At 43.0% G+C, this 130,809-nt stretch overlaps 8 protein-coding genes, 1 long non-coding RNA gene and 5 other non-coding genes across 21 annotated transcripts; 10 read left to right on the forward strand and 4 right to left on the reverse strand.

The window, feature by feature from the left end:
• Positions 1–2,633: 2,633 nt before the first annotated feature.
• lurap1 (leucine rich adaptor protein 1) lies at positions 2,634–19,239 on the reverse strand. The gene is made up of 2 exons (XM_035647649.2): positions 18,718–19,239; positions 2,634–8,750 (listed from the first exon to the last, which is right to left on the reverse strand). Exons 1-2 carry the CDS (start codon positions 18,928–18,930, stop codon positions 7,869–7,871), a joined length of 1,095 nt encoding a protein of 364 aa, XP_035503542.2. The 5' UTR covers positions 18,931–19,239; the 3' UTR covers positions 2,634–7,868.
• A 4,105-nt stretch (positions 19,240–23,344) lies between these two features.
• ttc22 (tetratricopeptide repeat domain 22) lies at positions 23,345–29,498 on the forward strand. 2 transcript variants are annotated; one of them, XM_035647645.2, is made up of 9 exons: positions 23,345–23,484; positions 24,477–24,772; positions 25,729–26,029; positions 26,465–26,520; positions 26,616–26,740; positions 27,132–27,250; positions 27,618–27,779; positions 28,029–28,181; positions 28,267–29,498. In XM_035647645.2, the coding sequence occupies exons 1-9, from the start codon at positions 23,416–23,418 to the stop codon at positions 28,801–28,803; spliced, it is 1,818 nt and encodes a 605-aa protein (XP_035503538.2). In that variant the 5' UTR covers positions 23,345–23,415; the 3' UTR covers positions 28,804–29,498. The 2 variants fall into 2 exon arrangements, with proteins under 2 accessions (XP_035503538.2, XP_035503539.2); XM_035647646.2 differs by having other exon boundaries at positions 23,349–23,484; positions 26,616–26,731.
• A 1,766-nt stretch (positions 29,499–31,264) lies between these two features.
• On the forward strand, positions 31,265–33,252 carry LOC124850932 (cornifelin homolog A-like). Its single transcript, XM_047336801.1, has 4 exons — positions 31,265–31,416; positions 31,919–32,000; positions 32,104–32,291; positions 32,708–33,252. Exons 2-4 carry the CDS (start codon positions 31,937–31,939, stop codon positions 32,906–32,908), a joined length of 453 nt encoding a protein of 150 aa, XP_047192757.1. The 5' UTR covers positions 31,265–31,416; positions 31,919–31,936; the 3' UTR covers positions 32,909–33,252.
• A 1,071-nt stretch (positions 33,253–34,323) lies between these two features.
• LOC118318561 (cornifelin) lies at positions 34,324–37,657 on the forward strand. 2 transcript variants are annotated; one of them, XM_035648343.2, is made up of 4 exons: positions 34,324–34,459; positions 36,519–36,638; positions 36,732–36,919; positions 37,017–37,657. In XM_035648343.2, the coding sequence occupies exons 2-4, from the start codon at positions 36,575–36,577 to the stop codon at positions 37,218–37,220; spliced, it is 456 nt and encodes a 151-aa protein (XP_035504236.2). In that variant the 5' UTR covers positions 34,324–34,459; positions 36,519–36,574; the 3' UTR covers positions 37,221–37,657. The 2 variants fall into 2 exon arrangements, with proteins under 2 accessions (XP_035504236.2, XP_035504237.2); XM_035648344.2 differs by having other exon boundaries at positions 34,391–34,459; positions 36,568–36,638.
• ttc4 (tetratricopeptide repeat domain 4) lies at positions 37,380–42,672 on the reverse strand. Its single transcript, XM_035648342.2, has 10 exons — positions 42,375–42,672; positions 42,129–42,246; positions 41,343–41,504; positions 41,124–41,201; positions 40,462–40,586; positions 40,273–40,359; positions 39,365–39,531; positions 39,066–39,150; positions 38,593–38,675; positions 37,380–38,120 (listed from the first exon to the last, which is right to left on the reverse strand). Exons 1-10 carry the CDS (start codon positions 42,483–42,485, stop codon positions 38,021–38,023), a joined length of 1,116 nt encoding a protein of 371 aa, XP_035504235.2. The 5' UTR covers positions 42,486–42,672; the 3' UTR covers positions 37,380–38,020.
• Positions 42,673–43,240: 568 nt separating this feature from the next.
• On the forward strand, positions 43,241–43,359 carry LOC118318879. The gene has a single exon (XR_004795844.1). It is a non-coding gene; the product is annotated as a 5S ribosomal RNA (ribosomal RNA).
• Positions 43,360–43,778: 419 nt separating this feature from the next.
• LOC118318891 lies at positions 43,779–43,897 on the forward strand. The gene has a single exon (XR_004795854.1). It is a non-coding gene; the product is annotated as a 5S ribosomal RNA (ribosomal RNA).
• Positions 43,898–43,984: 87 nt separating this feature from the next.
• pars2 (prolyl-tRNA synthetase 2, mitochondrial) lies at positions 43,985–49,173 on the reverse strand. The gene is made up of 5 exons (XM_035648417.2): positions 49,069–49,173; positions 47,644–47,844; positions 46,349–46,691; positions 45,227–45,472; positions 43,985–45,143 (listed from the first exon to the last, which is right to left on the reverse strand). Exons 2-5 carry the CDS (start codon positions 47,736–47,738, stop codon positions 44,262–44,264), a joined length of 1,566 nt encoding a protein of 521 aa, XP_035504310.2. The 5' UTR covers positions 47,739–47,844; positions 49,069–49,173; the 3' UTR covers positions 43,985–44,261.
• LOC118318895 lies at positions 48,055–48,173 on the forward strand. The gene has a single exon (XR_004795858.1). It is a non-coding gene; the product is annotated as a 5S ribosomal RNA (ribosomal RNA).
• On the forward strand, positions 48,592–48,710 carry LOC124850951. The gene has a single exon (XR_007032062.1). It is a non-coding gene; the product is annotated as a 5S ribosomal RNA (ribosomal RNA).
• Positions 49,174–49,747: 574 nt separating the features above from the next.
• On the forward strand, positions 49,748–49,866 carry LOC118318896. Its single transcript, XR_004795859.2, has one exon. It is a non-coding gene; the product is annotated as a 5S ribosomal RNA (ribosomal RNA).
• A 3,995-nt stretch (positions 49,867–53,861) lies between these two features.
• On the forward strand, positions 53,862–56,376 carry insl5a (insulin-like 5a). Its single transcript, XM_035648868.1, has 2 exons — positions 53,862–54,241; positions 55,757–56,376. Exons 1-2 carry the CDS (start codon positions 54,070–54,072, stop codon positions 55,921–55,923), a joined length of 339 nt encoding a protein of 112 aa, XP_035504761.1. The 5' UTR covers positions 53,862–54,069; the 3' UTR covers positions 55,924–56,376.
• A 381-nt stretch (positions 56,377–56,757) lies between these two features.
• Positions 56,758–114,505, reverse strand: sgip1a (SH3GL interacting endocytic adaptor 1a). Of its 6 annotated transcripts, XM_047336959.1 has the most exons (26): positions 114,404–114,505; positions 109,618–109,662; positions 84,112–84,175; positions 83,094–83,118; positions 81,833–81,895; positions 81,347–81,410; positions 80,018–80,193; positions 78,153–78,161; positions 76,461–76,472; positions 75,490–75,511; positions 75,288–75,372; positions 74,404–74,486; positions 72,689–72,769; positions 72,051–72,125; positions 71,042–71,833; positions 70,399–70,520; positions 70,044–70,200; positions 68,762–68,821; positions 66,055–66,114; positions 64,949–65,060; positions 63,791–63,946; positions 62,738–62,873; positions 62,331–62,533; positions 61,982–62,046; positions 60,792–60,956; positions 56,758–60,199 (listed from the first exon to the last, which is right to left on the reverse strand). In XM_047336959.1, the coding sequence occupies exons 1-26, from the start codon at positions 114,444–114,446 to the stop codon at positions 60,177–60,179; spliced, it is 2,898 nt and encodes a 965-aa protein (XP_047192915.1). In that variant the 5' UTR covers positions 114,447–114,505; the 3' UTR covers positions 56,758–60,176. The 6 variants fall into 6 exon arrangements, with proteins under 6 accessions (XP_047192915.1, XP_035504779.2, XP_035504775.2 ...); XM_035648886.2 differs by lacking the exons at positions 68,762–68,821; positions 114,404–114,505 and adding an exon at positions 110,415–110,738 and having other exon boundaries at positions 74,404–74,489; XM_035648882.2 differs by lacking the exons at positions 68,762–68,821; positions 78,153–78,161 and having other exon boundaries at positions 114,404–114,504.
• LOC118318859 lies at positions 88,362–91,153 on the forward strand. Its single transcript, XR_004795836.2, has 2 exons — positions 88,362–89,034; positions 90,817–91,153. It is a non-coding gene; the product is annotated as an uncharacterized LOC118318859 (long non-coding RNA).
• Positions 114,506–130,809: the final 16,304 nt, after the last annotated feature.

The following is a 130,809-nucleotide window of genomic DNA, read 5'->3' on the forward strand; positions in this document are numbered from 1 at the left end:
GCTTCCCCATTGGACAAATAAGTCTCAACCTTGGCTCTTCTTGCCAAACCGTTGATGTGTCTTCTCCATCGGTGTCCAAGAAGGAGATGTCTTGCACCGTCCTCCAATCGCCATCTATTTCTCCCCCTAACCCAGCCGTAGGTCCTGCAGATACTTGTGCACTGTGTCACCGGGCCTGGAAAATAGGACAATACATACTTTGTAAAAGACGACGAAAACAAAGTTAACAAAACATGAACCATAAAAATCTCCACAACTCATTGGGGTCCCAAAGCATCATGGGTTGATCATGTAGAGTTTCTGCACTGCTCTTCCTGTCAGAGATCGTCAGTCAGTCAGTCAGTCAGTCAGTCAGTCAGTCACTCTGTCAGTCAGTCAGTCAGTCAGTCAGTCAGTCACTCAGTCAGTCAGTCACTCAGTCAGTCAGTCACTCAGTCAGTCAGTCAGTCAGTCACTCAGTCAGTCAGTCAGTCAGTCAGTCAGTCAGTCAGTCAGTCACTCAGTCAGTCAGTCAGTCAGTCAGTCAGTCACTCAGTCAGTCAGTCAGTCAGTCAGTCACTCAGTCAGTCACTCTGTCAGTCAGTCAGTCAGTCAGTCACTCAGTCAGTCAGTCAGTCACTCAGTCAGTCACTCAGTCAGTCAGTCAGTCAGTCAGTCATGCAGTCAGTCAGTCAGTCAGTCACTCAGTCAGTCAGTCAGTCAGTCAGTCAGTCAGTCAGTCAGTCACTCAGTCAGTCAGTCAGTCAGTCACTCAGTCAGTCAGTCAGTCAGTCACTCAGTCAGTCAGTCAGTCAGTCAGTCAGTCACTCAGTCAGTCAGTCAGTCACTCAGTCAGTCAGTCAGTCACTCAGTCAGTCAGTCACTCAGTCAGTCACTCAGTCAGTCACTCAGTCAGTCAGTCACTCAGTCAGTCAGTCACTCAGTCACTCAGTCAGTCAGTCAGTCAGTCACTCAGTCAGTCAGTCAGTCAGTCACTCAGTCAGTCACTCAGTCAGTCAGTCAGTCACTCAGTCAGTCACTCAGTCAGTCACTCACTCAGTCACTCAGTCAGTCACTCAGTCAGTCAGTCAGTCAGTCAGTCAGTCAGTCACTCAGTCAGTCAGTCAGTCACTCAGTCAGTCAGTCAGTCACTCAGTCAGTCACTCAGTCAGTCAGTCAGTCAGTCAGTCAGTGTGAAAGGTTGTTTCCCTTTTCACTAAACTCAACATCAGTGTTCAGAGCAGCAAATGTAGGAGCTTCCTTTTTAAATCCTCCACTTCCCCATATGATGGGCTGCAGAATGAAAACTCCATGTGTTCAGTCCTTTAATCACAGAAATACATTTTTGCCTGGCTTATTCATGAAATTCTGAAATAATAAATAATAATAATAATAATAAATAATTCAGAATCATCACCTCAGCCTGTCAACCCACCGAGCATACGTTCAGATCTGCGGCAAAGATTTGACTTGCATCCCACCTCCAAGATCCTCCCGCCCCCTTTGTAGTCCCGCGACGTCCCCTCGCTCGGCCAAACATAATTGTCCAGCAGATAGATTACATGCTGCTAACACTCACTCCTTTGAAGAGTCAAACTGCAAAACTAAACGCTGGATTTGAGTTTGCGCACAGATGCACTCCGAATGAGCACATTGGGTGATGCCAGCTGATTTGACAAAGCACCTCAGGATCAAATGGTGTCAACGCTTAAACCCTTTTGACTCGCGACCCCGAGGAGCTTGATTTTGTCTGGGGGCCGTGGACCTTGGTCGCATCACAAGAGAAATCTAGAACAGACCCCAATTCGTCTTTGATCACGGCCCAAACACAAATGTCCAGATCTGGTGCACAGGCGCGCGGACCACGCTGTGCCGCGTGTGAACGTTTAACATCACGTCATTTAAATACGTAACTTACATTGTGAGACTCCATGTTCAAGCAGACTCAATCCCGGGAGCCGGGGTTGGGGAGGAGTCACGACACAAAATGGTGACGGGACAATTTACAATCTACAGTAAAATGCTCGATCAAAGTAAAAAATTGGGACAAAATACGTTACAAGGAAACATTTGCTCTCGTGAAATATAACTCTTCTTTAAAAGAGTGGCCTAAATGTTACAAAGGAACTTAACCGTCTACATGATGATAAGAGCTTTGAATGTGTTACTGTACGTCTGGTGTTGATGTGTGTTATGCAGGCTAGAAGTTGCATGATGTAGAAAAACATAGTTTGTATCCATCGAAATGTACTTTTGTTTCCTGTGAAATCCAGCGTAATATTCTCCCTGTGTCCGTTGGCCTCCTTTCTGTTGCCTGCTGTAACAACAACAGTGATTTTGGCTCCGCGGTCATCAAGCAGCATCTTTGCAGTTGTTTGGGGAAATGCCCATTGAGTGTTCTGAGTGCTAATGGATCCTCGTTGATAAACCTTTTTTGTGGGAGGCCTGGGCCAAGTATTGATTAGGAATCTACAAAAGGTTCAGTTAAAGCACTCAGAGTAGTTTACATCAAGCGGTCGGGGGAGAACAGCAGCTGCTGATCAGGGGAAACGTGGGGAGGTTTTGAATTTCTCCAGATCCAGAGATCAAACACGCTGGATATGATGTTTCACCCACTTTCCATATTTAATACGCTAATAAAAACACAAGTAAAAAACCTTTGAAATACCCTTTAATCATTGAATAAGCTTGTATAATTTACATACTGCATAATACAATTCCGCCACATCAATGAACACAATCAGGTATTTGTTAAACACTTTCACTTTTTCAAAGGGAAAAAAAAGAAAGATCATGTTTCTCTGGGCACGTTGCACGACAGGACGATAAAAAAAAAACGCAGCGGACAATAAAATCAAAAACCACTCACTTAAGCAAGACATTGATTGGACTGATCCAGTGTACCGCGGTCGCTCTCAGTGGCTTTTATTTTTTCCGATTCCTCTCAGCTGAGTTTTTCGTTCAGAGCCCAGTGTTCACTCAGTGGGGTTCATCTTGCTCGTCTGTCTCTCTGAGCAGTTTGGGGATAGGAACAAAACACACGCACGCGCACACACACACACACACACACACACACACACACACACACACACACACACACACACACACACACACACACACACACACACACACACACACACACACACACACACACACACACACACACACACACACACACACACACACACACACACACACACACACACACAGGGATGAAATATAAATAGGGTTCAAGGACAGGAAATGCATAGCGGCTCATTCTGAGGGGCTGTCAGGTATCTAGAGAGCCTTGTGAGTTCAGGGCTAAATTGTGCTTGTGTGTGTGTGTGTGTGTGTGTGTGTGTGTGTGTCTGTGTTTAAGCGGAAGGAAGAAAACAGCAGGGCACCGGGAGTGGAAGCTTTATAGCTGCGTGCTGTGTGCGCCGCTGCTCCGCTCCCACCACTTCGCCTCCGGGCAGACACAAACAAGTCTGTGTTTTCCAGCTTCTCGGATGAAAAAAAATGGCCCAAACTTGCCAGGCGAAATGCTCTTGACAGCATTTCAGGTGGCACACGAGAGACGGCGGCCGTGCAGCGTGTGAGTACCGAGCAGGGCAGCGGGAGAGGGAAAAAGGAAGCAAACATTGGTACCAGCAAGTACAGTGATTTAGTGTGCCTCGCTGAAAAGGGAAAGCATGCCCACAAATTGCCGGAATCCCTAACGTCTCGGTGCAACAAAGACATCACATGAAGCCGACGCCGAATGATGGGCTCGTGTTTAAAGGAGCAGCATTGGATTCCTGCTCCTTGCCGTTATCCATTACGCCCCTTACTTGCGGCGAGCGGTTTTACATTCGGTCGCCGGGGCTGAAGCCTGGTGGGTCCGATTGCCATGACGACCGCGAGCATACATCCACTCGTCTGTGCAATCGTGCTGTTTGTCTTGTGCCCAGAATAGCTGCAGGGTGCCTGGCACCTCAAACCCGGGCAAACCACGTCACTCAGTGGACGTCTGATAAATCCTGGACGTCGCCGAGGCAGGGAACGGAGACTTCAGGGGGCTTTTCCTGGAAATTGAGGAGGGACATTTGTTTTCCAGGTTTGATTATTTTTTTTCCCCCCACAACCTCGCCAGTTGGTAACACCTCCACTGTTTGCTCCTGGACACAGAAGTGATCTTCCCGGTCGTTGAGGCCACGAGTAATTCGCCCTGGCACCTTGACTGTCAGCACCGGAGGGCACTTACAACAATGTTGACGTTCCCAGTTTTAGACTGCATGTGCCCACCGACAACACATCAAACCGTCATGGGCTACAGTATATCTTCAGACAGACACACTATATAGCTAGATGTAATGTGTTTTACAGGTCTGTCCGCTGCATTGAAATGCTTCTTTTTTTCTCCTTTCCTACACAGCCGAGCTAATTTGGAAAGAAAACCGCAAACTAGCGGAGCAGTCTCTCTGGCATGCGATATTGCTTGACAGCCAAGACATATGTTTAAAGGGGAAGGCGGTTTTTTGAATGACGTCACGTCCATACTGTGGCTGGATGATAGCCTCTATATACCATGCGCTGAAATGCTCATGCAGAGAATGGCTCATGTTCTATTTGTGTCCGGGGAAAAGGCTGCTCCGACTCGTCCGAGAGTTCCAGGTCCCGTTTTAGCTCGGTTTTCCCTCTGCCTGTCTGTCGGGACTGGCCTGTTTCTGTGGTGCTGGCTTCATGGCGCTGTCTCCAGTGAGGGCATTGTGTGAGCGTGATGTGTGTGTTGGCACAGACTGGACGTTTCCATTAAAAGCCAGTGTGTTGGTGGAAAGTGGGACGGAAAGAGAGGCCGAGAGGAAACACTTCGGTGCTTCGAACTAATGGAGATGCTGAGTTTGACATTTCTGTACAGTGAGCTGCGGCGGAAAGGGAATTTACATGGACTGACCAGTTGACACAGAACACTTGCATTATGTTAATGTTGGCAGTGGCGGTCAACAAGTGAGTTACCTCTTTACATGGTGGAAGAACTGTTCACTAAGCAAGATCCACGTTTCAAAGAAGTTCACACAGGTTTGAGAGCTGGTGTACAGCGTGTGTTTTTAGTTAGCAATTTGTCAAACTGGAGATTATAGGGTCACAAAAGCTCTGTTTACATCTTAGTATATTCACCATGCAGCAAACCATTATTTGACGTTATCATGGTTCAAGCTAATGTCAGCTCTTTACTGTATTTGGAGAAGTCTACCCTCCAGCTAACTTCATCTAAGCGTTTGCCAAACACGTCACTTGGCTGATCCTCAAAGCCATTGTGTCTTCTGATGTTAAACATGGAAACATACAGCACGGAAAACTCAACAGTTGAGCAGTTAGGATATAGAACCAAAAAAACCAAAAACCCCTTTTGCCAGATTCTTCTTTTAAAAGAAGTCATCATGAAACACTAAAAAGCCGGCTGGAGATGACATTTTCATCCATAGCTTTTAATGTGAGCTGGTAATATCTGCCAGGATTCAGGCTGCAAAATCACGCCGACCAGAAATGTGCCCCTGTTGCCATGAACTACATGTACCATGCAACAACAAAAAGACATGCAGACATTTTAAATCAAGAGGGAAAGGGCTTAGTAAACTGTTTAAAGAATGCATTCATTTCTTCATGAAAAAAACAAAACAAGGCCTATGTCTTTGAGGCAGCAAAATGGTTTGGGAATACTGCCTGCAATATTCTGAGTATTGCATTTGTTTGGTATCAGCCCTATAAGCGAAAAGGGGTTCAGAAGTGCACAACGACACCACACGAGAGAAGAAGAAGACGTTCACTATAGAAATGTCAGCTTTTTAGACGGGCACATAAGGTAGCAGAGAGGGTAAGCCGAAACGTTTTCACGACAGGTTTGAAACATAAACAGCTATCCACTGGTTATGTAACATTGTCCTCTATTTAGGAAATGTGTTGCACTAGCCCTGCTGCATTAACATGACAAGGTGCAGAGTGGTAGGAGGTGTAGTGACGCTGTGATGACCTTTGGGACTCGTCTTTCTTATGCAAACCTGACAAGCCAGCTGTGCTCAGGCAGTCACGGGTCTGTACACACACACACACACACACACACACACACACACACACACACACACACACACACACACACACACACACACACACACACACACACACACCCTCTCTCCCGGTCAGTGTTCTTTTTCGGAGACTCTTGGAGAACAACATTCGTTTTCTTCTGCTGTGAAGTGGCTGCTCACGTAAGCCAGTAGAAAGGCTGTAAGAAATATTGCTCTTCTTCTCCGATTGTGTTTGGTCCTCCACACAATTTCTCACAATTCAGCCAACAAAAGCTCCCAGCGCAGGGCATGCAATAACCACCCAGGCAACGTCACACATCTACCACTCGACACTCAATAGCACACAGACTGTTGGTCTAGCCATTTGCACACACAAGCAGTGGCTAGATATATATATCATTTAAAAAAAATTGGTCCAAAAATGCAAAGATTATCATAATAACAGTGCACTCATCTCAGGAGGGAAAGCACAGGCAAACTATGTAGTAAGGTTTACACCAATCAGGCACAATATCTGCTTTTAAAACCCGACACCAGAACTGTTAAAAACAAAAACAAAGCAAAAAATATACAGGCATATTTCAGTATTTGCTCACAACCAGTCACGACTAGTACCTGATGCACAGGGTAGCTGTATTGCGATTCAGTGAATATACAATATTGCAGACGGTTAGTTGATCACTGAAGGTGTTAGCTCCACAAAGACACAAACGTGAACAGTGGGAACAATATTTTTCTCAATGAGGGAGACGTCTACCAAAATCAGTGCTCTGTCCTCAATGTCGTTCTCATCATCTACTGGTGTCAAGGGAAGTTTCCGGGGAGAAACACAGAATTTATAATAATACTTGTTAATTCTTCTACTATACTGTCTACAACCATTGGAAGTGCACAGTTACATTGTCCATAATTAAGGGTCTATAGAATGTATTTTCTTGCGACATTAATGAGAGGTTGATAACGTTGGTTTTATACTATTACTGCAGAGCAGCGGGCTCCCTCCGTTCTATTGTTTGTGGTGGTGACTGTACAGTAGCGGTTCCCCAACCTAGTGGTGAGCACCCCAGAAAGGCTCCCGAGAAAAAGAAGAAACATGAAAAGAAAAAAGAACACTCTCTGAAGCATATATATATTTTAAGCCTGGATATTCTTCCTTCATTTAAATGCCTTTAAATAAAAAAAATGCAGAAAGGAAAATCCGTCCTCAGGTTGAACAGCTCTCAGCTCATGACCACAACAATGGCTGGGAACCACTGACATACAATGTAAAATAATTTAAGAACAATCTTTCTGTGACGGGTTTTAAAAATAAGTAACAAGATTTAAATAAGTATTGTACTTTGTCGGAATTTTCAGGCTGGATGGCAGAACGTCTTTTTATATTTTACATTTTGCATATTTTGTGTATCACATTTCAACCTGAAGTCATGCGTCAGTTCTCTGGCAGATCATCTCACTGTGCTTTATTTCTCGGGACAATAAAATAAAATAAAATCAGGGAATGCCAAGAAAGGCCCTGAGAGAAAAACTATGACAGGATTTTAAAATTGTCCAAGGTTAGTATGCGGCAGCCCAGTTTGGCTGACAATGGTTAAAATCCTGTAATGTGCATCCATCTTAATACTGACATCAATGTTTTTATAGAAAGTTAGTGCAGTCACAGGAGGGATAAACAGAGCAGAAACATTATTCCTTGTCTTTCAAACCCAGTGTCTTTCGCCGAAGAAAGCCTTCCCTTCTGCATTTCACGACAGCAGTTCACTTCCCCTAACCTTCGGTGATCCGGTCTTTGATGTGGCAGGGGGAGTGGTCAACAGACAATTTCGTCCCCTCTGTTACTACTTACAAAAACGTCACATCTTCTTGCGACTGCACCCACCGCCAGTGCGCGTCGTACTCCAGATGCATTTTGCCATTCATTTTGCAAGTATCCAACTCGAACTTTCCATTTTTATAAGGTTTCAGTTTGGGGCTCTGGCCGGTTCCCAGTTTCTCCGTGAGGCTGGGGCGGGCTGGGCTACCAGTTTGTTTCTCCCGGACACCGTTAACCTTAATGGTTTGTGCCTGGATGTTGTCCTTAGAAATGGGGCTTCCCTTGGCCGTCTCTGCCGCCTTGGTCCACACAGGAGCATCTTGCTTGGGGCCCTCAGACTTGGCTTGGGCAGAGTTGACGGGAACAGCTGGCTTCCCAGTTGCAGTGCCAGCCATCCCAGTCCCAGAGACAGCACTGATAAGCCCAATCCCTGGTCCACCTTTCACCTCTGTCCCATTTCCAGCCCTAACCCCATTCTCATTTGCCCCAGGCCGAATCCCACTCCCAACCTCAGTACCAGACCTCCCCCCTACCCCCGCTCCTGTGACCGGGGCCACGGTGCCGCCCGCTGTTCGGCCTCCAGCGGTAACATCTGAAACCAGCGGTGTGGTGGAGCAGATGACCGACTCCGAGCTGGAGGGGCAGTACTCATCCATGTCGTCCGCCAGGGTGTCCAGATAGCTGCCAATGGAGATGTTGTCCAACTTGTCGTTAGGGTCCTGCAGGCTGCTCCAGGAGCCTCTCCAGGAGGTGTCTGGGCCCTCTCCCAGGCTGTACTGGCTGCTGGTGAGGCTGCTGCATCGGCTGGTCATAGTGCTGCGCTCCTCCAGCAGCCATTTCACTGCCTCAATACCTTCATGGACCGCCAGCAACTGCTGCAAGATCTTCACATCCACTGAGCGCAAATGGGCCTAAGGAGGAATAGAAATTGAGATGTAAATAAAACCGCATGGTGACAGTAAAGCTGAACGTTAAGTCGGAATTTTTCATTGCGCTTGTGTTAGGATATTTTTGCAGTTTGCAGGAGGAAAGAAAGAAAGTTATATAAAAGAACCAGACACGCACATAAACTAGGGAACCACTGGGACTCTGCAGATATTTATTTTAAGGAGTGAGCTTTGGCACCACAGTCAAGTGCAAACACCATTATAATGCTATTAAACCTTTGCAGATTACCATAATTGGAAGTAACAAAGAAGCTGGCAGGTCAAACGTACAGTGTGCTGCATCCAGTGTGGAAACAAATACAGTAAAGGGCAGTGGAAAAGCACTTAGCGAGGGAAATAAAAGAATTAAGAGAGGGAGACAAACTGGTATCAGTGGGGGGAAGAAGGTTTAGAGTGGCATACTTTGATAGATGAAGTTGTTTAAAAGTGTTAACAAGGGAACATGAACAAAAGTAACACAGAAGGAAAGGGTGTTGAGTGATAGAAATGTGATACGGTGGAAAATATGACATATTTGAAAACAAAACCCCCCACAATCCTTGAATAACGCTCAAACAAAGATGCCACTCAAATTGTGCAAACTACTCAACTGTTTAATAATTCACGACGTCATCGTGGTGCAAAATAAATAAAGCAATGATGAATGAAAAAATGTGACATGTGGAGAGGAGGTTGAAAAAAATGAGCTCAATGGTGAATGAGAAGAAAAACGATGGCTTCAGTCATGGAAAATTCCTCCCCAGACTACGTTAGCAGAGGTCTGCGGTGAAGCGCCGGGCCAAGAGGTGATATATGGCACCGACATTCAGAGCTCAGCCCGATGGTCTCCACCTCCGTCTGCAGATAACCAGCCTCTCTCAAAGCCCGAGCTCTTAGCGTCTGTTACTTTTCTTCACATGATATTTTCTCTTTGTCACTTTTTGTGTCCACCTCTCATCGTGCCCTTGAGTTTCGAGTCCCACGTTTATGTTTTGCTTCACATGCAGTAATTGCGGCCACATTTCAGACAGGTTTCATCGTAGTTTGGTGCAGTTGATGATTTCAACATACACTGAAGCATACAAGTATGTCGTTGAGTTGATGGAAGGCATTCCTTTGTCCGAGTAAAAGTAACAATACCAGATGTCTAAAATACTGTAAATACGAGTTAACGTTCTGTATTCAACAAATTAAAGTATTGCTCGAACTATTATAAGCTTTTGACTCTTATCTAAGAGAATATGCATCATACTTTACGAGCTAATGTTTCTGTTGTTTTTAATTAAACAATGTAATACCAAAGAGTGCCAAAAACAAGTATTTTAAACAACTATTTGTACTTAAGTAGTTGAGTATAAATGTACTTACATTCCACCATTGTGTTTCACTAAACCGTGTAGTACAAACCACTTAATACGTAATGTTATCATGCCAATGAAATATACCGTATAAGACAGGGGCCATAGTCACAGGAATTTAACTGTAAATGGTACATTAAAATCTGCACATGGCTCATATAGATTGGGGTTGGGGTCATTTTAGAGCAAAACACATTGTTTGTGCAGCATTTTCAACAAGTGCAGGAACCATCAGTTACTTAGACCTTTGTTGACCCTTCAGTTTTCGTATATTGCTCTCTTATTTCCTACATAGGGTCCTCGTGACCTTCTGGGTCATGCCAATAAAACAGTAGAAGGAACATATTGATTGTTCAAAACCTGCCAAGCTACACATCACTTGGTCCTGCATAACATCCACATCTATAGTTATACTGTACTTCCAGTGGAGTGATGCATCATTGTAGGTTTAGCGTGTATAGTTTTCTTTTGTCATGATCGATCAGTGTTGTTCGAAGCATAAAAAAAAAGTATCTTCAAGAGCCTGACATTCTTCCGTCTACGAGGACAACGCGGCACTTTGTGTGAATGGGAGTGCGCAGCCCTGATACATCATCTCTGTGCGTAGGTGGTGGACCTTTGTTTGGACCGGCCACCAGTCAGGACAGTGAGGCTGCAGAGTCAAACCACGCGAGCACATTTGGTCCTCTCCGCTCATCTGTCTTGGTACACCATGCCCACCGTGGTTCAGCGAACCACACTGTGGGATACCGATTTAGATCAGCGGTCACCAGTCTGGATGTTGATATTCCAAGATATAAATCTCAGGAGTCACAAGATGATGAATGTTACGCATTATAGTGTTTTTCTGCAGCTATTCCAGCCGACGTGTGTGTGTGTGAGAGAGACGGTAAACCCGCTGCCATCCTGGCACACACACAGACATTTGTGGTTTGAGGGTATTTTCGGGCAGAGACTGAGCGTCTAATGAGGGTGGCAGTAAAAGTAGCTCCATGCCTGTCAGCGCTGAGGTGGCACAAAGCTAATGAAGCGTAGCGCTCCACCAGTCTGCGCTCACGCTGCTGCGGAGATGAGCCTGTCTCAGAATATAAATCCAGTCAATTCATTGCCGTTGAATGTTTCATTCATCCTTCTTTAGTGGGGCAGTTGTTCAGTATTTAACATGTGAGCAATATGAATGAGGATTGTTCTGCCATCTGTCAACTCACATGTACTGTATGTATATATGAATCATAGTAATTGGGAGTTTTAAGGCGTTGGTTGAAGTAAAAGTTTAAAAGAAACTGCGATGGGTGTTTATCGCAAATTTCGGACATTTTATAGACCAAACAATAAAAAGTCTCATCATAAACATAACTGGCATATTAATAGCTTAACTTCCAACACTGTAGCTATTTCCTTGTGTTACTGAATGAGAATATGCAAATGTGTCCTTTATGCAAATCAGATTTCACTCTTCCTCTTTTCTTTTTTTTTTGCCGCCCACACGCATCTACATTCATGCCAACTGCGTCTTGTATTGTGTTGTGCTGCCGCTGCTCCTGCAGATTCACCTTTCATCTCCATTATTTTCATACTGCAGTGACGTCAAACCTAATCGTTAAAGGGCCGCGTCAAACGAGAAAAAGGTCAAATTGAGGCCAAAAGGTTTCGAGTGTGTGCAGTTCAGAAGGAGAGTGGGGGATGGAGGGTTCCTGGACTATGCAGCCTTGGGGACTGAAACCCCATTAATCGTCTCTTCTCATTTTTTTTGGGCACATCGGTACACAGCCAAACAGATTTCAGTTTTTCTCCGCGGGCATGAGGCCAGGCACCTCCTGGCTGACCCACACGATTCTGGAAAGCTAATTTCCCTGCCTTTTATATCTGGTACATAAGGGCATATGTGTTTGTGCACAGCAAACAAAACGCATAGAAAGCAATCATTGAATTGAAAGAATTGATTTCATTGATTTGAAATAAATCCAGTAATTGACATTTTGGTTCAGGATCTTTCTTAAAACTAGACATCTGAATTCCAATTTATCTGCGCATACTCTCCTTTCCTGGAAGGAACCTTAACATTTGAGTCTAACTACAGAATAAAAATATGTATTGATCAGTTGGTACGTTATGGTTATGTCTAGATGCTAAGCTGCCACAAGCATGCAAGCGGATAGCAGGTGAGCTGCACATGGAAAATGGGAAATGTGTCAACAAACAGGTTTTCCTTTTTGCACAGAAAAACGTTTCCAATAATAAATTGAGTAATAAACATCCACAGGGGTTTAAATGCAGCCATTTCTTTCCCATAAATTCATCTGGAAGTCAATAAAGTCACAGTCTCGATCTTGTGAAATGTTTTCATGACACCTGCTTCCAAGAAGATGTGTAAAAGCAGTTTGTAGTTTTCCTCTGGACATCTGCTCTGTCGCTCATGGCGACGGCGTTTCGAATCGCACCATGTTGGACCGTGAACCTCCGTTTGCTCGGGGCTGAAACCAGGCGGACACAAACTGGGACAACAGCTGCGGCAAATTTCTTAAAAAAAAGTCGACCGTGATTTTTTTTAAACATCGACTTTTCGCTGCATACCAACGATCAACCAGGGGAAACAGAATCACACGCCTGGACTCTGGATGCTCCGTCCTCTGTGCGTTCGCTGATATTTCTTTGTCAGAACATGTCATTTTCCAAACAACACGGGGCCAATTTATTGCACCACAAGTCGCAGCAACGTCGTGGACCTCATTTCTGTAATCGTGGCCATCACTCTGTTCTGTGGCAATAACATTATTGTTGGCTCGTTTGCAGCCGGTCTTCGGCTGACTGCTTGTGTTTCTTATGCCCATCGATCTTCATTGCACCGATGAACTCGTGCAATATTTTTGGTCACTGAAATGTTATCTAAACCATAAGCCATGATGAAAATGAATCACACTCTGTGTATAAAGCAGAATTATCCTTTAAGCTTTATCTTTTGACGTTATAGCTCACCAGTTTTCCCTCAAATTAAATGTGCTAAAATGCATCAAGGGGCTCCACATCAGGGGAACGTTTAGCAGCTCCAATCATGCTCTGACAGACTACTATACGTTCGAGTCGTCCGTGATGCGCCCACGTCGTGATGATGGATGCGCAGCTGACGCCTCAGCCGTGACGCAGGCTCTCCCGTGTGGCAAAAACAGCTTCTCAATGTCACACATCTATTTAACAGACTGCTGAATCACTGCCAGCAGGGACGGCACAAACACACACACACACACACACACACACACACACACACGCTCCTAAAAAAAACCCCTGCGCTCTCTCTCTCTCTCTCTGTCTCTCTCTGTCTCTCACATCCGCCTAGTGTCACTGTCTGTCGTTTCACCTCCCCAGTCTAACCTCAGGCGCTCTGCGGACGTGCGCCATCCTTGCAGAGTCCGTCCAGTCTCTCTATTAGACGGCAGCGGGTCGCCCCTGCGGCTCCATCCGTCTGCATTCATCTCTGAACGCTGTGCAAATATCCACTCACCCTTGTCGTTCTCCAATTCCTGTCACATTTTTTGGGTTTTCTGTCTTTTTAGTGTCAGACTGCGGGGAAGCATTGGCCTTCCTGTTCCTTCGCTTCTCTGTATCATCTTAATCCGTCTCTCTTTTGTCCTGCTTCTCCTTTCGAGACTGACCAATGGACGATGGATGTTCTGGATGGAAACATGCGGGGATTCATCGCAAGACTAAATGTTTCGTGAGATCACAGCACAAAAGGGGGAAAAGTTCTACTGCATTTCGACAAAAAATGCAAGTGGCGTCTTTAAATTGGGCATTATTTTTCGCTTCCAAGAGGCGTCACCAACGGACCCAGACGGATCATGTGACTGTTTCGCGATGCGAATGATCGTTTTGTAAATGTCAACAGAGTCGAGCGTACGGAGAGGAGATGTCTGTGAAGATGATTCCACAATGTCTGTGAACGAGTGTCGCCGTGTTTGTGGGAGAATTTTTCAAAATGTCAGGTACTTTAAGTCAAACGCTCGTTCGTTAGCGGCAGCCTTGGTCGTTTTTCAGAAGTCGCTTCCATCTGCGTCGTGGTATAAACGCCGCCTGTTATCAGATAAAGTTTTCTGCCGAGGGGAAATCACAACGGAGGGGGTCCAGACCGTATTCCGGCAGAGCAAATTTAAATGAGCCCCCAGAATTCGTCTGGGCCCCGGGCTAGTGTGCAGTAGAATCAATAGGAGGACTGAAAAAGGACCGATCTTATCAGCTGACACTGCCCCTCTCTCCCCATTTGTCCATCTACTCTCATGAAACAACAAAGGGAAAGGAAGGAGAAATGGAAATGAGAAATTGTTGCGGTCTGAAACCTGTTTGTGGTTCTTCTCTCACGTTGCCGATGAATCCTAACGCTCCAGCTGCTGTGAAATCTGAGAAGTCCAATCAGGTTCCCTCGGTAACTTATATGCATCAAACCCGGACAGCAAAGGAAATGAAACATAGTAAACAAAAATGTGGTGACAGAATAAGGGAACTCCGGTTATTCAGCAATAATTCAATTAGACAGGCTTTCGCTGACATCATCTGTGAGGAGACGGCCAGCGGCCAGACGGAGAGAGAAGATCAAATCACTTCCCTATACAGTTGGGCACTGAACCCAAAATTGACTTTGCACTGACGTTTATCTTCCCTAAGGTGGAAGACAGAAATAAAGAGTGACGGGGGGAGAGGTACAGAGGAAGACGTGGACAAAAGAGGAGAATGACAAACCCCCGGGCAATAACACATTTGGCCTTTGATTGTTTAAAATGCAGGTGCTGCTCATGAATTAAGTCCACAAAGCAGCTGGTATTCAAGTGTGTGTGTGTGTGTGTGTGTGTGTGTGCGTGTGCGTGTGTGTGTGTGTGCGTGTGTGCGTGTGTGTGTTTTGCAGACTACCAGTCTTCTGTGGTTTTTTAAAGGAGTGTCTGTGTATCCAGTAAATCTGTTTAGATGGGTGGAGAGTGTGTCTTCCGTCAGACAGCTGGAGACAACTGCAAAAGACAGAAGCTTTAAAACTGCTCCCACAGAGACGAACAAGCTGAGACACAGAAATCACTAAAAGACCAGATTTATCGGCTGTAAAAAGGTTCTCCACCATATATATACTGAGCCATAAGCTATAAGAAAGGACGGCACACGTCGGTATATTAGAAACAGATGTCAGACAGCTGACAGGGTCACGTCTTAATAACGTACATGATTGTTATTGTCTTTTGTTCCTACGACACATTATTACAAAAATAAAATGATGTTTGTTGAAAAAAAATACAATGAAAATTGCCGCAATTAGTCAAATGTCGAAAAATATTTGAAAACATTTTTTTCATTTTTCAAGCATTGTTGCATAAATTGCAAATCTGCAGGTCTGGGAGTTTTTGAAACTTAAAGATTTCAAAAAAAGTTGTAAGTGTAAATGATTAGACAGGCAATTAACAAAATGAATGGTCGTTTTGTAAATTGCCTCATATCAAAGAAGGAACATGTTTAATGCTGTGCCATGTGTTGGTGTTTATTAGTCACAGTACAATTCGTCTGGAAACATAAGACTCTGAATGGAAGCATTTAAAAAAAAGAGTCTAACTCCCACTATGTAATTCAATCTTGCATCAATGTGTTTTATATTAAATGTGTTGTTTGAAGTTTATATAAGATGCAGCTTGTTTGATCCAGTCTAACATTCACAGCCCCCCCCCCCCCCCCCCCCCCCCCACACACACACACACAAACAGCCTTGATTTCACAGCCGACAGAAGCTGCAGCCATCCATCACTAGGCCGTGTGCTTTCAGATACAATAGATTAACCGATGAACTAGCAACAGGAGGGGAAATACGACTCGCAGACTCATTCACACAACTGCGAATGTGCGAGAAGAGTGCGAAAAAGAGGCAGACATTGGCTCACACGTTCGGTGTGTGTGTGTGTGTGCGTGTGTGTGTGTTTCCATTTAGCATTACTCGGCAGATACTCTGTACATGTGTTACTGCACATCTTACTAAGCAGATTTCTGATTAAAGTGCAACGCTCAGAGCTCTTCTTGTGCACTCCCATTACACTACACCGCTCTCACAGATGAATGAAACACACACACACACACACACACAGGCACAGCCCGGCTCTGTGCTGGAAGCGTCAATCCCCTCCAGACAGGAAGCAGCCCCTTCATCACTATCCCTTCTCTCTCAATCCTCCCTCCTCCTCTGCAGCAGAACTGATTAATGTCTCAAACTGTCAACCAATCCGTCTGCTCCTCGACAGATTTACAGAAACCCTCTGGACGCTGCGTGTGTCCAAACTGGGCACGTTGGTCAAATGTGCACTCGGACACTGGCTGACATCGACGTCTGGAGGTTACAACTGTTCAAGTCCCATTTGGCAGCCTGAGCATTTCATCCTTCCCTGTGAAATGAATGGGCTGAGGAGAAGGTTGGAGCCTGTGTCCGCACCCACACAACCAATACTGAGTTCAGACACAGTTGGTCTTCTTCTACACTGGTGTCTCATCTACATCTACCTGAGCTCTCATATGAACCTGATTGCCATCATATTGCCATCTGTGTAAATGTAAAGGCTCCACCTCCACCTCTGTCAGCACGGATCCTGAAGGAATGGAACATTCTTTAAGTGTGGGTTCATTTGAGGCTTGGAATTTGTGGGAAACACAATATTAGCCTTACATATTCACCTTATATGATGCTGTTTCACAAAATAATTAAACAATTGCCAGCGACCTGGTTGTTACTTCTGACACGCCACCACGCTTGAAAATGTGCTTTGGGTGTCATCGATGGATTGTAACTCTCAGAAGACGACTTTCTTTGTTGGGGCGGTCGTTTGCAGCACCGCATGTGCTCCATGTCCCGACCACAGACGGGGGGGTGGGGGGGGGGGCACGCCTGCATCTGCCACAGGAATGTACGATGCTTATGATCATAGGAGTGAATGAACAGCTGTGCAGTGGCGCATTGCTATTGCTACAAACCTCCCCGTCTGGATGAGGTGGAGTCTAAGTAATCAGGACAACAGAGAAAAATTTTGTTTGATTTAAAAATAAAAATCAATCACTGCTCATGGTGGAAAATATCTTCTGTCAAAACAAAGAACGACCTCGGCTGAACCAAAGAAAACCTTTTGGTTGTAGTTCAAACAAAAGCAGAATTTAAATATACCTCGGAGGGACGATGTCCAAATGTAATCACACCAGCGTGTACAGAACTGAAGTGATGCCGCAGATGATAAAAACTACAGGTGTGTGTGAATGTTGTGACTGGGGTGATAAGAGGAGAAGTGACTTCACCACAGGATAAAGGCCTGCGGTGGTCAACTCATTTCCTAGCAACCGCCAGCCATCTGCAGCTGTTGGCATGGTGAGGAGCAGCAGGAATGACTCAGTATGAGCAGTCTAGACGTTTGATCACTCGAGTCGATTGAAGTCACAAATATCACTGATGCATTTTGAAAAATCAAAACTTGTTTACCGTTAATCACGACCGAGCTGAACAGTCCCGATGTCATCGTAACTCCCTGTGATGAACTCTTTGTGTAGTTATAAATACACAGATCTGTTTAAACTGAGCTGTGCTGAAACTTTCTGTTAAAGCCAAATCAAATATACTGACATGTATTTTGGATAAGTGGCGGGGAGTGGACCTCACCTGCCACCTGCACTCATTGGACGGTACTAGCTGTCAATCACACGGTATCCACGCCCCAATGCATTACCCGTGCTTTATCATCTATTTTACTCTGAATGAGACCATGATTTACAAAAAGGAACATCATCCTGAATTGAAGAAGACTGGAAACTATAGCGATTGAGACCATCAACTCCTCAGGAAAATGACTGACGTTATGAATCAAATGTGAAGTAGAGTCATTTTATCATAGACTTGAAATAGAAACAAACTTCTTTTCGCAAACAGTGGAGTCGCCCTCTGCTGGTCATTCGAGAGAATACGGGTTTTAGGCGTTTCCGCACTGGCTACACATTTTTTTCAATATACAGTCTACGGTTGGAGGCAATAACATTTAAGATGTACGCTGTCCTACAGTGACGTGCCACGGCAATGCGAGGAAGCATTATTTGTTTGCATTTAAAAAATAAAGCTTTTCTGGACATTTTACAAGAATCCCAAAATTTCCTAGGGACTCCAGCGTGAGCTCTGACTGCATTCTCCATCGTCAGCCGGTCATCAGTGGATGCTTTAAGATTTCACATTTTGCACATTAACAGGAACTGAGTGTTGCTATCTTTAATAACAATTCGGTAGTCGTGGTTTAAATGGCTAGATATATTTATAAACAAATATTTAATTCCTATGATCAACTGTAAAAAAAAAAAAAAAAAAAAAGTCTGTATAGAAAGGGGATGAGCTTCATAGCAGAACATTCGTATACAATATCCGGATATTATATTGCATGATTGACTTTGCTGCATGTTTTCATCATAAACTGATCAGCCTGTGGCACCAAACGCACGCGTATACGTGCGCGGAAACACACACACACACACACACAGAGAGAGAGAGAGCGAGAGAAAGAGAGAGAGAGAGAGAGAGAGAGAGAGAGAGAACTTATAGCACTCTGTCTTACCATCTCCATCTTCAGCTTCCGGATCTTTTCATCCAAACTCTTCCTCCCCGTCTCCTTGCCGGTGTCGTGCGCGGCGCTCAGCTTGGCGTCCGCCCGGAAAGGGGACGCCTCCTCCCGCAGACACCTGAGCAAACCCTCGGGGGTCTTCCTGCCGATTTTCGTCTCTATGTCTCTCAGATCCGGGACGGCCTCGCTGGCGGCGCCCTCATCCATCGCGCGTGTCCGCGTGTCCGTGTCCGCGTGTCCGTGTGTGTGTGTGTGTGTGTGTGTGTGAAACCGAAGAAGATCCGCAGGACAGAGATTACGTCCTGCGCGTCTCTCGGAAGTCGCTGCCCGTCGTCGAGCCGCTGGAGCCGCTCACCTCAGGACCGTGGGGCATCATATGCGACTCCGTCTGACAGCATCAACACGCAACGTGTTGTCATCCCAGCATCTTCTTTAACATCTTGTTCTAATGCTGCATCATCTTCTTCTTCTTCTTCTTCTTGTGTCAACAGAGATGATGATGATGATGATGATGATGATGAAGTGGCAAAATCCAAACAAACTGACGATCATCAAGTGACGGCAGAGAGAGAGAGAGGGGGGGGGGGGGGGGGGGGGGGGCTGTCTGATGATTCCCCGAGCTTCGTCAGTTAGTTCGTTGGGTCGGTCGCCTCCTCTGCGGTCCTCGCGTGTGTCTGGTCGGTTGTCGGACACATCGACACCGAGCTGCGTTGCGCAGATTCCACCTGCATGATGACACTGGCAGAGAGGAGGAGGAGACCTGAAGAGCGTCAAGCGAGCCCGGGGAACAGCTGGCTGCGTCCGGTTAGGACTGTCAAAATAAAGCACACGACGGAACTGCCAGAATAAAAGCAGCTGCAGCAACTTATCTGACCACATTTTTTTTTCTTCAATATTCAGTGAAGTCCTCATCCCCGATTAAAACACACAACATATAAGATAGAAGATAAATATGCTTTTTTTCATTATCAGACCAGCTGTAGGAAACATATGAACAGTGATATGGGTGTCTCTGGACATTTGGGGTCATCAGAGGTCCAAAATACTGGACCCTGCCCAAAAAACAGACCCCTTGAAAATGACCCATCCCCAAACATAATCACCGAAATATAATAAGAGAGATAACAGCCACACCAATACGACCATCATTCGTCTAACGTGGATTTCTGTGTCCTTTTTGGTTTATATGTATATATATATATATATATATATATGTGTCATTGAGGTTCACACCCAATTTTTTTTCTTCTAATTTATTTAGTTCTTGATCTATTCTTTTTTTAAATTTCCGAATATGGTTGTGTATATAATACAGTATGTATTTATGTCCAGCGAGTCATCGCTAGCTTCTGTATTGTTTACTGGGTCTGATTCTTTGCTGTGGACTACAAATGTGAACTTACAGATGGTTAAATGAGAAGAACGATAATGTATTACATCTGATTGCGTGGACCTAGAAAATCATAATAAAAAGGGAATTTAAAAAAAGAAAAGAATGGGGAAATAAAATGGGGAATAAAAGAAAGATAACAGCACCAATTAACACTGGCAGCAGAGGTCCAGAAGAGCAGCAATACTTTTGCAGAGAGGTACAGTTTATATACTGGTTGTCTACATGTTAGTCATCCTAAAGTTTCAAATGCACATTTCCATTCAGTATATAAAAAATGAAAAGCAAAGCAGACACATCCAGGCAACACTAAACCTTTAACTCAGCTTCAGCTGTTTTCAATTTCCTGGAGTTCTGCTGCAGCTTATACGCTGAAGTTAAATATTACAACTGACGTAGGCATCGAAGAAGGACTGTTGTCTGTGTCACATTACTTTTTAATGTACTTTCTCACACTCGCACGCTGTCGCTCATCATGACAAACTTCTCCCAACCCTCACTGTACTTCAGTCCAAGGATGATTTTTTTCCTTAATGGGATTGGACCTCATCATGTGGAACTAATACATCAGGTCAAATGCCTTGTGGTTTTGAGCGTGGCGGGCTAGCTGACGTACCGTATTGGCAACATTTTGGAGTAATGGACATTAAATTCAATAAGGTGTGTGGTGAGCATAGCTTTTTTCCCCCTGACATCTTCCCAATGTCTGGGAAAGCGAGTAACAAAGACACATGCCTAACAAGGTTTTTAATTGTCCCGTGTTTTGTTTTTTTGTGATGGAAGAATTCCACTAGCCATCACAATTTCCTGAAAATGTTTCATCCCTGTAGTTTGTCTGTTACGCACACAGAGACACAACAAAGAGACATGTCATTTGCAGTCACAGAATGTGTCCGGAGAGCTGTAGAGATGCTTTTCTCGGGATGCCAGACAGAAGCCGACTAAAAAACGGCGGTGGGCAACTGTGATGAAGTGGCTTAGAAAGGCAGAGGGGTTTTCTGCTATAAGCACTAATTGACTGTACAAGTGTGTCTCAGGGGGAACAAGACAGATAACGGAGGGATTCTGCACTACACAAAAAAAACAGATGAAGATCTGCGTTAAGAAACGAAAGCTCCAAAGCAGAGACGGGATCTGAAGGTCGTCCCGGTCTTTCTGATATGACAGAGCGCTGACGTGAGGCTTCTTTTCTTCAGGCTGGAGAACAGACATACTGAATTGTTAAACGCCTCCATTCTTATCAGTGCTGTGGCACAGTAGTACACACGGATATTAAAGGTGCGTCCAGTCTATGGCCGAGCTCAGCTAAAAGAGCGAGGGGGGCGGGGAAGGTATGAAGACTGGTATTAATGAGGCTTTCCTGTGATCCTATGATCCTTTGTGTTCCGTGTCACATCTCGTGAGGGGCCCCGAAATTCACAGCTATGTTCCTGTCAGTGTCAATGTCATGTCTCGGCAGAGATGGACTTTAGAGAACTTTGATGCAGGGTCTCCGCTCTCCTAATTAACCTGCGTTCAAGTTGGGTCAGAAAAAATGCTCAAACTAAAACCAAACTGTCCCTGTATGAATTTCCTTTGTCACCAATGGTTGTCTGTATATAATCCTGAGAATGCTTTTAAAGCTGTGGCTTTAAAATCAGTTTCTATTATATAAATCTAGCTGCTTCCAAAATATACCAGACAATAATGATTTACAAAAGTAAGTCTGCTATAAACGGTGTCAAAATATAAGCAGCGTAACTGTTTATTGTTCAGTTGAAAGTTAATGGTGAAATATGATAGTGTAGGTTTTAAAGTCAGCATTGCACTGGGCCATATTTCATTACTTAATTAATGTTGAATTAGTGTCAAATGTCTTCGATAAAATGAAAATAAAAAGCTATTGACAAAGAGAGAAAAAGAAATCTAGAAAAATTAATTCAGAAAAGTCTGGAATAGTTTTCTTTACCATTTTTTATGCACTTTTGAGACATTGACTGTCATCCTGTGGTGGGCGCAGGTTTTTTTTCCATATAAATATCAATAACAAATAATTATTTCTGCAAAAAATGTGAAGGCTGTTCATGTCTGTTCAGAGTACGTATATCATGTATGTGTTCATATCTGTGAAGCATATTGTTTTACATCTGAAACACACTTTGTGCCAGAAATTAAGAAATAGACACCAAAACAATTAAGTAGGTTAACAAGGGGTTAGTTTGAAAGCAAAAGAACCTTTACCAGTATGTGGGACACATTCTCTAATCCCACTTTACAGGGGAGTCCGACGAAGGCTAGAAGGATTATTAGGGGTCAACATCTCCCCCATAATACCTTTGTTTTTGTCCCTCAGCTCATGGAATGCAAAGTCTATCGTTTAAAATTGGAACAAAATCCTGTCGAAATTCTGTTTTTTCAGGCTTGGAGGGTGGACGGCCTCACAAACAAGCATCTGTAATCGTTATGTTACCATGCAGTCAGCCCGCCATGGTAACGCTTGTAGAGAGAACATTTCAGATTTCTGCACACCCCCACATGGCACAAATGGAAACAGAGCTGCCTACTCATCATGCAACACGTTGTGATGGGAGCTGTGTGCTTCAGAGGCAGCAGAGGTGGTGCAGACCTGACTGAGGCATTTGTTTACTGGCAGAATAATTGTGAAAAAAAAATGACAATGGTCTCTTGTGTGTGTGCGCACTCACATCTCTCTAAATATTTTGTCACTTTTCCAATATCAACACACCACACATGCAAAACCTGCATAATTGAGCCTTCATCCTACCTAAACTTCAGGTCTAACTCGAACGGGTTTTCTGTCCTGCGAAGCCTTTTCTCTTCTTAACCGGGGGCTGGATCACCATGGCAACTTATGCTGAACGGCTAACTTGCGGGGCAGGTGAAGTTCGAGATAAGAGAGATCAAAGCCAGTCACCTGTCAGGTCACTGGGAAACCAGAGTCATCATTCTACAGGAACCTGACTGGGACAAAAGAGTTTAGAGTAATGTGACAAAGAAGCGCGGCAGATATTGAGAATTGGAAACCAAGCCAATAAACCTACGAAATGAATCGTTAGCATAAAACATTTTATTCGGAGCAAAAATATTGTAAAATGGAAAAAAGCCAAAGGTGCAAGATTTTGTAATTATTTTTAAGAGCGAAGGAACTACTCACCCCATAAACCACCACTCCGACGACTTTCAACCAGTCAGAGACGTAGATGTTACACTTTAGGATTGTGGGTAGTGTAGTACTTCTCCACGAAATTCACTCAGTAGTAAACTTGATCAGTTCCTGTGCTTATTTACGTTACATTTTTAAGATGACTTTACATTTTGACATGACTTCCTCCTTTGCTCCCGTCATAGAGGTCAACCAAAAAGAAAAAAAGGTAAATATACTGTAGTTTGTTTATACACCGACGACCCATGGGGTCGCGTTTTAAATGGAGGGTTTACAGTATCTCTTTGAACGTATCTTATCGCTCTAGTTGTACCTAAACTGTTCTTGCCATGAGCCTACTGTTGGCCTCAGATGTTCTGTCTACTACAGAACTTCCACTTCCAGATTCGGTTTGCATGTATTTAGAATCAAGTGTTCTTACCATGTGTGTGTGCCAGACGATCTCAGATAGTATGGTGACCTGCAGGACAACAGCGATTCACAGTCAACGTTTGCTTTCGTTGAACTCTTTGCGGAGTATCTGCATGTCTCCTTTAGATATTAACTCATAGCTATTCATACGGCTGCATTTTTATATTTATTTATCTCTTATAAATTACACGCTTTTACTGTCCTAAGTATATTGAATTGCTTTGGCATTTTAAAGTGGTAACTGATTCAGTTTCCCTGTATCACACTGAGCCTGATGGTTCGCATTCTTGGGCTGACTGCAGCTGAATGAGGCAGGCGAAGGGGGGAAATAGCGGAAACATTCAACAAACCTAGGCTTCAAAACTATTTCTTTTACAAAACTGAAGACATAAGTAAAGACGTAATGTCAACCTGTCAGAATGGCCTCGAAGGAATGTTTGTCAGTATTTCCGTTTCACGGTCAAATAAGTCACAAAGAGCAAAGCACTCAGTGGCGCTGTGATCTCCATTATTTAGGAAAAAGAAATTGTATTCATGAGATTCAAAGAATTGCAATTTTCTCTGCAGTTATAGACTCTTATCTCATGACACGCCGCTCCACAGTCACTCCCCTGCCTAACCTGTTCAACCTGTCTGCACCTGGATGACAAGAGTGGGCGGGTCAATTGCGTCACAGTGGACTGAACTGTACCCTGTAAAAGGTGTTTTCTCGTGTAGGATCTTCGGTTGGAATATACACCAACAGGATTTTTTGTCGTACTTCCTAAAGTCTCTTTTTTTCTTCTGAAGTGGTGGAGGAAGGAGGAGGAGGAGGGCGCCATGGACAAAGACAACACGGAGGACGACATTGAGTCGCTCATGGAGGACATGGACTATATCCCCGGTCACTTCCACCTGAAGCTCAGCCTCAATTGTGATCCTGTTGGACCTTTGACGCTGCGACACAGGGACACTTATCTAAAACAGGAGAGCCTGTGGGGAGAGTTAGAGGCCGAGGTTGGATATCTACAGTACGCCGTCAGAAATCTCCTGGGTCTGCTGGCTTTTCACCTGGAGCAGCTGGACACGGCTGAGGAAATATTTCGGTGATTATAGACTGTTGTCACTGTTTTGAGACATTGCTGATGCATCCATAGTAGATTTTGCCAAGTGACATGTTTTTTAAGTTCCTGTATCACTTTAAAAAAAGGTAATCTGACCTATCATTAACTATATAAACACCAACCAAAATCAAGGTCACAGTATTCAGAAATGAATCTGTGCCATGTATGAGGAAAGCTGTAGAACATACTGTTCACAAAATGAATTGTTTAACTTTGAAGCTTTTTGAAACTTTTATTTTATATTATATAGGATTCTTTTATACGGTAAATGCTCATAAACTACACATAATAATATCTCAATTGTTTAGAATTATGTCTTACATATGCAGCTGGTTCTCTGTTTTGCTCCTGTGACACTACAAGTTTTATCTTATCACAGGAACACCAGTTTCGCTTTAATACACTTTTAATATTTACCTACTGAGCTAAACATCAGCATGCTAACATGCTAACAATGGAAATGCTAACATCTGCTGATTCAACACCGCAAAGCTGAGTCTCGTGTCAGTAGTTTTGCACACGGTTTCATGCCAAAGTATTGAACAAATTACATTTTTTGAATGCGTGTGCCAATGGCACACACAGCGATCCATCTAGTAGCTGTTGAGACATTTCAGTAAAAGCCAAAAGTTCAAAGTTCAAAGGGTGAAATCAGGAGATCATTAAAAGACAGTTGGGTTCATCCTCTGGAGACCATGAAAGTTTGCAAAAAATGTTCATCGCAATCCACCTAGTAATTGTTTGGGGAGAAGACCAACCGAAAGATGGACAGACATTGCAATCCACAGAGCGCTGCCAACATGTTTTAAGTTGGATGTATTATGGTATATTATTGTCAAAATATGAAGGACATGCATCAGTTAACATTTTCAAATTACTTCCAACGTGCAAGACTTTTTAAGGAAGAAACTTTAAGTCTGTGCATCTTGGCTTTTTAGAGGTATATGTAAAGAAGACCCCGGGAACCTCAATGCCTGGGCCAACCTGGGCTATGTGTACGATAAGCTGGGGAGAGAGCTGGATGCCGGGGAGTGTGTGGAGAAAGTGTCGCACCTCATGGGTTTGGATGCGGGAGAGGCCTGTCAGGAAGAGACCAGACTGCTGGCGGCGCGCTGCCTTGCTGAACAGGCCTACGTTCACCCGTATGACGTGGAGCTGGACAGCGAGGACGACCTGAGAGAGAGGCTGACTGCAGCACTGACGTTCTACAACAAAGCCCTGGACTATGGGGGACAACTGGTGAGAAGCATACCCACACATACTTGTAAAACTGAATGGCAATAAATGTAAATATTTCTTTTGAGAGATGAGGATAAACATGCAGAATGTTAATGAAACAAAGACTGGTTAGTCCATACACATGACTCTATGGCTCATAACCTTCCTAACATTTTATTGGTTCTTAAGCGGTAAAATATTGGAATTCATTGCTTATCGATGAGGATATGGCTATTTCCAAGTATTTTTTGAATATGACAACTGACTCGCATTTACAAAGTTTCTAGCAATTTTCAATTTTATATTTACAACCTTAGCTCATAGACAGGCGACACATCTATAGACAAATGCAAAATGGTCCTCATTTAAGGATATAAACAATTAACTACTGCTACTCCTGCACAGTAAATATAATTTTAATGTATTTATTAAATACATGATGTTTTTCACCTTTAGATACCAACTGAGGAAAAACGAAGCTGGTATTTTAAAATGGCAACCATCTATATAAGGTAAAAAAATAAAAAAAGACATTAAAAGATTTTCACAAATAACCAGCACACTATTTAATGTTTTGTTCTTCACCAAGTTATTTTTCTCCCTGCAGACTAGACGATATAGTGAAGAGCAAAGAGGACTGTGAATACTCCAGAATCACTCATTATAATAAGGGACTGAGGCTTCTCAATGAAACACTCAAATCTGAGAAGACACAACACAAAGGTAAAGACGGTATGTTTCTGTACAAATACATACATTGCAACTACTCTTCTGCTAATGTTATAAGCAGAAGTGTTCAGACTATGTGCTTATGTAAAGCTGCAATAAAACAGTGTAAACAACTAAAGTATGAGTTAAATAGTGGTCAGCACAATGTATTTAAAGTATTAAAGTATGCAGAATAGCTCCTGTCAGAATAACATTATTTGTCTGTAATGTATTTGTATGTATTTACTGTTACTATGATGTATTTATTATTGTTAGACACTTTGATTAAGTAATGAAATCACCAGGGTTGTTTTTTGGGACAATATTACAGTCATTTTAACAATGTCTTCAGTCTAGTCTAGGGCAACATCTGCTTGATGAAAAAAATAAATGGATCTCTGATCTCTGTCCTCAGCTTTAGCCTGGTGTTACATCGGCATCATGTTGGAAAGGAAGGAAGAGTTCAACACTATTCCCATGTCGATACATGACTGTGGATACTCTGCCTCTGATCCTCTGTCCTGCTATGGAACCGTAAGTTAACCCGTACATTTAAATCACTCGCTGAATAAAAGCTAGAATACAATAAAAAGTGAGGACTATTTTACCTAGAAAATAGAAAAAAATCGAAGAATTCCTGCCTTTCAACCCCAATTGTTTTCCACTGGGTGTTTCCGCTGAACATTCTGTTGCTAGGAATGGTTGCTACTAGCAACAGAATGTGATGGCGGCGGTTGTTAGGTGCAACAGAATGTTCAGACCATTCCATTCCGTAGCAGCGACAGTTTAATTGATATAGTTACATTCACCATTTAGTCAGACCATGCTGATATAGCCTAGGACTCTCTCTCTCTCACACTGTATATGCTCCACCATAACATGCAGCTGTTTGTGTTTTCAGGCCATAAACATGGCCAGCGATGATGCGTTCATCCTGAACCTTTTGGCCAAAGTCTTCTTTCTGCTGGGGAAACATGAGATGGCCACGGGGATCAGCAACATGGCCTTAAATGTGCTGCCAGATCCAGAGCTCAACTGGCAGGCTTACTGCACCCGCGCCAAGGTACCGCAGCTGAACGACACCGAAGCCAGTCAACGCCAAAGCCAAGCCCGACAAGCATTAGTCAATTTCCATGTTAAAATCCTTTCAATGCTGGAGAATTTCAATTCATTTAAAAATGGCTAAAAAGATGCACATAAACCACATTTCTACTCCCAAAACGTGGCTTTAATGTTTACATTTTATGAGATAAGATGTCAACGAAATGGCTCATATATATAGTAAAAATAATTTTGCACGTGTTCCTTTTAGATCAATATGGTGTTCTACATCAGGGACCTAGAGAAGGCCAAAAATGGTCAAGGCGGAATCCCAGACCGACAGAGGCTAACTGAGGCTAGAAAAGACTTGGACAAGGTCCTGACTGTCCGACCATGTCTGCGAACTCACCTTGAGATGGCACAGGTAACGGCATTAACAAAAAATGTTGTTTTTGTTTTGTTTTTTTCTTACGTCAACTGAGTTTTCAGATCCATGTCCTCCTCTTCAGGTGTACTACTACATGGGTGTAGACGCACTCCAGGAGAGCCTTTTGGTGGACGAGGGAGCAGTAAATTGTGCATTGGTGAGTCTGTCGCATGCCCTACAATTTCAGATGGGTGACAGCTTGCCAGACCTCTATGTGCTCAGGGGACGCTGCCTGCAGCTGAAAGGCGAGGATCAGAACGCCGCAGAATGCTTCAAACAGGCCGTGGAGTTGGAAAGGCCGGGGAGCGCGGACACCACGGCCCTGCGCTGCCTCCTGCAGGCCCTCCTGTCTGTGTTCCTGCAGGGAGGCCCCGATCCCAGCCCCGCCATCACCCAGCTGGAGGTGTGGGTGCAAAAGGCGGAGGAGAGGTACCCAAAGGACCTGGTGAAGGCCGAGCTGAGGTGCCTTTACAGGAGTCAGACGGCAGAGGTCACGGAGTTATCCAGGGCCCTGATCAGGACAGGACGGCTGGATCTAGTGAGGAGGCTACTGGACACAGTCATGCCTAAACAACTGGCAAAGAAGAGAACGATTGCGAGGTCTATCTCCTACACATGACGCAAATGTGTGACTTACAGTGAGATATACAGTAACCCCCGGCCTTCTCTGATTTGTTAGGCTGGCTGCAAAAAAAATGCGGAGGGGAATATCCCTGCACTGCTGCCAGGCTGTTGGATGAGTCTGAGTCAGCGAAGACTTTGACAACACCTCTCCACATTAAGATATGTTAAGAGGAGTATTTCAACAAAAAATATTTCCCGCTTTAACACAATAACTGAGTCACAAAGAGTTCATATTTAAAGTATCAGCAATGTGTTCATCGACAACATATTTATTTTTTGTTTCACAGTATCCACTAGTAACTGATAAAACCATTCTGATGATCAAAACCCCAAAATACTGTATATATAATTTATACTTCATCCATTTTTTTTTACCACTGGAAGAACAATAGAATGTCATTAACTGTCTTAAAATTGAACACACGGGTATTGTTATCCTGTTAATGTTATTCATAAAGCAGTCCTACTTTGAGGCACTATATTTAGGATTATATGCCAACGATGTGCTGTGTACTGTATGAACTCATATGGAAGTTGTTTTGAATTCAAACGCGGATGTAATCCTGGGAATGCCATAGAAATACTCTTCTCTTCTTTGTCCAATTTCTCCTCAATGTAGATTCAGGTTTTGTTTTGCTTGTGTTTAGTGGAGATGTCAGTCATCATTAAAGGAATATCATACCATTCAAATAACTGCATTGGACAACAAGACTTCCAGGTTATGATTTTAAATACTAATGTTTTCCTCTTAACATATCAAATAAAAAAGTGGGAACCTCCTAGCAAAGCATCTGCTTAATGATATAATGTGATGTGATGTGAAGTAAGCGGCAGAAAAAGATTTCATCACTCATGTGCAACCTCGTGGGTGTGCACATGAACAATCAATACTGACTTGCGACAAAGCACAGAGCTCTATAGCGGAAACTTTGCAGGGTTCCTGTAATGTTAGGGAACAACCATGGGAATGGGATGTACACAGCAGTCCGTGTCAAAGTCTGCCATTTTAATTGTTATAGCATCTATTCATATTAATATTGATATTGATATTGATTTTAATTTTAATATTAATCATTTTTATAATAATTATCATAATAATACATTTTATTTGTAATGCACACATTAAAAGCAAATCTCAAAGTGTTAATTTAGAATCCCAATGGACAAGAGTCATAGCTGCCGAGGACACTACATAAAGTTACATCTGCAGAAAGAATTGTGAATTGAGTATTCACTGATCGTTTCAGATTCCTCGATATGCCGAGAACTAGAATAGCAACTTCAATGCATCATATGAAAACAGTGGAAATACTTTCTTTCGACGGTGGCAAGTCTCATTGCGACAAAGTCGAAGGACTTAGCCTTTTCTTTTTTGGATTGGTTCCCACGTAGTTGTGTGCAACACAACGACCGTTGCTATAGGGATCCTGTCCGATGTTTCGTAACTGTAAAGTTATGTATCCACTGTGACACCACCATTACTTAAGTTAGGAAGCACAAAAACGTAATTAGAATAAAATCAAAGAGTAAACAAAGGAAGTTTGTCAACAGAGGAAGGTCATGATGGATCACTTCATGTAGCCCGTGAACCTGACAAACCTGTGTGTGTGTGTGTCTGTGTGTGTGTGTGCGTGTGTGTCAGCAAAGCTGCCAAACACTGGGCGGGTGTTTATTGTAAAAGACTGTTTCCTCCTTCCTTGTTGAGCTAAGGATGAGGTGTGCAACAGTAACATGGGAAGAAACATATTTGATCTGAAGTTATAAAGCCTCACATTGCTGAAGCTTTGACTGAATGAATAAATGAATGAATAAATGTGCTTTTTGGCTGACTGTGGCTTTTGTCCTCCCATCTCCCACAATGGTATTGCACTGGGAAGCACAAGCACAAGTCATTTTGGGCAAAAACATGGAATGTCATGCCGACTCCTCGGCTGATGGCAGCAATGGTCTTTCACCCTCTGTGGTGATGCTTCATACATTTGTTTGTGTTTATTGTCTGGGTGAAATAACAGGAGCATATTAATGCAGACGCACTTGAGACATCCCACTTTATTTTAGCTTTCAGTCGTGAATAATGGGATTGTGACATCCGATGTGGAAAACCTCATTTTTTTCTTCTTATATTCTTCTAAATTTAGTTGGTTGTGGAAATATCTTAATGTCAGACAGGCTGCACTGAAAATACTGTCAGCGTTTAGGTCTGGGGTTGTTTCTCCTACATGAAATCAAAGCTTTACGGACACCTAGTTCTGAAAATGAAATGTCCTACAAGCCACATTGTCTCATCGAGTACAAGTCAGCCAAATGAAATTTGCATGGTACGGGAATTTAGTGTAATTTCTGTGCATGACCCTTTAAAGATCCCAAAACATTTTTTTTTTTTGGCACTGTGCGTCTGATTGCTTGCCACGCCTCTATTCCAGTAAACGCTGTGCTCTCACTTTTTTGTAATGTGCAGGCCACTCGTTACCTCTTTACCGGCACATACCGTCAGGTTCTGCAGCATTGTTTGTGTTCAGCTTTCCAAACAGGATGGAGATGCCGTTCTTCAAACGTTTTATTCTTCCGCAGCTTTCCTCGAGGACAACAAGGCCGCCAGCTTAATCAGGTAGGACGTTTTCTAGAGAAACAAAAACAACGTTGTCAGTATTGCCACGATTTTAATGCTTTCTTTTGTAAATGCAGATTAAGATCAGATAAAATAAGACAGACCTTTATTGATCCACCGTAGGGGAAATTCAAAAAAACATTAATAGAAGGTGGTTACCCAAGACATCCACAAGAGCCGAGGGGACAAAAACACTTGCTGCCAATCTCAAGGCCGTAAGTTTACCATAATAATGTCACCAGCGTTAAAACAAAAAAGGAGCAATTCATTGGAGACACACTTGTATCTTACACCAGTAAACTTTCCACAAGACATAACTGGATTTAAAGTGTGAAATCAAATATCTATAATTGTTCTCATTGGCATTCAAACTAATGCAATAATCCACTCCAAATTCTAATCAGATCACAAACGTACATGGCTGAGCATGTGTTGTAAAACTATAATTTCTGTCAAGTGCAGTGCAACACAATTTAACAAAAGGATTTGTGTGTGATAGCAGGTTTGATTTTGACCGCCAATGGCACATCCCTTGACAGAATGGAACTCTGACCTCTGTGCATGTTGTGAGGACGCAAGATATTGTAAGAAAGAAAATTTACATTACATGTTTGCATCTTTTTTTCCCCCCAGTTCTTCCACTTAGATTGCATGCGACTTCATTACAACTCTTGCTTTTTTTGTCAGGCTGTTATGGCTTCTGGTGCTGCTCTTGCATTGCCTGTGCAGTTTCGGAAAAATTTGGTGAGCACCGTTGTCTCCCAATACTTGACATATGCAGCCCCGCCATAACAGCATGCTGCGGGTGTCCATGCTGTGTGGCACCTGCTGCCTTGGCGCTGAGGGTTGGCATTCGACACAGATATGGCATCCAGGTATGTGAATATAGAGGAATAATTTAAAAGAATATCTATCTTTATCCCCTGGTTATGCCACTTAGCTGATAATGATGAGTCACATTTTTTTGAAGTTTATCTTAAACCTTGTTTGCCCTATAAGTGCACTAAGAGAGCGTCTGTAATTGTCCCATAAACAATATCCTTTGAAGTACAGTATTGTGGGAACTACGTAGTCGTTCTATGCAAAAAAATAACTTTTTACCCAAAATTACAGTTAATTAGCTAACAGCTAAGGTTTTAAGAATCTGAGTTACACAAATGAAGTGGTTCAGTGAAAGAGTTTGACCTATATCCTTTTTAAATATCTCTGTGGACATTACAACTTCCTGCTTATTCCTTTAACAAAGCCAGACTTGAAATCTGCACAATCTGTATTTTGTTTTCCTCTGAAGGGTTCGCTCTGCAAGGACATCGCAGTTTCCTGTTTCTGTGAGTGGTGCGCCTGGTGTCAGATGCATCGAGAGTTAAAGTATTGCATGAATAACCACACTGTCGTCGTCAACATGCAGCCCACTCCGGTGAAGTTGAGTCATGCAGCCCCACTTAACGCAGCCCGCACGGGCCCGCATGGGTTCGTAGTGGCTTCATACTGAGATTTATCCATCGGACATAAAGACACACAGCAACTGTGAGAATGTTATTTGAATTTTATCTTTGGCAATATACAATAATGTGGCATCACATTGAGATGATTTAAATTTTGTCCTAGAAAAATAATGTAATCACTAATACTTATTATTCAATTATTATTACTGCATTTTTTTAATGTATAAATGAAATGAAATGTTGTTGCACATCACACTTACCATGTTTTATCAGTAAAAATATGCTCATGCCAAGATTGCTGTCTTGAAATTAATCAAATTAAAATGTCATATGCATAAATAATTGCACGTTATATATATATATATACATATACACACACATATATATATATATACATACACACATATATATATATATCTGCTTTCTCTCATCTCTAAGTAAACGGTGTATGCATGTGGATAGTTATTAATAAAAAAGTTCCTAACCTAAAAACATTTCCTGCATTGTGTCCTGTATTTATATGTTAATATGTATAATACATCCATTGAAACGTAATATAATAATCTGACATTATATAAAAGTGAATATATTTGGGGGCAACTTATTTTGGACACAAAAATATTTGTGTAATAGGGTTAGGGTTACCCCTAACCCCTAACCCTAACCCTATTTTTAAAAAACGTATTGTGATATATATTAAATATAAATCATCAGAACATTGTAAAAAATAAATGAACACAATTTCCTAAATCCCTCACAAAACTAAAGATAATTAATTTACTAAAATTACTTTAACAATTAATTGATCATGGCAATAACTTATATTTACAGTATCTTTACATCATGTTTGCTAAATATGGCTCTTTGTTTAGTCAAGTTAAATGCCAGTGACCAACACATTACTACACCACGCTCAAGGTACCGATGGGGACACCGTGTTGTTACAGTTTACACAGTGTAACAGTTTTGTGTTCATAAGGCCTCAGAAACTGGGTCACACAGACGAAAGCCTCCGAGCTTGATGAACATTCTAAACCCACCCTTTTGACTTTTTGGATGGTGATGTCATCAGGTGATGAATCCAGGGAAACGCCCTGCAGCCACCTCGGACCTGTCAACTATGGAGTTTGAGTTTCCTCCACAACCTACAATGATCACGAATTCTGCTGCCATCGGAGACAAAAACATTAGATAAATATGTACACATGTCAACGAAAAAGTATATTGCTTTGTGAATAGATGCTACACATGGTATCAATAAATACTATTGATACCACTAAAGTTTCAAACTTTTAAGATAATTCCAAACCACCACGGGGACGCTTTCTTCTCGAACTGACCAGCAGAATGAAAATCAAATGATATTAACTGCCCTGTAGTCAAACACACGCATAGGCCACAGGGTTATTCTTAAGACAAAGAATGACACCCAACACATTATTCTTAGCTCATACTTTTGATTCTATTTGTCCCTGCCACACAATTCAGGTTTTGCAGCATTTTTTGGGGATCTGACAAGCGCAGGATGTTACTCCTCCCAGGCATTTGCATTTCATTCACTGCTTCAGAGGTGGAAAGTCAGTGCTCAGCTCGACCAGGTAAGACCTCATAAGACCTTATCCCAACAGTTGGATGGAAATGGCAGCGAGAAATGGGATTGTTTAAACCAGTGACTTTCTTCTCTTCGGAAAATAGTCATGTGCAGGAGTTTTTTGACGATACACACTAACCTCACCAGGGAAGCGGAGGCTTCCTGGTCATTTCTAAATGTTACCATTGTATTCTGAGCAAACTGTGTGACCTGTGGACTTCATAGTGTGATACAATGTTGAATTATATCTCTACAGGAAAGGCTAGTATGGAGATATAATGGAGACGATAAAGGGATAAGAGGGAGACACTGTAATTCACTGAAAAAATCTAAGGGATCTGGTTTCTATCTACAATTTTACATTGCCATAGTTTAAAAAAATACATAATAACGTCTAATGTCTATCTACGGTCTATCACCATCACTTTGGTCTTGTGGTTTTGTAATTGTACGTATTCAAATAATTACAAGGAAAACGCCGCCAATTCTCACATTTGAGAAGTCGGAACCATTCAATGTTCAGCAACTTTGCATGAAAAGTGATTACATGAAATAGTTGCCAGTTCATTTTCTGTCAATCGGCAAAAACCAGGAATCAACTAATGTTATCCGCTTGACTTGTAGGCCTTTATTGTTGGGTAGTTTCATCTTTAATTTAAGATCTTCATATGTTTTACGTGTGAAATCTAAATCTGTACAGTAACACCAGCAGGTGAATGTTGCTAAGCAGAAGATTCAAATGAAAAAAAAAAGAATCAAGTAAAAAAGGACCACTAATATGCGCTTGAATACAGTACTCGTGTAACTGTACGTAGTTACTTTCATCCACTGCTCATCGGTGCTTTTAAGGTATTACTCTCATACTCGCACAGGCATTGTTACATTTGGGCTACTCATCTATTCTATCTGTCATTCAAGTCATTCTTTAAAGCCCTTGAAAAGGTTAACGCGTATTCACTGAGGACTTGAAGTCTGTGGATATAAGAGGATTTTTCCAAAGAAAGGATGAAGGGAACAGGCGCAGGTGAAGCTACAGGAGGAGGAGTGTTCTCCTGAAGGTGATGGAGCAGATGAGTCAGGACGTGAGAGCAAACTCAGCTCAGTGATGAAGGTTTTTCTTAACTCTTTAAGTTGTCATAACCACACCTTCAAAATATGATTCTGTAATTAATCATGAATAGGATTGAGTAGACATCAGTGTGTAGGGGGGAGAGAGAGAGGGAGACTTCAGGGATGAGTTAGATATATTACAGAAGATGTGATTAGTAATGCAGATTGTTTGAATTACACTTGCTGTGTTGTGTTCCAATTGATCCAAGTTTATCTATGAGATACATTTATAAATTAAATATGTTAATGGTCTAATCAGCAGATCAAAAATGGTAAGGATTTGGTTGGAGAATGCTGATAAGGGCAGGAGAGAGCAGAGGAGAGGATGAGTGAGTGAGACGGACAGATGAGAGAGCAGAAGAGAGGTGAAGTAGCAGAGAACATCAGACACAGGACAGACACGGAGTTTGTCACAGTCCTTATATTAATTTTACTCTGCAAAATCAGACTAAAATCGAAAGATTTCTGCGCTTGGCTAAGCCACTGATGTTTCAATGAAATGAGCTCCCAGTCGTAATGGTCCCAGGATTTTTCTTTTTGTTTTGCCAAATTAGTTGGAGGATCATTGTACTACGACAAGTAATATAACAGAATTTGCTTCTTTAAAAGAAAAAAATCGCCCACCCTACCTTTAAATCCAAACATGACTCCCACAGGTGAAAGTAACAGCTGCCACAAAATGCCAGAGCTGGGTTCTTATTGCTATATACATGGAGGCTGATTTCCTGTTAAAAAAGAAAAATCTTGACAGTAATGCAGCAACGTATTAGAGAAATAACTGTTCTTCTGTAAAAACTAATGATGTTCCGTGAAATCAAAGAAGGAAGGCGGTTTGAAATCAGAGAAACTTCTCATTTTCTCATGAGTAAGTTTTTGCACGAAAAAAACTGCTCCAAAATCTGATCAGATCTTATTCTGTCGATGAAAAATGTGTCCTAAGAGAATTATATTTTCAGACATCAAGACACCAAGATAACAGCTTCATTGTTCACCCTCTGTGGCCAGGCATCCAATGGCTTATCCCTTGACAGACTGGCACAGCGGTCTCTTTGACTGCTTCGAGAGCACGAGCACTTGTAAGAATCAATTCATCCAGTTTTTGTCAAATTTGCACTTTGTGGATTTAATTTCTCGGGGGCACGCTCTTTAGTAATACTCATTCATTCCAGGTTGCTACGGATTCTGGTGCTGCCCTTGCCTCGCCTGCACGGTCGCGGGAAAGTATGGAGAGAACCGCTGTCTCCCCCTGTGTGATATGTTCAGCCCTGCCATAACAGCAGCCGTTGGGTTACCTCTGTGTGTCCCTCCTGCTGCCGTGACTCTGAGGGCTTCCATCAGGGCCAGATACGGCATCAAGGTACGATGTGTGTTTAGAAGCTGATGCGCTGAGAAGTTCAACATGACATGTCGAACACAAGTTAATTTACGTGATGTCTCTACTCTGGTATCTGAAGGGATCCCTCTGTAAGGACATAGCAGCGTCCTGCTTCTGTATGTGGTGCTCCTGGTGTCAGATGCATCGCGAGTTGAAACACCGCAAGAAAAACCCCACGGTGGTCGTCAACATGCAGCCCGCTCCGGTGATGATGGCGGCTCCGAGAAACCAGGCCGCCCCCGTCCTCGTGAGCAATCATGGGGTCATCATGACTTCGTATTGAGACTTCTGGCTGCTCATTTATTCCGATCCGATCATACTGCTGTCTGTAATCACTTTTGAATCATCTCCGGTGTATGCTGGGATTATTATCTGTTTCTAGTAATCAGGGCCTCTATAATAATAATTATGATAATGACAGTACTTGTTTTTTATGACTGGGGTCAACTGTTTCCTTGTTAGTACAAATTCAGGGTTCCCACAAAGTAATCATTCCCAGGACATTTTCCATTTTTTCCCGGTCATATAAGTTAACACCAGTTTTATTCTTCCTCTTTTTTTAATGATGCAGGGTTCAAGATTAAGTGTCTCAATTACAGGTGATAGCCACACCCATCACTGCTAACTGTACAATAAAGTCGACTGACCTCTCTTTGATAGTCATAAACATGTTTTTGTTTTACAAAGCTCAAATAAACACCATCATGTTCTGTCACACTTCTTCCTGAATCATCGTCATTGGTTTATACACAGGTCCATCTCTTATGAGCCTCAAACTTGGGCAAAAAAAATGACGATAACAATTTCAAAATGTAGTAAATGAAGTTACACCGTGAGGTGTGAGTCATTGTCAAAAGCCTTTTTTTAACAGGTAATATTGTGATGGGTTGTATGGGCTTTTAGTTACCTCAATTATTTTAGTTTCATTTACACTGAGACTTGGTGTCGAACCGTGTGTCAAGCTCACGGGAACAGGAGATACACATATTTGACGTGGTGTCTTCCAAAAATTAAAGTAAGTGTTTCGGTGTTGAAAGGAGAATGTTGTGTAATTAAAAATCCAAGATTTGAGGACAAATGTTCTCACAATCCTTGGATTTTCTTTCCCGTTAAAAACTGCTTTGTGAACGAGGAGCCCTTTACCAGAACAATGAAGCTGGGAGTTCCTGCCTTGACAAAAAACCTGTTAACAGAACAGAAAGGACAGTGGATTAAAATGTGAAGTGTGACTGAAGGAAACTTTGACACCAAGACATAATAATGGATCATACAGTAAACGGAATTATTTCTCAGTTTAGACCATGGCCACCTGCCAAACTGTCACCATGTCATCAAACTGAATTCATCACAGCCTCCTCCCTGTTGTTTGTCTAACAAGGAAACACCAGCTGACGGAAAGAATATTAAAAACGTCATCTGCATGGTTCTCAATAGGTCTCAAAAAACTTAATATCAGCTAGAATAATTAATGTATTATATCATTGTGAACACAGTGGAAGTAGAGGCAGCTCCAAAGTAGTAAAATAAGAAGTAGTAAAAACTTAAACTGCTTTATTGTAGTACCCAAAATTCAATGCACATTTTAGTCCTAAAGAGACAAGATGCAGCCTCCAGATGCCTCCATTTTTTTAAGCACACTATCAGAATGAATTTACCTTTTATGCTGCAACGCTTCTAAAAGTTGCGTCTCTGGTTTCACTTGGTAGAGTGTCTCCTTCTGTTCGTGTTCAAAGTACAGCTAGAAAAGGAGGAAAAGTCAAAGGTGGGTAATCAGGATAAAAAATTTACTTTTCCATTTAATTTACGGACACAACTGACCTTTTTCTGGTCATGAAATATTATCTTTATTTGACAGCTATACTCTTGACTATTTATTGCTTGTACTTCAGAAAACGGTAGATGAATTATTTATCATGAAATATGATATGAAATGGGTGGACGATGGAGAAACAATGCGATCCAGCTGTGAATTGTAAGAAAAAAAGAACAAAACAAAAATAATCCCACAGTATCTTGATTTACGATGATCTAAAATGATTCCTGGTGTAAAAAAGCCACAAGAAAAACAAAATAACAAAATGATATTCCATGTGTGACAACACTGCTCAATGATGCCACACGTACGAACCTGCAGATTTTGTGGGTGGTATTTTCTGTCCACGTCCCACGGTGGGAGCTCTTCTCCAAACATGACAGACAGGTGGTCGATGAAACTGAACAAGTCAAGGCAAACAGAAAGATACACGAGTAATATTTCCTTGTTGTTTTTAAAATGTGAATATTTAAACATATAACATTTTGTATCTTTAATGTTATGACTCACTGTGGATATTATTAAACTAAACATCTCTAATGATTAAAGGCAGCATTGTTTTTATCAAAATACACTCAGGATGAGGGGGGGAAAAAAGAACGAGAGGATCTTACCAGCTGCTCTCACAGAAAGCCGAGACGAAATCGCTCTGCTGGTGTTCGGGATAGAGGAAGAGAACAGGCCAGTGAAGGGAGCCCTGATCGTCCAGGGAGACCTGAGCCCCCGTCACCTCCTTAGAGCTGAGGTCGTCCACAGACTGGAGCAGCTTGATGCCTCGACCCTGTGTCCAGCAGACAAGAATATATCGGATTATCACTGAGAAAACAGACTGTTATTTAGATCATACATCATGTTAACATTCACTTATTACAGACAGGATTTGTCTCAGATTTGACTGATTGTTTCAGGTATAATTAAATGCTTTTTGCTTGCAACCACTCCTTGTGCGTTACTATGACAACCAATATGTAACCATCTATTTAACTTTATGGGGTATCACTTGGCAGAAAAAGTTTATTTTCATAATTCACATTCTTGCCGTTGTCAATTGACCCCATTAAGTGAGGATTGTTAGGGACATAGTTCAATTTGAGCAAAAGGCAAGTAAGTGTTTCTTAAATCTTTGTGTTTTAATTTTCTTAAATTTACTTTACTTTACACTCCGGTGTAATTTCACATAAGCCGTCTATACCTCATTTGTGCAAATTTCTTTCTATGAGCAATTATGTTTACGTTGTACATAATATTGCTGTTTTTATATTTGTCTTGTGTTTTTATTTTTATATTGTGTATATTTACATGATTACTGTTGTATTTGACTCCTTCAAATTATCATTAATACTTTTTTTTTACCATTTTGTTGGCGAATCTGAATCAATAGAAAAAAGAAAATTTGCAATACATCAGATGAGGGGCTGATAAATGGAATTAGTTATTAGTAGGTAATAAAGAAGGATTGAAAGGGTTAACTGAGATTTACTTTTCTTTCACTTTCAAAGACAGTACCTACTATACTTCCTACCTTTATAGCCGCCAGAAGAGCTTCTTTCTCACCATGCAACTTCTTTTCTTTGACCTTGGCCTTCCTGGCATCTCTCTCTGCTGCCCTCTGATGAAAAAAAAAGGGCTTTGTGTGAGACAGCATTAGTGTCACAATAACACAGCCATAAACACCATCCAGCTTCCTGTCTAAACTCGGAAGTGACTGTACCTTGTGTTTATCTGCAGAAGCTCTCAGGCCCTGCAGTTTCTTGTCGGCAGGATAGACTTTGAGCCCCTCGTCACACCACTGCACGGCCTCTGAAAAGTTACGCAGCTCTATGCAACACTGAGCTCCTGCGTAAAAATATAAACAAGGTATTTACATGGTTGTATCCTAGTCATGATCGCTGAACATGATTACATTCTTATGATTGTGCACTGTGAGAGGAGTGGTTGTCCGTCGCAGAACATGTAACTTAATAACATTACTGCTTTTTACTAATTATCCAAGAGTAAATTTTCTGGAAAATTAATCGAGAAAAACTGAATAATGAATCTCAACTGAGTCGATATGTAGGAGGCCTGAAAGTGCTCAGAAATTTGCAATTTGAACATAAAGGGGAAAAAAGTGAGTGTTTACATCAAATAAAAAGTGTTTACATCAAATAAAAAACATATATGCATATTAATTTACATCTGATTTTTAGAATAGCCCACATGATACTTGATTTTAAATGGTGCAATGAATACTTTGCATAGTTCTATTTTGTTATTAAGATATATAATAAATAAATAATTATGACTAATATTGTCATTGTTATGTAAATGGTAAATACAATTAGAGATAAAAACTTGTGTGTGTGTGTGTGTGTGTGTGTGTGTGTTACACACCCCTGATCAAGGCTTTGAGATGATCTGGTCTGATCTTCTTTGCGGCTGCAGCATCGTTCAGTGCAGATCGCATGTTACCTGTGTGAAACAAAGGTTTTGTTTTGACATGGAAGGTAAATCAATTTGCATGTGCATAACAATACACATCCCTGGTGCTTGTAATGCACACATGTCCTAGAAAGCTGTTAACTGTATTTGTTTTGGCATGCAAATCCCTACCGAGATGGAAGTGTGCAGCAGCACGGTTGGTGAGAAGAACTGTGCTGAGGTCCTGGTCGTCGCATTTCTTCTTCAGACCTGCTGTGTAGGCCACTATGGCCTTCTTGTAGTTCTTCTCTTGAAAAAATGCATTTCCCTCGTTTTTCAGGCTTTTCGCTTGTTCTGGTGGAGGAATCAGCACAGTCATTACAGAGTTGTGTGTGGAGACGATTCGACCACACCACAGCCGGTTGTTGCAAAAGAAGAAAAAACAGTGAAAGGGGGGAATCTTTTACTCCCCATTTTGCATTCTGAGAATAAAGTCAAAATGCTGAGGGGGAAAAAAGCTGAAATGTTGTGAATTAAGTGAGAAGTCAAAATTATGAGAAGAGACTGTGCCGACAACTGTGTGTGTTCAGAAGGAGAAACTGCACGAGTGCGGACGAGGTGGCTGCATTCGTGCAGACGGAAATAGTTTGAATTGGACAAACGCAGGGATGTGGATGGTTACTTCTTTACACTCACACACTGTAACGCTGTCAGTCACTCCCCTAACTGAACATGATGGACCAGAGAAGTTTACTTTATTCTCCACATTTACATTTGAGTCTGGAAATAGTATTTTGGTAAGATTATCCTGACACTTCATTCTTGACAAGCAAAGAAACCCCCAGCTTCCTCCTTCCTCATCGACTTTATTTTTTTGAAACGCAAAGGGGGGAAATTCTCATATTTGTTAATGTTTTGGACCAAATACTCTGTTTAAATATTTCTAGTACTCTTAGCTAAAGCTGTGGGTGTGCTTACCCTCCGGAGACCTGTCCTCGTCGTGGATCATGGCCTGGAGACAGGCGAGCTCAGGGTACTGATGTGGGTCAATCTCCTCGGGGGCTTTTTTCATGAACATGGGGATTTTATCGAACTCCTGGATGAGACGGAAACAGACACGTACGTTGTTCTCTTGGGTCGCTGGCTATTAACAACAACGACAATGAAGCTCACTGAGCATAACGATGGTTGAATGGTGTAATGGTTTCCACTTGTGAGTCGTACCTCTTCCCAGTTGTCTTGTTTGAAGGCATTGGAGTAGCTGTGGCTCTTGAACTTGTCCATTAACTCGTCCATGCCATCGTCGCTGTCGTGTTCCGCCGCTGAAGACGCCATTTTCCGTCAGTGTCTTTATGTATTTAATTTTTTTTAATAAACCTCTGTTTCGTTGTTTACAATTTCTAAATACTGTGTGACAGAAGGTTACTGTCTCTAACGCGTCATTTAGAATTACATTACTCAGCTCCTTGTTTACACGTGAATAAAAGGTCCGTCATGGGTAACGATCCGTGCAGAAACACGGACACATGGGCATTAGTTCCGAGATGATATATATTTATAATTTTTTTTTTAAAGACAGCCACATTGAAGAAAAATAACTGAATAAGTTTGCTGAATCACACTTACGTGTAGTTTGTAGGTAAACGTATTTATTCATTTCAAACTTTGCCCGCCCCCCGATTAACAGCTACAGTCGCTACACTAGTTTCCAGCTAAGATGTGTCATACTAAACACACGATTAATTCGACAAACACCAGACATTGTTTTACTTTAAACTACCCAACAGAGTACAAAATGCGTGTTTAAATTAACCGACCGTTTTCATGAGTAATAAAAAGTGTGCTCCGACTACATGTCAGAGAGAGAGATACCGCGACATTAATCTGATATTTTATAAATTTAACGAAAATATGAAGGTGGGCAGTAGTAATTTTCACCATGAAAATACTCCTTATCATTGTTTATAAATACTGTAGAATGTAGATCATTGTAAACATGACAGGGCGACCACAGTTTCTTCTTACGATCTACATTTACAGATATTGGCGTTACAATGCCTATAAAATACCACCAAGTCACAAGGTACTTCGCTTACGGCCATACCAGCCTGAATACGCCCGATCTCGTCTGATCTCGGAAGCTAAGCAGGGTCGGGCCTGGTTAGTACTTGGATGGGAGACCGCCTGGGAATACCAGGTGCTGTAAGCATTTTGCACTCTTCTTTACCAACAGCAGGGGGCGCTGTTGTTGCTGACTATAGGACAGATTTTCACCAATTTAAATATTATCACAACAGAGAGGAAAACATGACGTTGCATTTGTAGATTAAGAATAACACAAAACCAAGTGTTTCTTTTTGTTTCCCCCACGTGTGTCCTTGCGTTTTTATTGGCACAGGAACATGAGACGCCACAAAGCTGCAAAACTGTGACATTCACATCATGGTAATCAGATGCTATTGCACAGTCCATTACAAATTTTGTGGTGACGGCAACGTACTTTGTCAGTCAGCAATGTCAACAAGTATTGTATAAAAGTATAAAAGAAGCATATTCCAATCCCCTGACAAAACTCGGTGTCATGGCGTTACATTGGCTATAAAATACCACCAAGTCAGTAGGTCCTTCGCTTACGGCCATACCAGCCTGAATACGCCCGATCTCGTCTGATCTCGGAAGCTAAGCAGGGTCGGGCCTGGTTAGTACTTGGATGGGAGACCGCCTGGGAATACCAGGTGCTGTAAGCATTTTGCACTCTTCTTAATAAACAGCAGAGGGCGCTGCTGTTGCTGTTGATGCGTCTGGAACAGATTTTAACCAACAACAAAATCTGCTAATTTTTATCTTCCACGTGTGGTCTTGTGTTTTTATTGGCACAGGAACATGAGACGCCACAAAGCAGTAAACTGACAAGTCCATTACATAGCTTTTGTTGTGACAGCAACATATTTGTCAATCAGCAATGTCAAGTATTATAGGTTTTTTAAACTTTTGTAAAATAAAAGCATATTCCAGTCCCCCCAAAAAAAGGCTTTTATCTTCAGTCCCCACCACCTCACCGGTTACATGATCACACAAAAAAACAAAATACAATACATTCAAAGTTGTGATTCACACAGTTTCCACTCGGCCCACTAGATTCAACAGTCCATCTTTACTGAGAAACATGGTCTCACCCGTCTGCTGACAGATCACCTCAAACCTGGGCGTGTCCTCTAGAGCCCCCTGACCCACCACAACAACATACGGGTAGCCCAGTTTGCTGGCGTCCTTAAGCCTCTTTCCGATAGTCATCTGTGTACGGTCGTCAAGAACCACTTCACCTCTCAAATGCGGCAGGGCCTCTCCCAAGGCGTGAACCAGGTCGTCCGCCAGGGCCGCCACCTCATCCACTTTACTGCCCTTCTTTGGGGGTAAAACACAAATCTGGTAAGGGGCGATGAGCCCGGGCCAGCGGATCCCCTCCTCCGTTGACATCACCTCAATGGCTGCAGCAAGAATACGGGTCACTCCGAGACCATAGCAGCCCATTTCAGCGATACTGGGCTTGTTCTGGGCATTGCTGAAGTTGGCGTTGAATACTTGAGAGTATTTTTTCCCCAGGTAGAAGGTGTGACCGACCTCGATACCCTTTGATTCTACCAGTGTGCCAGTTTCACACTGTGGGCAGACACTTCTGTCTGATGACATGGTCTCCACATTGGCAGAAAAGGAGCAGCTCCCACAGACCAGAAGCCGGTCCTCGCCGATGTCTGAAGGCAGCTGGAACTCATGGGAGAGTGTACCGCCGATATTTCCCGCGTCCGCTTGCACTTGAACGCAACGGAGGCCCAGTCTGGAGAAGAGTCGGGCGTACGCTTGGCACACAGATTCATAAGTCTGGTGAGCTTCTTCCTCACTCACGTCGAAGGAATACATGTCCTTCATGTAGAACTCCCGCCCTCGGAGAAGACCGAACTTTGGCTTCGGCTCGTCCCTGAATTTGCGGGTGATCTATTTCACACAAAAGAAAATCGTGAAAAATGCAGCTTACTGCGACATAACACTCTGGCAACGATAACAGGATGAAGGCTGACCTGGTAAAGAAGCAACGGGAGCTGCCTGTAGGAGAGATTCGCCTGGTGAGCAACCAGAGTCGTCACTGCCTCCTCATGCGTGGGACCCAGACAGTAGTCGACTCCGTGGCGGTCTTTCAGACGGATCAGCTCCTTTCCCATCAGGTCCCAGCGCTCACTGGTCTTCCACAGATCGGCCGAGCACAAACTGGGCATGTCCAGCTTCTGCCCACCGATCCCCTGCATCTCTTGGTCAATTACTCTCACCTGTGAGATAAAAGACACCAGGAATTACATCATACGGAGCACGTAGGCTAATCCTCGAATCCCAGTTCATCCCACACACAGCGGGTTCTAAACCTGGAAGTCATGATACCGCCATGAGGTTAGAATATAAACATCGGGGGTCACAACTAAGGTGATTAATAGGAAATTAAACTGAAAAATATATTCAAGCAAAGCAAAACTATATTCTTCCAGATATTTTTCTATAATATTGTTTTAATCGTTAATCTTGAATCTATTTTTTTTTTAATTTTTAATAGATTACTGGATACATTTAACTCTGCAGGCCACTAAAAGTTATGTTAACAAATTAATCTGAGGAGGAAATTGACTTTTGGCGAACTGTTCATAACTTATATACATAAAGACATATGTAACTTGTTACATAAGTGGGCACAAAAATACGACGATTGCTTTGTTAAAAAGCTCAACAGCCAAACAGTTTGGGAAACTGTGCTCTAATTTATATTTAGATATTGGAAGAGCCTATAAAACCCTCATGAACCAGATTACTATGTGAGCATTTTTTCTATATCAATTCCTATTGGCTTCCCTACTGTAGCTGCTGGTCTTCTAAATAAATAAGCAACAATTTGAGGCATTATTATAAAGTGCTAATGAAAGACAGAAATACAAGACAAACAATAAAAATTATACTATAAGAAAAAACACATCATGATTCATTAGTCTCTTAATTAGGTTATTTCCTCTTTTTGATCCATTTCGTGTTGTGGGGCGACAAGTTCATGTGAGAAGAACCTCTATAGAGAAGCATCTATGTCGACATGACACCACTGTATTATCCATGATAACCTTCTTGACCTATATCACTCGCTCCTGTAATAAATGTTGTCTCACCAGCTTCTCCATGGAGCGGACAGTGGCTGGGAGGTAGTAGTAACACCCTGGGCTGGATGGATGGATGAGCCCAGCCTGCTGCATGAGCCTCTGGCTCTTACAAGTCATCTCTCCTTGCAGTCGGGTGTCCTGGCCCACATCGCGCAGGCTCGACGGCTGGTAGAGGCGTGACACCAGGAGCGCGGGTCTGACGTGTCTGGAGCGAGCGGAGGCAGGAGCGGCGTTGTGCTCAGCACAACCCGAGTGGCTCCTCTTTGGAAGGATCGGGGTTCGGCGGAGGAGGCGCTGGAGGACCCTCGGCCAAACCCGGTGCACGGCAGGCTCCATGGCAGATCCGGGTTTCCTGCAAGGAACAAGAGCTGAAACAATTAGTCCTTCAAAAGAATGTTAATCATCAGCTGTTCTGGTCATTGATTAACAAAAAATGCCAAACAACTACTAGTTTGACCTTATCCAATGTAAGATGTAGGACTTGGCTGCCAGATAATTAGGTACACCCATAGACTGTATATAAAAATGAACATAGTCACCAGGTCTGGAAAATGAAGCTGATGCCCAAGTGCCTGAAGCCTGTATTATCTGGAATCACCAGCAGAGGGAGGCTCATCCAGCGAAAATGTGAGGGGGATTTTATAAGTATTTACAAGTACATTTTATTACTATGATTAAAAAAAATGTATTAAAAATTACAAAAGTAATTGGCAGTTTTGGTGTAATGTAAATTATGTTTTTTTGCGCTCGTAAAAAAAAACATTCACTCATTTTCTCGGGTACTGTTCTTAAATGTGTAAAAACATTTATATATATATGTATATATATATATATATATATATATATATATATATATATATATATATATATATATATATATAATATTGTATACTTTAACTGCACATTTCAGAAGGAAATATTCTACTTAATACATCCTTAACACGATAAACTAGGATAATGCTATACATTTGATATGTATAATATATGTAAGGGTTTGATGCCTTTAATTAAAATGTTGTATTTTCATTTGAATATATTACCACTATCGCTAAAGAGGAGGATCTGACTGGGTCCTCACCACAGACACAGATGTATATTGTCTACAATAATAGCTGACTGCATCAAATTAGATTTTAGTCCCCGTTTGTAACCACGGAGCAGGTTAAAGTCAAGGTCGCCACAACTCAGTGATGTAAGTCAGAGAAGGCGCCGGATGGCTACCGGTCTGTTTGGCTAGCTGAAGTTAGCTTCCTCACTTAGCACACAACAACAACAACAACGTACGCAGAACCGGTGAGACTCACCTTACGACCGACAACAAAGTGAGTGTGTGTGGAAGATGCTCAGAGTAAATGGACAAACAGTGACATGTCGGTAAAGTGAACAAGCTGCAGAACATCGAAGGTCCCTGGTTCCATGTTTTGTCAGTGCACCATGTTGCTCTGTCTTCCGTCGCCAGGCGCAGAGACTCGTCTCTTTGGCTCGTCACATCGCCACCTACAGGACTGGAGGAGAAACACCGCGTCGTCTTCTTCTTCTTCGACGGCAACGTAGTTGTCAGTCAGCAACGTCAACAAGTATTGTAGCTTTTTCAAACTTTGTAACATGAAATATAACCATACACAAAAAGGGGGGGGGGCATATTCCAGTCACCTTACAAAACAGTTCGTGGCGTTACACTGCCTATAAAAGACCACCAAGTTTCAAACTCTTTCGCTTACGGCCATACCAGCCTGAATACGCCCGATCTCGTCTGATCTCGGAAGCTAAGCAGGGTCGGGCCTGGTTAGTACTTGGATGGGAGACCGCCTGGGAATACCAGGTGCTGTAAGCATTTTGCACTTTTCCCCCCCAACAGCAGGGGGCGCTGTTGCTGCACATGGGACAGATTTTAAGCAACATGACTAATGTCATAACAGAGAGGAATACATGATGTTACATTTGTAGATTACAGAATAACACAACAGCAAGTGTTCCTTTTTGTTTCCCCCACATGTGTGTCTTTGTGTTTTTATTGTCACAGGAACACGAGATGCCACAAAGCAGTAAAACTGTGACATTCACATCATGGTAATCAGATGATATTTCATAGTCCATTACAGAGCTTCTGTGGTGACGGCAACATATTTGTCAGTCAGCACTGTCAACAAGTATTGTATAAAAGTATAAAAGAAGCATATTCCAATCCCAACAAAACTCGCTCTCGTGGCGTTACACTGCCTATAAAGTACCACCAAGTCACGAATTTCTTCGCTTACGGCCATACCAGCCTGAATACGCCCGATCTCGTCTGATCTCGGAAGCTAAGCAGGGTCGGGCCTGGTTAGTACTTGGATGGGAGACCGCCTGGGAATACCAGGTGCTGTAAGCATTTTGCACTCCTTTACAAACAACAGGGGGCGCTGCTGCTGCGAATGGCACACATTTTAACCAACAACACAGTCTGCATATTCATAAATGAGTAATGTCATAACAGACAGGAATACATGTTGCATTTGTAGATTAAAGCAACAGCTCACGACAGGCCGTGGTGTGCGCTCATGATACCACAGTTAAGGGTCGTTGTTCGGCCCCACGCCAAATACCAACAAGGTAGTCCCTCCTGGCCGCCTGCACGGTGTACGGCGGTTGCTATGCAACACACTGTAGCGGTCCTCAGAAACATGGCTACGGAGACGGGAGCTGGGTTCGACGGCAATCTAAGTTCACAGGCGTTCATTCAAGCTAACCGTGTGGTTTGAGCTCTCGTTAGATTCCTCAATCTCACTCCGTCGATACCTCTGGTCGCAACTCACGTCTACTTAGGTCGTTACTTCCTCAGTGGTGGAGGGATACGGACCTGCGCAAACTGATACTTCTTCTTCTTCTTTTTCGTTTTTTGGCGGGTGGCAACCAGCGTTATGGTGCATTACCGCCACCTACTATGTTGGAGTGTGAGCCAGAGTTTTCTACCCAAAACAAGAACCAAAACAACCAAAACAAAATTAAAATAAATACATACAAATGACGCTATTGAATGAATAAATAAATAAATTAAATTATTTTCATAAGTCCTGTCTCCTTCAAATAATGGAACAGTCTTATTATCCCAATAGAAAATATATATTTTTAAAGTCATCTCTTTGACTCCAAGTCTCCCGATTCCCCTCTTTAATGCTTCTCGCTCTTGTGTGTATCTATGGGAGTGTAAAACTACATGCTCCACTGATTCCTCCGTGTGCAAACTGATTCGACGTCATAGCCGTGGTATTTGCTCAATCAGCGCCGTTTGCTGAAGGGCTCTGTGCTCAATACCACCCCCACAACACACACACACACACAAAGGAAAAAACATACTCCAGTCCCCTTACAAAACAGAGTTCATGGCGTTACACTGCCTATAAATACCACCAAGTCACGAGTATCTTCGCTTACGGCCATACCAGCCTGAATACGCCCGATCTCGTCTGATCTCGGAAGCTAAGCAGGGTCGGGCCTGGTTAGTACTTGGATGGGAGACCGCCTGGGAATACCAGGTGCTGTAAGCGTTTTACACTCTACTTTACCAACAGCAGGGGGCGCTGTTGCTGCTGCTACTGCGTCTGGGACAGATTTTAAGCAACATCAAAGTCTGCTCATATTTATCTTCCACACGTGTGGTCTAAACAAACAAATGAACATATAGAATTTCACTTTTTTTCTACAGCTATACTAAATTTAGGCAACACAATGTTGTCATGTGTGTCATAATTATTAAGCGTCCTTCAGCTTATTGCAAATGAATTCCCTTTAGCAACGTCGGAGTTCGATTTTCCTAGTTCTTCTCTCCAAACCCACGTGGTGAGAGGGAAAGAAGCTGCTCCTCCACAAAAATTTAAGTTGTTCACTCATAGCTGTAAACATATTTAATGACATATAACAAAGGGGAATCGTTAATAAGGACGGTATTAAGATTCTTTTGCAAAACACATAGACCTTGTCACACGACACTAAAGCCAAGAATGTGCGGTTGCAAAATGTAAGTCTTTTCTCCCATTATTACAATAGCTGCAAAATCCAACGATGATATTCACAAAGTCCCAAGTTGAACAGTAACTTTTAGAAATATTTCTTTCCCCTTGAGCAAATTCTAATTTCAAACTGAAACAGAGATGGCCCCCACTGTCAGGCTTAATAACTCTTTTTATTGAAATCTACCTTTTTTCTCATAGTTTTAAAGGTGATCTAGTGCAAAACACTTGCACAAGGAAGAACATGCAGAGAAAGCAAATAGGAGATCATAATGACAAAGAAAAGAAAATACAGTGTTGCTGTGATTTTTTATTTCATCGTTATTCTTTTTTTCATCCAGAAAGTGCTCTGGAAATAGATTTCGTTTAGTAGTTTAGTCAGTTGCCATCACTCAGTACCAGGTAAAATATTTGATACTCTGGTTTGGTCCTATTGATGAGTTTTTATTGAAGGTACAGTACCATCGCACATAATCTTTGCCTCTTGTTGACATTATGATGTGCTGCAGTGGGCGTTAGTGCACTTTTGTCGGCTTTATAGCATTTTATGCCAGCAATTTTGAACCATTATTCCCTCGGTCAGTCAATGACACGCAGACGCACCTGATGGTCGGCTCACATGGCAAACACAGGTGAGTGTCCCTGCGGCTCCGGTCTCTCAGGTGGACCCTGTGGACCACAGCGGTCCACAGGTTTCAGATAGACGGAGAGACGCACACACACACACTGACGTTTCCCTGAGCCAATTAGGGTTGTGCCCGTACTTATCCATTTATCTCTTCGTAAGATGTGGTTCTCTGAGAAATTGGCGACTGAATGTCTCCTTGAGATACAAACAATCTCGTTAGGACAGATTCTATCTGCAAACATCACATTTGCTTGTTGGACCTTATACCGAATAAAGGGTTAAACACTTTACCACAAAGACTTACTGGTAGTTCCTGGGAATTGTAAAGTAACACAAACACACACAGGGAAATACACCGGGGTCTCAGACATTTGGACCGCACTGTATTAATAATAATAATGATGATAATTATACATCAACAATAAATAATAATGATGAGAAATTAGCAAAGCTGCAGGTTTGCTTTCAGAAGTATGGGGCACATTGGGGGAGGAAGGGTACTCAGGTCTTCTACTTAAGTAAAAGTAACAATATTACACCTAAGAAGTACTTTGTTACAATAAAAGTATGGCAATTGAAATCTTTACTAAAGTGACAGTACACAAGTATTAGCAAAGAAATGAGGAACAAAACAATCCCATTTCATAATTGCAATTACCATAATGTTGTAGTAATGCAATAACACGTATTTAAATGTTGAATCTGTGAAGATGGGTGGTATTTCAATTACTTTACGTGCAGCTGGGAAGCTTAATCTATGGTAATAAATCATTATTCATGAGTTGATTATATTCAATTTCAAGTACTTTAGTAAATTAACTTTCCAACGCTCAAAGTGGACATAATGAATTGACTAGTTTGTTAATTTCCAAAAACTTTTTAAAACTGGAATAAAAACATGTCATAATCGACAGTTACTGTTTTATTTTATTCATTCTTTTTGAGTTTTGATGATCTCAGTTATGGTCTCAAAGTGTTTTGAATGCTGAAGAAGCTAATAACTTCCCACCATGACGCGGGGAAGTCTTTCCCGCTTCGTTACTTGCTCGTACCAAACGTTTCTGTCACGCTTCCGTCAAACTGCCGTGACACTGTTCCCGTTTGAATCCCGACCCAATGCCGCCGGTGTGGCTCAAGGGATCTGCAGCAGAATTGGTTTTTTCCTGTCGTCAGCACAAATTTTGCAGATGAGAGTGAGAATGTGTCACTGGTGAGTCGGCGTCACTGTGGGTCAGTCAGGGTCGTCGCAATCTAGGCCACCTTTGCCTCGTCGACCGGGTCCGGGCGTCATCAATCAGGGCAGTCGGACAAAAGGGAGCTCATTATGGTGAAAGACGTTGTAGCTCTGATTGCAGCCATCGACGCTCACAGCTCATCAGCTCCGCGTACAAGAGGAGACCCCTCACGTGGGAGCGGCTTCTTCGATGTCAACAAACCCACTGCTAACATCCGTGTTGAACTTACTTATCTATCATTCAGAATATATAAAAAAAAATCAATACTCAATAACATTTATAACAATAAAACTGTTTTTCAGAGACAGCACACAAACCACACTAGTGTGTTTTATCACGCCATCATGCATACGACCTCGCAGAGCGGCGTGATGAATTATTGAAAAGAGGCTTCAACTTGAATAATATCATGGTTATTTCTTTTAAAGATCCAGCAAATAAGCGCTGACTGCATTTTGAAATGACCCATTGTTTAAAATATGAATCTGTTGAGACCAAAGACCGAAACCACCAGTGGGTCAATGGCAACAACATACTAACGACATGTCAGGCCGGCTCCGCAGTTTCTGACATTTTTTAAAGGTTATAGATACGTACAAGAGCTAGACGGCCACGGAAAACTGCTGGGCATTGTAGTTTTTAGTAGAAGTTACTCAAAACAGGAGAAAATAGTGCACTTTTCCGCAGCGGGTGAGCACACATTTGGTGTTGTTGTCAGTATTAACAAGCAGGATAGTGTACGATGGAATAACTCAAATGAGCAATAAACTACACCAGACAACACTTGTCCGTGGGATCAACAATAACAAAAATATGGAGGCTCCCCTTTTAAGGAGCTGAAAGCCCCAAATGATCTCTTGTGCAAATGTCCAAAAGTGCTAGAAAACAAACGCAGCGGCGTAGTATTCTTCCAATGACCCGGATGAATTTACAGTTCATTTCCCCTGACCACTTAAGACGTGACCTTCTGAGAGAGCGCTCTCAAGTTTCTGGCGAGGCTCGTGTCAGTCTGTGAGAGCGCGTCGGTTGTTTATCGGTCAAAAACACCGATCGGTGTTTTCCGCCGCCGTGGGGACCGCCACACAAGCAGGTCCAGCCACGCTCGATGTCATTTCATGGGCATCCTACACAGGGATCTCCACCGTTAATGATTGAGCCGAGATGTCATGCTGAGTGTCACGTCGCACCATCAGCGGCCTCGTAATGACCCGCATCATGGACAGTCAACATTGACTCTTTAACCCTCATATGGCCCAAACTGCTGTAAAGACAAAGACAACCGGGGCCATCAAAGTGTCGTAAACAGACGAAACATCTGTCTGACTGCAGGGCGGGGTGGGGCTGGGGGGGGGGGGGGGTCACTCTGCATCACTTCATTAGCCATTAGAGGGTCACTGCAATCACAGCCTTAATCACGCAGAGGCGGAGGAGGCTGCTCTTCATAATGTGATTGTCAGTCGAGGGTCGTAAAGGTCTGATGGCCTTCACTCTCTCTCTGCGACGGCTAAAAATGGTAACAGTGGGGATGACCGGAAACATAGAGAGTGACGACTGTGTGTGTGTGTGTGTGTGTGAGTGATTGACTGGGATGGGCTGAGGGCCAGCCGGAGGGAGGGGGCGAGATGCTCAGTGTCGATGAGCCGCGAGGTGGACGCTATATAATGCAGGAGAGATGCGAGCAGTGGATCAGACGACCGGTCCACTGTGCCGCAGCCTCCCGACGACTCGACACAAAGGAGAGGGGTCCGAGACGAGAGGGGCGACTGACAGGAAGAGCAGAGAGACGGACGGACGACAACCCAGGACGGAGCGGCCGCAGTGGGTTTCTCCGAGAAGCAAAGATAAACCAGCCGTCGAGACGCCCTCCAGCCATCCAGCATGCGGGCTCTGGTGCTTCTGCCCCTGCTCTTGTGCGCGGCGGCGTGCGTGGACCAGGCGAGGGCGGAGGTGAAGGCGGTGAAGCTGTGCGGTCGAGAGTTCCTGAGGGCCGTCGTCTACACCTGCGGAGGCTCCCGCTGGAGGAGGTTCCTCGCCGAGTCGGACGTGGACGGTGAGACGACGCCTCTTCGCTTAATCCCAACAGATTTTCAAATGCAATGATTTTTTTCCCCCTCCTTGGTTCAGAGTCGTCTTGAGTCGCACGTGCCGTGATGTGTGTACGCCACAAAAAAGAAGCATGCAGAAAAACCATAGCGAGACATAGTGTTTCTACAAATATTAACTTATTTTTATGATTTGTTTTCTACTCTTTGATCTCACTGAGAATATAAAATAGCCCTTAACATACAGTTTCCCTTTTCTGCTTCCTTATGTCACCTTCTCCCACACTGTTCGACAGGGTCACGTGTATATTCTGTCAGCTTTTTCCCGTTTCTTTTCTTCGAGCTGTATTAGGAGATGTTTCCTCAAAATCCAACTTGACAAGACAGTTATCTAAACATCTCGGCCCCTCAGCCTGGAGCACAAGCAGAGCAAAGAGGATTCATGTGTCTGAAAGTTGGTGACCCGCACTGTCGTCGACCTCAGTGTCACCGCTCGTCCTTTATTCAGACACCCGTCCGTTCAGCCGGTCTGCCGTGACCTTCCTCGCGACATGCACCATACGCTGCGCGCTATCAAATCGGAGGCTGCGGTGGGTGTGCGGGCGGACAGGGGCCCCCGGCCCCGGGACACAACCCTCTGCCGTCAGGGCTCATCAATGCCTGAGGCCACATATCATGATTAAAAAAGCGGGAGCGGTCTCGTCCCCCGGGCAGCACTCTGTCTGTCTGTCTGTCTGTCGCACACACACACACAGACACACACACAGACACAGACACACACACACACACACACACACACACACACACACACACACACACAAACCCAGTTAGCCTATCAGCCGTGCTGATTAGAAAGAGTAAAGTGACACTGTAGAAGACAAATGGCACCGAGATAATCAAGCGCGGCCATCTTCGAGTTTCCTTATTCAATGAGAACATGGACATATAAATGACAAGGGACTGATCTGAACACAAGTTGTCCGTCAGTGCCGTTAGTGGTGGCAAGAGGCTGGCATTTGCAGAGAGAAGTGAGGTGAATCTGCCAAAAAGGATTAAATATAAACTTCTAAAGAGATTTCAGAATCAGAATCAGAATCAGAATCAGTTGTGTCGGCAGGAAAGTCACAGGCTACACACGAGGACTTTGTTTTGGTGTTATTAAGGTGCATTTAGCAGTCAACACATATTCTCAGGATTGGAAAAAGAATATAGAATAAAATAGAATAAAATAAGATGAAATGAAATAAAATTCAGACTATTTACAATAAATTTACAATAAATATCGGGGTCACAGATGGTTAAATATGAGTGTGGTGCATTACGTTAATATAACGTGTAATGTCCATGGGGAAGGAGGGGGGGGGGGTCAGTGGGGGCCCCGGGCCTTGTTGATGAGGCTGACGGCCGAAGGGAAGAAACTGTCTTTGTGACGGGAGGTTTTGGTCTTGACAGAAACTCAGCCTCTTGCCGGAGGGTCATGTCATGTCATGTCATTTCATGCTCGTTGTGTTTTGTGAATCTAGGTTTGCCACCAGGGGAACAGAACAGCGTGGAGAGCCTCAGCAGCAGCAGCAGCAGCAGCAGCAGCCTCCCGGGCTCCGAGCTGACCAAGCGAGACATAAATAACATACTGACCACCGTGTGCTGCCAGGTGGGCTGCAGGAAGAGTGACCTCACCTTCCTCTGCTGAGGAGGACCCCCTCTCCTCTTCTCTCTCACACTGCCCAAAGGGACTGTTCTTCTCCCGTCTTGCCTTAACCCAATCTGGAGGGTAAACGATGCCATCGCTGTATTGTATGTACAATAATTGCTTTTGATATTTTTGCGGGGTTTTAGTCTTATTAATTTGACGTCGTCCACTCGAGCATCTGAGGACGTTTCCGAAAACGTTTCTGAAAACCAGAGCTTGAGGACATTAGCAGCCATAAATATATATTGTATATGTAATCGTAGTATAGACGCGTCTATGGAAATGACGAAACCAAACTCAGTTGAAGTAAACGCACTCAGGGTGGTATTCAAAATTACAAGATTTTTATCACGTCCCACTCAAGATTCTTTTCCTGTTTGTAACGAGCAACCACACGGTTGCAGGTTTGTAAAATTTCCATTACTGCTTCAAATAAATTGAAATTAAAGTTAAGCTGTATTCTGTCATTTTTGTCAAATAAGTGTTCTTGCACAGCGATTACAGTCAGTGAGGTGTGACATCCTTTTGACATGATAGTCCTGGAAACTGGGCATTGCTTTGTCATCTTTAGGCAAAGTGTTCCTGTAGTAAGATAATAATAAAAAAATGTACATGGTGGCCTACGGCAGTGGGCTCCAACCTGAGGGTGTTGGTGCTACGGGTTAAGTTCAGGGAACTTCATCCTCTGGGGACGTCGGCATCCCTAGAGATGGCTGCAAAAGTGGCTGAAAATGACCAAAGAATACACAGTTCTACTTTTTCTGCATCACTAGAAAAAAACGAAATCGCTCAGAAATGCACAATATTGAAAGAAGAAAACCGCAAACACATGCGTCCATTTATAACTTTTATTGGTTTTGGAAAGAAGCAAACTAAGTTTCTCAGTTCATCTTAGCATTGTTATGTACTGTACAAACAGCTTGCACGTGTGTTTGAGGTTAACGGTACAGAACCAAAAAGCATTCTGGCTTATAGCACACATAGACACACTCCCTGCTCTCTGCTCAACATCAACACAGGTAACTGACACTCAGCACAACACGTCATTTCAGTACTACCTGTCATCTTAGATGCCCCGCGTTTTACTGCATGCTGTGCATGCAATAAGGAGTTACTGCAGGACAAATTCACCACGGAGATGACGGTCTGGGAAAGAAAAAAAAGTTTTGATCCTTTTTTTTTTTTCATCATCAGATACAATGACTAATATAGCAACCAGCAGACTGAGACAGTTTTGTTTGGTCTTTCAAGCTGAAAGACCTGTACGTAGTGTAGTGGTAATTTAAACAGATGCGTGACGGGGGATGTGCACGGTGGGCCTCTGTAGATAATGCTGTAGTGACTGTTGCACTGATAGCTTCGAGATTCACCCAGAAGGTAACAGCCTCCTCCCAGGCACGTCGATTCCTCCGCTCAACCCGATGAAAGACCGACATTGACTGAGAGAAAAGTGCTACCGAACTCACCAGCAGCTAAATGGCACCAATCGTCTTCACATTCATATCGCATTAAAAATCTGGTCAAGAACAGGATTTCCATTTTAACTGCACGGCCCAGATCTGCTTTGTCTTTTCATCAGTGGCAAAATAACCACATTATGTTAAAAAACTATGTCCAATCAAAAAGTACAGCATCGTTGATGCGAGATGAATAGTCTTGTCTAAAATCCAAACTTCGACGACGGTTCTGAAAGGGCTATGATTGGTTGCATTTAGCAAAATACCGACATATTGTACAGTAAGCTTCAGAGAGCTGCAGCCACACACACACACACACACACACACACACACACACACACACACACACACACACACACACACACACACACACACACACACACACACACACACACACACACACACACACACACACACACACACACACACTTTTGTTCTTCATGTTGAGTGTCAGAGCATTCAGGAAGTTCAACAGCATCAGCACAGTGTATTTTTCTTCACATTGAACAATATATTTTTTCATTTTTATACGTTTTAAAAATATCCAGCTTATTCTCCTTAACAGAGGACTGACTGACATAAAATACAAAAAACAACAAAACAAAAAAAAACCAACAAAGCATTTTGGTCGACTTAACCTCACTCCACAACCTCATTCAGCTCATGTCATCTCACAGAGACCATTACAATTATGCAAAATAAAGCCATGGATTCGAGCGTTGCTTGGATGATCGGGGGATGTGCTCATGATATAACAAGGGAGTTCTGGTACCACTGAGGTGAACGGCAACAGGTATGAAACAGGTGAGAAGCTCAACCGATGACACGCGGTCGATACGGGGGCGAGAACTGAGACGGTGGATGAAGGAACTGATCATTTTAGTTTTGATCACAAAGAGGTTTTGCTATAAAAGAAGAAGAAGAAGAAGAAGAAGAAGAAGAAAAACAAACAAACAACAAGCTGGTTCAAAAAAAACAAAACAACAAACAACCTGTTTCAGTAGTGGCACCATGGTCACCAGACTTGTTACTGTTGGAAAACTAATTGTCATTTTTTTCCATGTTGATATTTATGGGAAAAGTTCAGCATTTTGGGAAACGTACGTTTGTTTGCTTTGCTGTCGAGAATCAGGAGCGAATAATAATTAAAATATGAAGCTTAATCCAGCATCTGTGTTAGCTTCAATTAGCATAGAATAGAGACTGTCTTCTCATTGCGCTCTCGGGAAAAGAACACGCAAACAGAAGTTTGAATATTTCCCAAAAATGTGAAACTGACTTTACAGTGTGGAACCTCGCCCGTGGCGTAGCTAACTCTACATTAACACTGCTTTCACAAAGCATAACACGGCATCCAGGAAGATATTCATCTTTTCTTCTTTAAATTACCCCCACACCCATATATAGCTCAAATCTTTCCGTTGCGATCGAGTTAAAAAATTATATCTGAAATAAATTCAAAAATTATACCTTATACTGTACACGGGTAACCCAACTACACAGATAACAAAACAAGAAAGAAAAGAAAAGCGAGAATTTCAATATTCATACCTTTAAGAGTTCTGAGTTGTGTGATACCATTCAAATTCTATGCATATACAGAATCACATGTTTTATACAACAAATTGTCATCAATAAATAAAAATAGAATGCTGTCATGTACTCTGGGGTCTAACACTGCTGTCCTGTGAACAACAGCAAGGCTATCTGACAATACGAGGAAAACACCTAACGCCCTTTAAGATATATATTATTGGTTTAAAATGACACTTTTTACACTTGTTTTGTTCTGACGGGGAAAAAAACACTTTTTTTCTTCTTATTTTGCAACCAGTACATTGATTTATCATTGCAGCTGCCTAACTTTCTAAAATCCTCTCCGTGTGTGCGTGTGTGTGTGTGTGTGTGTGTGTGTGTGTGTGTGTGTGTGTGTATGCCTCAGAAAAATAAAATACCGGTTTGACTGATCAGTGCATTCATATTAAAAAGGAAGCGGTCCAAAGACATGTGACCCTGTAGTACCAGTAGGCGATGCATGAAAATCTATTTCTATTTGTACTTACTCAAATCTTGTGTTTCATCCGATCGCGCACAAACACCAGGGTGAAACACAATCTTTCGTCTCAGCCTTTGTGTGTCAAACTGCATCAGTGAATGCACCTAATTGCGTCAGTGCGAGACGCTGAGGACAGCTGTCTCTGGCTTCGAGCCCGGACCTCACAGAAGGATTATTTATAGAGCCGTGATATTTCTTATGAGCTAATGAGGGCGTATAACTAACTATGCATCATCCTGGGCCCGGCTTCAGCTCGACCATTAGTCGAACTTTGGATGTGTCTGACCGCAAAGATCTCGCTCAAGGGGATTTTTACTGCCAACATTTTCTGGACTGGGGACCGCAAACGCCGTCCAGAGTTACAGTCTGACCGAAACTCTCTCTGTCCATGTCTTGGGTCAGGCAGCTGCAGTGAAACTTTTTAAAAACACCACCAAACACTGACCAGAGGAGGATGGAGACTTAGAGACAGACTTTAGAGGAGGGGGAGAACCCAGGTGTCTTAACTGCAGCAATACAGATGTTATGGAATGAATACAAACACGCTAATTACATGACCGATAACAGTTCCACAATGCTGCTATATGCAAGTTGTACAATACTGCTGGGTAGGCTGCAGACCTGTCGCGTGGGTTCAGTGAAGGTCCATGGAGAGTCTGCCTGGTGTCCGTCTGTCCTCGGTGTCAACCTCAGTCCAGTGCTGTTGTCTTGTTCAACAGTGCGGTTCTCAGTAGCACAACTTAGTTGTCAGCCAGGTATTTTCCTGAAAGACGGCGATTCAATGTTTGGGTTATGTTTCAGTCCATTTATGTTTTGTAAAGAGCTATTGCAGAGGTTAACCTTAAGGAGGGAGAGACGGAAAAAATAAAAAGCTGGGACACAGCGGAGAGGCAATTCGGGTCATTTGAAACCCTTAACGCCTAATTTCTCCAATTTGTGTCATTCATTTTTTTCGGTGAAATCAGAGAATGACGCTCCTTGTATCTTGACAGTCTGACATTCATCATTTTTTTAAAAAGTTTTCTTCAGTTTAACAATAATTCAGTGATGGGTCTCCTGCCAACAGCAACTGCTAATAAGAGCTAATTCTACAATGCTGCCAGTTTTGCAAAAATGTGAACACGACAAACAGGAAGAAATAACAATAGCATAACCACCCCTACTTATATCTGCATTCTACATTAAATGATGATCACGCCTTTTTAATGCAGCTAGTTATAAGTTCATACTTTAAAACCATAATGAGACCCTCCCATTTTAACACCTCAGTGTGGGTTTGACCTACTGCAAGAATTGGAAGAACTTTGATTTGTGACCCAGATCAAAGTGACAAGTGATATAGACCCAGGACTCACCTGCAGCAAACCTCTTCTTGACCAGAGAGAAGCGGTATCCGGGCCCAGCCAGCTCAATGTCACAGCCCGACAGGGTGCTGCCCTCACTGGTGAACTGCACTGCCAGCGGCGCCGGTTTACTGGGACCCTCTGTCAACTGGAAGCGCGCTAACAACGATCCCACACCTGAGGAGGGAGGCAGAATTTAGAATCACGTCCGCGGAGACGCAAGATTTCAGAGAAAGTGATGTTGGGGGGGGGGGGGGGGTTAGTTCAAAAACTCAAATATAGACACTTTTGGAAACTGTTTTGAACAGAGAGCAGAAAGAAGGAAAGGTCGGTTCAGCTCTGGATGACTACAGACGTTGACATAAATGTAGCTTTTCAGCGCGGGAACAGGCTGATGTATCAAAGCCTGTTCAATGTCAAAATGTTTGCCGAGAGCAGATTTCAAGGAGGAATTGCATGAGATTTATTTGAAAGGAAAATGACCCATAAACAGAGGGTCACTTTTGGTAAAAATGACATTAAAATGACAAAAAAAAAGACACGATTCAACTATTGTAAATGATCCAGAGTTCAAAAGAAGCTGGGTTGAACAGATCACGTTTCAGCCTTTCTATCCTAAAGAAAATGAAATAATCTTGTTTAGTGTCCTTTTCCTGGACATGAGGTAAAGCCCTGGGGGATTCTGTCTCACAGTAAATGTCGAAAGGCCAAGAAATGAAAAGTATATCATGTGACGTCAGGTTGCCAAGTCAAATGTGAATAAACGTGCGGACACATTTCACTGTAGATGCTTTCATCCCGAGAGGATAAAAGATAAAACGTACAACAAACACAACCACAGTGCAGTGAGACGTCACACGGAAAACTGATCTGAAACAGCGAATTAGAGGGTTAGTAGCTAATTCCATTGGTAGACAGATGGGGGCATTGGTTACTTAAGGACGAGATGACGACTGTCTTGGGCCCTTTCCTCTCCCGACGGGCCTCCTGCACCACCGCACGGATCCGGGTGTAGGTCCTAGCTCAGTGTTAGTCTCTTTCAACCTTCTAGCTATTATTTGTGGTCGTTCAGTTATTGTGCACCTTGTGCTCCAGTGGCAACATGCACACAGACATTTGACAGGGCTGTGCTAATTTTGTTCCTCTCCAAAAGGGAGGTCCACGTTGCAGACGAAAAGTGAGTGTCAGCATAATTCACTCACCTCCGTTGTCAGATTTCTGCGAGATATCAGGAATCTTCCAAAGGATTTTATGCTGCTCCGCGTTCCTGTCGTGAACAGAAGGGGGAAAGAAAAGACCAGTGAAGAAGATCGTCAAAACCTGCCGCTCGATTATTAGGTTCCACATTTAAAATTGTAAAAAAGGAAAAGAAAAATTATAATTTCAAATTTAGATATATGTATCATGGGATTATGATACCAATACAGTCAGCTTAAAAAAATTAAACCATGCAGATTTACCAGTGCACCAAAACTAACTAAATCCTCTGTACCCGATTGGTTTATTGGCCATATATTACACAACAAGTCAGGAAAAATGTCTGGACTGTACCATGCAGCAGTAGGTAAGACCGCCTGCAGCTTGGAAACGCCTCCATCGACAGGCACGAGGAACTGAACATTGTTGAGCGCCGTCGCCGTCGTCATGGCCTCCCCGTTGTATTTGTAGTCTATTCTCAGGTCAGTGCTGGTGGGCTCACACCTCCAGCTCACTGCCAGGTTCAGAGGGGTGGACTGGAGGCCCTGCGCGCACACCTGCACACAGGTAGAGGGATACAACAGACGCTCACTGGTTTTAACATAACACACGTTGCCTATTTAAGGATGTTGAGCAGATAACAGCTGCGGTTACAGTGAGAGGACGTGAGGGTTGGAATTTATTCCAACATGTAACTCATTAAAGCGGCTCTGTGTCTCTCATCTTACTGATATAAAGTTATGACTCCGGGCGGACTTTACCTGATACTTGAGCATGTCGACGTTGTAGTACGTCGCCTGTGGCTTCTGCTCTGACACCTTTTTCAAGTGGGATATCAGGTTTGGCATGTTCACCCAGAAGTCCTTGGCATCGGCCTTGGCTTGTGTGGTGGTGTCGCTGGTGGAGAAAAGCACACAGTCAAAATACAGACATTTTAATCAGATCCTGGATAAAAAAAAATAAAAGATGGTGAATGTGCTGAAGTGGAGTGCAGAAAATAAATGTTTTGACAGGCACTGGTCAGCATTTTAATTTGAATCACGAACCACAAAAGACCTCATGTGAGACTTAGGTGAAGCTAAATTTGAAAAATAGTAATGAACAAAAATATTGGACAAAATTAAATTTGTAAGGAATCATACTTCGGTAAAAGCAATAATTATGCTCCCACTGAGCGGCCATCTTATTAGCATTAAAGATAGATGTTAAATGTTCCAAGTAAAAGTGTTTTTTTTTTGTATTTTTAAAATAGGGCTTTTTAATAAGTTCAAAACTTTGAAATAGCCCTAAAAAATATCTCCAGATTTGACCACCCTTTTAATTATTATTTTTCCGAATATGAAGAGAAACTGAGTTTTCCCTGTGTCATATTAATCAAGTTTGCTCTGCTAATATTACAGGGTCATGAATGGTGGAATATGGGATTTGTTGTGCGGACAGAAACATTATTATGATTAAGAAATATATTATGAAAAATACACTGAATTAGAAAAGGTCTGAGAGAGAGAGTAACTCATGTCACATGATCTCAGTGCAGAGTCGTACTGAATACACTGGTTACATGTGGCATGCTGTGAAACTGATATCACTAACACAAAATGTAATGCATAGTACGTAGGAACATTTGATTGGTTTCAATAAAAGTTTAGTTAAATTAAGACACTGTCAAAAAAACAACAACCGGGGAACTTTCAAGTTAGACATTAGAATGGGAGTTTTCTGTCTTTTTTCACTTCTTCATTGAGACACCAGCGCCTACTGTGAAAACTGTATCTGTCAGAGTGAAGGTGGTGAATTCACTGCAGTGTGATTACCAGCAGAGGAGCTGGGGGTTAGGCAGCACATGCTCCAGTCGGCTGTAGTTGGTTATGCTGAAGGTTAGCACGGCGGGGGACGGGTTATTGGCAAAGTGCCGCGTAATTCCCGCCGGAAACGACAAAACCATCTCACCTATGATCTTCACGACACACCTGAGAGGAGGAGGAGGAGGAGAACACGGTGAGAGAAAGACTGGGTGTTGTCATTTCAGAGACAAACAATTGTATTCTTCATAAAAAATATTGCAAAGCACGGATATTATCACTCAAAAATGTCAAATTTGAATCATTTAAACCAAGCAGATTATTCGAAAGCAGTGTTAACACAAAAACTCAACATTCCTGAAGATGTCGGCTCGACATTGAGGGACTCGGCAGAGCTGGAAAATCCAATCACAAGTCATATAGATCATATTCATTATGATTCAGTGCTTTTGACACACCAGGATGGAGGGAGTTGTAAAGGGATATAAGCACGTGTATGTGATTATAGAAGGTAAATCAATATTATAATATTTTTAAGCATTTAAATATTAATATGAAGAATCTATTTATTATACTTATGAATCAAACCAGTAGATTACCGGAGGCCACAAAGGACGTATAGGTTGTTTCCTCCTCCTTTGGGAAACCAAGGCCACATTTCTCAGTTCTTTGGAGCCTTTCTTGAGACAGTATTTATCTATGGAAATCTTATTCTTCATGCTCCATGATACCTGAGCACATTCCCAGTGTTGATTATGTCCAGGAGCAGGAGAAATCTGGTTTGTGAATCTCGAGTTCAAACATCTTTTTTTGTTTTGTACAGTTTCCAAGTTCAAGAAAACTCTGCACTTCAAGTTTTTTTAAACACATTTCTAAACAATTTTAAATGCCACTGTAAATGATTGTAGAGGCAGTCACGTATATTATAACCCCACAAGGTAATTATGTATCATTACATATAATTATAGCTATTTTAAACTGTCATCAATCATCCAATAACTGTTCAAACCTTAGACACAAATGCTTCATAAGAGAAGTATACGTTTATATATAAACATTCAAGCTTACCGTATATATAATTCTTATTACTTGCCAAGTGACGTAATGAGTAATTAAGCGTTACCCTTCAGTATTGCGTATGTAAATGAGCTACAGTGTCTGTTGACGTACTTGCTGGGATCGGCTCCTTTAAAAAAGGCGTTGACCGTCTCTGTGAATGCAGCCGCCACTGGAAGAGTGTCCTGAGCCCCCATGGTGAGAGGACTGGGCCCTCTGGAGCAGCCTGGACGCAACACACACACACACACACACACACACTTAAGTAGACGCATCGAGACAAGAAACAAACTTGAACAATCACCACAACGAGAAAAGCTTTTGTGTTTGTTTTTTTAAAGCCAAAGTCACATGAAAATCTTCATCAAAATATTTTTCAGTCAAAGCCCCAAACCGAGTTTCACATCTGCACAAAATACAAAGGATGGATTTATCAAGAACTGATGTTCCCATTCCTAGTTGAGAACTCTACACTCTTCCTAACCAATAGCGTGTGGATGAAGTGAGGAACAAAACGTGTGATGTGATGAAACAAACTGAGAACAAAGATCAGTATTAGTAAGGTGGGATGAAAACAGCAGGTTTAGAAGATACAAATTTCTCTCCGCTCTTTGACTGCGAAACTGCACAAGGTGAACTAATCATTTTTAAACACCTCCCATAAATTCATAATTGTTATACAATAGACACTGGCATCTGCTTTAAATCGAATAAGCACAGGTGTATGAGAAAGGATAGATACAGAGATATGTGCATGCTTATTCCAGACATGCTGTTAAAGCTGCATTATTCAGAGGCGATCAAAAAAAGATCAGAGAGCCCCGAAGATGAAGTCCCCCCCCCCCAAAAAATAGTCACGACAAAGAGATTAGTGAAGTACACAGAGAACGATGATTCTTCAGGGAATGAAAGGCGGTCAGCCGGGCGAGAATAAATGATGTCGAGGAAGAGAAGGAAGAGAATGACGAGACTTTGCAGTTGACCGCACATGAGGGCGGGGGGGCTCAGCCAGGAGTTAGCATGGTGTGGGTTAGGGTGATGGAGGGACTGCAAAGGCAGAAGAGGAGAGGAGAAGGAAAGAAGGGGCGGGGCAGGGCAGGGGTGAAGCTTGAACAAATGAGCCTCAAAAGAGTGTGTGTGTGTGTGTGTGTGTTTGTGTGTGTGTGTGTGTGTGTGTGTGTGTGTGTGTACACGCTAACCCTGGTGCAGAGACAACTTACCTTCAAAGGTTAAATAAAACTTCCCTCTGTCAAACCATACAAGGGATGGCTGGTCATTCTCTGTGTGGGGTTGGGGGGTGAGGGAGGAGGGAGCAGGGGCGAGGAGAGAAGGACGAGGAGGAGGACGAGGGATGAAAGGGAAGGGAGTGGGTGAGAGTGGGGAAGAAGAGAAGGACAGTAGCGTGAGTCTCGCATGGCAGGTCTATCACATGGCACAGTGAGGTGAAACGTGGAGGTGGAGGCCGGGGGGGGGGCGCAGAGGGACAGAGGGCCGAGACACAACGCCAGGACGGGACACGTGGCGACGCGGATGAGATAGGAATGTTTATTTTGTTTGCGTGTGTGAGGAGAGGCGGGACTCTCAGGCGGAGTGTGGTGGAGAGGCGCAGGTGTGTTGCTGCTGCTGGATGCTGGCAGAGGCCGTGCGGCTGCTTGTCAATGTGCTGTGCAGGAGAGAGGAGGCCGAGGCCGTCGAGCCCGAGAAGAGCGGCCTGAGGCGGCCGCGTGGCCGCTGCCAGCTCCCGGGGGCAGAAGACAATGTTTTCCCCAGAGTGCAACATCAGAAAATGGTAATCCTACAAATGTTGATGCTCCAAATTGGCATTTCTTTCTTCCTTTTCTCTGTGTCTTACTGAGCGCAGATTTTCCTTTCAGCCCCCCCCCCCCACGCCTTTGAAATTATGAAACACCTGCCATGTACGAAGACACGCTGCAGGGGGCAGCCATGAGACTAAGACGACAGAGCAGGGATAGTCTGTGCTGCACAGAAGGATCCTGCATCCTAACGTCAGGGGCTGGACCCCGCAAAGGACACAGACTATGAAGGTGGGATCCTTCAGAGGCTAATACTATTATACAGCTGCAAGAAAAACACCTGAGGGGGTCACAAACTATTAATGTGATAAGAGCGAATCAAAAACATATTTATTTTTCTATATATCTTGTTGTTTTTTCCCCCGACTTCGACCCAACAATTCATTTCTTTCCTGAAATACTTGATATTTATATCTACTACGCGACAATAGCTGTGAGATCAGGTTGAGGAGTTGCTTTGCTTTCGAAGGGGCGACACAATAAAGGCGGGGAGCCGGTGGATTACTGATCGTGTGGTCTTTGATCTAGAAAATGAGACAGAAATGGGACACAGCACCGGCACCTGCATCCGAGTAGAGCATGCTTTACAAGAGAGTTTGCACGGCTCTAATTCCTAAATCACACAACACCTCACGCATCGTCAAATACGTGCTATTCTCTCCGTGCGATGATTTGACACTTACGGCTTTGGAATCAACATGGCAGAGCAGGCTGGGCTTGTTCTACACTATTGTTTTACTCTTCTTATTTTTTCTTTTCTTGTGGGGGCCCATCAGTAAAGGTGTGTTGCTGAGCGAAGCAACGACGGGGACAAGGCCGCGCTTCATGAAGAGAACAAAAGTGCAGGTGCTTAGAAGGGGACGGCAGAGATGGGGCCGGGGTTGTATTCTTTTTCTATGGCTGGAGTGCGCGTGAGTGACAGGTGTGAAAGGGGGTCGCCAGGGGTCGAGTGTGGGAGGAGACAGATGCTTCGCGGCCAGTGGAGATCGGTTGAACTTGAGGCAGCGTCGTGCCACAAGAGCCGTACAGAGGAGGACGGCAATGGCATGAATATCAAACAGCTGCTGGCTGCCTAATGTTGGCCCAATTCTCATGCAAGACTTCAAACAACTCTGTAAGCAGCAGCTCTGCTCCGACAGAATGAGAGTGTGTTCATGTGTGTGTGTGTGTGTGTGTGTGTGTGTGAGAGAGAGACGGACAATATGGACCACAGGGGCCTACAGATAAGGAGCTCTTCAGACATGCTCCTTGAACCTCACAGCACAACAAACACTCAGACACGCAGCCTTGTTGTGCAGACTCAGAGTGGAGGCATCTGGGAGTGCACTGCACTGCACACAACACGATACGTGTCAACGAGAGACAGAGACAGGAGGTTGCCACGGTGACGTGGCAAAGACAGCCACTGGTGCACAGTCATAAAACAGAGAGAAAAGTCTCACAAGTGGGACGATGGACAAAGGGGAAGACACTTTTTAACAAACTTCTTTGGACAAAATAATAATAATAATAATAATAATAAAAGGTTATGCAATAGATGCAGGCTTTTTTGCCTCAACACAGCTTTCATTTTTTCTGGCAGATTATGTCTGAGGGGAACAAGTGGAATAGGAATGAGAAGAGCGCGAGAGAGAGAAAGGCTGTCAAATCTATTAAATGCTTTGGAGATGCGTGGGGAGGTATGAGTTGGCAAGAGCGAAAAACAATGGAGAAAAATGGCTGATTTCATTGAAAAATGCTGCCACTTTTTAGAAAGAAAAAATGAATGTGTGTCATGTCCCTATACCTTTGAGTAAAAACCTGAAGTTGACTAGTCAAATGTGTAGGTATGAGGGCAATGACACAAAGAGCTTTCTATGCACCTCAACTCGAGATGTGTTTGGTCTGCAATGACTAAAATCACAATTAAAAGCGGAGAATTTTAATAAATTAAAACTCTCGATCTCATTGTCCCGACACCTACGCTTTTTGACAGACATTAGTCGCAAAAGTACAAAAACACTCAGTGATGGCTTTTACCCGTCTGTGTCAAGTGCACTCTGGGTAAAAAGCATCACACAGATTGAACACTCCCCCCCCCCCTCCTCTCTCTGAGGGGGGAACTTTACTATACCTGCAAACGAATCAAAGTGTCTCTCAAAGGTGGGCAGTTTGTCTACATAAGCATCGTCTTCTGACAAGCCAAGGGACAAACAGAGAGACGAACAAACGGTAGAACAGAAAAAAAGAACAAACAAAAAATCAAACCAATGAAAAATAAAATAAAAAAATCTGAAAAGTACTGTCATGCACACAAAAAACTAAACTGTAAAAGACAAAAAAAGGACAAATTTTGAACACAAATGTGGAGAAAAAATGTCCAAATCAAAAAACACTGGAAGTGGAAAGGCGGCAGTTTATAATGAAAGCGGTCTCCATGACTTTAACCTTACTGTCAAGTGCATCAGCTTTTTGCTACATGAACGAAGCCATGAATGAATACTGAAGGAATTATAGGCTGCAATATAAACCCCGGTAAAACCACCATACAGATATAACTTCTAATATCACAGTCTGCATGGAGTGAAGCTGTTTTCTTCTGTTGTCTGCAATCTGTTTTTTTAAAAAAGCAACGTCCACCCGGGGACAAAACATTTGTTTTTTTATCTACCTGCTGCTGCCTCCAGAGTGATTACGTTTTAATCTATGACTCAGCCGCGTTACAGTCGACTGAGCTTTGCCATCATCCACTCACAGCTCTGCACTACAGGGTCCCTCAACACCGACTCCTCCAAAGATAGATGGAGGAGTAAACTGTTGTTGTGTAATTAATTCATTAAAGCAAGGTTTGCAGAGACTGTTTGCGCATTAAATTTAACACCCTGCTTCATATTCTCATCTCCCACTCATGCTGCATGTTTGTGTGTGTGTGAGAATCTGAATTTGTGTCTTAATCTATACCAGACACAACATTCATGTGTAGTTTAATAACTCCACGTATGAAAAAGTTTTGATCAACTCTTATCTCCAATAAATACAAATCAATGTGAAACACGTTTAGTAGTAGTAGTTTATATAATTGTTCCAATCTATCTCCAGACATCAGCTTAAATGAATGAGGTTTAATCCGTAAATAATTTGACATCACGAAAAAAGTGACACCGGCATAATATGACCAATATTTATCATTTAGTGGACCGCTGTTGCTGGGAAACTATCAGATTTTTACAGAAAAATGAAATCAGATTCAAAGTGAATTAATGGATAAATAAATACAAACTGCATGACTCATTCCACACAACCTCTGAGCACAAGGAAGGACGGGGCCAGGGCATAAAATCAATATTAAATTTAATTTCAGACATGAGCAGTTTAATTCAGCTGCACAGCTCAGTAGCGGCTGATGGGGCACACACCTGACACGGACACGGACAGCTCTTTGCCGACGGTGGGGGTGGTGGCAGCACTCATTGAGTTCGTGGAGGAGATGGAGGAGGTGCTCTCGGCGCGCGCCAACGGGGCGATGGGAGGGGGGCTGGCAGCAGAGTGGACCGGCGGGCTGAACGGGCGATTCTAAAAAAAAAAATTTTTAAAAAGAAGAATAAAGAAGGAAAAGAGGAGGAGCTGAGTCTCTGCCGAGACGTTCATAAAAGTTAATTTCAACACACGCACGTCAAGTAGCTGCGATTGGAAGATTCCTGACATAAAAACAAAACATTGAAAGAGGTCTGAAATTATAACATGGAGAAAAAAAACAGGAGAAAATCTTACCGGATCTCCCACAGTGGGTTTCCCAGGTGGAAGTTTAGGCCGTGAAGCCGGGCGAGGTGGAGGCGGTGGTGGGGTGGGGTTGACTGACGAAGGAGTCGAAGGTCGAACGGGAGAGGAGGAACCTGCAGGGAGGAGAAGAAACACAAAAAGGTTCAATCCAATGACTGTAGATCGGTTTGTGAAAAGAACAATGCTCAGTACACGGGATAGTCATACTACATCTTTAGACACATTTAATAGATACGCTCCATCAACAAAGTGATAACGACTACAGGACAGGTTGAGAATTGTAAAAAAGATATAATAATGAAAATTAAAAATGCTCTACCAGAGTGAAGTCTCATCTTAAACTATGAGTCAATCAGAACAAAAAAAACATCTACTGCTACCACAATATATATATATATATATATATATATATATATATATATATATATATATATCAATAAAAATAATCTCAATCTTTTACAATGTTCATATTAATGCTATTTATGTCACTAGTGCCCAGGCTAATATCAGAAAATTGTCTCTGATTTCAGAATTCGCCGTCTTTTGAACACGGTTGTTAACATCTAGAAGTGACACTGTTATTTCCACCAATCCAAGCTACAAGAAAAAACAAAAAACAAAACAGTCTGCTCACCGCTCGTCGTGCCACCGGCGCCAGATGTGGGACCAGGTGACGACACCACTGCCCGATATGTGGGTGGAGGCGGTGGGGGAGGCGTGCTCCGGCTCCCCTGGCTGGCGTCTTTGGGCGAGCTGACAGTTTCACCTGCGTCCTCTTTGGGTTGGTCGACGTCCGTGTTCCTGGGCTGCCCCTCTTGAGACAGGACAAGGGGTAGTGGGACGGCGCGTGTTGCCGGTTCCTCAGTAGGAGGACTCACTGCTGGAGGGGTGCTTGCTTTACGAGCAAAGGCTGGTGGGACGCTGGCAGGTGAGTTGAGAGGAGGGGGAGAGGAAGCGGGGGGAGATGCAAGCTCTTTTGGTGGCGCATGGGGTGGAGAGGTGGCGGTTGTTGGAGGATTTCGGTCTTCAGGCGTGTGAGGGCCTGAAGGGACGGGAGGTACGGCGGGGTCCTCTGAGGGAGGCGGGGAGGTTGGTAGAGGGGGAACAGTGTCGTGGTTTGGAGGCGGGGAGGTCGGGAGAGGTGGTGCGGGGTCCTCTGGAGGAGGTGGTGATGTAGGTAAGGGAGGGGCCGGAGATTCAGGTGGAGGTGGGGACGCTGGTAATGGAGGTGCTGGATCCTCTGGAGGAGGCGGGGAGGCATGGAGTGGAGGGGCAGGGTCCTTTGGTAGAGGCGGCTGCTTAGACGAGTCTTCGCTGAAGCAGACCCACGTGTCACCCGTGTCCTCGGGCAAAGGTTGGGCCTGCTCCGGTCCAAAGATGTTGTCCAAGTCTGCTATCGAGGGCTTCCTGCCGCCCGCCGACGCCTCTGAAACACAGAAAACCGGCGACCAATCAGTGTTTGCAGAGGTGTCCAGTAAATGTGCACAGAGAGATAAAACATCACAGACAGACAGGGGAAGAAGACCGACCGACAGAGAAAGTTAGAGGCATTAAGTTTAAGGGATAACGAAGCCGCTGAGATCAAATGTAAAAGCTGGTGGGAAATTTATGGGGAGGCGGAAATAGATATGAAGACTTCTTACCTGCGTCGTCTGCAGCGGGAGGGCCAGTCGTCGGGGGAGTGGTCGGGACGTTCTTGGGTGGAAGTGGAGGAGGCGCTGCAAATATATAAGTGCAACAATGAATACTCCAGTCAGTTAACTCCAGGATTAGCGCCGAATCACCAGTGGTTGTTCATTAGACAAGTATTGTTTCGAGTTCATGTCATTGAAGACTTTTCACATCATGGCTACTTATGTTGGGCTGCATTCAAGGCCGACTTTGGCAAAAATAAAAAAGAGAGGATCTACAGATGAACTTCTAATAACAGAGAAAGAAAAGCTGAAAGTTTAGATCCACACATGACGGGCATTATTTTCACCTGCCAAATACAACCAAGACAACACGGAGAGAAAGGATGAACATACAAAGACCCCACCATGCAACACAGTACATTCAGTCACCATCATGCCAAATGCAATGTGGAGGCAGAGATGGGGGGGGGGGTAAACTACAACCAACACCGGATTATTTGGTCGTGAAATGGATGAAGTTCTTGTCTGATTGTGTCAGTCTGACGGTCTGGTTGATGAAGGGGTTCGTGAGGTGAACTGACGGGTCAGTGCAGTCATTCCAGGCGGAGAGGAAGTTCGGCGCAAATTCAGGAATTGATAGAACTTACTTCCTGTTGGGAAGGACCTTGTCAAAGAGGATTCTGGCTCTGACAGAGGAGCACCCCACGCATCGGACTCAGACAGAACCACTACGTTCGGGAAGGGGACAGAACAGGCCAAGTCAGGGGCATTAGCACCAAAACACATGAGGTCGTGTTACTGTTTCGGGCTCTGAACGAAAGAACAGGTTTAGGAGACGAGCAGAGATCCATATGTCAATAAAAATAACAAATCAGCCAGAGTTAGAATGTGTGGTGACATTAGGACACCTCATTAGTTTTCTTTTGCTTGCTGAATGTCAATGCTAATATGATATAGCACTGCAAGATTCGACTCAAAATGTAAACGGCTGAATATGTGGCTACAACCCGGTCCGCTCAAACTGATTCTCTAAAAGCAGCTTCAAAGGTGAGAAAGTTGCTGTCAATGACCTCAGCCTTCCTCTTATGCACCTTGGTATCATAGCATTATTGGTTAATGAATTCAACACTGTATTAATATCAAAGACAAACTGTATTTTTTTTTTTTTAATTTACACCAATCACCTAAACACAAATTAACTTAACAGTGGTTGACTTGTCTCAATAACAGATGATTGACAGACTATAATTGTTCGGGTTATACAATATGCATATGACAAGTTGATTAATGGACGGAGCATTTATATAGTATTCACCCCGGGCAAGCTATCAACTGTAATAATCATAGTTATATACAGTTGATGCAAAAATTACAATTAGTTAATTTTGTGAAAAGTCTTAATTCACTTTTGTGTATTTATTTCACAAAAACTAAAAAAAAATAATAGTAAAAATCAACAACTAATTAGTGGCACGTTCATAAGTCAGAGACTTTGCAGAAGTGTCATCAGCGTAGAAGTGCAATGAAACTTTATGTCCATGTATAATGTGGCCAAGTGGGAGCATAAACAGTGAAAATAAAATCCGTTCTTCTGTTCAATATACCACTTGGAGAGACTTTATCAATATCACTCTCAGAAATAATCAATATCACCGATCATTTTGTATGGATTTAGACTGGGACTTTACAAACACGTTTTAAAAACACTAAACGTTAAAAAGGACGATGATAAAAACTAGTTCATATTCTGTGACGACAGAACCATGATGAGAAAGAAAGTTGAATTTTACCAGTGAGTAGTGTCACAGACTCAGAGCTGTCCTATTAAGTCTGAATGAATTTATAAAGGGAATTTGTGTCGAGTTGATGTTAGTCATGCCTGACATGGCAGTTGCGTAACAGTTAAGAGCCCTGCATCACTAAATCCTACTGGATTGGATGAGAGAGGGTGACAGCAGAATCTGCATATTCACAAGCTGCAGTGTGCACATGAACACTGCAGCAACACTCTCTGACTGAGAGCCAATTTCAACTTTGACCTTACGCAAAGGCAGATGGGAGTGAATCCACAACTGCCCTGAGGGAAGAACAATGATGTCAGACAGATAGGTGAGAGGGAGGAGGAGGGACGGAGAGAGAATATCTGCCACGACAGCCACGCAGGGTTTAGCTGGCGGCCTTCGAGAGACAACAAGTGTGTGTTGAGAAAGCATTTTCATTTTCTACGCTTACACATTTTAGACAATAACTATGCTGGTAAAACAACGTCAACGACAACATATTCTAAGACCCAATAAAGACAAAGACGTTCACATACAGAGGCAGAAACATCCAAGTGACAAAGACGCAGGAAGAGGGCTACCTTCAGCTTTCTGTTCTCCAAAAGGGGTTTCCAGGGGAGGCCCAAATAAGGCCGTGTTGTCTTCGGGGACTGGTGTTTGTCGACTGCTGCGACAGAAAGTGGTACAGTAGCAGGAGTTTGTTAACAGAAGCCTAATTTATGCGGCAGTTACACTGAACATATACAATTCATCCTGTGGCCTCGTTAATTTCCTTCTTACATTTTATCATATCGTCGAAAACTTCAATATATAATATGTAAAATAAAAGGACTGCACGGTGCTGTAAAGTGACAAGAGGGTGAGCACATGAGGAACTGCTGCGTACACAAAATGAAACCACAGTAGAATGACAATATCAATTGTTTAACAGATAACAGATACCAAAATCAGACTTTTATGGTTTAATCTGAAAAATAAATAATCTATTTAGTTTGTATTTTGGGATATAACAGAGTAACAGCTTTAATTGTTGCAGAGCAACAGCAGGAAAGATTGGAAATGAATGTCTGTGGAGAGAGAATAAATAAATAACGTGTTTTTACTGCTAATTAATAAGTCCCACTCATATCTATATCTATGAAAATCAACGATAAAAAATGTTTTTTAAGCATTTGTGCGCTTACGTTGCCACAGCACAAAGCACTTTACAGAGTTGTTGGGTAGATAAACATAGTGACAGCCTCAGGTGGCTGTTACTTAAGTTTACGTTTCAGTGGGTTGGGAAAAATCTTTGCAGAGTTTATCACCCAAAACACAACTTTTTTATTTTTATTTATTGCTGTTATAAGTGCAACTCCACATCCAAGAGAGGGTCCCCATTGAAGAGGACATTCTGACATGTTGTGTTACACATAACCTTTACCTTAAGTGGCAGTGGCAGAAGAAATGGTGTGAGTGTACACACCTGGGGGGTTGTGGTGCTGCAGCCGGTTTGGGGGCCACAGTGGGAACAGCGGGGACGACGCGTCTCGGTCTGGCGATCTCCTCGCCTGGAACCACAAGTTAAAAAAGGTCAGCCACTTGTGACTCTCTCGCATTTCATTATCCATAATCAACATCATCACAAAAGTGAGTCTGGTGTGAGGAGCAACTGGGCTGATACTTACTGGAAGTATTCCTTTTCAAACCCTGCAACATGGAGCAAAAAAAAAGCTTGTTGACTAAAATATGAGTTATTTTTTTGCAGCATCTCGGTAACATCTCAATCTCATATATCCAAAATTTTAAATGTAAAATGGCATCATCAGAAATTGAACTTTTTAAGATTCAGGGATAAAACTAACACTGCACATCCTTTGAAAAAGACACATTCATCATTGGATATACAATTCAAATTAAAGGAAGGTAAAGAACAATAAATCACTGGAAAACTCGATGACAATACCATTGTTAGTCTCAGACTAGTCAGAAAATGGAAACTTTGTAAACTAGTGTTGCTGCCTGCAGAGAGCTAACTGCGCTGTGAGCGGTGCCAAAGCCAGAAGATATATTGGAGAGCTTTCAAAACATGCTTCTGAAGTCTTATGAAGCCACCCTCGGTACTAGAGAAGGTGTGACACAGTGATAAAGCTGGAGCGGGAAGAAGAGAAGGGGGGTTTTGTTGTTGGAGAGGCAACAGCGCAAATGACATTGCGTCACGAGCTGTGATCTTAAAAGCCAGATGTGTATGAATCCACCATGACACACGAGGCCAAGAGAGGCAGAGGGAGGAGGGAGGGGAAGAGACGGGGAGCAGATGAGAAGACACGACGACGGGGGAGCGGAGTAAGACATCAAAAGGTCCAGACTGTCACAAGTGCAAATGTTCTCCCACTGTAGAGACCAAAGCATGATGCCATTCAAAATGAAAAAAGAAAAAAACACAAGCACACTAGTGATCTTGAGACTCTGGAGAAATATACAGCATTCATACATTGACGTATTTAAACGTGAACTAAATTATTAGCAAACTACCGGCGGAACCCACCGACGGTCTTATTCGACCAACCCCACAGGACGAGAACAAAAGGGCACAAGAAGCCATGTGGCATATTATGAAGAGCCTGACCCCAGGGGGACGGAGGAGAAAGACACTTACCGGGCTACGTCTCTGTGACCAGCAAAAAGGAAGAGAGAAGAGACACCTGGTCAGAGAGTGACAAATCAGTAAAGCAGACATCGTCCTGTATGCATCAGAGGAGGAGGAGGAATGTTTGGCCTGGTTGGTCATATTTAGGGATACGTCTGTTTTAGATTGTGTGAGAAATCACGTATGCAGCTTTATTCAGCTTACGGATTTTTCGACTATAAATGCAAATAGCTCACTATGTCCTGTATAAGAAGGCAACTGGGTATAAAGAAACAGCGGAGGGCTACTTAGTCAAACAGATCGTTGTTTGCCTACATCCTTTTCTTGTTTGCGATGAGGGAAAACAAAGTGTGTCACATGAAGGATATTTGCCTGAGTCTTTAATATCATCTGTGAAGCTGCTGTGACTGGACTTCATCCAAAACACCCCGCAGAGCTGCTCAAATCCATCCCCCTACTATCACTTTTTTATCTTTAACCGTCTCCATCGTTATCTCTGTATTTTTTCTTCATTTCTGTGTTGAAACTGTCAAGTTCGCCGTCTACGTCCTTTGGAGTCTCCCTTCATTTTCTCTTACGAGTTCTCCCATCTGTCGGCCTCTATCATTGCTGCGAAAGCTCTCCCATCTGCCTGAGTCCGGTCCCCCTCGCGCCAACACCGTCCGTCTCCCTCCGTCGCCCTCCTTCCCCTAACTCTTGTGCTTGTTCCAGATGTGCAGTGAGCCATGAGTGATTAAAGTGATGCAACAGAAGGGGTGGGGTACATGGCTGGTGGAGGGGATTCATTTCATTGGTTGCGTTGGCGCAGGACAGAGAGCAACAGCGTTAGCCGTAACCAATCAAGTGTCCCCCTGCTGTATGTAATGTAAACAGGAAGTGTTGCTGTGACATTTTAACCTCAATCAGCCGCTAACATTGATCTTTAACATGACACAACTGATCTGTGCACAGACATGCTGATGTTTACAAATGCACCATTAAACAAATTGGAATATATTTGAAGTCAGACAATGTAAAAGAATCATTAGAGCAGCTTTTCTTGTTTGTTTCATTTCTGAAATTCTATACTGCATCTTTACTCTTGGTGCCAGAGGAAAGAAACATTTTACAATGCTGGCACCCGTGACAGTTCATATCTGGGAATGAATTACTTCGCCTGAGAGACGTCTGTGTGTCGACCTGACTGCATCGTGGCTGGCTACACTAACGGCAGCAGATACTTCTGAGACGTGAAGAATTGAACACAGGAGCAAGATGTTTGCTACAATAAGTAGAGAGGAATAACACAGATCTCTGACCTTTTCCTTGCCCCCTCCACTGCTTGCACTGTTGTTTTTTTGGGACTAAGAACTGATATATGCAAAGACTCCGGAACCAATTAAAATCAGATTTAAGATTTTTCAGTCAGCAGAGAAACTTAAGAGACAGCGCTCCAAGTATCAACTTTCATGTGCCATAAAAATGCAGAGCAGTCACATAAATGTGTCTTATATATATAAATAAAACAAACACGAATCACATAATATTATTAAATGCTGGGAAAATAATGACACACACTGGTTAATATCGTGGTCAATATGTAGCTTTCAGCTTTTTTCTCAGCAATGCAGAGCAGATTTAAAAAAGTCAGTTAATGAGGGATGAGTCCAAAAAAAAAGAAAAAAGAAGACAAACACAACAACATGCAAAGCACAGTCTTACCGGACTCCTCTACAGAGGTTAGCATCATCGTTAGAGGCATCAGAGGATGAGAGATGAAAGACAGACAAAAAAAATAAAAAGATGACATGGGTGAAGCGGTTGGATGATTAGAGCGGAAATTATACGAACACTGAAAAGCCAAACATCTGTGTACAATGTGGGTGAAGTCGTCTACATCGACTGCGATCACAGCTAAATGAAGCGAGTAGTAATGGTCTTCACTACATTCAGTCAATCCCTCATCCGTCCACCTACACGTTACACACTACTCTCCCTCCTACACGGTGTAAACACAGAACCCTGGCTGAGGTTGTGTGTTAAATAAGTTGTTAGCCTGCGTCATCGTGTCCCTCCTAACAGAGCTCTGGTACATATGAATAATTCATGCAGAATATGCCAAATTTCTGCCACGGCAATGGATTAAGCTCATGCAGTCTGCTGAAAATACGACACTCTGTATCCTAGGCAGGTATAATACTTGGCATGTGTCTCAAATTCAAATGTCTGTGGGTTGAAATTAGGACAGCCTCATGGATGTTTTAGTCTGGGATTAACCTTTACTGGATTAGTTAAGGGAAAGGGACGAAGTAGAAAGAAGTGGAAAGAGTCAGAGTTTGCCTTTGGGGGCCAGTTAACCTATGGCCCCTCATCCTGTCTTCATCCAACATTTTGTATTGGTCAGTCCAGATCCAGTGTGGTATGAACATATGTGGGAGGAAAAAGCTCTGTCCAGGCAAAAGTGATGCTAATGTGAATGGGTAGAGGTGAAGGTGGACGTTTCATAATCACAACTAAATGCCAGTAACTTCAACGTCATGATCCAGGTTCATATTCAGGCAAATCGACTCCATTATATGAATTTTAAGAACATGTTGGGGACATATAATGAATACTCCAACAACATTAGTTCACTAGAGTTTATGAAAAGTCTCCTAACAGTAGTTTTGTAGGGAAACATGATGGAGGAACGACAAGACAACTGACCAAAATATCTGACCGCCCTAGAATCCATTAGATCATCTGACGGCAAGATTAATGATCATACAGGCAATTAATAGGGCACGGCGACCCCCGAGGAACTACAGGTCAAATGACGACGAACCTGGCAGAAATTCAGACTGATCTTTTAAAACCAGTTAGCTGTGAGCAGTTCTGACTATATATTAGATAACCCATCTTCCATTTGTTATATTCGCAAGTTTAAAAAAAACAACTCAAGATGGCAAAAACACCCCGTGTCCCCTGATATTGCTCTTACACACATGGACAGTAGCATTGTGAGCATGATGACTTCACACTTGATCCATGGGCTGAATTATTAAGGACTGAAGCTTGAATGACCACAGGGCCGTCTCACTGTGCAGCAGACCGACACACGTGTTCATTGTGCCCACTTTCCAACCTGAATTATTCAAGGCGGACACACAGGCTAACTGTCATCACTGGGAAACATAGGGATTATGGGTAGGGGGCTAGAATGGGCAGAGGGGGGGGGGGGGGGGTCCGGCTGCTGATTACAGGCTCATCCGCTGAGCTGCATCACTTTAAAAACAAGACCTTCACACCCTACTATTTGGCAGCAGCACCGTCATCCGACGGTGTCTGTTGTGGTGGGACATCTGCTGCGGTTTAAAGCGATACCGGACCGAATGGGAGAAGGTACAGGTCACGGACAACACGGTTCCCGGTATCACAAACGACACAAACTACCTATATGGAATCAGAATCAGCCGTTTAAGAGACAAGCACACACACCAGGCATATCTCCTACTATGCATGCGTACGAGGAAGATGCAGATAAGAAGCAGGAGTGATTTGGCACATGCACATGAATGAAACCCAGCAGTGACGTCAGGGCTACTCACCAGAGGAACCGGAGACAGAGCTATGTTGCCTATGGAGGCTTTGAGCTCGTCGACTGACGGCGTCGACTTGACTTGATCGGCTGGCAGCGGCTTGATCTTGATCTTGAATTTTTTCTTGTGGTCCTCCTCGCCTTCCGACTCGTCAGAGGAGAAGAAGTGGGCCTTCTTGGTGGTAGGTGGGAGCACAGAGTCAAGGAAAAAGCACAGTTCCCTTCCGAAAACAGCAATCTTTGTAATATTTGACTATTGTGGCTTTCAAAGTCAGAGCCACATTCCAGGTGAAACTAGTGTCACTGTCTTGGTGAATGCTTCAAAATCCCGATCATATTGCCTCATCTGTTCTTAATTATTATGGTTCATCATTATGATTCAAATAATTGTAAGTAAATAATTGTGTTACTGCCTCTCGATTACAGCTGATAAAGTAGGGGCACAGAATAATATCTATGAATTACCTTGAGATTATTACTGGAAAATTAACTGCACACTTAATACAAATACTTAGGGACACTTGAATGAAAATAATATAGTCACACTATTATGGGAATAAAGTACTTTTAGGCTGCGTATCATTTGAGAGGGGGATTATCAGAAGATCAGCCAGTCGCCTGCATTGTAAATGATAAATTAGGCCTTAGTATAGGTTTAACAAATAATGAAATATTGACACTTTGGCACATCAGCACTACATTATTATAAGTAGCAGGACTTTTAAAAGTCCTCAGAAAAAAACACACGGACTGTGAGGAAATTGGCTCTTGTGGAGGAAGACATTTTTCACTTTTTTTTTAATCAGTAAACCATGACTGACTTCATTCTTGTTATATTATGACTTTCTCCTCAATTACAACTCTCTCCCCGACCGATGAGCTCCACCTCTGCGGCCGCACTACCATACAAGCACGCGGAACCTGCGTATTGATTTCACAAAGAGGTGGTGGGCCTTTTCCTCACTTTCCAACTTCCTGTTCACATCTTCTGCAACAATGACTCATTCTTTCTGTGACACTGTTGCATGCTGTGCCTTAGTTACTTTATTCAGATCTTTCCTCATTCCGTGTTTTTACACTTTGTTAAGCAGTTGACACACTTCATCATCACTGTACGTCAAGTGCTGCGTCTTTCGCCGTAAACAAAATTGAAGATTTGATCAGATAGATTTAGCAGCCACATCAGTGACGAATATAAACTGATCTCCTTCCCAGTTCAATTACAACTCTTGTACTAATAATGAAAGCTATCAATTTTTAGTAAGCTAAAGTGACGTGGCAGAGAAAAATGAGGAAAATGAGTTGGAACAAATGACAAACAAAGCAGAACTGAGGATATCTCCCTCTTCTGACTCTTCTTCAGGTCTGATGCTGTAGCCCTCATCGTCCACCTCCGGAGAGTTCTGAAACAAACGGCGAGTCGATGTAAATCTCTTATCTGTATTAACAGACTGCTGCGACGACATGAGCTCCATGACTATGAATTTCTAAAAAGAGAAACAGCAGCTTATTGAGCTACAGTTGAAGTTCACACAACGAATGTTAGTTTTGCTGCTAAGTGAAACAAGACCAAATGCATATTGACAAAGTCATAATCCTAACCTTCGATAAACGGAGTGGAGCAAACGATCGTGGTTGAACCCTTTTTTAGATTTACCTTCTATAATCACCGATTTCATTTCATCATTGATCTACACAATAAACTGACTCGATGCACATGAAGACAAAGCAGCATTGGAGAAAACAGAAAAGCCGAATTGACTGAATCAGTTGAATTTACCAGGATTAATGAGTAAAAAAATTCCCCGTGTGGGTTTTTACTCACGTATCTGTCCCAGTCGATTTCTCCGGAGAAACCATTTGTGGCCCCGTTGGTCTTCTTCTGAGACTGACACGAGAGACAGATTAAAGGCAGGTTTAAATATAGTATATTCTGCACTACTCTACTACAGCTGGATGTGTTTCTACGTTAACGTCGTCTGTGCAGTGGACCTATGATGATTCAGCTCTATAAACCCTGATGCTGTGCTTTCTGGATGTCACGTCACGTGAGACTGTCCCACATATTCCTATTTTCCTCTTACAGGCAATGTGCTCAACTTCTCAGATCATCAGATTAAATAGCGATTTTTTATTAATAGATATTGGACGTGAAGGTGGACAGGATCATGTTGGAAAGAGAATGTGGGAATGACATCCAGTACCGGGGGACTCGCTGCTGTGGTGGCACTTGTGTTGGATGAAGAGTCAAATCAACTCTGGTCTTCACACATGCAGATGGACTCGCAACACATTCAAATACATGGGATGCGAACATGAGCACAAGGAAAAGAAAATATCGGTGTTTTATATATTTCCTGGTCTGGTCAAAGCAATGCTGAATTACATGCCGTCTTAACCTGGAGATATTGAGGTGTGCTCATTCTCGCATCTCATGTATTTGAATGCATTGTGAGCCCAACTGCATATGTAAATTAAACTTACAGACCAGAGTTGACACAACTCTTTTATTCAAGAAATTGCCACCACACTACTCACGTCACTCCTAAACCACTTGTCTATCGGTCCGGAGAAATAGCATTTTTGAAACACTTTGTTTGCAAACATAAATTCATCTCCGCTTGGTTATTTATGATGTCCTGATGATGATGTTAGCTATTATTATCCTGCATGCTGCAGAAAGTGCTGCATTACAGTGCAGTATAATATTACAAGAGTCAGGTCCCTGCAGGCTTCCCCCCAAAAGTCGCGGGGCCAAAATCCTTTTTGTTGTATCTCCCCTCAGAGAGCCTGCTCACAAAAGGCCTGACGCAGCGACACTGGTGGCTGACTAATACAGGTGTCTATAACAGATCTAACATCTAGACACTAAACTACCACATCACAACTACTCAGAAGGACTAGAGTAGAGCTCAGTACCGATTCAACCTCTGGTGGTTCCTGGCAAGTAAAAAAGAAGACAGAATACAAATAATGCACCTCCAAATCACCGCCTTGATTTCCTCCAGTGACACACAAGTACACGGAGGACTGATTCACAAAGGAATGAAATGGTTGACACGTATAAAATGTTTTCTTTTACTTACACCCCCGTCTCTGTCTGGGGACCCCCTGTGAGAAAGTAAAGAAAGAGAAACCGTGAACGGTGGAACATAAAAAAAAGTCATTTAACGCAAGATGAGCTCTTCATTTTCGAAATCAAGTGCTCCGCAAATTAGTCGAGAGGAAATTTTGAAACAAGGTTTTTTCAAGGAGAAACTCCTTCCACACAAACTCCCACACGTCCCGGCACACGAGCCTTTTAATGGTACGTGTCATGCACAGTTACAGCACTATTCACATAATTTCAGATCATTTCCGCTACAATATGTCAGAAATAGTATCAGCTGTGAGCAAAAGAAAGGGAGGTCAGCAGCTTTGGATCTGTCATAACATGTCACGTATGATACATACAAATACAATTAGGGGCGGGCGATCTGACAGATTCAAATCACGATCAATTTTGATGACGTCCACAATCTACTTTTCAAAAGAATTGTAGATATTGTGACATTTTTAGGACATTTACACTCTGTCTGCCCCAATAACATTGATCCAGGCTACTAGATCGGCTGCGCTGGTCGGTCAAATTATGTCACGAGTCTATATCATGGCATCTCCCGCACGTATATGACGTATTTGAAAAACAATTAAACATGAGCTGTGGCAGCAATGACGAATGAGGCGCTGGTGCCAAAATAAGGATTCTACCCGAGTAGTGTGGTGTTCAGGTATTCAGGCATTTCCTGAAGAATCCAGCCATGAGGGTTTCACCCTGGTAATTTTGATTTGATTTTTTTGGGGAAGTTAGCCTACTACTAAATAGTCATGACAGTGCAAAGTTAATGTATGCTGCTCCCTTTAGACAGAAACGGTGCTTGAAAATTCATCCTGTAATTGTTCCCACTCATTATAATCCTTTTGTTCTGCTGTTATGTACGAGCGTGGCCTGCTCCCATAAATTCATTTCTGAAGACGACTAATTTCGGCTTTCACTTTCGGCGGTGAGACGATTGATATACTCCGCGTTTGGATCGAGCATCAAAGAGGAGAATCAGCACTTACGTGGAGTCATTGTCCTTCTCTTTCTTCCGTATCCCAAAGGCCTTCCTGGTACGTTTTTTCAATCCTAGGAAGAGGGAGGAGAAAGAACAAAAAAGGTGAATTCTTGAATTAGGAGACAACAAAGGCACGACTAAAAAGGAGCATCTGTGGGTGGGTTTAAGGGTAAGTGAGGGTCAGCTGGTCTGCATCTATCGTCCGGGAGTTTTTTTTATTTTTGATGTATTATTGACCAACTGGACATGTGAGGTTTGCAGTGTGAAGGTAAACACCGCCTTTCAGAACGAAAAATGTGTTCACGGTCATTGCAGATGGACCAACAGCGTCAAGGCTTCTCGTTGAAATTCATTAGCTCTGCTAAGAATCGAGAATCAATGCGGATTTAACAAGAATAGCTCAGACAGACGTGGCACACAGAGGCACCTACTGTCCATCACGCAGATTATGTTTTATTATTATTATATATTCCCCATTGAGATCCTCAAAGTAGGCATCAGCCATACGACTCATCTGAAGAATTCAACAAGGCTCGCTTGTCCCTGAACAAGCCATCACATCTCCCTGCTGCTCTAATGAAGCAGCTCACTGCACAACAATACAAATGGAGAGAGTGTTGTTCAGGCAACAGGTGTGGGAGTTTGTTTTGGCCTCAAAGAAGTTTTCAAGTAAAATCTTATATAAAGAATCAGGTCCTTGAATCGAGTCCTTAGGTTCTGTAGAGAAGGTGAACGCTGAGCTAATGTTACTCCAGTTGAGTGCAGCATTCAAGGAATGTGCCCAAATCCAAAAGGTATTAACTTTACTCTCATGGAAGACGAAGGGAACCAGAAAATATTCACATTTCAGGAGAAAAAAAAAAATCAGTTTACAAAAATACTACAATTAACCAGTTCGACAAAACAGACGTGTCAACTGACTGATTGATCATCAATGAATCAGCGCAGCTTTCCTTGGGACCTAATGTTTTTAGATAAACTTTTGTTCTTGCCACAGATTTGCAGATATGGTTCATTTGTGATAGATGATATGATATAAATATTGATGACTCAAGTTCCTATGCACACCCAGGAACTCATTCCCTGTATATCTCAAACAAATTGTTCTCCCAAAAAAAATCAACCACGACAGCATTGTTGAGTTAGTTTGTTACACTACAGCACCATGTTTTATTCATAATACCCACTGATTATAATTATTAAGCTTTTTCTAGCTTAAAATTCGAGTCTTTTATATGCAGTTGATTTCTTTACCCCAAAAAATTGCCGAACAGCCGAATCCCCAGAGCTCCAGTCTGCCTCGTTCTTACCCCAGATGAAAGCCCAGTTGTCCCCCTCCATTTCTTCTCTGATAAAACGTCGACTCTCATTCTTCCCCGCGCTCGTCTGTCTGTGAACTCGTCACATCATCTCTCCCTCAAGCCACATGCAGATACACACTAAGCCTCAGAGCAGTAACCTGACGCCGCCTCCGACTGACCGACACACAGACGCAGACACGGTATCATGCCTCTTGTCCTTGATCTGCATTTGTTACTCAAATTCAACACCACTCAGTCCCCTCTCATGAATTAAAGACAAATGTCATGGCAGCAAATAAATAAAACATTGTGCACACGTGTCATGTGTACTTGTAAAAATAAAAGACACATGATATATGTCACTGAGTTCATGACGATCACTGGAAATGAGACTAGATTCCAGTTAAATGCTTTAAGTGTTTTACATTACACACCGTGGTTCGGCATATTTTTTCTTTTACTCCACTAATCGTTGCATCAGCACGGCTGCGACCAAAATGGGAAATTGATCCAAGGAGAACTGCTGGCCATGAAGACTCTCACGCAGATATAGACTCTCATTGATCCTGCAGACGTATTTGTCCTTGCTTCCTATGTATGAATAGCTGCTGCCACGGCTCAAATAAATGTCCCACCGCCGCACTCACAGGCTCAAATTCAATGGCCTGTTGTACATTATACACAAAAGGTAATTTTAAGAGAATATGCGGGGACACGCTCACGGGCTCAAGAAACAGAGCTTGATGAATATTCATAGACACAAGGTGATGAGGAGTTAGGATGCAGCAAACAACCATTTCTGGAAGAAAAACAACAACAACAAATATCGTGGGATGTAATAATATTGTGAGGGTTATTGAAATCAGAAAACAGGCAGCAAACATTTGCCTTCTCTGTAAAAAAAAACAAAAAACAACCTTACCAGACATTTCACTTTTCGATTTTTTGTATATATATTTTCATATTTCACAAGTTTGCAAGATGTTCAAGATCAGTTCAAGGTACTGGATCACAATTGGCTATTTTATTTTTAGGTTTCATGTTGGAGGTTTTAGGCGATTTGACTTGTTAGTCGCTGCAACACATCTCACAAGTTGAACACTGAGAAATATCAATAGTTAGGTAGCCTTGAGCAAGACAATAAATGACGACAAATAATATACTTCTGAACATATTGTTAAGAGCAAGACTTTCAGGCCGAGTGTTGAAACTATAACACCGTGTTGGTGCCTGTGAGTGTGCATGCACTGTTTATCTTCTCTTGTATTGTCAAGCTAAAAAGAAAACTTTGAGAAAAGCAAGATATCATTTTACACCGCCCCCCCTTCAAATTAAGAGTTGACATAATGTAGAATAATTGCTCAGATCATTCCAAGATTTATTATTCTGATCTGCATTGTACAAACAGTCCAAACACAAATGTCCAACATTACTTAAAAATAGCAATAAATGACTTCCCCATGTTTATGGTGCAGCAGGACCTACAGTAAATCTGATTGGGCGACATGAATGTGAACGAACACACGAATGTGTATGGCAGGCTTTAATTAACGGAGAGGGGGAAATAACAGAGTGTGCGGTACACACACAGTTTAATGACTTGATAGCTTCCGTTCAGAGGGATGCTAGAACAAGTGCTAACGCAATTTGTGGTCTGTTCTCAAGACACAGTAATGTAATAGTAGGAAAAGCCAAAGGACACGAAGTCAAACAAGACAGGACACTGCCAAACCTAAAAGAAAAGAAAAAAAAAAGGATTCACAACTGAGGAACAACAGTGACCAGCGTTGGTCATTTGAAATTTTTGCTGCGGAAAGCAAACAATGATACCAACTTCTACGAAGTAATTTTCCAATTACTGTTTATCATGGTCTGAAAATAGTTTCCGAATCCAGGGTTCAGGATAATCCTGGACAAGTGGGACTCTAACTTTAGAAAGGGTCCTGAGAAGTGAACACAAACTCGCAGCGGGAGGACGAACACACCCCAGTTATTATTATAGCTCTGTGAGATCCACCCTGCAACCTACAGGAAGCGGTTGCCTATAAAACTGCCTTCAAAAAAAAAACAAAAAAAAAAAACAGAGCCACCTTTAAAAACCCTGCAATCATATATTTCTCTCATTATCAGATCAAGTCCACAGCCACAACAATTCATATCCTATCTACAGGCCAAAAGAATCTGACAGCTTTTAACCAAATGTTGCAACCCTATATAATCAAACAAACAGATCAAACAAGCCTGTATTAGTCCCATAAAATGGGAAATTACTGATTTAATTCAGTTAAGTGTTCTCATTTCTCAGCACTCTATAAGTGTAAAGGAATCCATGTTATTTTTCTTTAGATTTAAATGAAGTAAAGTAAAATCTTTCCTCATGTTTGCACCTATTGTCTAATTTCCTGTGGGCTCATGTCTGCTCCTGCCAGGGGTTTTCTGGTGCACTAGTCTCAGCTGTATTTGCCACAGAGTCAGTGGACTGAACTGGAAGTGACACCATGCCACACACACACACACACACACACACACACACACACACACACACACACACACACACACACACACACACACACACACACACACACACACACACACACACACACACACACACACACACACACACACACACACACACACACACACACACACACACACACACACGCACACACGCACACACACGCAAGGACATTTAAAAACCACACACACACTGTGGCACATAAAATATGAGGCAGCTCTTTAAGTAGAGGTCTACTTCTGGCCACAGCGAGGAGAGGCGGTTCAACGTGCTGCTCCAAGGGAGGAAAGAGAGAGAGAGAGAGAGAGAGAGAGAGAGAAGAGGCACTGGACGAAACACGCGCACGTGCACATACACACACACAGCCGCAGCAGAGCACCAGGCTGGGCCACTCCAAACTCTGAATGGGAGACCAGTGCTGCTGTGCATAGTAAGTAGGAAGGAAGCAGAAGCAGTGGATGTTTTTGGCGAGTTAGATCTGAATGCATTAAAAATAACTTCTTAAACTCATTTGTTGCTTTTCTTTTATGAGTGTACATCCAAGAAAGTTGATGAATCAATAACAAGACTGTTGATGTTTATAGTTTACAGTGTGGTAAACATGTCAGAGCACGCTCAGCGGGGAGTTCGGAGATGAGGGAATTAAAGCGTGAGGACGGTGTGTCAGGTTGTTGTGGGTACTGAGCCGAGCTGTTGGCTAAGCACGAGGAGAAGCATGTGGATGCGCTGACAGGCAGGCAGACAGGTTAGACGGCAAGGAGGCGGAAATTTGTTGAACAGGGGGAAGGCTGGTAGGCACATAAAAACAAAATCAGAAGAAAACCTGTAGGGGGCCCTCAGTACACGAGGAAGACTGTGAGACAGGCGGACTGACATACAGTAGACAAGATGAGAGACAGGCGAGCGCATTGTAAACAGGGCGTTTAAAAGGCTCTTTTGTTGGAGTGACTCATCCATCCTCGTGGCAGGAGCAGGTGGAGGCAGGTGAGGAAAGATTTGCTGCTTAAAACTGGCAGAGGCACCGACGACGAGCTCGCAACGCTGCAGTGACGCCGAGGCAGAAAAATGTTCTAATATCACGGAGGACGCCTTCGACACGCGGGCACATGTGCAGGTATGCGATGCATGGAAAGGAAAAATCTGATGGGAAGAATGAACATGGAGTCGCATGGTTAATATGTAAAGCAGAAAATACTGGATGTGCCGACAAATAAACATGAGCTCCTATTCGGAAGCTACTATACAATGCGCTCGGATATAAAGCCTTTGGATATGAAGCAGCAGACCTCAAGATTATACTCAGGTAGAGATGTCAAATTAGGGCTGGGCAATGGCAACTTTCATCAATGGCAATATAACAGAAGTTGCATTTTTATATCCATTAATGCATTGTCCTAGCATGGTGAGGAGGTGTATATATATATATATAAACACACATATATATAAAATTGGGTTTTAATGTTCTAAAAATTGGGTTTTAATGTTCTAATGATCCAACTCTGATTTGTAAAATGTTTTGCAAGTGTTTGTCATTCTCTGCCCATGGGAGAAATTATAATTTGACATGTATTGTGATAATTATCAATCGACTGATATTGACATTTATATGTAGTCTCAGACTTTAGTCCCCCACTGTGATTCATTACTCTACCCCAGCTCGATAGCACAGAAAAGGAGAAAGACGATTATTCAATCTTCCCCTCTGACCATTTCCATGTCAGTACCAGGATTTAAGATTTCACTTGTCTAACCTTCTTTCTCTCCAACCCGCAGAGGAAGAAGCTGACAGAAGCTGAAATGATATGCCCCCTTCAGCGCCCTGTCTTATTAGATTGCAGCACATACGACATCAGAAAACCTCCAGAAATGGCCACCGACAGCCATCACATGCAGCCTCACTGTGTGTTTCCAGGCCTGTGCGTGTTTCAGTGAAAGAGCGTCCGTCAGTGTGGCAGCGAGGAAAAAAAAGCCTAAGCAGCAGTGTCAGTGCTCGTGCGTTTGTGCTTGCGGATGCTAAAATTAGGCCTCGACTGTACTGCGCAGGTGGCTGCGCTGTGAGCTATCAACGGTAGCACTTTCATGAACAATGCACCCAGGGCGCACGCGTACCTACGCGCACACGTCAGGAGTATGGACGTAGGCACGTCCGTTCTGTTGCACAGATGCATCCTTTGAATAAAAAAGAAAAAAAGAGAGATGTTTCATTGAGTGACGTAACCGACCTCTGAGGAAAGTGGGTCAGGGCCAGAAACCGTACAGCAGCAGCGTGTCGGCAGTTGGTGCAGAGAACAACAAAAGACGCTTGCGACTGCCAAGATGGTGGCGATGCGTCCATCTGTGCATTAGCTTGGTTTCCTCTGAATATATAATATAACCCCATCTACTGAACAGTTTATGGAACAATTATTGTTATCAATGGGTTATATTTGTATTAATTTATGAACAATTTAGTATACAAACCATCTGAAAATATTGAAAAAATAGCGCAAGGTAAATTATATAAAATGTTTTTCATGTTTGAGTGACAGTGAAAATGCAAAAGATAGATTAATATTTACTTTAAAAAACAGCTAACGTTTGAGATGTTGGAACCAAAGCGGGTTTTTTATTGATCAATCGACTAATTGTTTCAGAACCGCATGAGGCCATTGATACATATTATCTTAACGTTTACATGAAATTAAAATATTCAACTGTCCTTTACAACATGGTTAGTGGTGACATCTCATCAACGCCCTAATATTTGCATAGAAGCTTAAATTAAAAATTAAAAAATGGTAAACGAGATGCAGGGAGTATGCGACAGTATGTAAAGTAAATCCAGTGTGTTTTTTGTATCCATTACCAATCTGTAAATCTCTTCCACTACCCTCAACCCCTCTGTTTCTATACACAGCCGTGGTCCCCATGGTTCCCATCCCGTCTTCAAACAGCAGCCACACCCAGGCCTGTGTGGAAGATGACCCTGCCGCAGAGGCAACAAAGTGGCTTTTAACATGGACACAGGGAGAGGAAGATGTATGTTCATTTATTGACACAGATGAGAGAGGAAGATATGAGAACCGAGTGGCCTCTCCGCCTCCAGCTGGTGCCCGCAGCTCGCACCAATCATACCGGGCGGGACACTTCCACGATATTGTATTTCATACCAGATAATGTGATTCACAATGAAGGCGGTTGTTCGATTGCATGACGACAATTAAAGAAACATGCCGCGAAAGTTTAAGCTGAAATTTGGTTCCCGTCTCTGCTGACAATGAAAGTAATTCAAAGCTTCACAACTGGAGCTCAGAGTTTAACTACATCTTGAGGGTGACCTTTAGTTGGCAAGCAGAACTTTTAATACACGGGCCCCTTCGGATGTCTACAGAATGAAAAAGTGGACGTATGGGTTTGTTGCCAGACTACAGTTGCCAAAACCCCTCGTAGGCCCCACCACTCTCCCCATGGAGATGTGTACTCAGCTATTTCAGTCATGTCCTGCTATCAAAACAGATCACCACAGCCACCACTATGAGAAAAAATAAATGAAATCAAAAAGTACAAATTCACACTTTTCAGCCACATTAATCTGAGAGTGAAATGTCATTCTGCGGCCACCCAAACCCATTACTGCAGGAGGATGAAAAAAAAAAAAAAAATACAACCTTTTTTTTATGCAGGCTGCATTTCATAGCCACAGTCACCTGGCTCATTGACTCGGCTGTGGAGTGATGTTCAACAATCAGCTCTGCTAGAGCAGCGGCCACCGTGCACATCCCGGAGAAAAGTGCGGCCGTCGCTCTGATTTTGGCGTCTTCTCCAAACATTTATGCTCACTGTGCACGCAGAGCCTCCATCCCCGTGATGCAGTGTGCTCGCTAAATGGCCCTCGTGTTCCTCGTTCCTCAGGATAACCGTTCTATTCACATACATACGTTTTCAGAAATGAATTACCCTGCAACCGTGTATTATATAAAAACAAGAGAATAATTTTACACATAAATAGTTGTGTGTATTTAGAGATGCATTTGCATTTACAAAAAATAAATACAGGTCCCTTAACGGCACAAATTAACATACTGAAATAAATAGCAGGTTTCACACACCTTCAATATCAAATTCAAGGACTTTTCAGGCCGATCCCCTAAATGTCAACGGGATTCAGAAATGATCGACAATCAGCAAGGTCTCCAAATGCACTCAAAAAGTTCTCCTGATACATCTGTAGACCTACAAGGTCGTAGCAAATTCAATTTGGATGCGTCGTCTTCCAGCTGGCTCAGGGCTGAAACAGCGAGGACCTTTATCATCACTCCGCTCATTAATGCGAGGCTCACGATGGACAGGACGAGCAGTCGTCGGTGCTCCAGTCTCGCTCGTTTTAACTATCCGGTATCGATCAAGAATCTCCCTGAATGTGGGTTTTTTCTGAGGTGAAGTGGACAGGTTATGGCGAGGCGAGGAGATGAAACCATGAATTCAGACTGAAGAATCCTATCAATTTCCCTGTACAAAAAGTAAAATGAAAAGATAAAGACAGATTTATCATTTGTTAAATACCAGCCACAGCGATAAATCCAAACAACCCGGAGTCAACCAACTGATCAACGCGACCCCGCGTGTGTTTACTGGCGTGTGGTCTTTGTTAACTGCGAGGCGATCGATGACCGTCATATCTGTCTGCTAGAGCACCGCAGCGGAACAAACATCAGAAACCAACCATTACAAGCCACATTGAGCAATTTAGTTTTTTTCAACAAATCAAATGACTGTAGTCGTTGATAGCACAAAGGATTTCATTGAGAATCAACATCCAGGATGTGCAGTGCCACATATCACAGCTCCAACAAAACAGGAAAAAACACTTGGTAGTTTTCCTGTGTCTGCACACTTCCCACATTGAAGCATGGTAGTCACAATATCATAATGTGGGGAGTGGTCATGTAAACTGAAGATTTAACAAAAAACATTTTTGCTCTTCAAAGTGGGAGGCATGTTGTGAAAATCAAATTGCACAAACTCCCCCGGAAGACCACTCCTGGTTATGATGCGACAAAACGTGAAAAAACACGAGGGGGTGAACATTTTTACAAGCCGCTGTGGTTCTGTGGTGCATTCAGCCCCGTGTAACCCAACATTTTTCTACGCTGGTCTCACATGCCTCAAATGACACCCCCAAAATCCTGGTTGGCATAAAACCGTTTTTTGCTCTGATCTCAGCCCAGGAATTCAAACATGTCCGTTATGTTACGGTATCAACCCATCAGAGGATGGTGGAGAGCTGAAGTGACTAGTGAACTTAGTCAAGCATTCAGCAAAGGAAGGACATTTTTTCTGGGAAAGTGTCAGGACCAAGACCGCAGCTAAGATGACAGACTCTCACCAGAAGTGGCACAAAGGGGGATTCCCATGTGTTTCTGTTTTCCACTTGATTTACAGTATTCCCAGGCAGGTATTTGTTAGCATCTTAGACACACTAAAATAGAAAAACCTCTTTTCTGCGAGTTTATCTTTTGGTTTTTCCGTCCACCACTCCTGAATTGTTTGCTGTTGCATCTGATATTGTTAGATACTGAATCAAATCGAAAGTGTTGCCTTCAGTCACAGTCAGACTGTAGAAAAGCAACCAGACTAAATACATACATTCGTAATCAAATAATAATCAAATGCAGTGATTCAAAGTTGTTGAGCCATAAGGTGGCAGATGGACGATGCTGAAGTGTGATTCACAGACGGGAGGATGGATCTTTTTTCTTCTTCTTTTCTCTTTCCCCATAAAACTGAGAGATCCGTGTTTGCACTGAGTATTAACTCTCCATTGTGTGGAGAGATGGAGCTGGAGGAGGATAATGAGGAGGAGGAAGGATGGAGGGACTGGTGAGAAAACACTGGACACACACACACACACTTTCATACAAAGCAAACACAAGCCCACATTTCATGTGAGTCACTGATGAATAAGGAATGATTAAGAATACAAAACTAAACAGAGACAGGAACAGGGCCCTTTGTGGACCAAGCAGCTATTGTCACACTTATATTGTTGTTGGGGCAAAGGGCTTTAAAATCTCAAAAATAATATATCTCCTTAGACAGCATCGTTCGCTGAAAGTAGCAATTTTGCAAGATATTTTGAGCTTTTCGAAAGCTCAATCAAAACTGGAGCAAAAAGAGAAAGTAAATGCAAAGAGAGTAAACAGACTACAAGTTTTTTATTTTTTTATCTACTCTTTAGTCCGGTCACTAGCTGTAATTAGAATTTGCTCAACAACAACAACAACAACAACAACAACAACCTCCAACACCGACGGCCACGCACACAACTTGCAGGGCAGTTGCTTTGTTTTACAAGTAACATGTGCAGCTCAAATGATTACAGACACTTCTATCAATATGTGCTAAGAAGTTCAAGGCCCCTGCAGCAAAACTGGAAATGGGAGAGTAACCGCTGGAAACTGCAAAGCGATCGGCAAGAAAGACGCGCTCTGATGTAAGCTGACTTGAATGACGTGGTGCGTTTGTTATTAAACTACAACCAAAAGCCCATGGGCTCCAGTGCTTTGACGGCAAGACGAATGCTCCTTTAATAATACATCATGCAGCTCTGTATCATGCGATGCAATCGGACAGAGCGCTGCCACATGTAACACACGTGTAGAGAAAAAAAAACTGAAATCGTTGCTTTACAAAGATACTGGTTGTTTTAGGGCCACACTGTTTGTGATATTCTGTCACAGTAAAATCAAAAAACACATGGATGAGGTAAACCAACAGCAAGGCTTCAGCATGCCACAATTAAAATCTTAACAGCAGATTAATTATTTGCCCACTTCCAATTGCTTTAATGGTAAAACTGAGACGTTATTTGGAGACTTGAGACCAATTCACAACAGTATGCTGCATCTTATTCAACATCTCTCTCTCTCCATTACGCTCAGTGAAGCGTTTCCTTATGATCATAAAGCTTGTTATCCAGGATCTATATGAAGTAGATGTGTGAGCATCCTGGATATTGCGCCGCTTCTCTTGCCAGTGTATTGTATGGGCACACTCCTCTCAAAGCCAAATGCCCTTTCTGTCGGCTAATGCACCAACTCATCATGTAAATGGCTTCGGTTCCGTCCAATAAACTCTGGGCTGTGCATGGAGTGATTATATATATTATATATATATAACGATCTATTGACCGTTTATAAATACCTCAAGTACTGCTACTTAATCACACAACATGATGTAGCTAATACTAATAACCTTTTTAAGGTATAAATACCTACCCTGTCATCACTCTGTTCCCTTTATGTTTCTATAACTCACTATGTGTTTGCCGGTCCTCTTGTGTTCACATAACGCTGATGGTGAAGCGGAATATAATTAATGAACTCTCTCTTCTCCCGCAAGTCCAAGTAGGAAGAGTCCATTCATCAGTGTCAGCTCCTCATTGGTCAGCACAGATTCAATACTCTCGACTATGAGTCCATATGGTGTTAGCCTCAAACATCAAATTCCAGTGAGTTCACATTATTTCACTTTTCCTGTGAGCAGTTTGATTTGTTGCAGTTATTGAAATATTTGTTGATTAACCAATTAGCTGATTAGATCAATCGTGGATTTATTGCTGAATTTGTTTTCTTTAGGCTGTTGGAGAAAGAACAGTTACAAGACTTACTTTCACTTTATACATAAAATGCATAATGGGTAATGTAGGATTATAGCATTTGAACCTAGCGTAGGGATCCAGTAATGCATGAGATCACGGTCTCTCCTGACAGGGATCAAACCAACAACCTCTTCACTGATTCCACCGGTTCACACATTTTCTGGTTCATCTGGTGCTTTGTCCAGGTCGAATCAAGACAAAATCGACTTCCTCTTTGTAAAAAAAAAAAACAACAACAAGATGTATGCGGTGACATTTTGGAAGAGGAATGTGCACAGACTCCTACTCCATTTCTTCTTTGGGCACTGATGCTTTTGGCTTTCCAAGAATCCAGTCAGGACCTTTTCAGCAACCACGCCAGCCATATTATACAGCTATATGGTCTGTGACAAAGACGTGTGTGTGTGTGTGTGTGTGTGTGTGTGTGTGTGTGTGTGTGTGTGTGTGTGTGTGTGTGTGTGTGTGTGTGTGTGTGTGTGTGTGTGTGTGCGTGCGTGCGTGTGGTGTTCATGAGGCTTGACAGAAAGTTGATATGTAATGTATCAGTAGCTTGGATGCAGCCTGGTCACGTCCTCCTTCCATGTGCCTCGGGGGAAGAACAGGAAATGACTTTGTTTGCTTTGCAAAAATAAGAACAAACAAAATGAAAATAGGGACAGAAAAGAGAGAGGGAGGGAGCAGCAGTCCATCTCATTGTGATAGGATCCAAAAAGAAACAGTTGGCTCAAATTCCTGTGGATTACACCTCCCCGACTCGCTCCCAACAATCTAATCTCAGTTCTTGCTGGTTAAGGCAGACCGCTGACTCCACCCCTCCCCTCCAGTTCACACCCAGATTACAGGTTCACTCATCTTTTGGTGGGGAAGGGAATGTCCCGACTGTCTATGGCTCATTAAGACAAGGGGCCTACGTCGTGGTCCTCAAATAAAGAACCCACAACGAAAAAGGTTGAGTGGGTTGTTTGTCTCTGACAAGACGTGAGGGGGAGTGAAAGGGAGAGTGACACGAGGAGGTGGGGAGGCCGAATGAGAGAGAGAGAGAGAGAGAGAGAGAAGGGATGTGAAGAAACCATGATGGATTACAAGATCTGGAACCACTTTGAGGGAACACACCATCAATTCCAGTGACGCGCTGACGCCCAGCAATATAACCAGAGCTCCTTTAACCCTCAGGTTGACTGAGGCAACACATCCAACCCCCCCGGTGTACCACATACTGTAGAGTCGACCTTATGGTAATATCTATAATGTAGTAAATTGCCGAACCTCCTGCCGCTAACATCGATCATCCTGCTGGCTCGCGAACATGCATGCATGCACGCACACACACACTTTTGCTCAGTCATCATTTTAAATGATGACTCATGAACTTGTTTGATTTTTCACTCATCTTTTTCCTGACAGTGTGTGACCTCACAGAGAAACAGCCAAGGTCCAACAATCCCTCCCGCCATAGTCTCGTTCTAAAAGGAAAGGGGAGGTGTTCTGATAACCTGAATTATTTTTCATAAAATGTAGTTTGAAAAAATTTGGGCTTAGCTCCTTCAATCCACATCCATTCCACACCAACATTGAACGGGTTCTTCCCAGGCCCCGTCCCCATCCCTCCAACAAGTTTTGATTAAATCAGTTAATCAGTTTTTGCATAATCCTGTAAACAAATAAATCAAAAAGCAAAAACGGGTGAAAACGTAACCTCCCTGGCGGAGGTAACAAGGAAGGACAAAAACCCTTAATGTTTTCCTTTTCTTCTAGTCGAACTTTCCAATTGTGCGCTACCTGCTCTGAACAGATCTTTGTGTCTGTTTGGTGTGACACTTGAGTATGTGCCACAAACACTGTGTACACACACACACACACGCTGTGACAGCCGTGCCAAAGTACTGAAAAAGACATTGTTCTCAGTGACTGCATGTTATGCAACATGATGCTGGTACTTCTGAAACAACATAAAGGGGCCATTCCAGGAGAACCCCACCATCACTGCTGCACTAAAGTCATGCAAAATGGAGGACGCCGTGGCTTCGCATCAAACTGAATTGCTCAAGCAGCGGCAGACACACGACGCTGACGCACAAATGACTGTGCACACAGACACAGATTCATAAGCGCTTGTACTTTTACGTGTAGAACTCAATTCTGTGCTTTTATGAGACAGCGTGAAGGGTTGAAAGAGTCTGATGTTAGTGCTGGATTAGACCCTGCCTCCCTCCCCCCTCTCTGGCCTCACGCTGTGATTGAAAAGAATATGAAGCACTAGTTTCTGTACTGCTGATATTTTGTGAGACATATTACATTTTAGCTCAATGCAATGAAAGAGAAAACATGATCTCTGAATGTTTTGAATCTAGAATCATGAGATATCAGAGATGATAATGAGATATGTTCACTTCAGAGCATGTAAACGAGAAAGTACACTGGTCAGGTAATGGTCTAATAAACCACCACATTTTGTTGTTAAAATTTATACAGTTACATCCTGTTTATGAAATGTGTCCATATCATTTATGAAACTCCCATTGATAAGGAGAAACACAGATTCCATTATACACAACCCACACACACACACAAAAAGACCTAATCACATTTCAGCACTTGGACACAAAAACCTTTTAATTCCCACTTTTATTTTAAGGCAAACTGAGCTGAATAGATGCTTCTTTAAAACATTAGGGGAATACCTGACACAAACCCAAATCTTACTGAACGGCGCAAACAACAATCTCCATTTTAGTGTCCAAATGCCAAAAAAGAAAAATAGACTCATTTTCCATGAGAGCCTTATGACTTGCCAGAGGGGAAGAGAGAAGGACAACACAAAAATCTTGTGATTCTGGGGAACGAAAGGCCTTTGGTATGGGCGGAGGAGAGTTTGTCAAACGTCTTGTATTTGTCTTCAACTAAACACTTAGTAAGACAGCCTTTTCTTGTTTCACAAGAAATGTGACAATGCCATTTTCGCACCACTGTCACCATCTTTAGATGCTGGTGGAGGATCGTGGTGAAGCGAGGGGGAGTGACTTCCTTTTCCTCCAGTCTCCCTTTTTAATTTGGACAAACTGGGCTCTGACCACATGGGTTTCCGTCTGGATCATTTGTTTTTGGAAATGATGTTAAAATGACCAAACGTGATTCCTACTCAGTCCCTGAGCGATTAGGTCAATGAGGCACTGCATCTCCGAGCAAACATTAGAATTGGCAGGAGTGATGGGTCAGTGGTGTAAAGAGAAACACCGCAAATCATCTTCAATCCACTTCAAATCCACTATACCATTCTTTTTTAACCTTTCTTCCTCCTCTCTCTCAAAGTGTGGAGAGACTTGCTGGGCATATTCTGTTTCCAGGTTCTTTAAACCTTCATAACCCCGGCATGACACAGCACCTCGAGTTTGCCAACAGTGCTTTATTAACTGATATAACTGGAAGCACTTTGATATCAATCTGTCTCTTCTTATTACCTCTGATCTTTTGCTGCTTCTGTCCTTCCCTGCCTTTATCAGTCTGAGACTCATCCATCGCTGCCGTTAATAGTATCAAAACCCGTGATATCCTGCCTCACTGCGTCTGGCAAAATGAAACTAAACCTGACAGCAATGGACAAGAACATCGCTGCGTGGCCACGGGGCAGTTTGGAGGCAGCAGTCAGGACGGTGTCGCAACAGGTGTCAATTCAGCTGGATCAAACTAAACCACAAATAAATAAATAAAAGGCTGAACCTGCAAAGGCTGCGCTGGTCATCCCTCATATTCAGAATTGTCCTGTCATTTCTTCAATAAATACTTCCAGGCAGATTATATTAATCCTGCATCAAGTAATCCCAGAACAGGAATTCAACTGACTGACACGAACCATTTTCTTAGACAATACCTGTGATGATATCCTGTACAGTACAACGTGGAGGAACTTCTATGATGATGTAAGTTGTGTCATGCCAAAACTCGGATACTTCGCTGAGTGATATGAACACAGACACAAATCTTTTGCAGCCATCACACATACTGAGCAGTGCACCCGCACTAGTTTTTTAACAGTGGAACTACAGATGACAGGTGCTTTGTGGTTTAGTTTCAGTGATGCACAGTTTTCTCTCAGCTACAGTTCTGTCTGTACCCATGTTTCCCTTCCTCCCCCTTTCTCTCTCCCCCTCTCTGCCTCCCTCCCTGCTGATATGGTGAAAATCAATGGCTCCTCTATTCTGTGCAAGGTCTGATGTCTGCCAATGAAATCCTATCTGCTATGAGTCATGCATCTGATAGCTGCTGGGACAACGGCGGGCTGTACGACCAACTCATCTCAAACAGCATCTTATTCGAATCACAAAAACACAAACATGCGCGCGCAGGCACCCGTGCACCCATGCATGCACACCTTTATGGGCACATTCATCCATGCTAACATAAATGTGTTGTGTGCATAAGTGAACACTGATAATTGAGGTCAGTGTCCAAATGAAGCATATCAAAATGACTAAGATACACACAGCCCTGTATGATCATTGGTATTTATAAAAATGAAACTTCCTCCACACTTATGGGATTAAGACGACATTCACTCATAGTGCTTAGAGTTTGTTAAAAGAATTTTAATTAAGATGTTTATGGGTTTTTCTGACTTAATTTTTCTGAAATATCCGTCTTCTGTGGTTCACCAAGGTTTGCCCAGTAGGTGTCATCTGTAACTGAACGGACGGAAATAAAGCTTCATCATTTTTGCTAACTAATGATGACAATTCATCTAAGAGCAGGGAATACCCTGCTTAGCCTGCTGCAACCACAACACGACCTCAGATAAGTGGACGAAAATGATGGATGGATGGATGGAGAGTCATTTAAAAAAATATTGCTAATACGAGTCAAGTACAGTTCGTCCTTACAAGGTTTAGTATTGCTTTTTACTAATCCTTCAGTTTGTTCAGAATGAGTTAGAGGTAGGGCACGTTCCTGCTCACTTTAACTCATAATTTGTTGTTGTTAAATCTCAGTTGTTTCCTTCTGATTGATTATCGCTCAGTGCTTGGATACAAGTGTAGACGCACATGACCAGTGATTGTTGAACCAGTACCAATGACATCATATAGAGGGTGACATCAACTTGAGTCATTTGTTCACCCGCTAAAGCGTGCTGCGTTAAAGTACTCCTGAATGTAACACTGAATGAGGTTAGCCGCACCGAGGGATTTTCTCTTCAGCTCTTTCACTTAAGCCTGGATGTAAACCAGGCGTACAGTACAAAGAGAGAGTACACACACGGACAGCCCGACATTCACACAGTCGGAAACTTTCCATGTAAACATCGCCATCCGGAAAGCATGTTCATGATGAGCTGGCGAAACACATCCACACATGCTCTCTCTTTAATCATATTTCTCAAAACACCGTTCATCCCTCTCTCATGAATAACATTGCTCTCACCCTCAATCTCCACATCTCGCTCCCTCTCTCTCTGTGCAGCCCCTCCAACCTTTCCATCCCTCCCTCTGCACCGCATCTCTCGTCCCAACCACCATCAATCTAAACGCCGCTAATCTCTTCCTGTAGCTGTGTCACTGCGTCACTGTGCTAGTGCATCCTCCGCTGATTGAAACTGACATCTGTTTGCACTGGTCTGGCTCGTAGCCATGCAGTACAAGTACACGCACGAGTGCCCGACCCTGACAAAGCCACAGATATGGCAAAGAGGGGACTTTTTACACAATAATGTACAAATACAATGACACTTTTTTTGATAAACCTAGAGCTTAAATGGAAGGAGGACTAAAAAAGACACATTACAAAAACTGATGTCAGTAGTCGATGATGTATTTAATGGCCGCTTATGCTCAATTTTTCTCACTCCCACAGTTGGTTTGGACAAAGATGGACAAAAGGGGAACTTCCAGAATCAAAACGCAAAGACTTCTTTCTAGAGCTGCTATTTTCTTCACCCTTGTTTGAGATTATATTCAGAAAATAGACGTTATGTTTTGACAAACTGGGGTACAATTGATCAAATCCTTCAATGTAAAAAAAGTGTATATTGCTTTTTGTACATCATTAATATTCCTCTAACTTCCTCTAACTCACTGCAGAAAAAGTCATGTTGTTTCCCTGGAGCTTACTGAAAGGTATTCTGGGAAACTAAGGAAATCACTAATTGAAGTAGATGACGCAAGTCGAAGGTAAGTGGGTACTCCAAAAAATAAAAAAGTACAATCATCATTAGGGAATCAGTGCTCATATGAGAGTCATGTGAGCCGGTGTTTACCTCCAACACTAAGAGAAACCACCGCACAAATCTAATCAATTCATCTGCATTAGGATTTCATGTTATAATTAAGTAGAGTCTGAGAAAGATTGAGCCAAACGCTAAACCGTCAGCCCGGGAGCTGAATACATTATGCAGAGAAGCACATTAATATTATATGGCCAAATAAATCCCGCTTCCCAGAGGGCTTCCCTGCCACCGTGTCTATTCACTCCTTCTTCAAGGATATGAAAGACGGTGCAGGAGGAACAGGCAAAGAGAAGCGCTGCACACCAGCTGGACGACGGGGAAAGAAGAGACATTCAGGGGACGAGCAGAGCTGAAAGGTTCAGATGTGGAGATGTGATGGTATGAGGTCATGAACTGCAGAGTGGAGATGGAGATGCTAACGGGGCCATGGTCAGCATTAACGGTCAAGTTATATTGGGGACAGAGTGGTGACAGAAAACATACTTAACAAGAAATCCCTATTTTACTTTTCTCTCTTGTTATTTGTATTCTGAATATGTATATATATATCAACAAAGACATTTGATAAAGTTTTTACATCAAAAGCCCTGTCTTTTCCCTTCCTGCTAAACTGTTTCATATGCTTGATGACTCATCCATCAACTCCATAAAACGATGTGATCATAGTCGTCTTCTTCCTCCCTTTCCTCCCTGTCCGATTCATCCGTTAAAATCCGCAGGCGTGGGCGAAGGCGGCGGCGAGAGAGCAGGCTATCCTCATGGCCTTCCATGTGGAGCTGCTAGCTACTGTCAAATCTGGCACGGGGGCACCCTCAACGTCGATCAATATCCTCAACATCCCCCCATAGCTTTGTTTTTAATGTGGAATCAAATGAGCTTTAAAGCCTACTATTCTGACTGAAGAGGGGAATCCAGACACAGAGCGGGTGAAATTATAACAAAACTAAACCTTGGAAATCAACAGTGTGAAATTGCTAATTTCAAAATCCCCCTTCCCACCACATGAGCTGATCAAACTCCGGACACACAAGGAATTGACTTAACATAATAGAGGCTTTTCACAATGACCACTGTCCGCTGTCCCCTCCCTCTTCATCTATTTGTCTAGCCCTCGGGCTCTGACACGCATTGCTGCCCTCCATGTATTTCTCCCCCTCTCACGCTTCCCTACATTTTAACTCATTTCATCCTCTTTACACTTTTTCTATCCCCAGCACTCCTCGTTTCGTTTATCTGCTTCTTCCTGCAGAAGCACTCTTCACTCATCATCTACCAGCTTGTGACAGCTTTTATCCATCTTGTTTGTGTGTCTCTTTCATTGTCCATCTCTTCTCTAATTGGGTACCGTGGATTGCTCTCCTGCTCCAATGGACTCAGTAAAAGACACTATGAATTATTATTTTTATTTCTTTTTAGTGGTTGTGTCCCAGGACTGAAAGAGAGATACACACGGGCCTTGTAATCCATGGTGTTTGGCTCAGAGCAGCTCTACGCTGTGACCCGATCACATCCTTGTGATGTGTGTGAGTGTGTGAGTGTGTGTGTGTGTGAGGACACACCGATGACAGCCAAACACAGCACACCATTCAAAAAATGCTGTACCATAAACACTTGTATTGTTTCACACAACATGATATTCTCAACATTCTCAACGGAGCAACAAAACTAGATTTAATTGGTTCTCGTCTGAATTCCGTTCGTTGATGGACCCAAGTGAGACTCAGCTCCTTTGTTGTAATAAACCGCGACACAAACACTTTCATCAGTGACGGTGGCACCGACGGTGTTGAAGCAGCAGATCATCTTTAGACCAAACATCTTTGACAGCAAATCACCCACTGTTTGACAGCACAGGCACCGCCAAATCTCTGTGTGGGCACTGACAGATTGAAAACAGCACCCCCGCCCAGTTGGTAAAGAGTCTGTGCTACTTCCTGTCTGTTGTTAATGTGCTTTGTTGTGTAACATTTCATTTTAAATAAACCAGTACAACACTAAAGTCGAGATAAGATGCATGGAACACTGTGTTTAGTCAAAGAAAATGTATTTACCAGCTACATTATGTGAATGTGCTCTTTATTTATTAACACCTTTACATCGTCAAAGCCTGATCCTGCCAAATGCACTAATATCTCAAGCAGTTCAAGCGGTTGCTTTTATCTTGATATTTTTGACAAATACATTTTTCACACTGAATCTGATATGTCATTCGAGGAAACAGTTTGATTACGCTGTAAGAAAATCAAATTTTTCCCCGGCTGACACAGAATTACACAAACATGCCTGTTTATCTGGCTCTGAATCTTGGGCATTATTACATAATCTTTTGTGTGTGTGTGTGTGTGTGTGTGTGTGTGTGTGTGTGTGTGTGTGCACAGAGAACAAGATGGAATTTGGATGGGCTGTTGTGTCTATGAATGAATAAACACCGTTCTTGTGCATACATGAACGAGTCGATTCATTTTCGACTGCTTTCCCTTTCGCCTCGTCCTCTCCCGAGTGTCTGTCCGGTCTTTTTGTGGGAAAGTTCATGTGGGTCTCTGTCAAACTTGCAGTCAAGCACACGCCACAGTAAATGGACTCTACTGTGACACACTCGACGATGATGTGTCCGCCGTGTCTGCCACACTTTGGTAACTGAAAAGACGTATACTTGGACTAGTTTTTCATGCCAGCATCTGTCAAATTAGCAGCCATGCACTTATGTTATTATTAGGAAAAGCCAGTGACTCAGACTTGTCACTTCTCCAGGGTATATACTGATGTCGGATTTTGCCTCATAGTCGATCACCTCCCCCCCTTTGTGCAAACATGGCTGAAAATGTTTGATGATTTTTTTCCAATCCAAATATTTTGTCACAGCTTGACATTAAACTATGTATGTGTTCTAAGAAATCTTCATTGGCAATTAAGTGTGTACTGTCTGTCACATGTTATCAAAACAGTAACATGCCAATCCTATGGTGCTCCTAAAACATGACTGTTATCATCAATGTTATCTGTTGGATGCTTTCCAACATCCCCGTGGGCCTCGTGGTTGAATAAACAAAATGTCCTATTAGTCACTAGGATCACAACAAGTTAAGAGAAACGTATGTGCACGAGCCTTAAGTATACAGCTTTTATTTGCTGTGAAAAGTAAATAGTTGTGTTGGGAGGACCAGAGCATACTAATACGAGGAGAAACATGGACTCAAACTATGACTCAGACGAGGCAGGGACATGCAATTCTGCATTTCACATTCACAGACGTATGCTGCCCCGTTTCATACCATCATAAGATTTTCTCCTAGGCTACTGAAGGCTGTTTTTTCAGCCCACATGAGTTATGTGTTTGGGCCAATTGCAAGATATTCAATTAGTCATTTGGGTTGGATATGAAGCAGCGTAGCGATCCTTGCAAAGAAAGAAATAGGCATCAAGAGGAAACGATTACCGCAAACAATGTTTTCACAACGGTACAGGCCTGCTGCGCCAATGCCCATCATCTTTGATGTTTTCATTCCCACCCTAACAACCCTAATACCTGTTTATTCGGAAATCAATGGAAGGTTACACTTGGAAGGAGCCTCTGTCCAGCTCGTCACCTAACATGGGGTCAGCCTCAGACTCGTTACCCGGGAAACCATATGGCAGGCGCTCGCAGGGAGAGTTGGAGCCTGCTGGATGTGATGGTAAATTGGGCAGAGCTGACTGGAGATATGCCGACTTTGTGACATTGCTGCTCCTTCTCCAAGGCTTTATGAGACAACAGGTTACTGTTTTTTTCTTTTTCTTCTGGTAATCAATGTCACTGTGTTTGGCTGTAACAGTTTGTGACTGTTGGGCCGAACAAGACTTTACCTCCACAATGCAACACTGTGCTATGACTTCAACTCTATAATAAAAAGTAGAAGTATACTTCCTGAATGCTGCTGCTGCTACCACAGGGACAATAATAATAATAATAATAATAATACATTTTTTGACCAAGGTCTTTCAACAAGTATAAGGTATTTTTAATCAATACAAATATAAGACTGCTATGACAAAATTGAAAATAAGCTGTAATCCCAGTGCTGGAACTAGACCCATGAACTCACACGCTGGTCATTCCACAGGAATCTCAGCGGCGATCTCATGATGCCTTCATTACAGCTCGTATGAAAGACACGATCTTTTATGCGGAGGTAATTTTGACAAGCTGAGTCAGTGGTTATGACCCTGCATGGCTGTTTGCCATGAGCTGAAACAGACAAGACAGGGAATTCAGAGCTCAATTGGTTTTTAATTGTATCACAGCAAAACCAATTTAATTATACTGATATAATTTACTATTTGAGAACCCCCCCCACGCACACACTCCACCCAACTTCACCATGATAACGAAGCAAATAATCATAATGCTATGATTTCATAAGAGGTCAGGTAATAGACCATTACAGGAATGCAGTGAAGCCCACCATATGACCTGATGTCCTCTATGCCCTTTACTCTGCTGCATTCCAGTCAAGGGTTTATCCAGGTTTCAGCCAGGACAACTCTTAAGTACTGGTTCTCCCGGTGACAGCGTGATTCCGACAGCGAGTAACTCGGATTAACAAGACTACAAGTCGGAAGGGCTGCTCGTGGCTAACAAGAGTCTGCAGTGCTTATTACAATCATGGATCATGGAGTCAACAACATTCTAACAACACACAGAAGCCTCCCTGACAACAACACGCTAATGTTGCTTCACTTCGAGCCTCATCACTGCCTGAACTACATGTCAACTTTCTCCTGATAGCAGCGCTACAGGAAATGCCATGGGGTGATTAAAATCAAGAGGGTTTTCCCATTGGAACTTAAATGTGCTCAGTAAATTCATGCAACAATTTATAAATAAGATGTGCAGATTATGTATGAAGTTTACAGTTAGTCTGAGGGTGTAACAACTATAATGCGATTCCATGTACAAGAGGATGTTTTGGCGTGATGGTAGTGCTACAGGAGAAGTCAGAGGGTCATCCTCTGGGGACCAGGATTATCCACAGGTGGAAAAAAAAAACACCTCGCTAACAAAGTATTACTTTCTCACTTACTTGACTTTTAGAGAGATACAGTAGTCACTGATGTCAGCATGTGTGAATATATAAGTGATACACTGTGCAGTAAGAAATGTGATCTCAAATTTCACATCATTATGATGATGTCTGACTCGGAGCCGCCTCCTTCCAGCTCCTACCCACAAAGTCCAAAGAGATTAGGAATACCAATGCTGCACAGCACAATTGCCTTGAGCAGAGATGAGTAAGTCACTAGTGAAACAACCATCACGCAAGTGCAAAATCCCATGAGTACAGAAAAGCATACAGCAGATTTGTTACTTAAAGTGACATCTGCTTAAAAAAAGATGTATTAAAACTGTACACGACAAGACCAATAATACCATTGCAGTAAACCCAGGAAATCTCATAAGAATCTATATAGAGGGAGAGGGTCCTTTTTTATACTGGAGGCAATTTGCCTGATGGCGGATTGGCAGCCTTGATACCAACCCAACCTATTGGACGCATGCCTCCGTCTGAGTGGAATCAAAATGAAGTAATCACCCTATGTCTTCTGCCCTTTGCGTTACCTAGGAACAGCCAAGGTATGGGGCTTTAAAAAGCAGAGCTAACAAGGATTAGCATCCAATTTTAACACCTGACTGTAATCCTGCCTTCACACAGTCCATGCTAAGCCTGTGTTAGCCATGCCAATGGAAGGGAAGCTGTTCGCAGACTGTCTGTCCTGACCCCCCCCCCTCTCTTTCTTGCAACTGTTACCTAACAACTTGGCTCGTGACAAAAGCAGACGATGACAGGACAGCACACTTGCAGGGAAGGAGGAGCAATAGATTATCTTATCGTGTATCACTGTGAAGGTAAAGACGGAGAAGCCTTACTTACCGGAGGATCAACCTGTTCTGTTGCTCTACTATTTAGGGGCCACACTGCTTCTCTAATTGTGCATCGAATTAAAGCATAAGACTGTATATACTGCGGTGCCCTGGATGATGAAAAAACAAGGTTGAGATTGTCTAGATAAAACATCTTTCAGACCACAACATTGTCCTATTTTACTGATCAACACTGTGCTAGAGCTCGGCTTCGGCTACACAACACATACTGTATCATAAACCAAACAAGATCACTCAGAGAGCGCAGACCTCCGCCAGGGCTGAGCAATCCCCCTCACCTTTATGCCGTTTCACCCAAAACTTGCATTCTCACCTCCGTCTGACCTACATATTTCGAAAAAATCTTATTCATATGTGAAGCTAAAAACGTTATTTTTGGATGTGCCATGTGGATCCACAGTATTTGGAGATTTTGTTGTTAATTCTTTATTTTACTGGACTGTTCAGTTCTTCCTGCAAAACAAAATCCCCTCTCTCTTTAACAATTAAGTTTGAATTACTGGATTAGTCTCTGATTTTTAATATTTACCTGATATATTTATTGCCACATCTATAAAACTTAGAAATGTTGGCTAAGCAAACATGCAGAAACATCTTTACAGAAAAGGGCACCAGACTTAAAGCTTGTAGGCTCAGCATTCAAATAGAGAATGAAAACAAAAAGAAAACGAAAAACGAAATATAGCTGAAAATCACCTGTGTCGCACTACTGGGTACTAGATTGTAAAGTTGACATTTAAAAAAAATCTATGTCTAGGTACTAGTCCATCCTAAAAGTTCATTCCTAATTTTAAAAGAACTGGCCAACCGAAAAATATATTCTCTGAAGAACAACACATGAGGAGGCAGCAATAACACTGTTCATGTCCGAACACAAATAGGCCAACACAGAGACACACAAACAGCTAATGAGATTCTTCCTCAGCAGCGAGCGGACACAGTGGCATCGAGCTCATTTATTAAATGCACTGGAATAAACAGGCCTGCATGACAACGTCATCTAGTTTTTTTTTCACTGCCACAAAATATGCCTATGAAAGCTTCCATGGTTCAAGGCTTATTCAAAAAGTAAACATGTGCTCTTGTCATGTAAAAAACAAAATACAATACAAGAAATAAATACAGGATCCTAGAATAAAACACCAAGAAACGAGCGCTACATGATGGATGGATGGAGGATTTGGCGTGCCAGCTGCAGAGCTGGAGGGATTCATCCCTCCATCACTGGCCTTCCCCCCTTGATGATGTCATATATTAAAGGGACATGATAGTAAAACAATCATCATCAATGTTTCCTCACTACACTCAGCCCGACATACAAGGGATCAGTCCAACCAAACGGGTGGGTAAGAAAAGTACACATGAACCCACCACATCTAGTGGCTGGATGGTAGTGCACGCGCGTGTGTGTGTGTGTGTGTGTGTGTATGTGTGAGAATGTGTTTTCAGAGTACACCATACAAAGAGAATTTATACAAGTGAGCCAGCTGGGCACATAAGCCCTCCTGCACAATAAATCCAAATAATCCTTTACGATGGGAAGCCGGAGAAGGGGGTGGGGGGTGGGGGGGGGGTACTCAGACATATGCACACACACATAAAAACACACACACACACACACACAAAAGGTACACACGGTTCAATTAGCCTCGCCATTGTGCCTCTGTGGACAGACATTCAGTGGCTGTGCCCTTTTCCTAAGAATAACATGCAAGTCACTGGAAGGTATGTACTCCAAATAGCAGGGCGGCTTATGACATTTGAATCTCCCAAACAGGCACACACACACTCACACACATACATACACGCTCTCGAACCGATCAACCTCTGTCGGACAAGGACATAGATAGAGGATTACCCTGAATTACAACAGCAAAAAAGGGGGGAAGCATGATAATAAGAAAGAAAGAAATATCCATCTTACCTTCCATCATGGTTGCAGATTTGCATTCCTCTATCTCCAAGGAGCCTGGGAACGAAAGCAGGTGGTGTGTGGGGAGAGGGAGATGGAGAAGAAGCGCCCGGTTACCAGAGGAGATACAGTGGAATTGATGGGCAGCACAGCAGTCGTGTGTGCGTGTTTGTGTGTGTGTGTGTGGGTGTGTGTGTGGCTAACGCCCTGGCTAACTGTGAGCCTCCGTCTCCCCCAGACGTCCGCCTGTCAAGTGTAGCCCAGGAGGGAGAGATGCAGAGAGAGACAGAAAGAGAGAGAGGAGGGGTAGTAGGGGTCCTCGCCAGGCTAGCTGCCGATCAGAAATTGGGGCTTAGGCCATGGATGCTGCTGCTGCTGCTGCTGCGGCTCTAACCTACACATACAGCGGAGGATGCTGAGAGGAGGAGGAGGGGACAAGCCTAGTGGAGGAGAAATAAATAAAGAAATAAAAGAGGCAGGGTGGAGAGAGGGAGGGGGGAGAGGGAGGACAGTGTGTGTGAGTGTATTTGGGAAGGAGGGGGTGTGTGTGGGCGGAGGTAGTTGGCTGAGGTCACAAACGGCCTCAGCCAATCGCTGCAGGGCTTTCAGGAGTCACATGGCTCTCAGGCTTGACTCTCCTGACAGTCCACTGTGGCCCGAGAAGACTCGACGTCAGTGACCTCTCTGCCTGACGAATAACTGTGCAAATACAAACACACGCACGCACGCACGCACGCGTGGGGAAGCCAACGGACATGTTCACAGTAAATAGACACAGACAGACACACACCCCCTCCCCTTCACCCTACCTTATGTCAGTGCGGTGTGTCGAGTCTGCCCCGCGGTGAATGACAGGACATTAATTATATGCGGGTGTAGAGAATGACGTGCAGGTGCGAGCCAAGTGAACACCCATGTTGAAGACCCTCACACACACACACGCACTCTCTCTCTGTGTCTCTCTCTCTCTCTGTACATTGACACACCGCTGCACTAAATATTCGCGCGGTGACTTCCTGCGGTGGTCGCTTGTGCGTGGCTGCGTCCCGCCCTCCTCCAAATATCGCTGTGGTTTCACTCCACCCTCTCTCTCTCTCTCTCTCCTCTCCTTCGTTACCTCCCACCTTCCTCTTCCTCTCTCTCTCTCTCTCTCTCTCTCTCTCTCTGCCAGCCCTTTTTCACTCTGTCGCGCTTTTTTTTCTTTCCGCGTCCGCGCGTTCCCACCGCATCGATCGGTATGACGTCATGGCAACGCAGTCCACAGCTGCAGCCAATGAGCGGGAAGGGCCGGTCACAGGGCCCGCCCACCGGCGGTGTGCGCGCGCGCGCGCGTGTACGTGTGTGTGTGCGTGTGTGTGTGTGTGTGTGTGTGCGTGCGTGTGTGCGTGTCCGTGTGTGTGTGTGTGTGTGTGTGTGTGCGTGTGCGTGTGTGTGTGCGTGTGTGTGTGCGTGTGTGTGTGTGCGTGCTGATTGAATGTTTATGTGGAGCAGAGGAGACTGACAGTTAAGCAAAATCCTATCTATATCGGCAGTTATTGTAATCATTGTAATATTGTGTATTGTGAATGGGTATTACGTTGTCTTTATTCAGAATGTAGCTCACATACTAAACTTGAGGTTTATGTGAAAACAAAGACGTATCACTTTAAATTATAATTAGTTTAGAAAGCTTTATTAATCCCAAGTGGGGGAACTCATTTGACACCAAAACAAGCCATGCAGACAACAAACAGTAAAAACTTCAGTTATTTAATTTATATTTAATTCAAATAGCAAATATAGTTTACTGTATAAATCAGAAACATACCTCTTCCTAATATTAAAACCCAATGTTTTAGGTCTGTATATATTTCAATTATTGATTGGAGCAACTGTGATTACGCCCAATTATGTAAGTCAGTGTTTTTCGTTCTCGTGCAAGTGAATCTTACATAGGGTTATTTTGTGGGAAGTCCATGTCCAGGAACCCCGAACCTACTGCTGGTTTCCTCTTTATTACAAATGTGCCAGTTTCCACATATTGGGACTTTATTTTCCTTTTAACAACAACAACAACAACAACCTCAGGGTTGATTATGGTGCATTATATCCATATATTACACAGAGTCTCATAAAATGTGGGGGAAATCTCTAAATAAAGAGACGGAGAGGACTAAACTTCAGTGAAGGTTCACAATGGCTTTTTAAAAGATATCAATCTGTGTATCTTTCTTATCTGTGACGTGTGTATTTTATCTAATTTTCAGACAGTTGACGCCTCAAAAATCATCATTTATAGCCGTGACAAAATATTTAGTGAGCAACGTCCAATTAGTAAATATGCATAAAAAATATTGAATCTTAAAAGCAGGCACAAAATGTATTGAGTATTTGCATAGATTTTGTAAACAAACCTGTGCATGTATTGTATAGCCTGCATGTCAATGGGGAATAAAAAACAGTGTGCTGCGACTAACTTCCTCCACAGGAACAAACAAGCATCTCTTTTTCCATCTCTCCATCTGTCAGTCTTTGGTTATGCTTCAACCGGACCCGGCCATGTGCCTCTTCGTGCCCGCTGTCATGCATTCTTTCACTGATTTCCCCCATTTTTCCTGTTTTCTCCCAGTTATTTTTGCCAAGCTGCCTCCATGTGGCTCAGTCTGTCACTCGCCTCCTCCCACCTTTCATCCCTCTGTCTTTTTCTTGCCCAGCTCCTCTGTCTTAACACCCAGCAGATGCTCCCAAGGAGGGGGTCCCCACCCTCAATCCCTCGCCCTTGCATTAACCCCCCCCCCCCCCCCCCCCAGTGACATTTCCACCACCACTATTTTATCTTATTTTCCTGCTACCTCCCCTTCTTTTGTCTTCACATCGACCTCATCTTTTCTGTTCTCCACACATCTCTGTTTCCCATTCTGTCTCCTTGTCCCTTTTCTTATACAACCAGCCTCTTTTCCTGCGCTGCCATCTAGTGTTCACCGAGAGTGACGAGAAGTATTTCTCATTGTGCTGCTGCTGAGGCCTCCCGGCCGAGGAGGGTCAGAATACTGTGAATGTTTGCCCATACATTGTACTGTAATACCTTCCGTATACTGTACTGTGCATGCCTGTTCCATCCAGGATGATTCTTCTCTTTATTTGTTCAAATATACAGGTATCTATTTGTGAATATCCAGCTGACTAATGTTGCCTTGCCAGCTAGTGGAGGAGTGAAGAATAAGGGAGGAGGAAGGGAGGGGGATTTGCTAAATAAAGCCTAATGCCCTATAAGCTGTTTTTTTTTTTGGAGCTGCAGGAGTGAAGTAGCCTGAATAAAGACACAGAGTTGTCACTTACTATGAATAGGAACAGACAGTCACACCTGCTATCCATGCTACTGTAGAACAGTGGGCCTCTTCAGCACACAATACAAACTAAACATTACATTCATAATCTTCAAATTGACAAATAAAAAAAAATTGTATCTAAAAACAGTACATTTACCTCCATTCCAATTCCCTATTTTTGGAATGGAGGTAAAGCACATTTGCAGACAGACATACTGACCTCCAATCGTATTTAAAAACAGTACAATTTACCTCCATGGGCATAATTATTTGTCTGTGTACCGTAATGTGAGAGCAGGAAAAAGAACTACCCTCACATCACTTATGGATCTTTTCGGCTGAATTAAAGGCTTTGGAATTTTTATACAGCCTTTAATTCAGGCAAAGAGATCCATACGTGATGTAAGGGTAATTTTTTTGATGAACATTTTTATGTTCATATTTAAAAGTTTGGTTTTAATTTAAAGTTCCCATTGAAAACACCTGTTGTGTATTCTCCACGAAATCCAATACTGGCCTCTATAGGTCAGTGTGTTTTATATACATATATATATATATATATATATATATATATATATATATATATATATATATATATATATATATATATATATATATATATATATATATATATATATATATATATATATACATATTATCAGCAGTCAAGCAGTTAATTAAAGCATTTAAACTAAAATCTAAAATCAAGATGCAAAACTGAGTTTTTTTGGTCAGTTTGCCTCAGTATGTTACCTCAATTATAAACAACAGTACTTCAAGTGGCAAACTCCAGTTGTTAAAGCTGTATCGTGCACTCTATGTCATGTGACACTAACTATTAACCTCTGAAGTTTGAAGTAACAGCCTAAAAACTACAAATCACTAAATGAAAAATGAACATTGATGCAACAACACAGAGGTTCAAAGGCCAGTGACTGATTTAACATGCAATCTACCTGGCATACTGATTTTGAACATTCATCCCTCAGCATCAAATTTATTTCTCAAATCTGAGAAATATGAAGACTGAGCATTGATCTGCACGAGGAGATCTGCACGAGGGCAAAATGATGATTTGAATGATGAAATGAATGAGTATTTGAATGCCATGGAAATAAATCCATCTTCTTTGTCTTTCCAGCCTTCTACCTTGTCCTTCTTCCCTCACTACCCCTTGTCTCTTCCCTTCTCCATTCTTCCTGATGCGACGAGTGAGAGAACACACTGCACGGTGGCAATGCAAACACACAGTGAACAGACAAGCCCGCAAAAACACTCACGCCCTCGCGTTATGTTAATAACATATCAGTAAGGTCAACAGAAGAAGTGAAGGTGAATCGCTACGCACAGCCGCACGCACTCACAGTAAGAGAGTAAAAGTCCACAGACTAACAAAACACACAACACATTTCAGCACACAGATAATCTAGAATATCTAGAATATAAACTAAAAAACATTTTAAAAAAATGCTGAGGTCATGTAACCGTACCTGCAATAATGCGAAACCAGCCGGTACACAGTTCCTCAGCCATTTACAGTTCTGTCCATGGATCCCCCCCCCCCGGCTGGTCTCCCTCCAGCCAGACGGACCGATGAGAGGGGAGATGAACGAGCACAAGACAAAGGTGGTCCGCTGGAAAAGAGAAGCGAGAGAGACGATGGTGGTGGCTAGTCACCGAGGATGCTGCCTGACAGAGGTGCTCAGAGTCAGAGGACATCTACACGCACACTGATGCTAATACCAGTGCAGACATTTACAAAGGCAAAAGACATACACAAGACTACATGCACACACACACACGCACACACACACACACACACACAGGCACACAACTTGTGGAGAATAGTAATGTGGCACAGTTGGCAGTGAAGGTCGACATGTCCTTTACTGCAGCACAGGCAGACAGACACATCTACGCACATTGGGAATGGTTTTACCTCATCATGTTGAAATTCCACAGTGCTGACAAATGTTAAAGATTGGACATGTAATCTACGCAGGTTTTTATTTTTTCCAATTTTATTCAGCATCTGTGCAAAACTTTCGTCAGTGCGCTGTGTGTGGGAAAGGATCATTACAGTTTGAATGTGCGGATGATGGGCGAGCATAAACAAGGCTATGCTGTCTTAATCCACAAAGCACGTGAACTTTGCACTTTGGTGGAAGATGATGCAGAAAACCCCTTTAATAATTGCATATTTTGTTATTAAATATCTCTTAAATGTAAGGTAGAACATTAATAATTAGCTCAACATGATGTGGTATTGTCTGTAACTGGTGAATGGGATAAACAAAAAAAAGAGGAGCTCATTTACTTTTCAGCAAGAATCAAAAAATGACACATGCTGTTGGCGCCACCTTCTGTTCATTTAAAAGCATTGCTTTTCCCTGCCATGTACTGGGCCTCCTCCATCTCTGATCCACTTCTACAGCGGCTCTCACTTCCCTCTATCAGCAACTGTACGCAGAGAGTCAAACATACAGTTTGTCACATGATCACCACTATCACAAAAACTAAGACGTTTATTAAAACACCGTGGGAAGATGGATCCAGGCAGGTGGAAACCTGTCTATGTTTGAGTCTCAAGATGCTCCTACTAGTTTAGTAAACTTTAAGATTGATGTCTGCAGCAATGGCGACGTTTGATTTGATTGTCACAATCAAGCACAGTGCTACGCAGCAGCCAGTCTCTATCTCAGCAGCACTTACTATTCAGAAATAGACTGCTCTTATTTCTGGCACGTTTCACGTATCCCAGACCGCAGAAACTTGTGTAAAGTTTTTCAAAAGCAGAAGAAAAATGTCTATCCCCACCCCATCTACCTCTCTTATTCCCTCTCTTTCTTCCTCTCGTCCTCTACCTTGTATCAGTCTCTATTTACCTTCCCCCCGTATACCCCACCCACTTCCACCCTCCAGCTGACCTACTTTCTCTCTACCTTTGCTCGTGCGTTTTGCCTGTGGGGTGCAGTGTTGCTCTAATCTTTTTTTAGTGGCATCCCTCTGTACAGTGCCTGTTTGCAGGTCTAAAGCCACAAGACAAATTCAAATGGGTCGTCACTGTGTTGCAGTATGAATACAGTGAAGAAGGCGAGGCTGCATTGAGCACCTGCGGACGACAACTGCCGTCACCACCTGGCACGCGAAGAACCACTGGGAGACGGGGATGAGGTATGGTGATGCCACTTCAGGTCCCTGGATTCTCCATCATTCATCAAAGATGTTCTAGTTCCATCCACAATCTCCCGAAAAACCCCCGAAAATAGCAATGGTGCACAACTTGTGCTCTTCCCTTTGCACCAGCAATGTGCATAGTGCTGGATTTGATCAATGAATTGATCAGACAATCAACAATAAAATGAATCAGTGGAAATTGTGATACCTGACTAATAAGTTATTAAATCAAAAAAAAAAAATATCAAAGTATGTGAACAAAAGATTTACTGCTTCTTTTATCAAAAACCTCAGGTTCACTCACAGGTAAATGAATGAATGATGTAATAAAGGTACACGACACGGAACACTGACCATTTTGGCTAACACTAATGTGTATTAACTGATGTTCTTTTCGTTGCATTTCATTCACGATGAATCAACATTTTGTCCACACTTGGCTCAATAGGTGTAATTCAAATCAACTTCCACTGGAAAGGGGGTTTTTCTTTGCCCAATTGTTTCATTTTATTAAAAACCCAGAATACCCCTGTACTCTTCCCTCGGCACAAAGTGCGTCAACAAAGAGCTGCTTCACAGAGATCACGGTGCCTCTCAGTCAACGTCATCTCTGCACCGGTACTTCCCTGGGCTCATGTTGCAAATGTCACGCCGCACGTCCCAGGGCCTTGTGCCATTTCCTGCACACTGCTGAAGCAACATCCCTCCTCCACCTCAGCCCCTCTCCAGTCGCCCCGATGAGGGACGATGATTAGGCAGCAGGCATTGAATGTACAGGGACAAACACCCGCCCACCGATTAGGCTGCAGCGGGTGCAGTCGAACCAAAACAACATTCCACTCAGCGGCAGGGGGAAGGCATGCGGAGCGATAAGGCGTGACGTGTGGCAGGGCGCCATGTCGAGCGCCTACGTGCCATCCAGCCACTCACGGCGCTCTCCTGTCTGTTAGCACCACTGGGTAGACGCACTGTGGTCATTAACCCATGTACTGCCCAATACACAATACATGAAGCGGCGAGGTTTTCGCCGTGATTAACACTCACCTGCTAATTGCCCGATGATGCCGGGGAGGCTGACTCATGGGTCAGTGTGGCTTGTTTAGGTCGATGCCACAGGGGGTATTGTTTTGATTCCTTCTGCTATTCTGATAGTGAGAGATGCGAGTTGGCTTGGAAGGAACCCACTGTTCTCGGGTGGAAGGATCGATCAGACGGGGTTTGGTTAAATTCGCAAGTTGGCAAGTGTTGGTCAGTTTGGATGATATTCAGTCAGGCTTTGTTTACCAGCCACCCGAGTTGCCAGGTCAAAGTGGTCAGGTCGACACAAAATGAAAATCAACTTTTAGTCGCTGTTCGACTACATTTGCCACCGCCTCCGCGCCCTGTAGCACAATGACAGACACAGTCATCGTCCAGAGTCACCGTCCACTTACAAGCCCACTCTGATACCCCCAGTCCCCCCCCTCGGACCTCAGGAGTATATGGAAACGATGAGCTCATCCCTCTGATACTGCCCTGCCCTGCCCTGCCCTGCCCTGGTCTGGTCTGGTCTGGTCTGTGGTCTCTCTCTAATCGTCTCCGGGATGTCAACAGCAGTCTAATATGTCCCTCTTACTCGCACCAATTACCATTTCCACACAGGGCCCAAGCCTAAACAAACGGAGCGCAAACTGGCTATACAATCAGCTTATATCTATAAACAGTGGAGCGGTTTAAATTAGGCCGCTCCCAAGAGCACCGGTCTTGGCTGGGACAGCCGGGCGGGAGATGACAGAATGGAGCCAGATGAACTCACTGCTGGGAGTTTCAAAGGAGTATTTTAAAGACAACAGAAATAGCACAGCCATACGTTCTGTCCAGCCTAATAAGTCAAGAAGATTTCTAACTTGATACCAATTTGATTTGGTAGGGTTTGGGGCCGTTGGACATCGAACTAAGCAACTCCTCTGCCAAAGCGAAGTTGAGAACAGAAAATCACACAAAGTTGTGTCAGTCAACTCACACAGGAGAACCCCAGTGCAGAATTCGAAAAGAAAGAGCAAAAAGAATTTGCCTACCCTTGCTTACTGGCTCGCCGTACCTTGGCTGGACACCCACGAGAATGTTGCAAATATAGGTTATATGTGTGTGTGTGTGTGTGTGTGTGTGTGTGTGTGTGTGTGTGTGTGTGTGTGTGTGCAGTGACGTGAGCCCGGATGGGCCTTCCATTGACGCATTTAAAACTGGACCAATAATTAACGAGGCATCTAAAAATACGATTTTTAAAGATACGCGTCCGACACAGCTCCCCTCGGCGCAACAACAACAATGAACCCGCCTCTCGACACACGACAGCGGGTCATGAGGCGGACTCAAAGTCGTGATGTGGGCAGCGGGGCTCGGAAATGACTCACGGTCAATTTCGCGGTATTTCCTGTTCTCTTCTCTTTTCACAGGTGTCTGAACACGCTGCAGGCCATGAACCAAAGCACAACCCACAGACTCACCACACTTCCTGAGTCAGAGTGGGAGAAGACTCACTAACGCAGTGGGGTGTTTTCTGTCACGGTGTAAAATGTGTGGTTTGGTTTTGGTGTGTGTCTGTGTAATAATGAGCAGGAGTGGATGGGTATTCTTGGCAGTAGACGCCTCCATTTGTACTTAATTTGAATTGAATGGATAAAGACTGAGCACCGAACAAAAGCTGAGCTCGGGTGGGAACTTGTTCGATGGCTCAGAGATGGGTTGGCTACAAATTATCACTATCAGTGAGTTTCAGCTGATTATCTTCTCATGTCGTTTTCCTTTCTATTCAGTTGATGAATAGTTTAATGTAAAAAATGAAAAGAGAAGACCATCAAAGACTCTTTTCTGTGTAGTGCAGTGTTAGTGTGAGGTATAAGAGGTGTCCCATGGACCCACTTGGGAGTGTGCGTATGTAGGGCACTCCCACACACACTCATACAGACACAAATACACAGCACTGGATATGACACATAAAAGGCCTTTCTACCATGCTTACAGTAGCACTGACTCCTCTTTGCCCGAATGCAGCAGCAGCAGATAATAGACACACACACATGGAAGCACACACTCTTATATATCGAGAAACACACACATAAACACATACCAAAAAAAGGCTGATCGCTGACTTGTATCCCACCAACTCCTGAATGTCAAATAGTGAAGCATACTGTAGGTTTTCCTCTGCTCACCCACACACACACACACACACACACACACACACACGCTGCTCACCCGTTTCTCACACACACAGTTCCGGTTCACGTCTTATCTACACGACCCACTTTAAAGCAACATTGTGAACGAAACACAATTTTTTTTTTTACCAAACATACCTCAGTGTAATGAACCAAATTCTGATATCGGCTACTTTATGAATTTGCAATCCCAAGATTGTCTGCCCTTTTTTTTTCTTCGGCTCCTTTTAGTCAGTTACTGCTTTAGAGGACAATCCCTCTGTGATCTGCAAAAATTTGAAAAAAACATTAATAATATATTATCCGACTTGAAGCCATATAGTTGTTTAAACTTGTTGCAAAAGTACAGCATGAACTAGCTTTAAATATATAAACAATGAATAAACACGATGAAAGATTGTTGCACTTAAATACTGAATGATTGGCCACATAACGGACAGACTGGCCGACACCGCGTGTCATAAACTTTATGACACATGGTGGGTCGGTTGACCATATGGCTGGTGATTGCCGAGTGCATGCAGACATGCTCGATTGATTGATTCACTGAGGGAACCCTTTGCTCCTCTGCACGTGCAACAGAAAGGCTTCCCCCATGAACAGTCTATGGCAAAGACAAGCACGGATGACTCACTCCTCCTCCACCAGAGACAACGACAGTTTCTGTATTAAACCATGCAAGTTGGCTGAGGACGCACTCTTCTATATTTTATTTGCATTCGGTCAAACATCAAGAAATACCAACCTCAAACTGTTAGATGTCCACTTATTTAACCTTTAATAAAGTTATTTTAATTTTGCATCTTAAATGACTTTCGCACAGCAAACCTGGAAAAGTGGATTCCTTCAAAAATCACATTCACCCGTTTTCTGTCACATTCATACACTGCCAGAGGCAATTTTAGGGTTAAGTGTCTTGCCCAAGGACACTTCAGCACGCTGAATGGTGGAAGCGGGGATCGAACCACCGACCTTCTGGCTCGTGAACTACCCCTGTATCTCATGACCCACAGCCAAAGAATAGCCTAAATGTATTATTCTGTTTTGGACGTATTATTCCGTTAAGATTGTTTTTTTTTATTCATTGAAAACAATTTGAATTTAACAGGGCTTTGGTACTGGCTGCATGCTTCTGACAGCTGAAAATGTTTGACGGTAAAAAATAAATATTAAACTCGCAAACACTTTGAAATATAGAATCCTCATTTTACATTGCTTTCAACATTTTCTTGGCTCCTGCATGGGACTCTTTTATTTCATTTGACGCCCCCCCCCCAGTGAGATTTACACCCATTGTACTGTCTCAATGTGCCGAGCCTGGAATCCACAGCTCAGCGCAGGGAACTGAGATCAGAAATTTTCCCAGGCAGAATTCCCAGGCAAAGTCCAACCTAAATTGAAACCTCATTTCTCACCCACCCGCTCTCAGCAATCCCTTCTCTTCCCCCACAGCTTTTCCCGCATGTCGCTAACCTACACTTGAACTCATCCCTCTTCCACTCTCACACTTGCAGCAGTCCTCTGGGATATTTAGCGGCCCCAACGCGACACCCCCCCCAAGCACAGAGCTACATCTAATATCTGCTCTGAGATTTGTTTAAAGACACCTATTAAATGTCTCCCACCAAATATTAATTTCTACTGACACTGGCTTGAATAAGTATAATAGATTTTCTCCAGATAAAGATAAGATATGACGTTATATTGCTACCAACACGTCTTCAAGCAACATAACGTGTCGTCTAAAATACCGAACACATGTTCTGACAATGAGCAGTGCAGTGATTGGACCGCGGCTGGTCCATGCCGGGAACACCGCTGATACAGCGGGGAGGTAGTGACACGGGACCTGGAGCCAGAACTCAGGTGTAGCTCCACGTGAACAATCACATGCAACAAAACCTGTTCAATGTGACTAAAATAGACTACACACCAACATATTTTGCATATTCATTGAACACAAATATCATCATGTGCTGATGGGGTACACTCTGGCCTCCAATCAGATATCTCGATTCAACCCTCCACAGGCATCAACGCCACAGCTCTTGCGCAACACAATAAACATAGTTAATCAAACAGAATATTAATTACCCAAACAGACGGCAATTATTTTTTTAGGGGGGTTGTGACAAACCTCATGATGGAGTGGGCTTGGCCAATCGACCTGAATGGATCGACTGTTGTTCACTAGCGTGATGCATAATTACTGGGCGGTTCCAGATGACAGAAGCAAATCACTGCTACTTTCTACATTTGCTCCCATGAGTTGGATAATAACCTCCTGTGATCAATTTAAAGTAGCCGCGTCATGTCTCTATTGTATTCTGAACATTGTCAGACGTTCAAGGCCTGACTTCTGTCTGTGGCTTGTATCCCCGAAGGCACTCCCTTGACTTTCACTAAAAAGCTCTGAAGACTGATCAGAAGCCGGAGTTGCACATTTGAAATTCCCCAGGTGTTTGCAGCCAGGGTCTGTTTACTGGCAGACACATTTCTAAGTCGTACTTTTTTCTCAAACAATGTGACATCCCATTTCCTGAACAACACCTGGCTAGTGCAAAATACCCAAGACGTGAATTACAAACACTTATCTTAGACAACATAAATAATATGTCAAACATTATGGTTGGATAACGGTGCGTTAACATTATATCATACGACTCTCGCAGGTCACTTGCAGTGATGGTAAAATATAGCAGGACCTGCAATAATGTGTCATCTATGTCGGCGTCCATCCAGCTCTTACCAATAATTTCAGATGAAGTGGGAGGAGCCGTACATGTTAGATTTAAAGGATATTACCTTTTCCAATTCACTTGGTCAAGTAACAAAAAAATGTATAAATAAAAAAAGCCAAAAGTTACAGGGACATTTCTTGAGTCCAAGAATACACAGGCCAGCTCTTGCGGAGGAGTTGTTACATTGTGTGCTGCAAAGTCATTTCGGGCATATGATATCAGTTCCCACAAAGGAGTGGACTCAACTACATATACACTTTACACCCATACACTTTATGAAAGTGGGGGAAAAAAACTCACAACCAAAGTTTTAGCCCTGAAATGAACCAGTGAGATATTTCCTCCAGTCTTGTAGATTGTCACCTCTGAATCACATGGTGTTTTATGTTTAGCCAAGTGCTATATGCCATGATACTGATGCTGATAGCATCAATATAATAACAGTCATGGTTTTGTGTCCGGACCTGGCTTACGTGAAGGCCATGGATGAATCGACTAGATGCAGCATAAGTCGCGTCAAATGGTTTCCAACTCTGATGAGCATCTCACCTCTCACCATCTCAAACTCTTACATTTTAACAGTTAAAACCTTTGCATTGTTTATTTGAGTCAAAGCCGTTTAAACATTTGTGAGAGTTCTCCCGTTATTCCTCAAAGATAAATTAAATACTCACCATCAATCTTCCCCAATTCCTCTTCTCTTTCTACGTCTCAAGTGTGCTCCAGAAAGCTTTCCACTCAATTTCAAACTTCTGACTGTCCTTCTCAGCCAATCAAAATGGTCGCCGGAAGTGACACGGTTAAATCTCGTCGTCTTGTATGAGCGATAACTGATAACATTTACATTTTTATTATCAATTTATCAGTATTAATCGTATTTGAACACAATATTAATTTTGCATGCAGCAGCCATGAATTTTTTTTTCTGAATTTTATTTCATGTATTTCGAGCGAGCCCCCTTTGACAACATGGAAAACAAGAGGTAAAACTTCTGTTCTGTGGATATTTACTGTTGCCGTTGGGTGGACGGGTTTCCTGGAAATATGGACATTTCCTCTGAAAAGCGTTAGGTGTTATTTAACCACAGAGTTACATAACTGGTTAACGTACTTCCTTTTTTTTTCTCTCCTTGCTGTTAATTCAATCATTCATTAATTCACAGAATGGAGCAGAATGGCTGAATTGGGATTTAAACGCCTTGTTTAACAGATGTAATATGTGTAGGTTATATTTCTTTTAATGATTGAGTCGATTGATAAATAATTCATCAACACTGTCCAGGAAAAATAACTTCCTCCGCCAAAGCACAATGTTTTGGCTCGCAGTCCAATAGTGTTGCGCAACAAGGACGCCGCTTCCCCACCGACGCAAGATTTATATTTTCCTCCAAATGTCCAACGTTTTTTCTTTGACAGCATTTCTTTCACCAAGATGCAGAGAGATAGTTTGCAGGCGACAGTTTTGCTGATCACCGAAACACATGGTCTGTAAAAACCACGACCATCAATCAAGGTAATATCAAGTGAGTATGTCATTGATTTGCTCATTTAGAGATAAACTTTGGTGCAGGTGGCACGTGTTCCTACTTTCACGCAGGCTACTGTGTTCAACTTTCAATGAAACTGATTTATTCAAAGACATATGTCTTAATGGACTCTGCCATCCCTTTGCGGGATGCAGATTGCATTGCTCTTAAATTGTTCTGCACAACTCAATAGAAAAATATGAATAATAAATTGATCTGTAATAATTTGGTCTATAAAATGAACATCACTGTTTCCTAGAAGTGATGATTTTGAACAGCGGCCATAGAGTGTACTTGAAGATTATCACCCCACTATCACAGAGGACGTATCAATCTTTATGTCAAGCAGCTACATTTCTTAAATCATTTGAACTATGATATATATATATATATATCGCTTTGAGTGGTCTATATGACTAGAAAAGCCCTATATAAATACATTTACAGTAGGGGCCACTGCTGGATGAATTGGACCCCTGGGCCACTGCCCATACAGGGCCCTGAAACCGTAAATAACCCCTGTCTGATCCATTGCATGTTCCATGGCCCCATAACCTGGTGCAAGATTAAGTATCAACGTCTATCTTCAGTTGTGCTTCATACGTGCAGTTATGCAGCGTGAATGAAACGTGTGTGTGTGTGTGTGTGTGTGTGTGTGTGTGTCAGAGCTCATCAGTGTCTGCACCTCCTGCACGAGACGCTGGCTGCACGTGACTGTGGAGATGTTATCCAACAGTTATCCCAGAAGTGTCTGGAGAGGATGTGTCTCGGTGTTCGGCACTCCGGCACAGTTGCCGTGGCAACCGGATCGGCAGAGAGGACTCGGTCGCCCCTGTGATGCGGTGTGCGAGAAAAAAACCCCTGTCAAAATCCCGACTCACTGCGTCTCCTGCAGCCCGACCGGCTGCCTCGCTGTCTCTCTCGCTGCGTCTTGCTCTTGTGTTCTCACTCTGCCCGCATGCTCGTTCACTTACACACGCATGTGAACAGGCCTTGATGAATTTCCTTCATCTGCGAGGGCAGTTTAACTGCTGTCAGGTGGCACAACGTTCTTAACTTCAAAACCAGGCATGTGCTAGTAAAAGTAAAAATCTAAAAACACACCAAGATCCTAATTTCTTTATTCTTATTTAGGTGGAATTGGTTATTACTGATTCTGCTCTGCATCTGCCTGTATACATTTGTCAGTGTGGCGTGTATTGTAGATTTCCCCGAATTTTGTGAATATTTTCTTCATTCCACTCAGAACTCCTGCAGTGCCGCTGCTGGATACACGAGACCTCTCGCCTCCTGCGCAGCAGAGGTTCCTTTTATTGCGAGGATCGACCCGTGTGTTCGAGTCCAAGATGTCGGCCAATACCCAGGTCGTGTTTTTAAAACAGTGGCTCCTCGCTCCGCTCCACACGGGAGGCCAGACCAGGCCGTCGCACGTGCTCAGTTCAACCCGTCGAAACAAATCAGGGCTCCTGACGTGAAAACTGTGGCAGAGACAGGAACAACACAAACATGACAGAAGAAGAAAGATATAATATTGAGCTGAAATTGAGAAGAAGATTTAGACAAGAGAAATGATCAAAGGTTGCATTTTAAAGGCAAAGTGCTCTGTGTGGGGTCTGACCCATAGGCCCGATTGGACCTTTATGACTACTATACTATACTACTAGATAAGAATAAGACCAGAAGAATTCTCATTCTCTCTCTTGAATGTTTTCCTGTCCTAGAAGAGGGGTCACTCCTCTGTTTCTGTTCTTGATGTTTCACCGGGGCTGTGTGCTGTACGGTCTATCAAGAGCTTTGGCACAAACGTGCGGCTGATAAAAATTAAAAGGAGGTATCACCGGGCTTCATTTAATATTAGTGAAGGGATATTTCATTGTGCGAGTTCAGAAAATGAGTTCTTAAACAAGACGGTCCTGGTTCGAGCCCTGAAGTTGACCTGTGCGTGTGTGTCATCAACGATAAATGCGCTGAAGTACAAGAGATTCCTGGAAGAATTGGCATTCAGGGGGAACAATGAGTGAAAGACCTGTGTGTCATCAAACAAGCTCTCACGCAAAGGCAAAGAATTGTTCCCATGTGCTACAGACCTCTCCGATTTGGGAAGGGTGCGTGAGAGCAACAAATGATTTTTTGTCAAAGTTTAGATTGATACAACCGAAGGGCTCAGTGACACAGCTGTGGAAGAACCCGGGGAAAAGAGAGACAGAAGCGACTGTGAAATCGGTCACGCCATGGAACAGCACACATTGCTCACTCTCGCTGTCGGTTGGGGGTTGTCGTTTCTCCTCACGCCACAGCGTACCTCGGTGTATTTTCATCTTCAGGTTATGAATAGGTGGAAGTCTTGTATGTCTTTGACTTCGCCAAGTAGTTTGTGACTGTGAGGAACAAAACAATCCAAACAAAAGTCGACACAAACGATTGCGTTTGGAAGCAAACATGACGTGATGCAAATGCATCAGCTGAATCTTTTTTAAACCTCTCTGCCGTGCGGGATATCAAAACATTCGGCTCACAGAGCAAATCCTATCATTATATCAATCCTCTCAAATCCCATCTTTGCTCTGCCTTTTCCCAGAATTTTCTCCGTTTGAGACAAAATCCTTTTGTACTGTACAGTAACCTACCTCTAAGCAGTCTAGATAATTGATGGACTGATCGAACTTCTTCTACAACCTTGCATGCAGTCAACTAGAGGGGTTTAGCAAAATGATAAACTCTACCACGTTGATGTGGAGAAATCCAAAATTGTAATGTACAGTTTGACAAGATTCTTGCGTAGGTGCGGTGAAAGAGGTCAGTGGTGTTTGAGTCGGTTCAGCTGGGACCAGTCTGCGGCATCATTTATAAAGAACAGTTTTCTGGTCCATGTGACAGAGGTGGCCCCTCTTTTAGGTACAAGCCCCTCGCTGGTCGGACTCCTTATGTCCAGAATGACCCCGTTCTGGCGTCACGTTCACTCTCCCCCATGTTTTCTTTGTGTTGCCTCCGTGCAGATTTCCTGCCTGCCTCTGCGATGAAATAATCCATGAGGATGACATGAAACGATAGATATTGCACATACATTACAGCCTTCCGGAACCAGGCTGTGGCAGCGAAGCGGTCGGCCTCGACCTCTGCTATCCTGCCACATTACGACCGGCGCTATTACCACGTTTGAAACTTTTGCGTCTCATATGCACGCCAGCACCACTGGACCACTGGACGACGTCCCAGCAGACATGGCGGCGCTCTGGTTACAATCTGGAAGTGTTGCGTCACTCACATCCGCAGAATACCGCCAGCTGTGTCCTCCTGTTCCCTCATCACTTGAGCCGGCACAATGAGGTCTCGCCGAGGTCCTTTAAACAGTCTGTCAGTGGCGCTTCTCTGCACCCTCAGCCACTTCATCACCTCTCCTCTAATTGGCTCGGCGGATATAAATAGCCACCGTGTGACCGCCACGAGACCGGTTGCGAGGTTAATGCCGCCCCGGGCGACCGAAGAGCGGCATCGCGTTGCCGTTTTCCTGGAAACAAAAACTGACACGTGTAACTGATGATTTCTTTTTGGCCTTGTACTCACGTATGTATGTTTTTGTTGTGATGTCACCATTCAGCTTTGCTTGTTAAATGACAATACAGGACATGAGGACTGGCTTAATGACGCCATCTTGAGACGAAAGCAAGTTTAAAATAATAATTTCACTTGGAAAATGCTTTTTTTTTTTTTTTTTAATTTCATTCACATCAGTGTATTGTAAGAAAAAGCCTCATTATGGAAAATCCTTTTCTTTTTCTTGACAAAATGATCTGCCAATGCCCTTGGCTAGCTTGATAAGTCTTAATGCAAATTCAAATTAAACAGTGTATTCCTCTGAGAGCAGCAGCAGCAGCAGCAGCACTATTTGACCCAGCTGGCCCCACAGGCGGATATAAAACCCACAATGACGCAAAAGCAGGGGCCACATCATTTGCATTAAGGGAGAAGGTATTTCACCGTACATGGTCATGACGGGTGTAAGCCAGCAACACTGAAGTGAGTGGAGTGAACTCAGTATGTGTGATCTCTCACTTGGTTTCCGTAATTTAGCTACTCTGAGCCAAGTTATGAAATCAGTGCATTGGTGTGAATTCCTAAAGAAATAACCTCCGTCCTGCACACAGGCAGCAGGAGGTTTCCCTTTGACTTTGCTACTCATTCCCCCCTAAAGAACACATACAGCTCCTCTGGTCCACCTGTTTATGATTTCACAAACAGCTCTTTATAGGACTTTTTTTCTTTCCATTTTGACTTGTAGTTCTGTTGACATCAATGGCTGAAAACTTCCATGTACAGTACCTGGGTGTAGTACCACACTCATACTGAAAACGACAGGCCTCTTCTGTCACGTCCATGAGTCGCTTACCGCCGGGCTTTTTTTTATATCATGATGAGCTGTGATCATCACATCCGGTAAAAAAAAATGAAACCTAGTCCAACTGATGACCATGCTCTTGTGTGATGCCATTTACTGTATGTCGACGGCCCAATCCCTGCATCCGATTTCAGGGGTTGGATTGAGGAAGAAAATGTTGACATGCAAAGTGCCTTGCTTTGTCTTGAGATGAAAAGGGAAGGGGAAAAGTTTCCCTTTTTGCTTTTTTAATGTTTAACGATGCTGTGAAAACAAAACCGTGGCTCAAATAATGACGACTTTGACAAATCCACATTTGTCACTGAACAATTGTGGGAAAAACAATGTGTGTTCTCAGGAATCCTTACATTTATGTATTTTACCCTATGAAACTCTAAAATACAGATTTATTGTCTCAATTTTTTTTTACCAGTTTACCATTGACATTAAACTCAACCATACCCATAATTACTAAAAGTGTTAGTGTTAACGTGTGTTTTTACTAAGTTAGGAGTTACAATTTTTCTCTTATTTTTCGGGGAATTCACAAAAGTTAGCGGCAGTATCTCAAAACTAGAAAAGCTCACTTTGACCACTTCAACTGTAACACTTCATTCCAGAAGATCATGTTCGCGTCGGACAGAGGTCGAATATTTCCTCGACATCGGTTGAAAGTTTGTCTTATTTTTAATCAAAGGCGTCTTGGACAAGACGAGATTCTCTTGCGTGCACACACCTACACTCTCCGTCTCTTCATCTATTTCTTTTGTCTCATTCATTCACATGCGTACACAAGACGCAACGGGGAATTCAAGAGCCTTGATGAAATTCCCTGCTGGCTCCCGAGCTACCCCTTCTCCATCTCTGGCCCCAAAAAAACATCCCCCATCCTTTCCTTTGTGTGCGACACGAGAACAGTTCGCTGGTGTCATTTACTCCGACTTATGGGAAACGCTCGCTGTTTTTAGCTTTATTAGATAACTCGGCCATCGATGTGGAACCTTGCCATGCCTTTGTAAAAGAGTGACAAGGGAGGCCTCCCGTCCCATACGCCCGTATGTCTTTCGCTCGTCACACGTACGCAAGTAGCTTCATCGAATCAAATCTCTTGGTTTTACTGGGTCATGTCACAGGAAAGACGAGGAGAGATTTCCAGAGGGGGAAGTGGGGCAGAGAGAGTAGTCGCAGTAGGACAGAGAGGTGGAGGGAAGTTGGCACGGCAAGTTTGTCTCAACAGCGAGGCAATTCAAAGTGCAATACAGGATATAAATGGCGTCATGGGGAGATAATATTTGAGGAGAGGAGGCCTACATTGTGAAGAATTCAAGGATAAGAGCCAAAAGATGAAAAAAGGAAATGAGAGTAGCACAGAGAAAAAAAAGGGACAGGCCTTGGTGATATAATTCACTCGCGATTCTCTTTTAAAGCAAGGTCGGAGTGGCTAAGAGGGCCGACGGCCTCCGAGCTCTTGTCGTGGATCTCTATGAAATTGGATATGAAGGGTCATGGATGAGCGGGAGCCAAAATAATTGATGCCCATATATGTTGAGTTTGATCCCGCAGGACTGGAACACCTGAGATCACTCTGCGAGACTAGCCTTGTCATGTTTTCATCATGGAAACTGTTGCAGTAAACGCAGCAAAAAGGAAAAGACTAATTGCACAATATTGTGTAAGATGGTTCCAAAGTGCAATAGAGTTCACAGTCCCTCCTCGTCTAACCAGTCTGTTGGGAAAAATAACCGGCAAACAGAACATTCCTGGAAACATTGCTTCACAAAGCATTTTGTTGTTTTCATGCTGGCTGTGTACGAGGCCCCACATATTAAATAAACCAGCTTGATAATGTAGCAGTAAAACAGCTTAACAACCCAGCGTCCACATCCTTTTCTGTTAATGTCAGTGGGGAGTCCCTGCAGGGATGGTGGTTGCATACCTCCAACCTCCAGTGAGGTTTCACAACAATTCCATAAAAGATAACACCTTTTCAACCGAAATACAGATAGTTATTGACAATCGTGCCTCTTGGAGAATTTATAAAAATGCAGCATGGACTTCTGAGGGCCTTCAACAAATAATTTTAGGTAGGCTTTCGGGGAAACATGGACACACTTATGGTACTGCAGGATTGCATTCGTTTCTAGCCTTCACAGTTCTTGAGTCCTTCGCCACACTGTGAAGTGCCTATGAACGGCCACATGGAAGCGCTGTCAGCACCGCGTTTACTGTATACTGTTCTTCCTTTGCCTGTGGTCAAAGGAACTGCCACATTTTGCCGAAATACTTTGATATGAGTTTGCGATAATATGCTAATAAGGACTGGGGGCATATAGTTCCCCAGGCTGAGGATATAAGATGTATAACGATAGGTCTTCATCGTGTTTGTCGTTCAACAATTGGAAGAGAAACAATTGTCGAGGGAGTGTTTCTCAGCCCGGCAACAAAATAGTAGAAATATCGATGACTATCTCAGAGACACATCTATATTCAATGAAACCTTGGTCACCTAATTGACAGAATCCACCTTTTCTCCGTTTTATATCATTGTAACTTTAATATATTTGGCCTTTAACAAACACTAAAATGATCATCTCGGGCTCTGTGAACTCATTCATAGATAGTCAAACATACTGCAGTAATAACTTATTTGATAATGAAAAATTAGCTGCAGTTTTGGCCTTAAATCGATGCATATATTTTGAACGTCTCGTCCCGTTTGATGTAACTGATATAAAACCTTTAGGTTGAGTTTTGCTCTCTTGCCGTCCTAATGTCTTCTCGACTCGTGACATTTCTTTGATTTTTTGCGTTGTTTTTGTTATTCTGGTCTATAAGCTGGTTCACACCCATTTTTATATATGTTTGGTTGTCAGGAGC

This window comes from Scophthalmus maximus, chromosome 13 (genome assembly GCF_022379125.1).
Source record: "Scophthalmus maximus strain ysfricsl-2021 chromosome 13, ASM2237912v1, whole genome shotgun sequence".
NCBI classification, from domain to species: Eukaryota; Metazoa; Chordata; class Actinopteri; order Pleuronectiformes; family Scophthalmidae; genus Scophthalmus; species Scophthalmus maximus.

Excerpts from the sequence above, each read along its gene's own strand:
- sgip1a (XM_047336959.1), bottom strand. The coding sequence starts at position 114,446 with ATGGCTGAGGAACTGTGTACCGGCTGGTTTCGCATTATTGCAG. Across the intron at positions 62,874-63,790 it reads AACCCCCAGCTCCTCTGCTG|CGACACCACCACACAAGCCA; the intron begins GTAATCACACTG and ends TTTCTCCACCAG. Across the intron at positions 62,534-62,737 it reads TCGACATGCTCAAGTATCAG|GTGTGCGCGCAGGGCCTCCA; the intron begins GTAAAGTCCGCC and ends ACCTGTGTGCAG.
- insl5a (XM_035648868.1), top strand. The coding sequence starts at position 54,070 with ATGCGGGCTCTGGTGCTTCTGCCCCTGCTCTTGTGCGCGGCGGCGTGC. Across the intron at positions 54,242-55,756 it reads CGCCGAGTCGGACGTGGACG|GTTTGCCACCAGGGGAACAG; the intron begins GTGAGACGACGC and ends TTGTGAATCTAG.
- ttc22 (XM_035647645.2), top strand. The coding sequence starts at position 23,416 with ATGACTTTACATTTTGACATGACTTCCTCCTTTGCTCCCGTCATAGAG. Across the intron at positions 24,773-25,728 it reads ACGGCTGAGGAAATATTTCG|AGGTATATGTAAAGAAGACC; the intron begins GTGATTATAGAC and ends TTGGCTTTTTAG. Across the intron at positions 27,780-28,028 it reads CTTACTGCACCCGCGCCAAG|ATCAATATGGTGTTCTACAT; the intron begins GTACCGCAGCTG and ends TGTTCCTTTTAG.
- LOC118318561 (XM_035648343.2), top strand. The coding sequence starts at position 36,575 with ATGGCTTATCCCTTGACAGACTGGCACAGCGGTCTCTTTGACTGCTTC. Across the intron at positions 36,639-36,731 it reads CTTCGAGAGCACGAGCACTT|GTTGCTACGGATTCTGGTGC; the intron begins GTAAGAATCAAT and ends CATTCATTCCAG. Across the intron at positions 36,920-37,016 it reads GGGCCAGATACGGCATCAAG|GGATCCCTCTGTAAGGACAT; the intron begins GTACGATGTGTG and ends TGGTATCTGAAG.
- lurap1 (XM_035647649.2), bottom strand. The coding sequence starts at position 18,930 with ATGGATGAGGGCGCCGCCAGCGAGGCCGTCCCGGATCTGAGAGACATA. Across the intron at positions 8,751-18,717 it reads GGAAGCTGAAGATGGAGATG|GCCCATTTGCGCTCAGTGGA; the intron begins GTAAGACAGAGT and ends ATTCCTCCTTAG.
- LOC124850932 (XM_047336801.1), top strand. The coding sequence starts at position 31,937 with ATGGCACATCCCTTGACAGAATGGAACTCTGACCTCTGTGCATGTTGT. Across the intron at positions 32,001-32,103 it reads TTGTGAGGACGCAAGATATT|GCTGTTATGGCTTCTGGTGC; the intron begins GTAAGAAAGAAA and ends TTTTTTTGTCAG. Across the intron at positions 32,292-32,707 it reads GACACAGATATGGCATCCAG|GGTTCGCTCTGCAAGGACAT; the intron begins GTATGTGAATAT and ends TTTCCTCTGAAG.
- pars2 (XM_035648417.2), bottom strand. The coding sequence starts at position 47,738 with ATGTTCTGCAGCTTGTTCACTTTACCGACATGTCACTGTTTGTCCATT. Across the intron at positions 46,692-47,643 it reads ACTTTGTTGTCGGTCGTAAG|GAAACCCGGATCTGCCATGG; the intron begins GTGAGTCTCACC and ends TGTTCCTTGCAG. Across the intron at positions 45,473-46,348 it reads TCCGCTCCATGGAGAAGCTG|GTGAGAGTAATTGACCAAGA; the intron begins GTGAGACAACAT and ends TTTATCTCACAG.
- ttc4 (XM_035648342.2), bottom strand. The coding sequence starts at position 42,485 with ATGGCGTCTTCAGCGGCGGAACACGACAGCGACGATGGCATGGACGAG. Across the intron at positions 42,247-42,374 it reads AACAAGACAACTGGGAAGAG|GAGTTCGATAAAATCCCCAT; the intron begins GTACGACTCACA and ends CGTCTCATCCAG. Across the intron at positions 38,121-38,592 it reads GAAGCGTTGCAGCATAAAAG|GTTTTTTGTCAAGGCAGGAA; the intron begins GTAAATTCATTC and ends TTCTGTTAACAG.